Source organism: Dasypus novemcinctus, chromosome 5 (assembly GCF_030445035.2).
Source record: "Dasypus novemcinctus isolate mDasNov1 chromosome 5, mDasNov1.1.hap2, whole genome shotgun sequence".
In the NCBI taxonomy this organism is placed as follows: Eukaryota; Metazoa; Chordata; class Mammalia; order Cingulata; family Dasypodidae; genus Dasypus; species Dasypus novemcinctus.
Window position 1 is genome coordinate 166,327,527 of NC_080677.1, and position 144,179 is coordinate 166,471,705.

Below are 144,179 nucleotides of genomic sequence, written 5' to 3' on the forward strand. Positions count from 1 at the left end.
ATATATAGTATGCAGAAGAAATTATACAATTCACAAACTATACATACCTATTTTGAGGCGATCTGCTCAACTCTTGTGTAGCAGTTTGATATAATTCATGAATTCCAAGAAGAAATATTGGATTATGCTTGTAATCTGATCTGTGCCTGGGCATGATCGAGTTATGATTAGGGCGTTACATCCCCACCCCTTGGTGGGTGGGGACTCATATAAAAAGGCATGGCAAAGGACAGAGTTGGGAATTCTGATATTAGAGTGTGATGCTGAAGACCCAGGAAGTCAGCACACAGAGGAAAGAGAAGCCAGCCCAGGAAGAAAGGAACCTTGAAGCCAGAGTAAAGCAAGCCCCAGATACACAGGAACCCAGGAAGCCTGAGCCTTCTCAGACATCAGCAGCCATCTAGCTCCAAACAGACTTTGGTGAGGGAAGTAACTTAAGCTTTATGGCCTGGTATCTGTAAGCTCTTACTCCATATAAATGCCCTTTATAAAAACCAACCAATTTCTGGTATTTCGCACCAGCTCCCCTTTGGCTAATACACCTTGTTACTCATGAGGGCACTGGGTCAAAAGGTGGGGTACTAGGCTTCTCTACGACAGGCATAATTGTGGTTAGTCTTTGAACACCAGAGGGTTGAAGCTGGTGCCACAGTCCCTGTGAGCAGCCCCGTGCATGGGGGGCCGGAGCCAGGGAGCAGATGGCCAGCAAAGCCAGCAGGCCCCGAGCACAGGGACACGCCAGCCTGAGCCCTGCAGAGTTTAAGGCCAACTCTTGAGATCTAAAGTGCCCGACAGAGCATAAGGAGAAAATAATTCTCCAAGGCAGGAAAACCTCAGAAAAATATTCAGTATTCCAACTCAAATCAAGATTATACTGAAGAAGAGTGCGCAAAAATCCGACAGCTGTGCTTGGAAACCAAGAGATACATCATTATAATTATAATTCAACCAAGAAATACATCATTATAATATATAAGCTAGATACCCAACAGAATGCTTAACTGTATCACAATTCCAAAATACAATGCAATGAATATAGGCTTTTGAGAAAATATTTCAGGTAAGTTTCAAAAAAAATTAGAAAATGTAAAAGTGAAAAGTTTAAGCTATGTTTTTGTTATATATTTTTAAAGTGATGTAATAAATTATAAATAAAAGACATGAGAAAAAGAAAAGTTATTTTAATGTATTAGACAAAAATTTGACCAATTTTACCAATGGACTTATTTCAGAAACAATTCATATGATTTTTATAGTTACAAGTTTATCATGCAGGGCACTAATCTGTCATCTATAGATGTGAAGTTTTAGACTAAAGATGCCCCGATGTGGAGGCTGTTCTAACAGGAAAGAACGACAGTGTCTGTTACGCACTTTAACTACAAACACTCCTCGGATGGGAACAAAGCTCAGAGGTGTTCATGGCGAGGAGAAAGGGCACGCACAGGGGCCGCAGCCAGGGCGCCGACTCCCACCAAGCGGGTCCCCCGAACATGCCCGGGCTGCCTGCCATGGAGACGGTGCCTGGATGGCATTTTTCTATTTGGACGTCACTGTTTTATGGATACAACACAAACTTTATAAAGAATATAAATTCGAAAATAAAATTTTCTTCGCAGAAATTTCATTTCAATTAGTTCTTTTTAAAAACAATCCTATTCCAAGGGACAGTTACTATTATGATTATTTTAGGAGGTACCACTGAGCTCCACCGGCTCCACAGGCAGTTATAGTCTAAAGTTTTCTTAAAACTGCAACACACAGATTTCAGAACGAAGCCATCTGTGCTTCCCAAAGGGCCTCTCCTTCCCTGTTTTCGTCCTTGCCACGTCTTCTGAAAGGCAGAGGAGCCAGCACTTCATCTGTTTTGGAATCTTCCCACCTGGTATTTTCACTTCTAAAAAATGAAACACACAAACTATTACAGCATCTGTTTTAAGTATTCACTTTTTCAAGTTTTATAAGCCTAGGAATGTAATAGGTAAAGAAAAATGTATATGCCCTGTAATAAGGGGATTTCCATTTCACCGTTCTTTGGCTTTTACAGGGCAAAAACATACCAGAGAATCTGTAGCTGCTTTTCCCTCACGAGGATATCAAACTAAAACAGGAGCACCATCAGGGAGGAACACGCAGGGGAAGAGCAGGTTAAATCCAGGCCTAGGAAGTGAAGCCACTTAGGAGATGGCGCGCCAGAGAGGGAGCCACAAGCCACCTGATTACAAGTCTCAGAAAACAAAAAGTTCAACTTCCTTTTATGGCATAAAACTTGTTAAATCAATTTGTATAATATGGTCTCAACTCATTTTCCCTTGTTTAAATAACACTGTTGAAGAGTAATGTAGCATAACCAAGGGAATTATAAATATTTAAGAAGATTAAAACGTCAGTAGAAAACATTTTTCATACAGATTAAAAGAAAAATATTCAAATTCAAAATACTTCCAAACAGGAAGCCAAAATAATTCCATTAAAACACTGAGAGAGGTAGAGAGCAGCCCAAAAATCCAGTTGGAAGATAACAAACATAAAAGTTGTTAAATCAGAAATACAAATTACTTTGAAACATCTGCTTATATCCATTTTAATGACGAAATGAAAGATACAGTATGTTAAAGACAGATTTAAAAGACTAGCAATGGGGAAGACAGATGAATGGAATTGTGTTTACATCCTAAATAATTACAAGAGATGTTGAAATGTAGTGTAATCCAGTCTTTCCAGCTTAAGCATTTCTATTCATTGCCTCTATCTTTGGTATCACTGCCACCAATAAACACAGTATGTAGCTTAGAAACTTAATTACAATCTTCAACTAAGAGAAAGGAAATCAGCATTATTTCTTTAAAAAGAGATAAAAAGAATGTGATTCTACTTAATTTGCCTCAGGGTCCCACAATATTCTGAAGTATCACACCGCAACGGCAACATTTAAAAGGGAAGTTATCATTTGCTATAACCGTGCCAAGACTGACCCCTGCATGCTGGTGCAGAGAGCCACAGCAGACACGTTTCACCCACTGTTACCAAAGGAAGGTTCAGCCTGACGTGAAACCAAAACAGGGACAACATAATGCTTGCACATCTCTGAAACTGCACATCTCTTGCAGTTTCAAATGCTATTGTAATTAGCTTAAATCTACACAAAATGTTATGGAACATGGTAGTTGTTCATGATTAAAGTAACAGTAATGTAAATTAATTTAAGTGTTAAATATATTCACATGATCACCAGCATGATGCAAAATGGCGTAGGAAGTTACACTTCAGTATGTACATAATATTTGCACAATAGTGTTTGTTAAGTTTGACTTTTTACAGACCAGGTAATTTTATGAGACAAATAATCTGTTATCAATTTTTTCATAATATGAAAGGAAGGAATTAAATGTAAGTAGTTTCATTCCTCGGGGTGGGGGAACTCTTCTAAAAAGCCAGTGCAAATTGAAGAGAGTTCTCCCTTCTTGAGTATCTGAACTCATTGACCAGGACAGTGTCCTATAAGCTGGGGACAAACCAGTCTTAAGACAGGGCAGGTTCTCTTCATGCCATGAGCTGCCTTTGCACACACGGACTGCGGACAGGCCTCCGAGCCTACAGCAGAGCCTCCTGGGGTACAGTCACTGCAGCTTCCAAGCCTACAGCAGAGCCTTCTGGGGTGCAGCCGCTGCAGCCTCCGAGCCTACAGCAGAGCCTTCTGGGGTGCGGCCGCTGCAGCCTCTGAGCCTACAGCAGAGCCTTCTGGGGTGCGGCCGCTGTAGCCTCCGAGCCTACAGCAGAGCCTTCTAGGGTATGGTCACTGAAGCCTTACAGCAGAGCCTTCTGGGGTATGGTCACTGAAGCCTCCGAGCCTACAGCAGAGCCTTCTGGGGTGCGGCCCCTGCAGCCTCCGAGCCTACAGCAGAGCCTTCTGGGGTATGGTACTGCAGCCTCCGAGCCTACAGCAGAGCCTTCTGGGGTATGGCTACTGCAGCCTCCGAGCCAACAGCAGAGCCTCCTGGGGGTACGGCCGCTGTAGCGGCCGAGCCTACAATAGAGCCTTCTGGGGGTACGGCTGCTGTGGTGGCGGCAGCTGGCTACCCGTGGGCTGCGACAGTGTGGAGGGTGCCAGGGCATAGTCTGGCAGCTGGGGCGTGGCAGTCCCTGCGGTCTGGTACACGGTGAGGTCGGTGGCAGCGGTGGCGGCAGGAGGAGGACTGTACACTGCAGCCTGGCTGGGGTACGCGCTTCCTTGAACAGAACTGGCCGCTGTGCTGTGGAGGGAGAGACACTCGGTTAGGGGCAGGCTGGGCTACAAAGCCTCCACAGGAGAGCAGGGAGTCAGCCACCAAGGACCCATTCACGCAATTAGCAGTTATTAAATGCCAACCATGGACCCAACACTCAAGTTTTAAGCACTGGAATACAATAAAGAAAGAGGACAAAAAATTCTACCACCATGGAGTTTACATTCTAGCAAAAAGAAAAAGACAAGGAAACTGTGGAAAGGGGCAAGCACAGGACTGGAGGGCCTGGGCAGAGGTCCTGGCCACGTTTAAGCAGAGACTCGGAGCTACGAAAAGTGGCTTTTTCAGGCTGAGAGAGCAACAAGCCCAGAAGCCCTGGAGGAGGGGGAAACGCCAGACTTCTTCGAGGCATGGCAAGGAGGCTGTGGCAGCCACAGCAGGGCGAGCAAAGGGGCGAGGGGTCTGTGAGACCGTGGAGAAAGCGAGGGGGTGCTGAGCACGAGCTCGCTTTGCAGGCCCTAGCAAGGCCCTGGCTTGTGCTTCAAGCAAGACGGAGGGGCACGGCTGGGACAGCCACAGGAGTACTGTGACCCGTCAGGCCCAACAGGCCCTGCCTGGTACGAGGAAGGAGGCGAGGACACCGGCTGGGGGAACTACTGAAACCAGACAGGTGAGTGCTGGCAGGTGACAGCAGGTGGGAAGAAAGGGTCTGAGTCTAGACGTGCTCTGGAGGCAGAAGACAGAGGAGCCGAGAGCAGCTGAGGCTTCAGGACGAGGCCACTGGCAGAGTGACCACAGGAGGACGGCAGCAGGCGGGGGCAGGAGAACCCAGGTGGGCTGCACATGCCCAGCAGGATGTCCGGGAGACACAGGAGAACAAGGAGCGGGCGGCTGGCACTTCACATCTGGAGTACAGGCGCGATCAGGACAGGAGCTGCCAAGGGGCAGGGCCCAGCCCTGGGCTGGACCTCTGGGGGAGGTACCAACAGGGAAGCCGGAGGGGACCAAGGAGAGTGGAGCAAGGAGGAGGGAGGGGCAGGGCCAGCTGCCAAACGGAGGACAGGGCCCCTGGGAACTGAGAACGGCTCTGCCAGAAGGAACCCCAGGGCCTTGCAGGGCAGCTCTGGTGGAGTGTGGAGAAGAAAACCTGGGGTCGCGTGTCTTATTTCCCGGGAAATACAGAAACAAGGGAAAGGGCCCTTGCACGCCGGCATGCTCAGCGGCTCCGCGCACGGCCTTCCTCCCTGCTGTGGCACCTCAGTGCAGTGCCCGGCAGAGCCCTCGGCAGCTGTCCCTCCAGCCACCACCTCCACTGCCAGCCTAACACCTAAGCTCCGCTACGTGCCGACACCAGGCTACCTACACGGAGAAGTGCTAGTTCTTTAACACTGACAGCTTTCCCGGCATTTCCAGTAAAAATTCACAACGTCTAAACAACAGACAACTGTCCCAAATCTCCAAATATTGCCTATCTACTTATTTCTAAACTTCCTTCCTCCAACGCTTTTACTGTTTATATATCAACTGTGGTAAACTCAGTGCTTTCGTACTTTGTAGAAGTGAAGCCAATGCGCTGTTACAATGGACGGGAATCTACTGCCACGTCCCCCGCCACTGGGATGCCGTGCAAGACGCAGGGCGCACTCTCCCCCGACCCGTGAGCTGCGCTGAGATGAAAGCTGCGTCACCAGCAGTGCAGGGCCATACCACGGTGTACATGAATTAGGGCCACCACAGGCAAGCCGGGGTGGGGACCGAGTGACCGCTCTGGAGACAGACAGCCTGCTGGTGCGCCCAGCGAAGTGGACGCCAGGCCCCGCTCGGCACCCCCCACTGGCCGTCACCAGGAGACAGCGAGCTGACCCAGGACGGGAGCCATGAGCACGCCGCCTGGCCCTGACCCTGACCCCATGGCGCGGCTCCTCCACCCGCCCCGCTGCCAGCCCTCAGCACGTCCGCCCCGCTGCCCCCGCACAGGCCCCGCTCGCTCCGACCCCTCCCCACCTGCATCTCGCCACGTGCAGCCGACTACTCCCCAGCCCTTACCCACCACACAGCTCTCCCTGAGCCTCACCATGGTGCCTACTGCACGCGAAGCCTTTGCGCGCCTCCCCAGCCTCAGCACCAGACCAGGCCCTTCACGCCCAGGTCACCCCTCCCAACCCGACCGTCAGCCCCAAGGAGGAGGGCGCTCCTGGTGGCGGCAGCCCGCACACATCACGCCTCCGCGCCGCACGCCCACGGGTGCCGTGCCTTCCCACGCTGCCATGCCTTCGCTCATGATGAAAAGACCCCTAACTCTTCTTCTCCAGGTAAGAATAACACAGTTCAGTATATTTTCTTGCAAAGCTTCCCTGGTCCCTGAGGTTCCCACAGCACCCAGCAAGTGCCTCTATTGTGACTAATACCTTGTAATAAATTAACGTTGCTTTGCATGTTTCCCCCTGCTAGCCAGTAAGCTCCTCGAGGCTAAGGAACTGTACTGTCTGCCAAGGATCGAGCACAGTGCCTGGCACAGACTAAATGTGCAATGAACATGCTTAACAGAGGAAAACAGAAATCAGACAAATAAAAATGCACCCCTCAAAGACTCTCACCACTGGTACCGCGAGATGCAGGCTTACAGAACGTGCCACGGCCGTCTTCCCCAGCTCTCGACCACTGCCTGGTGGAGGTCAGCCAGAAAAGGGTGACTCCAAAACCAGGACGACATGAGAGAGTAGGAACCGCCTCTTGGGGACAAACTCAGGAGAGCAAGACCCTGCACTGAAAACCAAAAACAACCCTGCGGCCTTGATGTGCGCTAGGAAGTGGGCGTCCACTGCGGCCATCTCTGGTAAGGGTGCTCGACACAGCCCTCCTCGTCCCAGTTGGGTGCCCTGCACTCACTCTGCCGGCAATACCGCATTTCCCTGTGTGTGTGTGTATGTACAAATATAGGTGCACATGTGTGTACACACATGTACACACTTTGCTTCTACATATTTACACAGACATGCTATATACTGCATATTTATATATATATTTTTAGAATTGCTTCAAAGTTTTTGTGAAGACCTTGCAAGGAATAAAAACTTACACCTCACTGGCCTACTGCAGCCCTGAAATTCCCATCACTAAATGCAGGTATTAACTTAACAAACGTGAGCTGAGTCCCCAGAAGACGTAGACCCTGTGCTACACCGTGAAGATGTGGCGGTGAGAGGGGCTCCCTCCAGCCCTCAGGCTGGCACAGGCACAGACTGTGGAATCCGACCCAGGTAACCACGTGGAAAGAAATAAGCAAGGCATCAAGAGAAAAACATGGTGTGACTCCACTCAGATAAACTATCCAGAACCAACAAAGTCAGAGAGACAGAGAGGAGAGTCAAGGCTACCAGGGGCTGGGGAGCCACTGATGAATGGACGCAAAGTTTCTGCTGGGGGGATGGAAAAGTTCCTGTGATGGAATCACGGCACTGAGGCGCGCACATGAGCACGGCTGAGATGCAGCGACACGGCATGTGTGCTATCACAGAGGCGCTGCTTAGTGTACGCCGACAGGCGGAGAGATGGTCACAGTACACAGTACGGCACGCAGTGTGCGGAGCAGACATGTGGCCTCCGACAGCGCAGGGGGGACTGTGGGAGCTTCCAAGTGCAGTGGACAGCTCAGCCAGGAACTAAAGAACAGCCAGGAAGTGGCCAAAAAGCACGTGCTCATGTGAGCGTGCACCTCATAAGAGGCTGCGCCACCCACAGCAGCCGCCCCTCTGGGCAGCACGGTGGAGTCCAGCCCCTAGGCAGCCCCCTCTGCAAGGATGATCCCCGAGGCCTGCACCTGGAAAATCAGGTCCAGTGCCCCAGAAACAAGGTGGCCGGGGCAGTGGGTGACAGGAGCGCAGGACGAGCAGGGACGCGGGGACTGCTGGCTGACACCCGAGTATCTAAGGGGACTCCACACAATACCTACTTCTTCCAGGCCAGTGAGAGGTGACACTTCTGGGAACAGCTGCTCCTTACCTGCCACTCATTTTCCATATAAGGGCATTCGCTTTTGCCAGACTTCAACTTAAAAACAAGTCCTGGGACAAAGAGGAGCTGCAACCCAGCTGCTCCTGAGCCACATCACCTTTGAGGGAAGGCCTGTCCATTTCCCTCCTAAGGTCCCTGAGAGCCCAGGTGAGGCCACACGGGAAGGCCGGACTCCCCAGGCATCTCTGAAGGGCAGCTCTTTCAGGATGCCGAGGACACACTAGCAGGGAGGGGGAGGAATGGCCTGGCCACTCCAGCACGACGGACAGTGTCCTGGACACAGAGCCGCGCCATCCAGCACCTGCTGGGGCATTTATCACAGTCTAGACTGCGTGGAACCACACTCTCCACAGCCTGCACGTCATTTTCCTCAAGGAAAGACCTCAGCTTAGACTCCCACTGAAGTAGAAAAAGTATTTACTTAATTAACAAGCACTCAACGAAGTGATAGGGAGCGCTCAAGTTAAGTGGAAAAAAATTGGGGGCCTGTAATCTCCAACTGCTTGCGCTTCAGGAGCCACAGGACATAGAGTGGCTTAGGCCTTCTCATTCTATGGTCTACCTTGCAGTAATATAAACTAAACTATGTTTGTCTTTGAGAGATTCTAAAACAATAATTTAAAAATTAGATTTTATAATGAAATCTATGAAAAAATGATAGAAGTATGGTGATCAAATTTAAGTTTCATTAGCGTTCTTATCAAATATCATCACAGACTAAAATAAAAACAAAAACAATTTATAATAGAAATATAGTCAAAAAATAAATAAAACAAAAATGAAAAAAAAAACCAGCACCAAAAAATCGTGGAGCAGTTTGGTGAGTAGGTGAAACGGGTCTGGCTTGTTGCCAGGCCTGAAATGTCACAGGGTCCCATGGCACCCATCACCCCTCGCCACAAATGGGGCCAGCACCTGGCCGCAGGGACCCCTCTCCCCACCCTGCAACCTTCTTACTCGGTTTGAATGGATGTGTGAGTGGCAGGTCAGTCTCAACAGCACGAACGGTAAACAACACTCATCAGCAAATTACTTGGGGTAAGAAGCCTGGGCCTGCTGGCTGGGCAGCGCCGGGTTCGCAGGCGCAGGCACGGCTCCTTGGCTGAGCGCGGGCAGCTGCTCGGGGGGAAGACTGTAGCTCTGGAGGTGGCTCATCTGGGCGTTCCCGGCGACCAGGTAAGCACCGCTCGGAGGCGGCCCCGCGTACACCTACAACGGTTAACAGTGAAACATGAGAAAAGCGATAGGCTATTTTCTTACAACCAATTCTACCACAGTTTTAATAGGCACATCAAACCTCCTTCATGGAGGCATTTGACTGCAAAAAGAGCGATTCTATCTCTGGAATTGTGAGTTTTTTAAATTATTTTTGTCAACAGGCATTAAATAAAACACTTTTCAGTGAAGTGGGTTTCTGATAAGTTATTATTCTTAGGTGAACACTACCTAATCTCATGTTTATCTCCATACAGAGGCAATAAAGAAGCATATCTGGAAACTTTTTACTAATATAAAAATTTGATAATTTAAGCACCTCTCTAAAAGTAGAATCCCAAAGGCTGTTTAGGAAGTGTACCTGAATTCACCATTTTATGTCAACAGACTTCATTTACCAAAGGATACAATTTGTACTCCTAACCTGCAGGTTACTGCACACAGAGCAGCCTAACCTTCAGGCACAGTGGGCCAGACAGCCATACTCTGGCAGTCTCCCTCCGCAGTACAGGAAGCAGATACAGACAACAGATAACAGGTGAGGGTGGCTGTGTGCCAACAAGCTTTATTTATAACACCTGGCCGCAGGCTGCACCCTCTAATTCTGAGGATCTAAGTCTTAAGTATCCAAAACCTCAAACACAGGAAGCACAAAAGGCCCTGATCCCCACTGGTATTCGTTAGCGCCTCCGTCTCACAGGCTGGAAAGGATGGCAAAGACCAGTGCTGTGGGGCGGCAGCTGCGGTCACAGGGCAATGGCAGTGGCCATCCTGCCTGCCCCTGGCGAAGTGCCAGGCACTGCTGGCATCCACACCAGCCGGTAACTGCCCTTGGACACAGTTCTGGTTCAACATGGAGCCTCTTCTGCCCAGGGTGTCAAGACCCTGGGGAAGACGCTTCCCTGGTCCCCTTTCTCCAGGTCTCCACCTCCCAACTCAGCGCAGGGACCACCAAAACACAAGCCGGGACCACGTCTGTGCCCACTCCATGGGTCAAGTGGCCTGCTTGGCTAACGACCGCCCGGAAGCGGCTGAGTTTGCAGTGGACAGAGGGAAAGGGGCTCCAGGTTGTGTGTTCTCATGGAAAGAGCAGGAAAACACTCCACATTAAAGCAGCTCACTGTAAAACTCTGAACTGTAAATACCTGGAAAGAATTCAGTAATAATAAGAATTTCTACTCAGATACAAACTGCCGTTTTCAATCTGATAATCAACTATGAATCAGAGCTTCTGAAATATAGAGGTATTTGAAGGTTATGATTCAATAGGTCTGGGTGGGCCAAATATCTACTTAATTTAAACATTTAAAAAATAATCTTAATGGGTGATTTTGATGTGAACTCCTATACAAAAGCAATGACAAAAAAAAAAAAAAAGAAAAACTACAGGTATAGTAGTTTATTCTACACTGTATTTGTCAAATAGAAAATTCTTTTCAATTTTATTTTCATTCCTCACATTACTTTTAGAAGGTTTCATGTTTTAGAAAAAGTTATTCCCAATACTCTCCAACGCAGGTGAGAACTAGAGAGGGTGTTCTTGAGTAATGAAAAGCTTACCTGAGAACCAGGAACACCAGGTGCCTGCACGTAGTACTGGGGACTCTGCAGCTTTGCGTACATGGAGTACACGGGGTCCTCGTTCATCAACTTGGTGTACAACGAAAGGGCCTCCATCACTTTCACATTGAGCTCCGAGAGCTCTGAATGTTTTCTGAAACATTACACACTAACTTGAAACAGTCGTTTAAATGATGCAATGTTCTAAGTACTAAGACACAGCCAAATATCAAACACAGCTGAAGTGGTAAGAGCAGACTTTAAAAACCTGACCTTGTGACAGAAAACACTGTATTTTGGTCCCAAGAGCACCGAAATCCATGAGGAATTGGGCAGACTCTTTCAATAGCACCGTGAAATACGAGGCTCCCCAGTGAGTGACAGAGAGGGGCCCCTGTAGCTCCTCTAAGGCCACTTACTTCCATAAAGAGGGTTACAGCAGTCAGCCCTTCTTCTTGGAGAGGCTGATACAGTCAAGGGCACCTGAACAGCCACTCAAGAGAGCACAGTAAGTCTAATTCCACACACCTCACAGAAAACAAGTGATACTCCCCTGGAGTGTTTTTTTTTTGAAAATGCAAGGCAGAGCTATCCCACCACACAGGTGAGACACCTTCCGGGAAGAAGGCAAGAGCACACAAGCAGCATGGGTCCCTTACCTGTCGATATCTTCCAGCCTCTCATCAATGAGAGGTCCCATCTGGTGGCACATTGCTAGAAGGACAGGATTTGAGGAAATATAAGAAAAGCCAGCATAGGAAGGCACACCTACAACAGATACTCATAAAACTTAAGGAATAAAGGACTTAAGATGGCATAATAAAAAGTACATTAATTAACCTTAATCCACAGAATTCAAGAATTGCTTTTCTTAATGAAAGATGGTGACAGCTTAATCTAAAATATTTAATAAAATATTTAATTTGGATAGAAAACTAGAATACAATTCTACCAACAGCTTAATCTGCATGTAAAAGTTAAGACTGGGTCAAGGAAAACTGAAACTGCAACTTGTTTTTTATGTCACTCTCAATTTTATTTAAATATAAAGGCTTCCTGTAACAGGACACCAGGTCCCGCTGAGTGTGTGGAGAGCAAGGCTCACCTTCGAGATGGAGCAGCTCGGGCAGCTCTGGCTGGTCATCGCTGGGGTCTGTGCTCTGCAGCATCTGCAGCAACTGGTCCATCTTATCCTATGATAAAGAGAACTTAACAGGAAAGCAATGACCCGCTCCGCGCCACGTTCTCCCTGGGGGAGCAGACCGTAGGCACAGACTTGAACTCTACAGTGCAGAGACTCCAATTCTGCAGTCAGGTCCTGCTCTCCTGAGTTCTCCACAGTGCCCTGGGAAACACCTACTTATTCTGACACTGCTACAGGTTCTCTGAACAAGATGATGCAGAGCCACAGCCAAACTGACACTGTTTTGCATGTTGGGTCCGCCAGTAGTTTCTGGGTGAGTGGCAGCTGCTGGCTGACGTGCCAACGGGGGGACATCCCACCAAGGCGGCACTGTTCGTGACTGACCACTCAGCTACCACCTCTTCTCCCAAAGGGACCGTCACAGCCATTTAGTAAGGCAAGGCCCAGCTACATTATAGCTGTTCTCCTCTTAAACAGGGCATTTGTTTCTGCCAACATTTCACAGTACCACCCAGAGGCCAGAAGGAAGACCTATGGTTTCTCTTTTCTCCTACATGGGAAAGGCTGGAAGGCATCACAAACCAAGGGCTCAGATCCATTTCAGAGGCCTTCGCTGTAAGGCCAATGGAAGCAATGAAGCTGCCGTGTCCTATGCATTTATATGTATGTTCCTAAAAGTCAAAACACAAGTCTAATGCACCAAGGACTACTACTAAAATAATCACAAACTTTTCCCAATGCTTGGTTTTTAAGCGGTTCTGCTATTAAACACTGGTACGTAAGATAAATAGTTTAAAAACTACAGATTCTAAGCAAAGTAGTTATTGAAAACAGAAACTATGTGCTCTGTGTAGGAGGAAATAAATTCGAGAGACAAATCTGTCTCCAGTGGAAGTGAAACAAGCATATCAAAAAGCTCTTTTCAAGTCAGAAAACTACATTATTTTTAAATGTAAAGGATTCCCAATTTTCATTTCCCAGTAGTCTAAAAAAAAGAAAGCATATGACAGAGAAGGGTTTGCCTGTAACAACAACAAAAATACATATGGCCATATGAGACGGAGAGTCAATTAAAACTTGGGTCGTTTTTGTTCCATCTGTTCACAAAGATCCTGATGCCCCTAAAAGAATACTATAAACCTATAAAACTCCTCATATATTTTAAAGACAATTTCTCACATCTTCCAAGTTTAAAAGGTTACAAGGATACAATTTCCAGAACATTTTAAAATGCTGAAATGTTCAAATAAAACTGTCACTTAAAACGTCTTTTCAATATATCCAAAGAAATTCAAACACAATAGCAATGTGCACCCACCATTAACATTTAAAAAAACACAATGAGAATCTGTCAGGAATATCAAATTGTTCACTTTTTCTCCTTGAACTCATCGTATTTCCATTTGACTTCTATAAAATTTTACCCTAAGCAATTAATATCCTTCAAAGTCTCCCGTCAATTACCTTATCAAATTTCTTTGCAATTAAAATATGTTTACAAACTGATAATGCTAAGTGTAACAAAAATTCTTCTGGATGAGTTTAGGATTACTAATAGCATATAATGGGTCAAAACAACATAATTTTAGTTCAAATTTTGAAAAGAAAACATGCCCAGAGTTCAGCATCAACTCTATTCCTAGTTTTGTTTTATTGATGAAAGTAATGAAAAACTTCATATAAACAAATGAGGTTATGGAAATACCATTCAGTTCTCTGAATATATTTGCCAGGAAACACAATGACCTATCATTAAAAAAATGACTTTTAGTGATCTACTAGCTGACAACTCATCTGGTCCTATTAGTTTGCTGATAGAAAAGACAGGAAACCCCCTGAGCTGTGCTGCAGTCATCAGACTCGTGACTCTCCATGCAAACACGAGAATCTGGACTCGGCCAGGGGACACGTCCACATTGAGGCACTGGGATCCACCAGCGCTCACGGCGGGTAAGGGTAAGGGCAAGCTTCTTCTGGAAGAGGGAGGGGACGACTGTGAAACAGGGGCGTCCTTGGCAGAGTGATGCCAGGAAAACAATTCGCTAGTGACCGGAGCGTGGCTCTGTGGCTCCTACGGCTCCTGCTGCACCTGCTCACGTCTGCGCTGCGGGGCATGGCAGCTGCAGAGGTGCGTAAACTAAGGGGACAGCTCTGCTCCACACTTCTGTTTACAAAACCAGGCAGTGGGCAGAATAGCCCGCCATTTGCCCCTCCTTGACTAATACAATGGAATGCCTGGAAAACGGCCTCTTAGCTCCATAATCCAGCATCTGGCCCTTAGGCGGATTCACTGAAGTTCTGTCAACTGTGTTCCTCAAAGAGGCAGCAACAGTCGGGACTCAAGCAGAAAAAGGCAACCACAAACATGCTTACAGCTGGAAATGTGACCAGTTGAATCTTCTTTTACTTCTTATATAAATAGCAGCAGAAATTTCCATAAAGTTTAAATTAATAAAATGGATTAACTTAATTTTTAAAAATCCAAGTCTGACCTCCCAGTAATGCAAGTTTGGGAACTACTGTCTGGCTCCAATAAGTGTGGTTTGAGCTGTCATCAAGTTGACATTGTTTTTTCAAACTCAATCATGAAAACATGTACTGTTGTTTCAGATGTGGCAATGACAAATGAAAATATTTAGAACAAAATTAGCAAAAGCTTGTCCCCAAATAGTAGAATGTGCTTAATCCTGGAGCAACTAACAATCATTTCCAATGATCTTCAATACATTAACACTGCTTTTATGAAATGGTTTATGTAAAAATAATTTAGTGACAACTTAATTTTTAGAGATAGTAAGCTGGCTAAGTAAATGGGAAACACATTCTCGTAATATCGATGGGAGCATAAAGTGAACACACAGATCCTCAGTTTTAATGAGCAATTTTACTCCTGGATAACAATTTTAAAGAGTCACAGAAATAGATGGTGAAAAAAAATATTACTATAATACTGTCTGTAAAAAAATACTGGAAACAGCTAGTGCCTATCAACAGAACAAGTAAACTATGAGAAATCCATTCCTCAGATGCTTAACCTGAGCTTAAGGAGGCAGAACTGTATGTACTGACATGGAAAGTAGTATGAGTCTGGAGAGAATGTTTTGAGAAGAATCTTTGCTTTGTCTGTAGTTTCAAATTTTTTTAACAAAAACAAAAATGCATGCATTTTTCAAGTAACCATCTCTTTTAAAAGAACAAGAAAAACAATTAGATTTTGATACAAAGTAACAACTGCTGTCCCCCAGGAAGCACTTACTTCATCAATAAAGGCTGGTTCTGGCTCTGGCTCCAGTGTTTCCACCTGAATGTTGTCACTGAATTGTACTGTCTTCTTCTCTGTCTTAACTGTGAAATATGTAACATTTATAATTCCTTCATAACAAATGTAAAATTCAATTATAGACTTTAATTTCCAAAAGACAATGTGTATTTTTCTTGTATTCTTACTAGGTTGAGAGATTCAATTTTGGGGAAATCTAGGTTACAGATTTAGGCAATTGTGACAGAACTTACTTTACTAAATTGTCAAAATTTCTTTCATTTTTCACAAGATACTTCAAGAAAAATAAGCTATATTTCTGAAACAAAATTTATCACCTACCATATACCTGAGTCTAGTAAACTGGTGGACAATATGGGGACATATGTAGTCTGTACGGGCTTCCTTATAAAATGCAAAGTCTAATTTCCAACTTAAGGAATACACCTGCCCCGTTCAAATCACTGTAAAGCAGAAATCTACGTGCCATAACGAGTTTCAGCCAATTTCGTTTTCCCCTGGGGAAAGGAAAGCACCGACTACAGGCAGCTTGCTCTTGCTCCCCACCAGCGCTCAGCTCAGCACTGTGCTGCGCCATCCACCAGCTAGCACACACGGCCACACCAGAGCGCTCCGGGATGACCGCAGCCTACAGCCCTTTTAGAGAGACTGACGCTACCTGCGTGCATTTACAGGTGGAACACGTATAAGTATGTATTTTTACATAAATACATTAACAACATGAAGCACCTCCACACTCCCTTCCGGCCCCTCTGAACCAAGCCAGCCAGGCAGGGCCACACGTCTATCTGCTCCTCATAAAGGAAACGCTAGCCCTTGCTTCCCCATCTTGAGAACTCTCTCTCCATTACATTGACCTGATGCTCACATTCCTCTTTTAGACGGTCCAAAGAGAAACATTTGAGAAGAGCCAGTATTGAAGCCACACTGCTATGTGGTGAAAAACAAGAGATGAGATCTTGGACCTCATCTTGAACCAAAGTCCAGGACAAGTTTCCAACAGCTGGTTCAGGACCAGACAAAACCCCAGCAGCAGCCCAGGTTAGAACGCCCAACACGCTGAGCACCACTCACACCAGTCTCAACACATGTTTTTGAGTTCCACCAAGATCATTAGAAGAACGGGCATTAGCAACCGGACTCAAAAGAAGTGACATAAGACATCCCAGCCAGTCTGTGAGAGGGTGTCGATGTTAGAGACTTGTAAGCTTTGTTGTTAAATCCTCCTTTTGAAAGAGAAGTGTTCTTTCTTCTTTTATTTTTAAATCACTTCTACTGAAACATATTCACAAACCACACAATCCATCCAAACTGTACAAGCAATGGCTTTCACTACAATCACAGGGTTGTGCATTCATCACTGCAATCAACACCAGAGCATTTCATTACTCCAAAAAGAAAAACCCCCTACCTCTTACAGTCCCCTCTCAATCCCGATATCCTTCCCCTGGCATACATAACTGTTAATCTATTTCTGTGAAAGAGAAGTCTTATGTTTTAAAGAAAAGTATCTCATATTTACCCATTATCTATACTATAAATATTTAAGCAGTTTGCATTCTGGGTAAGATTCAGTAAGTACTGCAAGCTGTTGGACATAAAAAGATGACTAAGACAAATACCCTTTCCTAAAATTCTTGTAAACTAATAAAGACTTATGCATTTGGTGGTTTCTAATTTCACTGATCCCTTCCATCTGGCATTACAAAAGACAGGAGCTTTTTTGCCAGATAACTAACTGCACCTTACCAACTTACATGCAAAATCTCTTAAGATGCCAAGAGTCTAAAGATAATCTTGGTAGACAGATGTTTCAACTCAGACTATTTCTAGTAAATAATCTCCTGTCCAGGAAGTTACACGTTTAGTAATCACCTTGGGGCACTAACTTTTAAGAGCTGCTGCGCCAGGGAGCAGCACTTACTCAAAATCCAGTTAGAGGAGGTTACAGAGTATCACACACTGACAGGCCAGGAAATACTTACTCATTTCTGGTTCAGCAGTGAGATCTGCAGTCACAAAATTAGAGGGAAAAAGCCCCAGGCCTTGATGGGTCTCCCCTTTCCACCAGTTGGGGTCACTATGATGAACAAAACAGAATGCTTTACAAAGTAAAGATTACTTCAGCAAATGTTTATATTGCACAGTATTTAACACCTATTATTACCAGATTTGAATCTCATGACAATCCAATGAAGCAGGCAATGAATGGATCTTTATTACAAATAAGAAGTGAGGACCCAGAAAAGACAAGACGTTATTAATATTAAACTCACAGATGTTGTCTTTCAGAAGGGGTGAATTCCTGGAGAATCTAAAAAGCTACGCACTCTCTCCCCCAGAGAAGGGTGCCACACGTTCAGCAGTTTTCCCCTCTGAGGGGGTCCCGGGCTCAAGGGTAAGGTGTAAGCGAGGCTCTGAGCGCAGGCCTCGGTCCTGAGCGGGACGGGGGCCAGCGGTAGCGCTCCAGGACCGTGTGCAGGGCGCATGCCCCGGGTGCAGTGCCTGAGGGCGCCAGCGGAGCTGAGGACAGCTAGCACTTCACAAACACCTTCTGAATGAACGAGTGCCCAGGGTTGTGCACAGTTTCCAGCTACAAGCATAAATTTTACCCCATTTTCTTCCACTCAAGAAAAAATACTGGACTACAAGAGTGGTAACTACAGGAAAAACCTTGACTCTATCCTAATTTATTTTTTAAAAAACCACTTGCAAATTTAGATTCATTATCAGTAACAATTCATTTTCAAGAAACTGAAACATCAGAAAACTGTAGTAAATACACTGATGTGCTGCATCACCTCTCCTATGATAATGTAAACATTTAAGTCCATGTAAAATGAGTCTGTTCCATAAGAATATATTGTTCTGAGTAAATATATAAAACGTATTATATGTTTCTTACAAATTCCATAAATACAAACACCTTTGCTGGGTATTTTCTAAGATATTAAAGCTTTACTCATATTACTCTTAGATGGAACCAAAAATGAATGGCTAGGCCACTGAAATAAACATACTCTTTAAATAAAAGAAGAGAAAAAGTTAAAGTATAGAATAAGTATCCAGGCAGTACGACACAGGCAAAGCAAGCAACTGTCATAGAGAAAATATTTGGGTCAATATATCTATATATTTTTTTATTACATCAAGTAACTGCATTCAATAGGAATAATGGGGAAGATAGAAAATAGAGAAATAATAATTTATATATTTTCACAGGAAAGTTCAATTTAATATTAACCATTACCTGTCATCAAGAACTGTAATAATTTCTCCAGCTTTAAAAGTAAGTTCATTATCTTCAGCAGCTTCAAAGTCGTATATAGCACGAACTTTTCGGCCTTCATGTTGGTGGTTAGTTAAAAGACCGGAGGTGCTTGGATACAAACTGGAAAGTGGGGTTGGCTGTTGCCTCTGTTCCTTCAGGGATAGCTCAATGGCTGGAAAACAATGGTTTAAGAAGACCCAAAATGTTAATACATCCAACAATCCAAAGAAGTGCCAAAAGATATCTGAAGATAATTCAAAGAATTTATAAGTATTTTTCTTTTAATAGTTTGGCTAGAAACTAGGACATATTCTGATATAACATGCTGAATAAAAATCATTTGTTGATTTTATTTATTCAAAATTGAAAGTTTAAAATAATGAAAAACTGTACAGCATGATGACTCTTATGTTTACTGAAATAATTCAAATTATTCAGAGTAATAAAAAGAGGCAAACTCATAGATTCATTTTGTTTGTATTTTAGCATCTATTTTATATTTTCTTCTACCTTTTAAGTATATTCCTATGTCCTACAGCTTAAGTTCTCAAAATGATCACATAATTGCCAGGAAAGTCAGAGTCCCGAGTTTTGTTGCAGACTTACTAAGTCAGAGCTTCAAAGGTTGTCCCTAAATAATAATAAGTCTATAGGAGAATAATAATAAGTCTACTTTAGTCCATTGTTCATTCTCCAATCTTGAGGATTTAGGGATGGTGATGCCCACTCTGCTTCTGAGAGGGGACTTAGATAATGGAAGAACTTTTATCACTGATAAAAAGGCAGTGGCCACCAGAGAGTCTAAGGGGAGGGAGAAGGAAGAATAGGTGTAACATGGGGCATTTGGGGGATATTGGAATTGTCCTTCATGACTTTGCGATGATGGATACAGGCCATTATATATTTTGTCATAATCTACAAAATTGTGTGGGACAGAGTATAAACTATAATGTAAACTATAGTCCATGGTTAACAGGAATGCTTCCATATGTGTTCATCAACTGTAACAAACATGCCACTCTAATGGAGGATATTGTTAATGTGGGACCGTTGGGGGGGGGGGAGTGAGGAATATAGGAATCCCCTAAATTTTTGACATAACATTTATGTACTCTAAACCTTCTTTAAAAATTAAAAAAAAAAAAAAGGTTGTCCCTAAAAACCTGTATCCTACTGCTCCGAAGGTGACTCTTACACAAAATAACTGGAATTCAGAAACAACTGGAGGCAAGACTAGCCTGATAAATCCCCTAAACCAGACCCCAATGGCTGCCTCCTCCCTGCCTTCAGCCCTGGTCACCGCCCAAGCCACAGTGACCCCCTGTAGTACCGGGGATTGAAGCCAGGACCTCATACACGGGAAGCAGGCGCTTGGCCACTTGAGCTATATCCACTCCCTGCAGTACCATATGAATGTACCTGATTACCCACTTTCAATTCAACCCCTAACTCCTTTTCCTGCCTACCCTGTTCCAAATTGAAAAAAGACCTAATGTGAAAACAATAAAGCTCTCAGAAAAAAAAAATAAAAGGAAATATCTTTTGGGACCTTGGGTAGGGAAAAATATCTTAAGACACAGAATGTAAAAATCACAGAAAAAAAAATTATGATCACATCACAATTTAGAATTTGTTTGTTAAAACACACCATTATCAAGTAAAAGTAAAAGTCAAAAATTGGAAGAACATATCTGCAATAGCTATAATAAGCAAATGATTAATATCCACAATAAAGACTTCCTACATATCATACTTAGGGGAAAAAAACACTCACGAGGAAAAAAAGGACAATTCATCCAACAGACAACCAAAATAGTCAATAGGCATATAAAAAATAACCACCCTCACCAGTAATCAAGGAAATAAAATAAAAATAATGGGATGCCATTTTAAACCTATCAGATTTGCAAAAGCTAAACTGTGAAAGCACCAAGGGTTGTCAGGAGATTTGGAGAAAAGAAAAAAAAAAAAGGAGGGGTGGCAAAATCATACAACCACTCAGCAAAGTTGAGGACATAACTACCCAGAATCCAGCCCCCACCTCTGGTCACTGCTGGTTACTTAGCACACAGTGCAGGACAACCCACACATCTGCCAGCACGAAGACAGACACACTACAGGGTTTTCATTAATGTGCTGGAATAGTAAACAGCAGTCAAAACAAATGAACAAATATGCCTCATTAGGAATAATATTGAGTGAAAGGAGTACTTTGTAGAATGGAACAGAGTTTCATACCATTTATAAAAAAATTTAATGAATGGATTCAAAGAGTACTTTATGACTAGATCTATCCATTCATGTGAATGGATATATATGAGTAGACATATTATAAAATAAAAACAGACCAAACAGGTACATAGGATCTGGTTGTCTCTGAGGAGAAAAGGAAATGGCAGTGATAAGGGGACAAAGTGTATTTCAGCTTTAGCTGTAAAGTTTTATTAAAGTATCTCAAGAAAAAAGAAGGATGAAGCCAGAGACCTCTCCTCGGGGACGTGACCACGCACCTTTGGCCAGGTCTTCTTCTTCCTTGCTGCTAGCCGCCACGCCGGGGTCTTTGGCTGCCAGAGCTGGGCTTGCTTTGGCTTGTTCCGCAGCCTGCCACAAAGACAGGGACACCACACTGAGAAGGGCTCTCAAGTTTCCTCCCCTGCTGACCTAGGAACCACAAGGCTCTTTCTCGGGAGTGTAATGAAATGATTCACACTTCCTGAGTGACCAAGCTGCAAGCCCTCAGGCAGGATGATCAAAGCACACCACCCGCCTGTCTCACCAGCCTCCTGCCGGACCCTTCCCCTCATCCCCAGAGGGCACCAGCACTCACTGCTCAGCAGAGCACCGACACACAGCACACAAGCTTCTGCCTGCAGCAGCACCCCAACCTCCTCGGACCCCTTTTGCCCCACCACCTGTTTTCCCAGCTAGAACATGGCTTCCTCAATTCCTACTCGCCTTACCTAAGCGTTCCCACCCTGTGTTTGTCTAACAACACTTTCCCACAAGGCACCGCGATCTGGGTGATTACGAACACAGGCTGTGGAGCCAGGCAACCCTAGGTTCAAATACTGTCACCACCCTCCTCCAGCTCCCAAGCGCCCACCTAGAAAAGAAGGGCAAAACAGCCACTGCACCCTCAGGTGGAAAAGAGGGCCAGCCTGACACATGCACTCCCCAAGTCATGGGAGAGGGGGCCCACCCCTGTCTTGTGGGGGCTGCAGCATGTCCAGATGGAATGCTAGGTGGGGAGCAAACAGACAACACAGCAACAAGCTTTCAACATTTTAGACGACATGCAACAAGACTAACTTGAGAGAAACTGTGAAAAAAAGGTAAGACTCTAATTGCAATCCCCAAAGCAACCAACAACAACAACAAAAGGAATTCTAACAAAGATTCAAATTCCCATGTGTACAGCGCTTAGAAGAGGGCTCGGCTCAGAACGGCGGATGAGAAGCCTGGGCACTGTGCTCTGCCTCCACATCTCCACACAGACCGTCTGCTCCTGCAGGCAGAGGCCATGTGCGCGAACACAGCAAAACACCCATAATGTTTGCTGAGTGAACGAAAGGCAAAATATCCAACACGATGGTGAAATCAGGTTCAATACTCTTCACTTAAGGGATTTCATAACGCCAAACAAATGCACCTTTATTTTTAGAAAAGCTGGCAAGACAAGACAAGAACTCTTTGGAGTTCACTGGACACAACTTGAACCACTTTGAGTTATGATCTGTCGCTAGTTCCAGTCTTTAGATAACCTTTAACCACCATACACGCCTGACAACTGGAGGTCCGCTGAGACCACCTTTTTCGTTATATGAGGAGGTGTCACATTTGAGTGAATTTCCCAAGCTGGGCAGACTGACTTCCGCGGTCCCTGCCGGCACCTCGGCGGAGCGCCCCGTGCCGAGGCGCGCTGTGGGGCCTGCCTCCTGCACACACACGTCTCCAGGTTCCTTTCTGCCCTTGGGGTCCGAGTTTATCCAATCACACTCCTTGTGTCAGTAAGTCAGGACAGGGACGCTGCCAGCACATGCCCATCTCACTAACAAACAGAAAGGCAGGGCCATGAGGCAGCCGGCCAAAGTACGACCGTTCTCAATGTTTCCACATTATTTTCTTCTATATTTTTATGAAAAAATATACTTATAAAAATGTGTATATTTTCAGGGATTTTTGTTAAGTTTGTTTTGACAAAAATCGAGTCTCATTAAAAATTGTCAATGATTGAAGTAACCAAGCGGCTTCAAAATCTACGGACGCTCTGCCATTAAACCTACATGATTTATTTTTATCCAAAAGAACTCCTTACACATGGTTTTCAGTGATAAGCTTTTCAGAAAACTATCTTTCTACCTTATCGAATTTCACCTTATATATATTTTATATATATTTGGAGCTGAAATACAGAAACTCTAACAAAATTAGCTTTTACATGTTTTATAATGTCTACCTCAAGAGAATAACAAGGCTTAATTTTTACTGTTTGCTTCTATGTCCTGGATCTTTTGAACAAGAGTGACCCAATTTTTATACCAGCCAATCAATAAGGTCTCTTGCCAGCATTTGCTCCACTTCCTCTCCTTTGAAGTCTTTCCTGGACAGACACACATCCACTGTCCTCTACCACAAACAGAAGGCAGGCTGTGGAGTGGACAGAATCCTGGACGACGTGTCAGAGTGCCTGTGGTCTGGTTCCAGCCCTGCCTTAGCTGTGGCCCTGGACAAGTCCCTTAATCTGGTTGGGTCTCAGATCCCTAAAGTTTCCCAACAGCTACTGAAGATTCTAAGTTAATCAAAAAACTTACATAAACAACTAAATTCTTCTTCCTCTTCTAGATCGATTCCCTTTGTGGACTGAAATGCAGTTTTCACTTGTACTGAAAGCTATACTCTAAAGCAATACTTCCCCAACGTTAGTGCAGGTACAAAATCACCCGAGAGCTTTTCGGAGGGAGACGATGACCCTACAGTTGTGCATCGGCACCCGAGCCCCGCCCTCCAAGAAGCACACAGTGATGCCGACACTGCTGCCCAGGGAGCGCACGGACAAAAGGTCCTGGAGCAGTGCTCAGGTGCTGAAGCGTGTGCATCTTTCTGTCTCTGTAGTATTTTTTTTTTAAATACACACTACTTCTATTGTCAAAGAACTTACTAGAACATACCCTGAATTATTCTGCATAGAATTACTCCTTAATTAAACAGCTTTTAGAAATTATTCTGAGAGTAGTAAAAGCCAGCTATAAATTATGAATGAGTATGTCTCAAACACAGTATAAAACTATTCATAAACCAAATAAACATTTTCAAGTGAGAAGACAACTAACCTTCTCTTCTTGTTTCCTTCCTCCCTCACAGATAGCTACGGGTCTTTACAACTCTAGAAAACTCAGAAAACATGGAAATGCCTTGGACAAAGTCTAGGTAAGTCTGGATCAAAGTAGGGAATCTACATGATTTCCTGTGCTGGTCAAAATCCCAAACTGGAAGCCCCCCACAGCACAGAGTTTTCCACTCACAGCTCTGCTGCCCACACCGTGAGGGAGCCTGTGTCGTGAGCACCACACACCTTAGCCCCTCTGGGGTCCGTGGGCCTTTTACTGGAATATAAGCACACTGGAACAAAGGAAGTTAAGTCTCTCATTCAATCCTATTTGTTGGGGAAAAGGAAAAAGACTTAGGTATCAGCTGGCTGTTACCAAGGAAACGCTTCCTCAAGAGCTTCTCTTTCCTTGGCCCCTAAGCTCTCCTTCCCATTTTTAATAAAGGTATTCGTAAACTTCCTAATCAAGAGCACGTCCAGGGAGCGGACTTGGCCCAGTGGTCAGGGCGTCCGTCTACCACACGGGAGGTCCGTGGTTCAAGCCCCGGCCTCCTTGACCCGTGTGGAGCTGGCCATGCGCAGTGCTGATGCGCGCAAGGAGTGCCGCGCCACGCGGGGGTGTCCCCGCGTAGGGGAGCCCCACGCGCAAGGAGTGCACCCCATAAGGAGATCTGCCCAACGTGAAGGAAAGAGCAGCCTGCCGAGGAATGGCGCCGCCCACACTTCCCGTGCCACTGACAACAACAGAAGCGGACAAAGAAACAAGACGCAGCAAATAGACACCAAGAACAGACAACCAGGGGAGGGGGGAAATTAAATAAATAAATAAATCTTTAAAAAAAAAAAAAAGAGCACGTCTAAACTTAACCCTTAAGTTTCAAAAATCTCCTGATTTCTGAGCTATAATTCTCTATAGATGAAATGGTAGCATTAAAAGCATTTCATAAGATTGTCAGTGTTACATGATATATAAAGCAATGCTGTCTACACTATTAAAATCGTATACAAATTTTAAAACTGCAATATAATTAACCTAAAACAAATGTTAAACCAAATCATTTATAGAGAGAAACCATAAGAAAGTAGACATTGGAGCATATTAATATGATACTATACTATTTTTCGGACCCCTTCAAATGCAAGATTATTTTTAAGAAAAATTCCTATTAAATAGTAAAAACTACCTGGATTTGGAGAAAAAATAAACATGGCCATTTTGGAAAAACAGCCTGTAGCACACACACAACTCTATAAAATACCTGTGAGCCAACAGCGGGAAAGGTGACTCCTTGCTCCTTCAGGTTCTTTATCATTGCTGCTATCAGACTCAGCTGTGGGTCATTCTTAAATTCATCTGTCCACTCAACCATAAGAGCTTTCAATTTTTCACCAACTTTAGGATGGCCCTGACGAACAGAAAAAAAAAAAAATTAATGATATACTATCAATTTCCATTTTAATGACTTAGCACACATACTTTAAAAAATGTGAAAGTGTTGTAGCTCTCTTTTTGAATAACAAAAAGAGACTTTACACATGAAAATAGGTAAGCATAGCTGTCTATCAGAAATAAACTAATTTTATGTTCATACTGTGATAATGATAAAACAACAGTAGATACCATACATACCTCACTGCAAAATTAAAATGGATTAAATACACCATTTACTCAAAAGATCATTATCTCTAGATAATGAAGACAAAGAAAAAGTTTTCTGCAGACCAATAAAAAACAACTTGGAAAGAGAAAGTAAGTGGTACAGTTCCTTCATGCCAAATTCCTAATTTGTTCTGTGCATTAGCGTGAGTCTGTTTCCCCAAGTTGCTTGGTTCTCTGGGGCCTGGCGGGTGTGAGGCCCACTGTGCATTAACCATTCTAGGGTTTCATTTCTTTAGCGTCACATCCCCCTTAAATGTATAACCAGTATGTTTACTGTGAAACATATGAAAAATTTAAAAAAGCGTTTTATCCTCTCTCTCCCTCCATCCCTATGTCCGCATACATATAAATACATATATTCACACACACAAGGGATTTTTAAAATGTTTGTGCACACTACTGGATACACAAGTTTGTGTACTGCACCTTCACTTAATTATAGAAAGCATATTAGAATAGCTCATAAGCAGTAATAGTTGTACATTTTATTAGACATCCAGGCCTTTAAAAGAATATTTCCAATTAGGAGAAAATGCCTAAATAAAGGAGAAAAAAGGAATGATCATATAAGCATAATGTTTGAAAAAAAGTAGAGAATTTTACATTCTCATCACATTTTGCACTATTTTCTTCTACTGAACCCTAGAAATACTCAATTTCCCTGAATACCATGAGGCATTTTCCCTGTTAACACTTCAAAATTTCTTTTGCGATGTACAACACAAAAGAAAGCCAGAAATAATTACCTTCAGAACGCATGAATTTTCCACGGGAAAACTCACACACTACGTGCCTCGTCTGCAGTGGGGCCACCAGCACTGTGGGGCCCCAGCTGGCCTGCCGGTCCTAGTTAGGTCAGCGCAGCCCCAGCTGGCCTGCCGGTCCCAGTTAGGTCAGGGCAGCGCCCCGACAGGGTCACGGGCGCTGAGCAGGACTTCTGAGGGGTTCTGCACGAGGAAAATAGCTCTGCATTTACACAGGTGCTTATAAACGCTGTGCTAAAATAGACTGATTGTTTTCAATCAGCTAGAGAAATACATGTTTTCTTTTTAGATGAAACATGATTAAAAAGAGTTAAATATACTCTAATATGGCTTGGGAAAAAAACACAACACTCAAAGTTAGGTGGATTTGTACTCTCTTCAGCAAAACATAACATTTACTTACACACTGGATAGACAGGGCCTAGAAAGAGTAAGTACAATATGCAAGTTATTTCATGATTTAAAATGTAGAGAATGAAAAAATAAAACATATGACAAAAAGACCGCCTTAATTCATTTCTGAAAGTCAGGCTCCTTACCTTATTTAATACGTTGCTTACTTCACTGGCAAAATCTCTGGAACATACTTCTAAATGAAAAATTTTGCCACAGTTTGATACACACGCTCCTAGAAGCTGAAAACATAAAAGCATAAGTTAAAAAAGAAGAGGTAATGCAAAAGAAGGTCAAATTTTTGGCAGGTATTTTGAGATAGGGTTCAAAATAAAAGCACTTACAGTCAGAGCTTGCATAGCAACATGAGGATCTTTATGGTTGACCCTTCTCATAATAGACCGAAGACAATCTTTAGGTCTTAAAATAAAAAAAAAAGTAACAATTAGTGATATATTTAGCCTGTTTTTTCTTAACTGTAGCAGGCAATATAGACAACCATACAAGAGGAAGAACAAAGCATAGCAGGTTTAATTTTTAGTATTGATACAATTTTAAAACTGTACATCAGCTAATGCCTTTAACATTTTCAACCAGAATCAACATTCTCTTATGTAGCAATCACAGGTAGGCACTTCAGGCTAATGTTAGGGGGAAAGAAGTTTTGAAAATGAAGTGGTAGGTAAGACTTCCCTTCTAACGTGATGAAATAAGTAGAACTGATTTATACTCCCACCCCAAATAAGTAGAAAACTGGAAAAATATATTTAAAATACATATTGAAGTAAGGGTAAGGGGCACTGGGCCACAAGTGGTATAGAAGGATAAAGCCTCAGAAAGAAAACAAATGAGATGAGTCAGATATTTACCCCACTTTCTGCTGACAGGCACTTGCCAGATCTCAGTGCAGTCTTTCCGGCCTAGAGGCAACTTTCGGATCTCAGTGCAGGAAAGGTGACCCCAAAAGGACAATAATGACCTCAATGAATGAATGAGACAGAATTTGGAATTCAGGAGGGCTGTGGGAGATGGAATTTGCAGGGAAGGGTAGAGGGACCAACACAAAGCAAGAGTTCTAGATATACGGATAGGGATCAACTTGAGTCTGTCGGTGAATAAACCATGGAAACAAGGTTTAAAAACCTTATGATGCTGGGCAAAACGTGATTAAGAGCCATAAGCAGAAGAATTCCTAGTGCTCTGTTGTCAGAGCTCATGTTACAGTGGACAATTCAGTGGATACACCAAAGGCATCACGTCTTAATAATGGGCCTAAAACATCCCGAGAGTAAAGATACTCTAAATCTACTCATTAACAACTTAAAAAGAATCCATGAAATTATAAAGTTAATCTAAATGTAACCCAATTTCTGCCAGGATACAGAACAACATTTTAAAAGAAATACAACAAAATCCGGCACACAATGATGTAAAATTCAGTAAAAAAATTACTAGACATGAGAAAATGGAGGAAAATGTGATAAATAACTAGGAGAAAATTCAATAAATCAAAAATGCAGAAATGGCAGTGGAAAGAATTAGAAGTCAAGGATTTGACATAAGCTATTAGAAATAAAATCAAGGATGTAGAAGAAAATATCAACATGAGACAAGAAATGGCATATATAAAAGAACCAGTTCTTGCCAGGTATGCTAATGAGAATGATATCATCTTTGTGGTGATTTTTGATGCACTGCCATGATAACCAGAGAAGACAAGGCAACTACTTCCTTAAGATCCTCTAACTTTTGGGTTGTTGTGGCAATTTGGTATTATTTATGGATTCCAAATAGAGATTTTGTTTGTAAATTGGTCTGTTCTCTGGGTACAATATTCTTTGATTAATTTAAATTCAAAGGCTTTGAGTTTATTTGATTAAATCAAGATTAGGGCTTTGATTTGACCACTCAATGGGGCAACTCAGTTTGGGTGGGCATAGTGACTTCGCATCGGGCAGTGGCAGGGGCCACACCTGGCACCTTATAGTCCGGCAGCATGTCCCTGACCGCAGTGGGGTCCTCCTTGGTGAGCACGAATCCCATATCCCACAGGCCGTCACGCGCATCTTGGTATTCTTGCCCAGTAGCACCGCAGCACCACAGTCTGGAGGCACACGTGGATCTTCTCCATCTACCTGGAGCTGACATTATCTGCTCCCACAGTCACATGTGTTTTGGATGATCACTGTATTGACCAAAAGGGTGCTGATGCAAAGTACCGGAAACCTGCTGGCTTATATAAAGGGCATTTATTTGGGGAAAAAACTTACAGACACAAGGCCCTGAAGAGAACAACTCAAGGTTGCTTCCTCACCCAAAGTCAGGTGCCACATGTTGAAGCAAGGTGGCACCCATATCTGTGAGGGCTCAGCCTTCCTCTTCCCTCTTAAGGCTCGTGGGCCCAGATTCATCCTATCTCAGCTGTACGCTGGCCTAGGGCTCAGCTGCTCTGTTCTCTTCAGCTGCAAATTATCAGGTGAATGGCACATCCCCTTCCGAGGTTCCAGCATCAGGTTCCCTCCTCTTCCATGTCTATAGAGTTCTCTCTATTCCTCTGTGTATCTTCTCTGATTTATCTACTTCTGTTTTTTTTTTTTTTATTTCTCCCCCTTCCCCACCCCCCCACCCCTGTTGTCTGCTCTCTGTGTCCATGTGCTATGTGTTCCTTTGTGTCCATTTGTATTCTTGTCAGGGCACTGGGAAACTGCATGTCTTTTTTGTTGCGTCATCTTGCTGTGTCAGCTGTGTGTGTGCAGCGCCACTCCTGGGCAGGCTGCGTGTTTTTCACATGGGGTGGCTCTCCATACAGGGCAAAGAAGAACACGCAGCAAATAGACACAGAGAACAGACAACTGGGGGGGGGGGCGGGTAGAAATAAAATAATAAATAAAAATAAAAACAAGAAAGAGCTAAACTCAGACTTAACTGAAAAAATAGAGAAACTACAAAAAGAACAGCAAAACAATCACAAAGCAAGGAGAAGAAAGAAATAATAAAGATTAGAGCAGAAATGAAAGAAATTGAGAACAAAAAAAATGAGAGAAAATCAACAAAACCAAAAGCTGGTTCTTTGAGAAGATCAATGAAATTAATAAACCCCTAGCTAGATTAACAAAAAAAAAAAAAAAAAGGGAGCAGATGCAAATAAATACACAATCAGAAATGAAAGGGGGAAAGTTACCACTGACCCCCAGAAATAAAAAAGAGTCATAAGAGGATATTATGAGAAACTGTATGCCAATAAACTAGACAACCTAGATGAAATGGACAAATTCCTAGAAATGCACAACCCACCTACACTGATGCTGCAAGAAATACACAACCTTAACAAACCAACTGCTTTCAAAGAGATTGAATCAGTCATAAAAAATCTCCCAGCAAAGAAAAGTCCAGAACCAGATGGCTTCACAGGTAAATTTTGCTAAGCATTATGAAAAGAATTAACACAAATTCTGTTTAAACTCTTCCAAAAAATTGAAGAGAAGGAAAAATTACCCAACACATTTTATGAAGCTAACATCACCCTAATAGTGAAGCCAGATAAAGACACTAAAAGAAAATTACAGACCAATCTCTCTAATGAATATAGAAGCAAAAATTCTCAAAAAAAAAAACAAAAACGTGCAAATCAAATCCAACAACATATCAAAAGACTTATACATCATGAACAAGTGGATTTATTCCTGGTATGCAAGGCTGGTTCAACATAAGAAAATCAATCAACATAATACCCCACATTAACAAACTGAGAGGAAAAAAAAAATCATCTCAAGCGATATAGAACAGGCATGCAGCAAAATCCAGCATCCTTTTTTAATAAAAACATTTCAAATGATAGTAATAGAAGAAAAATACCTCAATATGATAAAAGGCATATATGAAAAACCCAGTCAACATCATACTCGATGGGGAAAGATTGAAAGCTTTTCCCTCTAAGATCAGGAACAAGACAAGGATGCCCACTGAGCCACTGCTATTCAATATTGTACTAGAAGTTCTACCTAGGGCAATTAGACAAGAAAAAAAATTAAACAGCATCCAAATAGGAAAAGAGGAAGTGAAAGTCTCACTGTTTGCAGATGACATGTTCCTGTACTTAGAAAATCCTGAAGTATCCACGATAAAGCTACTTGAGCTAATAAATGAGTTCAGGAAAGTGGCAGGTTAGAAGATCAACACACAGAAATCAGTAATGTTTTTTACACTATTTGTAGTGGTTTGATATGGTTATGAATTCAAAAAATAGATATTGGATTTTATTTGTAATCTAGTCTATTACCGGGTATCACCGAGTTAAAATTAGGCTTTAATTGGGCCACGTCTTTAGCACATTGAGTCCCCATCCCTTGTTGGGTGGGGACTCACAGATAAAAGGCATGGCAAAGGACAGAGTTGGAGCTTTTCATGCAAGGGTTTTCTGATGTTGGAATTTTGATGCCGGAGTTTGATGCTGGAGTCTTGAGCTGGAGTCCTGGGAAGTCAGCACACAGAGGAAAGAGAAGCAAGACCCAGGAAGAAAGGAACTGAGCCAGGAGAACAACACAGAGGAATAGAGATGGCTCCTTAGACACAGCAGAAACCCCAGGGAGAGAGACAGAGCCGTTTACCTCATAGTCTACAGCTGACTTGTGGAGAAAACAGAAGCACTGAGCCCAGAGAAACCCAGGAAGCCTGAACCCTCATACGCAGTGGCAGCCATCTTGCTCCAAGACGTGAAAATAGAATTTGGTGAGGGAAGTAACTTGTACTTTATGGCCTGGTATCTGTAAGCTCCTACCCCAAATGAATACCCTTTATAAAAACCAAACCATTTCTGGTGTTTTGCATTGTGCACCCCTTTGGCTGACTAATACACTAGACTGAACAATCTGAGGAGGAAATCAGGGGGGAAATTCCATTCACAATAGCAACAAAAAGACACAAATACCTAAGGATTAAGGTAACCAAAGAAGTATAGGACCTATATGTAGAAAACCAGACAACAATTCTAAAAGAACTTTTGAAAGACCTAAACAACTGGAAAGACATTCCATGTTGATGGGATGGAAGAATAAATATGAAAATGACAATCTTACCCAAACTGATTTACAGATTCAATGCAAAACCAATCAAAATCCCAACAACTTACTTTACAGAATTAGAAAAGGCAATTATGAAATTGATTTGGAAGGGAAAGTGCACCCCAATAGCCAAAAGCATTCTAAAAAAGAAGAGCAACATGGGAGGAATTTCATTGCCTCATTGAAAACACTTGTAGTTCACTGAAACATATTACCAAGCTACAGTGGTCAACACAGCATGGTACTGGGAGACAGACACATCAATCAGTGGAAAAGAACTGAGAATCCAGAAATAAACCCTCACCTATATGGTCAGTTGGTTTTTGACAAACCTACCAAGTCAATGTTAACAGGACAAAACTTTTTTCAACAAATGGTATTGGGACAACAGATATCATAACCAAAAGAATGAAAGAGGACCCCTACCGCCCTCCCTTATACAAGAATCAACTCTAAATGGATCAAAGATCTAAATATAAAAGCCAAGACTATGAAACTACTAGAAGATAATGTAGGAAAACATCTTAAAGACCTTGTGGTACGTGGTGGTTTCTTGGACCTTACACCCAAAGCACATGCAACAAAAGAAAAAAACAGATAAATGAGACCTCCTCAAAATTAAACACTTGCACCTCCTAGGACTATGTCAAAAGGGTGAGAAGGCAGCCAACTCAATGGGAGAAAATACTTGGAAATCACAGGTCAGATAAGGGTTTAATATCCAGGATATATAGAGATGTTATAACTCAACAATAAAAAGATAAACGACCCAATTAAAAAATGCGCAAGGGTTGAATAGACATTTGTGCAAAGAAGAAATACAAATGGCAAAAAAAAAAAAAAAATGAAGAAATGTTCAACATCACTAATGATTAGGGAAATGCAAATCAAAACGACAATGAGGTATCACTTCACACCTATCAGAATGGCCACTATTAAAAAGACAGAAAACTATAAGTGCTGGAGAGGATGTGGAGAGATAGAACACTTCTTCACTGCTGGTGGGAATGGAGAATGGCACAGTCACTGTGGAGGGCTGTTTGGCAGTTCATAAAGAAGCTTAATTTAATTTAGACTTGCCACATGACCCTGTAATACCACTACTGGGTATATACCCAGAAGAACTGAGAGCAGTGACATGAACAGACATCTGCACACCGATGTTCATAGTGGCATTATTCGTGATTGCCAAAAGTTGGAAACAAACTGTGATCTATTCACACAATGGAATATTACACAGCTTTAAGAAGAAACGAAGTCATAAAACATATGACAACATGGATGAACCTGTAGGACATTATGTTGAGAGAAGAAAGCCAGGCACAAAAGGATAAATACTGTATATGACTGCATTACTATGAACCAAATATATTGTATAATATGCTGTGTGATTTAAAAAAATATTATATGTATCCAATACATTTAAAGGAGAAATGTATGTTTTTATTAAAAAAAAAGGGGGGGGACCAACTGGAACTTCTGGAGATAGAAAAATTCATGTGGGAAGCGGACTTGGCCCAGTGGTTAGGGCGTCCGTCTACCATATGGGAGGTCTGCGGTTCAAAGCCCGGGCCTCCTTGACCCGTGTGGAGTTGGCCCATGCACAGTGCTGATGAGCGCAAGGAGTGCCGCGCCACGCAGTGGTGTCCCCCGCGTAGGGGAGCCCCTCGCGCAAGGAGTGCGCCCCGTAAGGAGAGCCGCCCAGCGAGAAAGAAAGAGCAGCCTGCCCAGGAATGGCGCCGCCCACACTTCCCATGCTGCTGACGACAACAGAAGCGGACAAAGAAACAAGACGCAGCTAAATAGACACAGAGAACAGACAACCAGGGGAGGAGGAGGAATTAAATAAATAAATAAATCTTTTAAAAGAAAAAAGAAAAATTCATGGGGTGGGACTAGTATCAGATAAGAAAAGATCATTAAGCCTGAAGACTAAGTACAAAGAGAAAAAAAAAGACTAAAAACGTCTTTTTAATAAAGACAATTAACAGGCTAACCACTGAAATATTTTTAAAAGAGACATAAATAATAAGCCAATAGTGATAATATTAAATAAAAAATGTTCGATTAATAAAAAACCAATGAGAAAGAAAGAAGGAAAAACCCAAACAATGGAAGAAACAAATAGTATCAACTGGGAAACTGGAGAGACGTTAGATTTTAATCCAACCATATCAAGAATTATATTAAATGCAAGCAATCTGAACACTAAAAGGGCAGGATTTCTATTTTGGATAAAAAAGTAAAACGCAACTACATGCTATCTACAAGAAACCCAGTTAAAATGTACAAACATATATATGTTAAAAGTAAAAGGACTGAAAAAAGATAAACCATGGAAACACCAATAACAATGAAGCTGGAGTAGCTACATTAATATCAAAGTACACTACAGGAAAAATAATATTACCAAAGACAAAGAAGATTGTTACATAATGATAAAAAAGTAATTCTCCAAGATGTAACAATCCTAAATGTGTATGCAATCCAACAATGCAGCTTCAAAATACATGAAAACTGATAAAAGTAAAAGTAGAAATACACAAATCTCCAATTATCACTGGAGACTTCACTCCTTTCTCAGAAATTAATAAGTAGACCAAAAATCAGTAAGGATATAGAAGACCTGAACAACATTTCAACTATCTGACTTAATTTAGATTTATACCATAGTCTACCCTATCACAGAATAATATATATTCAAGTGCACATGGAATATACACCAAGATATTGCATACTTTGCAGCATAAGAAAAAAAAATCTTAAAGTTTTAAAAGAAAAATTATATGGTCATTCAAAATGTTACATTAAAAAATATGAGGTTCTCATGTACTCCACTCCCTACCACCCCCACTCCTCCCACATCAACAACCTCTTTCATTAGTGTGGTACATTCATTGCATTTGATGTGTTACATTTTGGAGCACTGCTACACAGCACGGATTATAGTTTACATTGTAGTTTACACTCTCCCCCAGTCCATTCAGTGAGTTATGACAGGTTATATAATCTCTTGCATCTGTCCCTATCATTTATGACAACTCCAAGTCTGGAAAATGCCCCCCTATCACACCTCTTCTTCCCTCTCCCTGCCCTCAGCAACTCTCATGGCCATTGTCCTCACCTCAATGACATAATTTCTTCCATTACTAGAGTCACAATAATTCTATAGTAGAATATCAGTCTGAGATGATCGTACTTTCTTTGGTCTGTTGATATGGTGGTTTACTCTGATTTTCAAATGTTGAATCAGCCTTTCATTTCTTTAATAAATCCCAGTTACTATTTTTCAAAGAAATTAGCTATTGTTATTGCTGATTTTCTTTAGTTTTTCTTTTCTCAAGTTCACAGACCTCTGCTCTTACCTTTATCATTGCCTTCCTTTTTCTTACTTTGATTTTAATTTGTTCTTGTTTGCTAAGGTGGAAACTTAGATCACAGATTGAGATTCTCTAACATAAACATTTAATGCCTCTAAGCACTGCTTAGCTTCCTACAGATTCTCATATGTTGCAATTTCATTTTCATTCCATGTGAAATATTTTGCAATTGCTCTTGTGATTACGTCTTTGACCCCTGGGTTATAACCCAAAAATAAAAATAAAATGTAATCATAAAAAAAAATTCAATCCTAAAGAAAGCAAGAAAAATGTGGGGAAAAAAGTAATGGGAAAAAGAACGGATGAGATCATGAAAACTTCTGGCAAAAAGGTAGCTTTAAATCCAACCATATCAATAATTACAGTAAATGTAAATGGTCTAAAGACACCAATTAAAAGGCAGGGAACAACAGACCAGATTAAAAAAAAAAAAAAGCTGGACCAAACAATATACTTACTATAAACTGTCTATAAGAAATACATTTCAAATATAAAGGCATGGATAGGTTAAAAGTAACAGGATCAAAATACATATACCCTAAACATTTATAAAAAGAAAGTGAAGCCCCTGAGATCAGGAACAAGAAAAGAATACCGCTATTACCAATAATACTCAGAAATGTACAGAAAATGCTACCTAAACAAATTAGTCAAGGAAAAGAAATAAAAGCATCTAAAATGGAAAGGAAAAAGTAGAACTAACATGATCCTATGTATTGAAAATCCAGAAGAATCTACAAGAAAGTTACTACAACTAATAAACCAACTCAGCGAAGTGATCAAGATCAATACACATAAATCAGTCAAGTTTCTATATGCCAGCAATGAGCAATCCAAAAAGGCAACTGTCTTAGTTTCTAGCTGCTAAAATAAATACCATACAATTGTTTAACTTAACAACAGAAATTTTTTGACTCATGGTTTCAGAAGCTAGAAGGCTTGCTTCCTCCTAGAGTCAGTATCTTGTCGCTAGCAAACAATCTTTGGGGTGTCTTAGCTTTTGTATTGCATGGCAATGCATATGACAGAGAATTCTTTTCTGGGTTCCATTGACTTAAAGTTCTGGCTGCTCCCCATGGCTTCTCCTTCCAGGCCGAATTTCTTTTCTTATAAGAACGTCATTCATATTGGATTAAGGTTCACTCTCACTGAGTCTGGGCACAAGTTAACTAATAATATCTTCAAAAGTCCTTCCTACAAATGGGTTCACATTAACAGGACCAGGGGTTGGGACTTGAACATTTCTTTTGTAAGGAACATGATTCAGTCCCCAAGAGAAATTAAGAAAACAATTCCATTTACAACAGCAACTAAAAGAAAAAAAGTATCAAGGGGAAAACTTATCTAAGGATATAAAATACTTGTATGCAAGGAAGCGGTTGTGGCTCAATCAGCTGGGCTCCCATCTACCATATGGGGGGCCCGGGGTTCGCATCCTGGTGAAGGCAGGCTTGCCTGCACACCACAGAGAGCAGCTGTCCTGCAAGCAATGCGGAGTGCCACCCAGCCCACAAGCGCGGCGTAGAGCCAACTCAGCAAGATGACGCAACAAAAAGGGAGACAAGTAAAAAACATAGAAGAGTATGCAGCAAATTTTCACAGAGCAAAACAACAAGCAATCTACGAGGTGGGAGTGTAAATAAATAAAATAAATACAGACGTACAGAAGAACACACAGCAGGTAGCAAGCAAGCTGCAAGAGGGAGAGGGATAAAAATAAAATAAAAAATACAAAAAATAAAGAAGATCTTAAAAAAAACACCACTTGTATGCAGAAAACTAAAAATCATAAGTGAAAGAAATTAAAGAAGACTTAAATGGAAAGATATTCTATGCTCATGGATTGAAAGGCAAAATCATTCATTAAGATGGCAATACTACCCAAGGCAATTAACAAATTTAACGTAATGGCAATCAAAATTCCAACAGACTTCTTTGCAAAATTGGAAAAGACAATCATCAAATTCATATGGAAGGACAAAGGACCCCAAATAGTCAAAACCATCACAAAAAAAGAACAAAATTGGAGGACTTACACTTCCTGATACCAAAACTTACCATCAAAATAACATGATAATGGCATAAGGACAAATAAACCAATGGAAAAGACCTAAGAACACAAGAAGACAGAAATAAACCCAGACATCCAGAGCAAAATGATTTTTTCCCCCTCTCCCCTTCCCCCCCACCCCCACCCCAGTTGTCTGTTCTCTGTGTCTAGCTGCTGCGTGTACTTCTTTGTCCAACAGAAATGGTTGTTGTTAGCGGCAACAGTCTGTTTCTTTTTGTTGCATCATCTTGTTGTGTCAGCTCTCCATGTGTGCAGCACCATCCCTGGGCAGGCTGCACTTTCTTTCGCGCTGGGCAGCTCTCCTTACAGGGCGCACTCCTTGCGCGTGGGGCTCCCTACACGGGGACACCACTGCGTGGCATGGCACTCCTTGCACCCATCAGCACTGCGCGTGGGCCAGCTGCACACAGTTCAAGGAGGCCTGGGGTTTGAACCGCGGACCTCCCGTGTAGTAGGCGGATGCCCTAACCACTGGGCCAAGTCTGTTTCCCACAAATTGATTTTTGAGTAGGGAGCCAGTCCACTTGTGACAGCTTGAGATTACATATGAATTCCAAAAAGAGATACTGTTTATGTTTATAAACTGGTCTGTTCCTCTGGGCATGATCCTCTTTGTACTAAATTCAGAGGTTCCACTTTCACTGTATTAAATCAATATTAGTGCTTTGATTCGACCATGTCATTAGGGCATGCAGGGTTGAGTCCCCGCCCCCTTGAGCAATATATATAAAAGGACGCTCAATCAAAAACAGGAAACAGATACTGAGAAGTACACAGAGTAACAGAGACAGCTCCATAGACATGGCAGAGGCTCCAGAGAGATGAGCCCCTTCATTTGCAGCTGATGAGAACAGAGCAGCTGAGAAGCCCTGAGAGACTAGCCTTATGCCAGCCTACAGCTGAGATCAGAAGAAGCTGGGACTACAGAGTCTTAAGATGAAGAAGGAAGGCCGAATCCTTGCAGACACTGCTCACCTTTACAAAAGCCAAAAGATCTCTGGTACTTTACATTAGCACCCTTTTTGGCTGACTAATATATACTATTCAATGGGGAAAGAACAGTCTCTTCAATAAATGGAGCTAGGAAAATTGGATATCCACAGGCAAAAGAATGAACGTGGACTCCTATCACACCATACAGAAAAATTAACTCTAAATGGATCAACGACCTAAGTTTAAGATCTGAATCTATAAAACTCTTAAAAGAAAACAAAGGAAAATATCTTCAGTCCATGTATTAGGAATGGATTCTTAAACTTTACACCTCAACAAAAGGAAAAAAAAACAAGAGATAGAGTAGATTCATCAAAATTAAAACTTCTGCACATCCAAAGACATTATGAAGAAAGTAAAAAAAGGACTTTTGGGAAAATGGCAGTGGAGTAGGGTGGCCAGGCTCAACTCTATTACAAAAACAACAGTGGAAGGGCAAAAAGCTGTCTGAGGGAGCTGTTCTGGGGGTCTGCCGACCAGCACGGTGATAAGCATCAACCAGGACGGAAAGGGACATAGAGACAAATAGGTTGAAGTGAAAATATGAGGCACGAGAACCTGAGGTCGGGAACAGTACCCATCCCCCACGCTCAGGGTGAACGCCGTGGCTAAAACCTGTGGTAGGCTGCAACCAAGTGAGAAGGGAAGGAACATCTTCTTCCTGGGGAGGAGAGAGGGTACAGTGGAATACAAAAGAGTGGTTTCTCTTCAATGAGTTTGGCCACCGGAGTCTGTTTTGAATCTTGGCTCTAGCCAGAACAGAATCACCAGATAGTGGCAGTTGAGACAACTCCATGGAAAGGTTTGCCAAAGAACATCCACTGGCAGGCTGGGAAACAGCAATATATAGAAAAGCTTTTTGAAGTCTTTTATGTCAAGACACTCTTGAATCTGGTCTGTGCCCCATTATTGGGTCCATGGTGCTGTTTTGATGACTAAGCTGGACAATCCTAAAGATTTAGAATAAGTTGAATGGGCGAAAAAAAAGCTGTGAAACAAAACCACTAGGTAAGAGATAAATTGACGGTATGAGTAAAGCCACCAACATATTTGGATGCCTAGACATCAGCAAAAAATTACAAGCCACACCAAGAAACAGGATGATATGGCCTAGCCAAAAGACCAAATAAATAATCCTGATGAGACATGGGATTTAAGACAACTAACCAATGTTCACACAAATCTCCTAAATCAATTCAAGGAGTTGAAGGATATGACTAAAGAGATAAAGTATATTAAGAAAATACTGGGTGAGCATAAAGAACAATTCAAAAGCCTGCAAAGAAAAGTAACAGATCTTATGGTATGAGATTAAAAATAAATTAGAGGCATATAACAGCAGAGTTGAAATGACAGAGGAAAGAATTAGTGAATTGGAGGACAGAGCATCTGAACTTGAAAAACCAGGAAACAGGAAGTGAAGAATGGAAAATATGGAACAGAATCTCAGGGAATTGAATGACAACATCAAATGCATAAACATATGCTTTACAGTTGTGCCAGAAGAGAAAAGCAGCAAAAAAAAATATTTGAGGAAATAATGACTGAAAACTCCCCAACCCTTATGAAAGACATAAATATCAATAGCCAAGAAAGACAGTGTACCCAAAACAGAATAAATCCAAATAACCTACTCCAAGACACCTACTATTCGGAATGCCAAATGCCAGAGTTAAAGAGGATTCCAACAGCAGCAAGAGAAAAGCAATGCATTACATACAAGGGAACCTCAGTAAGACTAAGTGCTAACCTCTCATCAGAAAACATGGAGGCAAGAAGGAAGCGGTATGATGCATTTAAGGTTGTGAAAAAGAAAAACCACCAGGCAAGAATTCCTTATCTAGGGAAACGGACTTTGGCCCAGTGGTTAGGGCGTCCGTCTACCACATGGGAGGTCTGCGGTTCAAGCCCCGGGCCTCCTTGACCTGTGTGGAGCTGGCCCATGCGCAGTGCTGATGCACGCAAGGAGTGCCGTGCTACACAGGGGTGTCCCCCGCGTAGGGGAGCCCCACGCACAAGGAGTGCGCCCATAAGGAAAGCCGCCCAGCGCGAAGGAGGGAGCAGCCTGCCGAGGAATGGCGCCACCCACACTTCCCGTGCCGCTGACGACAACAGAAGCGGACAGAGAAACAAGACGCAGCAAAAAGACACAGAAAACAGACAACCGGGGGAGGGGAGGGGAATTAAATAAAAATAAATCTTAAAAAAAAAAAAAAATCCTTATCTGACAAAAGTGTCCTTCAAAACTGATGGTAAGTTTGATGTTTTCACAGATATATAAAAACTGATAGAGTTTGTGACCAAAAGACTAGAATTTATGAGACACTAAAGGGAGAGCTACAGCCTAAAAGGAAAAGACAAGGGTGAAAGACTTGGAGAAGAGTAGAAAGGAAGGTTATTAGTAAGGGAACTAAAAGGGTAAAAAGACAACAGAAGATATGAAAATGGAAAGCCAAAGGATAAAATGGACAAAGTAAGTAATGCCTTTAGAGTAATAACACTGAAAGTTAATAGATTGAACTCCCCAATCAAAAAACAAAGATTGAGAGAATAGATTTCTTTAAAAATGAGTCATCTATATGATGTCTATAAGAGACTCACCTTGGATGCAAGGACACTAATGAGGCTGAAAGTGAAAGGTTGGAAAAAGATAGTCCACGCAATTAGTAACCACAAAAGATCTCTAGTAGTACACTAATATCAGACAAAATTGATTTTATATGCAAAACTATTTTAAGAGATGAAAAGGATCATTAGATATTTATACAGGGACAACTCACCAAGAAGAAATAACAATCATAAATATTTATGAACCTAACCTGGTGCCCAAAATATGAGCCACACACTGGAAAAACTAAATGGAGAAAGACATCTCTACAATAATACTTGGAGACTTCAATATACCACTTTAAGTACTGGACAGAATAAACCAACGGAGGATAAATGAGGAAACAGAATAAATGAATGGAGTAAATGAGTAATATAATGAATTAAACCTAACATTTATAGAGCATTATACCTCAAAACAGCAGGATATAGTTTATTCTCAAGTACTCATGGATCCTTCTCAGAATAGACCATATGTTGGCTCACAAGGCAGGTCTCAATAAATTCTTAAAAATTGAAACTATGCAAAGTACTTTCTCTTATAATGAAATGAAGCTGGAAATATATTAAGATTAAACAACACACTCTTGAATAATAAGTGGGTCAAAGAAGAAATAGCAAGAGAAATCAGTAAATATCTGGAAACAAACAGAAATGAGAACACAACATATCAAAACTAATGGGATACAGTGAAAGCAGTGTTGAGAGGGGAATTTACAGCCCTCAATGCTTCTATTAAAAAAGAGCTAAAATCAAAGAGCTAACTGCTGAACACCTGGAGGACCTAGAAAAAGAACAGCAAACTCTCTTCAAAGCAAGCAGAAGGAAAGAATAAAGATAAGAGCAGAAATAAATGAAATTGAAAAAAAATAGAGAAAAATCAACAAAACCAAAAGTTGGTTCTTTGAGAAGATCAACAAAATTGACAAACCCTTAGCTAGACTGAAAAAGAAAATGGGGGATGAGCAGATGTGGCTCAAGCATTTCAGCACCCGCCTACCACAGGGGAGGTCCCGGGCTCAGTTCCCAGTGCTTCCTTTTTTTTTTTTTTCCTTCCTTATTTTCTTTTAAATGTTACATTAAAAAAATATGAGGTCCCCATATACCCCCACCCCCCCTACCCCACTCCTCCCACATCGACAACTTCTTCCATCATTGTGGCACATTCACTGCACCTGGTGAATACAGTTTGGAGCACTGCTGCACCACACATATAGATAGTGGTCTACATTGTAGTCTACACTCTCCCCCATTCCACCCAGTGGGCCACGGCAGGACACACTATGTCCAACATCTGTCCCTGCAGTACCACCCAGGACAACTCCAAATCCTGAAAACATGCCCACATCATATCTCTTCTTCCCTCTCCCTACCATCAGCAGCTACCATAGCCACTTTCTCCACATCAATATTACAATTTCTTCCCTTACTAATCGCAATAGTTCCCCAGCAGAACACCAGTAAGTCCACTCTAATCCATACTCTTTTCCTCCATCCTGTGGACCCTGGGATGGTTATTTCCAGTTCCCCTGTACATCAAGAGGGATCTTATATTCCACATGGATGATGGATGCAATTCTCCTGCTTGCAGTTGCAGGCACTCTTGGTTCCCTGGTGTGGTGGTTGATCTCCTTCATCTTCCTGTTAGCTGGCCAGGCTAAGTCCAATAAACCAGGGGGTAAGAGTTGCAAGTCTGCTGAGGCTCAGAGCCTGGCTGTCACAGGGACAGTCCAGAGATTCAGGCCTCTTAAAGAAAAAACAGACAGATAGTGAACAGACAATGAGCAAAAACGACAACAAGCAGACGAGTGCAAACAACCAGCAAACAGATAAAGAAGCCATCCTGGGGTGGTGGTGAAGAGAGAAGATACAAATAAAATCAGAAATGAGAGGGGGACATTAGCACTGATTACACAGAAAATAAGAGAGATCATAAGAGGATACTACGAACAACTGTATGACTGTATGCCAACAAACTCGAAAATGTAAACAAAATGGACAAATGGTAGAAACATACGAACAACCACCACTGACCCTAGAAGAAATAAAAGATCTCAACAAATTAATCATAAATAATGAGATTGAAACAGTCAGGAAAATTCTCTCACAAATGAAAAGCCCAGGACTAGATGGCTAAATTCATAGATGAATTCTACCAATCATTCAAAGAAGATCTAATACTAATCTCGCTCAGATTCTTCCAAAAAACTGAACAGGAGGGAACACTACTGTTTTAGTTTGCCAAGGGCTGCTGACACAAAGTACCAGAAATGTGTTGCCTTTTATAAAGGGTATTTATTTGAGACAAAAGCTCACAGAGCAAGGCCATGAAAAGTCAACTCAAAAGTCAACTCAGGGCACCATAAGAGGTACTTTCTCACCAAAGTCAGTTACTGTTGATCCTGGAGTTATTGCCACATGGTGAAGTAAGATAGCCACCAATTTTTGCAAAGGTCTCTGCCTTCACCTCCAGAATCTCCTGTCTCTTGGAGCTCAATTGTGAGAAACCAGGCATAGGGTTTGTCTTTTTCTAGGCCTCCTAGTCTGTCTCTGCTGTTCCTCACTCTTTCCAAGTTCAGCTGTAAGCTATCAGGTCCATCACAGGGCTGGTCTCCTCTTAAGCTGCCCTGTGGGCCCAGCCTCTTGGGAACTTCGTGCTTAAGCAATCCTCTCACACTGCAGAATCAAACATGCCAGCTCCCTTTTACTTCTGAGTCTCTGTGACTGCCTGTATATGAGACATGGAGAGAGAGCAGAGATTCAACATGCATCACGCCCACTGATATAATCCAGTCAGATGGGTCTCACACCCACAGAAATGGATTAGTTTACAAACATAATCTTTATTTTTGGGGGGATTCTTAAAATAATCTGAAACTGCCATAACTACCAAACTCACTATGAAAGAACATCACCCTAATAGCAATGCCAGACAAAGATACTACTAAAAAAGAAAACTACAGACCAATTTCTCTAATGAATATAGATGTAAAACTCAACAAAATACTTGTTAACTGAATCTAAAAACACATTGGAAGAATCATACACCGCGATCAAGTGGGTTCCATCCCACACATGCAAAGGTGGTTCAACACAAGAAAATCAATTAGTGTAATGTACCACATTAATAAACTGAAGAAGAAAAATCAATTATCATCTTGATTGATGCAGAAAAGGCATTTGACAAAATATACCATTTTTCCTTGACAAAACACACCAAAAGTTAAGAACAGAAGGAAACTTTCTCAACATGGTAAAGTGCATATAGGAAAAACCCAGAGCTAGCATTGTACTCAATGGTGAAAGACTGAGAGCTTTTTCACTGAGAGTGGGGACAAGACAAGAGGCCCACTGTCACTGTCACCATGGCTATCCAATCTTGTGCTACAAGTTTTACCTGGAGCAATTAGGCAAGAAAAAAAAATTTAAAGTACCCATATACGTAAAGAAGTAGTAAAACTCTCACTTTTAGGTATATGATCTATACCTAGAAATCACAAAAAAATCTACAAGAAAGCTACTAAAACAGACAAGCTCAGCAAAGTGGCAAGATACAAGATTAATACACAAAAATCAGCAGCATTTCTATAAACTATTAATGAGGAGCAAGTCAGAAAAAAATTTACAATAGCAACTAGAAGAATCAAATATTTAGGATAAACTTAACCAAGGACATAAAAGACCTGCATTCAGAAAACTACAAAACATTGCTAAAAGAAACCAAAGAACACCTAAATAAATGGAAAGAAATTCATATTCATGGATTGGAAGACTAAATATCATATAGGTGTCAAGTCAATCTAAACTGATTTACAGATTCAACTCAATCCCAATAAAAATTCCAACAACCTTTTTTACAGAAATGGAAAAGCCAATTATCAAATGTATTTTAAAGGGTAAGGGGGCCCAAAGAGCCAAAAATGTCTCACAAAAGAACAAAACTGGAAGACTCTTATTTCCTGACTTTAAAGCATACTACTTAGCTACAGTGGTAAAAACAGCACGGTACTGGCATAAGGATAGACATATTGACCAAGAGAACTGAATCGAGACATCAGAAACAGACCCTCACTTCTATGGTCAAGTGATTGTTGATAAGGCTAATAAAACCCCTTCAGCTGCATCAGAAAAGTCTATTCAACAAATGGTGCTGGGAGAACTGGAAATATATAGCTAAAAGAAAGGAGGAGGACCCCTACCTCATACCTCATACAAAACTTAAAATGGATCAAGGACCTAAACATAAAAGCTATAACCATAAAACTCCTAGAAGAAAATGTATGGAAGCATCTTTAAGATTCTGTGATAGGTGATGATTTCTTAAACCTTACAACCAAAGCACAAGCAATGAAAAAAGAACAAACAGATAAATGGAACCCCCTCAAAAATTAAACACTTTTGAGTGGCAAATTACTTTGTTAAGAAGATGAAAAGGCAGCCTACTCACCGGGAGAAAATGTTTAGAAACCAGATAACTGATAAAGATTTTATCTCCATGTCACATAAAACTGAGGATAAAAAAAAACAGGCAAAAGGCATGAACACTTTCCAGAAAAGAAATACAAGTGGCCAAAAAGCATATGAAAAGATTTTCAACATCACTAGACATTAGGGAAATGTAGACCAAAAGTACAATGAGATATCATTTCATGCCTTATAGAACAGAAATTATTAACAAGACAGAAAACTTTTAAGTGTTGGAAAGAATGTGGAGAAATGCGAACCCTTCTTGACTGTTGGTAGGAATGTGAAATGGTGCAGCCTCTGTGGAGGACAGTTAGGCAGTACCTCAGGGAGTGTAATATAGAATTAACATAATCCAGCAATCCTGCTACTAGGAATATACTCAGAAGAACTGAAAGCAAGGTCATGAACAGACATTTGCACACTGATGTTCACAGTGGCATTATTCACAACTGCCACAAGATGGAAACAACCGAAGTGTCCATCAAGCAATGAATGGGTAAACAAAAGGATGGTGTGCATAAATATACAATGAAATACTATTTAACTGCAAGAAGAAATGAACTTGGGATGCATATGACAACATGGATGAAACTTGAGGACATTACATTGAGTGAAATAAGCCAGAGACAAAAGGATAAATATTGTAATGGTATCACTAATATAAAAAATATATATGATGAACAAACTCATGGAGTTAAACTAGAGTATATGTAACTAGGACATAAAATATGGGTTGAGAAAGGGGAATTGAAGCTGAATGTGTGTAGAATGTTTAATAAGGGGGGTTGCAAATGTGGGGAAATGGTTAGAGTTGTGATTAACTTATTATAGTGAGTATAACCAACACTACTGATTCATAAATGCAATTATAGCTGAAAGGAGTAGTCTAGGGAGGTTAATGTCAATTCAAAGACAGCTAGAGGATAATCTAGGGACTGTATAACACTAATTTCAGTGGTAGATGATTGTGGTTAAAAGCACATATACAAGAATGTTCCTCCATTACAAGGTGTTAAGAATATGGAGAAACATGGGGAAAATATAACTAAGGTAACACACAGACTATAGTCAACAAAAATGTTTTAGTATTTTTACAGCAATGACAAGGTACTATAACAATGCTAAGAGTCAATAATGGGGGAATATAAAAGGGTATGGAACTTTTCCTTTAGGAGTAATGAAATATTCTGAAAAGGACTGAGCTGATGACAGCACAACTCTGATGAAACTGAGAGCCAGTGACTATACACTTTGGGTGGACTGTACAAGATAGCGGACTGTATAAACATCAAACCCCCTGGTAAATGATGGACTATGGTCAACAGTACAAATGTGAGTATGTTCTCATGACCTGTAAAAAATATACAATATCAATATATGGTGTGGGTTTTTTTTTTTTGTTTTGTTTTGTTTTTTTGTGATTTACCACTTTAATGATGATATGCCTAGTGGACCCTGACCCCTGCAATGCTCAGGTAAATGAAGGTCCTGGTACTGGCAAAGATAGTGCCTTTTCTTTTCCCTGAGATTTTTTTTTTAACTCTGTCATAAGGTTTTCAGCCTAGTTCTTGGAATGATTGATGACAGGAGATGGTAGATCCTTCCTTCCAGGTAGATCTTCCTTCCAGAGTGGAGTTCGCATTTGAACTTCAAATACAGTACAGAGACTAAGGAATTGGAATCAGGGAGGAGCTGCTATTCTTAGGCCCATTCACTTGGCAGGATGTAGCCCTGCCCTAAATGTGAGGGTTTGAGAGATGGCAGTCACTGGGGATTCCATGGTTACCAGGAGGTGATGTTGAAGTGCCTTCATGTTGAACGCAGCTTCCTTTGTAGATGAACGTAAGTATGATAACTCCTAAGGCCTCACTAATGCGAAAATTTTGATTGTGTGTTTCTTCATTGGATTCCTTTATGGAATGATTTTGGATTTTTCACTATTTTCATTGCTCTCCTCTAGACATCTTCTGATTTGCAAAAACATTATTTGTGTGCAGGAGTCATCTGTCTCATTGGAAATCTCATTCTCTGGGCAGGGGGTGCAAAGAAAACAACAGGCAGCCTTTCCCTCCTGAAAGGTTTTCCTGAATCCAGGAGAACACTCCTCACTGCATACAGATTTGGGAGTCACCATCTCGTCTTAAATTCCACCCCTGCAGACATCGGCTCATATCCTTCCTCCACCCTCCGATTTCCTGTAAGCCTATCGTTCAGTCTCTTGCTATCTAGGGCAGCTTGTTTATTTCATATCATTGAGGTCATGTAGTATTTGTCCTTCAATGTCTGGGTTGCTTCACTCAACATAAGGTTCTCAAGATTCATCCATGTTATCACATGTGTTTGTAGTGTGTTTGTTCTTACAGCCGAGTAGTATTCCATTGTGTGTATATACCACATTTTATTGATCCACTCATCTGTTGATGGGCATTTGGGTTGATTCCAACTTTTGGCAATAGTGAACAATGCTGCTATGAACATTGGTGTACATATATCGGTTTGTGTCCTTGTTTTCAGTTCTGCTGGGTATATACCCAGCAGTGGTATTGCTGGGTCATATGGCAAATCTATGGCTAGTTTTTTGAGAAACCGCCATACTGTCCTCCAGAATGGTTGGATCCTTCCGCATTCCCACCAGCAGTGGATGAGTGTTCCCCTTCCTTCACATCCTCTCCAGCACTTGTATTCTTCTGTTTTTTTCATAGCTGCCAATCTTATGGGTGTAAGATGGTATCTCATTGTAGTTTTGATTTGCATTTCCCTGATAGCTAGAGATTTGGAACATTTTTTCATGTGCTTTCTTGCCATTTGTATTTCTTCTTCGGAGAAGTGTCTGTTTAAGTCTTTTTCCCATTTTTTAAATGGGTTATATTTTTATTTTCAAGATATAGGAGTTCTTTATATATGCAAGTTATAAGTTTCTTATCAGATATATGATTGCCAAATATTTTCTCCCACTGTGTGGGCTCCCTTTTTACTTTCTTGACAAACTCCTTTGAGGTGCAGAAGGCTTTAATTTTGAGGAAGTCCCATTTATCTATTAGTTCTTTTGCTGCTCGTGCTTTTGGTGAGATATTCATAAATCCATTTCCTATTACAAGGTCCTGTAGATGTTTCCCTACACTGCTTTCTAAGGTTTTTATGGTCTTGGCTCTTATATTTAGGTCTTTGATCCATCTTGAGTTGATCTTTGTATAAGGTGTGAGATGGTAATCCTCTTTCATTCTTCTACATATGGCTATCCAGTTCTCCAGACACCATTTGTTGAATAGGCCACTCTCTCCCAGTTGAGAGGGTTTGGTGGCTTTATCGAATATTATGTGGTTGTATATGTGAGGTTCTATATCAGAGCTTTCAATTCGATTCCATTGGTCTATGTGTCTCTCCTTATGGTGTTAATAATAGGATGGTTTGTGGAAAAAATATACCAAATATAAGCTATGGTCCATAGATAGTAATGTTATGATTATGTTCTTTCATCACTTTTAACAAACATGCCACAACAATGTATGGTGCTGGTGGCAGGGTGAGATTTGGGAACCCTGTATGGTATACATAATTATTTTAATAACTCACACCTTTTCAAATAAAAAAAAAGTAAAATGACAACAAATGGAACAGGAGAAAATATCTGGAAACCATTTATCTGATCAAGATTTAATATCCAGAATACATAAAGAGTTCATATGATTCAACAACAAAAAACAACCCAATTTAAAAATGGCCAAAGGGCTTTATATTAGTCAGCCAAAGAGGTGCTGATGCAAAATACCAGAAAAGGTTTGTTTTTTATAAAGGGTATTTATTTGGAGTAGGAGTTTACAGATACCAGGCCATAAAGCATAAGTTACTTCCCTCACCAAAGTCTATTTTCACATGTGGAGCAAGATGGCTGCTGACCTCTTCAAGGGATCAGGCTTCCTGGGTTCCTTACTTCCTAGGGCTGGCTTCTCTTTCCTCTGTGTGCTTACTTCCCAGGGATCTGGCTTAAAGCTTCAGCATCAAACTCCAACATTAAAACTCCAACATCAGAAACCCCCAACTCTGTCCTCTGCCATGCCTTTTATCCGTGAGTTCCAACCCACCAAGGGGTGAAGACTCAACGCCCTAATGATGTGGCCCAATCAAAGTCCTAATCATAACTTATTCATGCCCAGCTTCAGACCAGTTTACAAACATCATCCAATATCTATTTTTGGACTTCATAACTATGTCAAATTGCTACAGATTTGAACAGACAATTATCCAAAGATATACAAATGGCCAGTGAACATGTAAAAAAAATGCTCAACATTATTAGCCACCAGGAAAATGAAAATCAAAACCATAATGAGATACCATTCATGTCCATTAGAATACCCATCATTAAAAAATGAAAGATAGGGAAGCAGACTTGGCCTGGTGGTTCGGGTGTCTATCTGCCACATGGGAGGTCCGCGGTTCACACCACGGGCCTCCTTGACCCGTGTGGAGCTGGCCCACATGCAGTGCTGATAAGCGCAAGGAGTGCCGTGCCACACAGGGGTGTCCCCTGCGTAGGGGGTGCACCCTGTAAGGAGAGCCGCCCAGCGTGGGTGTGCCCCGTAAAGGAGAGCCTGCCCAGGAACGGCGCCGCACACACAGAGAGCGGACGCAGCAAAAAGAGACAGATCCCTTGGGAAACGGACTTTGGCCCAGTGGTTAGGGCGTCCGTCTACCACATGGGAGGTCCGCGGTTCAAACCCGGGGCCTCCTTGACCCGTGTGCAGCTGGCCATGCGCAGTGCTGATGCGCGCAAGGAGTGCCGTGCCACGCAAGGGTGTCCCCCGCGTGGGGGAGCCCCACGCGCAAGGAGTGCGCCCGTGAGGAAAGCCGCCCAGCGTGAAAAGAAAGAGCAGAGCCCCACGCGCAAGGAGTGCGCCCGTAAGGAGAGCCGCCCAGCGTGAAAAGAAAGAGCAGCCTGCCCAGGAATGGCGCCGCCCACACTTCCCGTGCTGCTGACGACAACAGAAGCAGACAAAGAAACAAGACGCAGCAAATAGACACCAAGAACAGACAACCAGGGGAGAGGGGGAAATTAAATAAATAAATAAATCTTTAAAAAAAAAAAAAAAAAAAAGCGACAGATCCCCATGCTGCTGACAACAACAGAAGCAGACAAAATAAGAACACGCAGCAAATGGACACAGAGAACAGACAACTGGGGCGGGAAGGGGAGAGAAATAAATAAAAAATGAAAAATAACAAGTGTTGGAGAGGATATGAAGAAAGAGGAACACTCATTCATTGTTGGTTAGGATGTAAAATGGTGTAGCCACTGTGGAAGAGAGTTTGATGGTTCCTCAAAATGTATAGAACTACCATATGACCCAGTAATCCCACTTCTATGTACAAATACAAATAAGTTGAAAGCAGGGACTCAAAAAGATATTTGCACACCAATGTTCATAGTGGCATGTTTTACAATAGCCAAAATGTGGAAGCAACCCAAATGAACTCTAGCAGATGAATAATAAACAAAATGAGGTACATACATAGAATAGAATATTACTCACCCTTAAAAGGAATGACGTTTTGATATATGCCACTACATGGATGAACCTTGAAGACATACTGAGTGAAATAATAAGGATAAATTTTACAGGATCCCACTTTATGGACTACCTAGAATATGCAAATTCAAAGAGACAGAAAGTAGCCTACAGGTTACCATGGATGAGGGGTGGGAATGGGGAGTCAGTTCATAATGGGTGTAGGGTTTCTCTTTAGGGGTTATGGGAAAAGTTCTGACAAATAGATGGTGGTGAGGGTAGTGCAACATTGTGAATGTGATTAATACCACTAAATGAATGGTAAGCTTAGGATTGGTTGGGATGGGAAATTTTATGTTGTATATAGATTTCCACAATTAGAAATTATAAAAAAAGGAGCTACTAAAGGGAAAATAACAATAAAATGCAATATGTGATCCTAGATGCACTCTAATAATGAAGGAGAAAATGCTCAAAGCGACTTTACTGGGATCTAAGATAAAACTGGAATTATGTATTATGTGTTCAAGGAGCATGATATACACAATCTACTGTCAAACGTTCCTAAAACAGACAGACCAACAGACAAGACTGAGAGACAAGATCAATGGATGGAAGGAGATAGATGGGACAGAAGGAGGGCAGGGTGAGGGAGGGAGGGAGGAGGCAAGGGGCAGATGTAGCAAAATCTTAAAATTGGTGGTTCTGAGTACATGGAGGAGAGGGGGTATGATGGAGTTCTCTGTGTGGGTTTTGTATTACTTTGTAATGGTCCCATAAGGTTGAAAGTATTTCAAAATAAAAAGTTTAAAGGAAAAGAAAGTGAGAAGGCTTTGGTAGTCTTTAGAACAAGGAATAGTAACACGGATAAAGAGAGAAATGACATAATAGGGAAGCGGATATAACTCAACCAGCTGGGTGTCTACCTACCACAAAGGAGTTCCCAGGTTCAGGTCCCAGTGCCTCCTAAAAGATGAGCAGACGGCACCCCACCGCAATGAGCTAGACACCACCCCTGCCCCAGTGAGCAGATGCCACAAGCCAGCAGATGCCACAGTTCACGGGGAGCAGATGTGGCTCAGACCACTGGGCACTCACCTCTCATGTGGGAGGTCCCAGTTTGGTTCCTGGTGCCTCCTAGAGAAGGTGAGCAAACAGTGAGCAGACAGATGAGAGAACCATGGTGGGGGGGGAGGGGGAGATAAATAAAAATAAAGTATAAAAAAAAAGAAATTACATAATACTGAAAAGGCCAATTCTCCAAGAAAACAACAATTCTAAAAGTGTATGAATCTAACAAAAAAGCTCCAAAATAAATAAAGGAAAACATGACAGAACTAAAGGAAAAAGAGACAAATCCACTGGGAACTTAAACACACTGCTAAATGTGACAGTAGAAAGTACAGATATAGAAGACAAACAATACTATCATTCCACTTGACCTTACAGACATAAAACACTCTACCCAATCACAAAAGAATACACATTTCTTTCAAATGGCAACAGATAATTCCTCAAGATAGACCATATTTCAGGACAAAAAAACAATGTCAACAAATTCTAAAGTATTGAAATCACACAAAGTACATTGTTTGACCACAACAAACTACAAATTTATAACAGAAAGCAGGAAAGTCCCCAATCATTTGGAAATTAAACACATATTTAAATAGCTGCATACCTCATTTTATTGTACTTCACTTTATTGCTGCATTGCTGTTACTGTGTTTTTTAACAAATTGAATTTTTACTGCAACCTGTGTCTAGCAAATCTAGGAGTACCATTTTTCCAACAGCATGTGTTCATTTCTGTGTCACATTTTAAGAAGATATGTAAATTATTTTTTAGACATTATACTACTGTATACTTAGTAAACTAAGTATAATATAAGCATACATTTTATATGCACTGAGAAACCAAAAACTTATGTGACTCACTTTATTGTGGTAGTCATGAAACAAAACCCGCAATATCTCTGAAGTATGCCTGTAACACATACCTTGGGCCCAAAGAAATCCCTAGAATATAATTTCACTTAAAATGAAAATGCAAAAAAATTATCAAAACTTGTGGTTATAGGGAAGCAGATGTGGCTCAACTGATGGAGCGTCTGCCTACCATATGAAGGGTCCAAGGTTCGATCCCCAGGGTCTCCTGACCCATGTGGTAGGATGGCCCACCTGCGAGGCTGCCACGTGCAAGGAATGCCATGCCATGCAGAGGCGCTCCTGCATAGGGGTGCCCCACGTGCAAGGAGTGCGCCTCGCAACGAGAGCTGCCCTGTGTTAAAAAAAAAAGTGCAGTCCACCCAGGAGTGGCGCTGCACACATGGAGAGCTAATGCAGCAAGATGACACAACAAAAAAGAGACAGACACAGTTTCCCAGTGCCACCAGGATAATGCAAGCAGATGCAGAGGAATGCATACAGGGTGGTCACAGAGAGCAGACAATGGGGGGAAGGGAAGAGAAAAATCTTAAAAAAACTTGTTATAGCTTCAAATGCTTATGCTAGAAAAGGTATAAAATCAATGATCTAAGCTTCCACCTTTAAAAGCTAGAAGTTAAAAGAAAAAAAGTAGAAAAAGGAAATAAAAAGTAGCAATCTACAAAATAAAATACAAACAGGAAAAAAAATCAATGAAACAAATAAGTGATTCTTTTAAAGGATAAAACTGATATCTATTTAGATAGAGAGATCACAAATACCAATGTCAGAAATGAAAAAGGGGCTACACGTTCCAAAGATATTAAAATAACAGGAAAACATTATAGACAATTTTATGCCAATATATTTGGCAACTACGAAAAATGAACAAATACATTGAGAGACACACAAAAGTGGACTTAAAAACACACAGAAAAACCTCAATAACCTTATGTTAATATTGGAAAACTAAAACAGTCATTTAAAAAAAAAACTCTCCACAAAGAAAATCCCATGCCCAGATGGTTTCACTGGACAACAAATATTTAAGGAAGAAGTAACATCAATCCTATACTTGTAGGTATTCATCCAGAAGAAATGAAAATATATGTCCATTAAAAGACTTGTACCATGAACATAAATATTCACAGCAGCTCTTCATGGCAGCCAAAAAGTAGGCATAACCAAAAATGAACATTAACAGGAAAATGGATAAATTGTAATGTGTTCATACAATGGAATCTCTCTCAGCAATAGACAGAACAAGCAACTGATACATAAAAACACAGATTAATGTCCTTAGTAGTATGAAACTGTATGTACCCCAGAAAAACATGTTCTTAACTCTAACCCATTCCTGTGGTTGTGAACCCATTGTTAGTAGGACCTTTTGTTGAGGCTACTTCAGTTAAGGTGTGGACCACCTCTAGCAGGACGAGTCTTAATCCTATTATTGGAGTCCTTTGTAAGAGAATGAAATTCAGACACAGCAAGAAAGTCACAAGAAGAAACTGAAACAGAACCCACAATAGAAAGAAGAGACCATGAGAAACCGCCATGTGCCTTGCCATGTGACAGAAGAACCAAGGATCGCTGGAAGCCAGCTCAAGAACACCATAGTCCCCAGGCGGAAAGTATCACATTGATGATGACTTGATTGGGATATCTGCCCAGCCTCAAAACTGTGGAAACTCCCATTGTTTTAGCCAACCCATCGCATGATATTTGCTTGAGCAGCCTAGGATACTCAAGCAATGTCAAAATTTCCAGTGCTAGACCCAAAGAGTAAATGCTACATAATTCCTTTTATATGAAATTCTAGAAAAGGGAAATTTAATCTATAATGACAAAAAGCAGATAGGTAGTTAACTAGGGTGGGGATGTAACAATTTGAGATTTATGAATCCCAAAAAGGAAAGATTATGTTTGTAAACTACCCTTCGATTGTATTAGTTTCAGCTGAGATGTCTTTGACAGACCGTATTTTAGGCCATAGAACAAGTTTTTATAAATCCATAAGAACTGAAATCAAACAAATCATATGTTATGACCACAATGGAATGAAACTGGAGATCAATAACAGAAGGAGATTTAGAAAATTCACAAATATGTGGAAACTAAACAAGACACTCCTAAATAACCAATGGGTAAAAGAAATCAAAAGAGACATTAGAAAATACTTTGCGATGAATGAAAAGAAAAACTAATATACCAAAAGTGATAGGATGGGCAGTGGACTTGGCCCAGTGGTTAGGGCGTCCATCTACCACATGGGAGGTCCACGGTTCAAACCCCGGGCCTCCTTCACCCATGTGGAACTGGCCCATGCACAGTGCTGATGCACGCAAGGAGTGCCCTGCCATGCAGGGGTGTCCCCCGCATAGGGGAGCCCACGCACAAGGAGCGCGCACTGGAAGGACAGCCACCCAGCATGAAAGAAAGTGCTGCCTGCCCAGGAATGGTGCTGCACACATGGAGAGCTGACACAACAAGATGACACAACAAAAAGAAACACAGACTCCCGTGCTGCTGACAACAACAGAAGCAGACAAAGAAGACGCAGCAGAGAGACATAGAGAACAGACAACCGGGGTGGGGAGGGGTAGAGGGAGGGGAGAGAAATAAATAAATCTTTAAAAAAAAAGTGATAGGATATACACTTACTGTTTACTTACATATGTTTACATGAGTGATATGCTTCAATAAATTTTTTAAAAATCACTCATAAATCTGCTTCGCAGAAAAAGTGATAGGATGCAGCAAAAGTAATGCTTAGAGTTCGTATTGAAAATTTAGCAAAAATTTATACCTGTAAATGCCTAGATTTTAAAAAGATCTCAAATCAATAACCTAAGTTTCCACTATAAAAAACTGGAAAAAGAAGAGCAACCAAACTCAGGGATGTTCCCTGTGTAGGGGAGCCTCCCGCACAAGGAGTACCTACAACTGCAAGAAGGAGAGTTCACCCATCTGCCCCATGGGACTTAAGTCCCTTCTCAATTAGAAACAGAGTGGACATCACCATCCCAAATCCTCAAGATTGAGGAATGAACAAACACAAGGAGAGGTATACAACTATGGACTAAAGTAGACTTATTATTGTAGCAATGGAAGAACCAGTAACACTGCTATAAAGGCAGCTGTCACCAGAGGTTCTGAGGGGAGGGAGAGGGAAGAATAGGTGTAAAATGGGGCACTTTGGAAACATCGGAATTGTCCTACATGATACTGCAATGTGGGATACAGGCCATTACACATTTTGTCAAAGCCTATAGTGCAGTGCAAGGTGTAAACTATAAGTAAACTATTGACCATTGTTAGTATTCATGAAAGTTCAATATGAGTTCATCAATTGTAACAAACATACCACACTAATGAAAGATAATGTTAGTGGGGAAAGCAGGAGAGGGGGAGGGGTGGGTATATGGGAATCTCCCTACTTTTTTGATGTATCATTTATGGAATCTAAAGCTTCTTTAAGAATAAAAAAAAATTAAAAGCAATAAATAATAAAAATTACAAAAGAAATAAATGAATAGAGAATAGAAGAGAAAATGCAACAAAACCAAAAGTTGGTTCTTTAAAAAGAGCAACAAAATTGACAAACCTTTAGCTATACTGACAACGAGAAAAAGGAAAAATTAATTATTAAAATCAGAAGAGAGAACATCACTACCAACCTTACTGGAAAAAAAAGGATTAAAAGGGACTACTATTAACAAACGGAAGCCAAAAAACTAGATTAGGTAGATAAAACGATCAGATTTCTACAATGATACAAATGACTACAAGTGACTCAAGAAGAAAATGTATAGAAACCTAAATAACAGGTAAAAACATTGAATTAATAATAAAAAAACTCCCCACAAAGAAAAGCCCAGGACCAGAGGGCTTCCCTACTGAACTCTTTCAAATGTTTAAAGAAGAATTAACACCAGTCCTCCACAAACCTTTCCAAAAACTAAAAAAGGGGGGGAGCAGGGAAGCGGCTGTGGCTCCATCAGTTGGGCTTCCGCCTACCATATGGGAGGCCCTGGGTTCGCGTCCCGGGGCCTCCTTGTGAAGGCAGGATCGCCCGCATGCTGCGGGGAGCCACCCACCTGCAAGCACCACAGAGACCTGCCTCAGCAAGGTGATGCAACAGAAAGGGAGACAAGTAAAAACACAGTGAATGGACACAGAGAGCAGACAGCAAGCAAGCCACGGGGGAGGGCGGAATATATAAAAATAAAATGCAGACACACAGAACACACAGCAAATGGACACAGAGAGCAGACAGCAAGCAAGCCACGGGGGAGGGCGGAATATATAAAAATAAAATGCAGACACACAGAACACACAGCAAATGGACACAGAGAGCAGACAGCAAGCAAGCCACAAGGGGGGAGGAATAAAAAAATGAGGGGGACGCTCATCCCAACTTATTCTATGAGGTCAGTATTACCTTAATATCAAAACTAGACAAAGACATCACAAGAAAAGAAAGCTACAAGCCAATATCCCTTCTGATTATAGATGCAAGAATCCTCCTCAAAATACTAGCAAACCATATCCAGCAACATATAAAAAGGATTATAGGGAAGCAGACGTGGCTCAAGCAGTTGGGCGGCCACCTATCACATGGGAGGTCCCAGGTTCAGGTCCAAGTGCCTCATAAAGGGAGATGAGTGGATGCCACCTTCCACTGTAATGCTTGGACACGGCAGCAAGCAGATGCCAGGGGCCAGCAGACGCTGCAGCCTACCGGGAGTGGATATGGCTCAGGCCACTGGGAACTCACCTCTCATATGGGAGGTCCTGGGTTAGGTTCCCAGTGCCTCCTGGAGAACGCAAGCAAACAATGTGCAGACAGTGGAGAGAACCCTCCGGGGAAGGGAAGGTAAATAAAGTAAATAAAATAATCTCAAAAAAAAAAAGGATTATACACTATGGCCAAATAGGATTTATCCAGGGTTGCAATTTGTTCAACATATGAAAGTCAATCAAGGTAATATACCATTCTAATAGAATAAAGGGCAAAGCCCACATGATTATCTCAATAGACAAAGAAGAGACATTTTACATATAAATCAACACTTTTTCATGATGAAAATATTCAACAAACTAGGAAGAGAAAAAAACTTCTATCTGATAAAGGACACCCACCTTCAGCATTCCCCCTAAGATCAGAAATGAGATCTGCTCTCACCTACTCTATTCAACAGTGTACTGACAGTTATAGCCAGAGGAACTAGGCAAGAAAAATAAAAGGCATTCAAATTGGAAAGGAAAAACAAAACTATCTGTATTTGCAATTGACATGGATATAGAACATACTAAGAAACCACAAAAAAAATATTGAAGCTAATAAGTTCAGCAAGGTTGCAGGATACAAGATCAATATACAAACTACAATTGTACTTCTACAGACAAGGAACAATCTGAAGAACAAACTAAAGAAAACAATTTCATTTGTAACATCATCAAAAAGAATAAAATGCTTACAAATAAACTGAACAAAAGGACAGCAATACTTGTACACTGAAAACCAAAAGACATCAATAAAAAAAACTAAACACATCATAAATGGGAAGACATCTAGGATCATGAAATGGAAGGAGATATTAAGATGGCAATACTTGCCAGATTCATTTAGAGAGTCAATGCAATCCCTATCAAAATTACACCTGGAATTCCGCAGAAATTGGCAAGCCGATCTTCAAATTCATGTGGAAATGCAATGGACTCGGACAGCCAAAACAACCTTGAAAAGAAGAAGAAAACTGAAGACTTGCACTTCCTGAGTTTAATATTTCCTACAAAGCTACAGTAATCAGGACTATGTGATACTCACATAAGAGTAAACAGATCAATGGAATAGAATGAGAGTTCTGAAATAAATCATTACATTTATGGGCAATCAATTTTGAAGAGGTGTCAAGACATTTAATGGAAGAAAGAGCAGCCTTTTTTTAAACAAATAAAGCTTGAACAACTGGATACCACACGCAATGGAATGAAGCTGGACCCTACCTTACATCACATACAAAAAATAAGTCAACAATCTAAGTGGAAAAACTATAATTTTAAAACTCTTGGAAGAAAATACAGGAATGTAAATCTTTGTGATTTTGAATTTGGCAATGGTTTCTCAGATGCTGTACCCAAGGCACAAACAACAAGAGACAAAAAACATAAATTGAACATCAAAATTAAAAGCTTTTCGGCTTCAAAGGAAACTATCAATAATGTGAAAAGACAACCCATAAAACGGGAGCAAGTAATCACAAACCATAAAACTAATAAAGTACTTATATGCAGAAGATATGAAGAACTCTTACAACTCAATAATAAATGACCAATAACCCAATTATAAATGAAAAGATATGACTAGACATTTCTCCAAAGAAGATACACAAATAACCAATAAGCAAATAAGAAGATGGTCAACATCATTACTCACTAGGGAAATGCAAGCGAAAACCATGACACTACTTCATATCCAATAAGATGGCCATAAACAACAAAAAGACAATAACAAGAGGTGAAGATATGAAGAGATTAGATCCTACACACACTGCTGGTGGGGATATAAAATGACCCGAAACAGTCTTTCTATTAATGAGAAAATACAAGAAGAAAGCAAAGATATTTAATCATATTGTTGGATAAAGGAGTCAAGATTTATGACATTTTATGCTTTACAGGATCTTTTTAAGTCTCATTTCAAATATGACCCACCTCTAGACTTCATTTGAAAAGTAGTTTTGTAGTACCAAAAACCATAGGTTGAACCGTGATTTTAAAAAAAAGGAAACGGACTTGGCCCAGTGGTTAGGGCGTCCATCTACCACATGGGAGGTCCGTGGTTCAAACCCCGGGCCCCCCTGATCCGTGTGGAGCTGGCCCATGCACAGTGCTGATGCGCGCAAGGAGTGCCCTGCCACGCAGGGTGTCCCCCGTGTAGGGGAGCCCCACACGCAAGGAGTGCACCTGTAAGGAGAGCCGCCCAGCGCGAAAGAAAGTGCAGCCTGCCCAGGAATGGCGCCGCCCACACTTCCCGTGCCACTGACAACAACAGAAGCAGACAAAGAAACAAGACGCAGCAAATAGACACCAAGAACAGACAACCGGGGGAGGGGGGGAATTAAATAAATAAATAAATCTTTTTTAAAAAATTAAAAATTAAAAAATTTTAAAAAAGGTTTTAGACTCTTAAAAACGTTACTACTATTGAAAAGACAGTAAGTTTAAATTCAAATTTCTGCATTTATTACTAAAATCAATGACTTTTAGCTCACTCAACTTTCAAAATGAGGATAACACCTCTTTATTAAGCCCTCACAGGGCCTGAAAGAAAGAGCAATTCCTGAAAGTACTGCTAATAAAAAAGAAAACGGTACATAACAACAACAAAGTCCAATGAAAGAGCTTGCACAGATGGCCTCTGCCTATGAAGTGGGACTGGAAAAGAGCCAGCACAAGCAGTACGGTTCTCAACAGGGGCCCTGCTGGGTGTGCAAGGCACACACGTGGCTTGTGCTGGGCAAGACTACCCAGGGGCCCACGTACCAGATCCCTGCCTCTAACAACCCACCCTCCCCAAGGGAGCAGCATAGCCAGGGCTGGCAACCACTGTCAGACAAAAGAAGTCCACACTACAGAGGAAAAGGTGCATGCAGCATCTGAAGCTTGACCAAGCCCATCTGTAACGCGGGGAGGACAATGCTTCCCAGAGCCTGACAACATTCCCAGCACCTCGCCAGGGACAGAGGACTCGCAATGTTAGTTCCATAAGCACGAGCATGTCCCATTCTTCTGTCATGTTACTTTTTATGTTAGACTGATTTAAACTTTACATTTTCATCTTATATGCTGTAAAAAAATACTCTCAAGCATATACGTATATCTACATGGTAGGGTGTGTAGGTACGTACATAGCTTTCACAGCGCTAGTATCTTAGTACCTAGGTAGGATATAATAGCTAAAATATATGGACACTCAAATCTTTGCTGAATACACTAAATACTTTTAGAAGCTGATAATGAAGACCCTCCTTTGATACTGAATAAAAACTAATTTAGAGACTGCCTTTCAAAAGTAAAAGGTGTGGAGCAGATGTGGCTCAAGCAATTGGGCGCCCGCCTCCCACATGGGAGATCCCGGGTTCGGTTCCCAGTGCCTCCTAAAGAAGACGAGCAAGACAGTGAGCTCTCTCAGCGAGGTGGCATGGCGAGATGATGCAATGAGGAGACACAACAAGAGACCCAGCAGGCAGGGAGCAGATGTGTCTCAAGTGACTAGGTGTCTCCCTCTCACATGGGAGGTCCTGGGTTCAGTTCCCAGTGCCTCCTAAAAGAAGATGAGCAGACGCAAAGAGCACACAACAAACAGACACAGAGAGCAGACAGTGAGCATAAACAACTAAGGGGTGGGGAGAGAAATAAATTTAAAAATCTTTTTTAAAAAGTATAAAGGCATTACACAGATGTTGAAAAATGAAAGAAATTAGTACTGAAATGAGTAAAGGGAATTCTTATTTAAGGGTAAATTCAAAAGCAAATTGGATTTGTAAAACACATTACAAAAAACACAATCTACATTAACAAATGAAATAAAGTATGACACTGAACACACCAATGCCAGATAATCCTCAATAATAAGCTTGTAAAATAGGCATTTCCTATGAGCTGATCAATGGATAAACATGCACAACACACACGAAGATGTTGTTATCTGGCTACTTAAAGAACAAGTTCATAACCCTGAAGGAATTCACTAAAAAAGGAAGTAAACTACACCTCTACATACTGATAAAGTAGAATCAGTCTCCCAGGACTAACAGAAAGGTAGCTAACAGTTACTGCATACTCAAATGCAATATGATGGTATTCTGACTTTCACAAATCATATTAGCACCAAGCTTATATGATTAAATCAAACAAAGCACAGTGTAATATAATGAATGGCAAAGGAAGCAGTCACTTAAAACTTTAAATATACAAACAGAATATCTTAATGTCAGGATTTTAACTTTTAAATAACTGCTAATATTAGCATTTAAGTAAGCAGCACAGTGAAATGGGGGGAGGGGAACACATCAAATTGGAAGTAAAGAAACCTGACTTCTACTTTTGCTTCTGCTAAATTATGAGATCTTGGGCAAAACACATAAAAATATCAGGGCTTCAGTGAATTTGCAAAACAGTGAAACAATCTCTGAAGTTACTAGGATTCCATAGGTCCCATTCTACAAAATACAAGCTGTTTTAAAAGTTGTAAATTTTTAAAATTAAAATCACTGCCCTGGGCAACAAAGGTAGAAAATTCAGACAGAATCGGCTCCCACTCTCTATTGTTTGAGGAAGGACTTGGCTACTGCTATTATCCTCTCTCTCATCATAATCATCTCAGTTTTCCTTCTATATTAGATCATTCTCTTCAGAATATAAAGATGTTATAAGATAGCCAAGCTTAAAAAAAAAAATAGAATTCCCATCAACCAGTTAAAGAGAAACCCCACTGAAATAATGGCAACAAAAAAGGATAAAATTCCCGATAAGAAATTTTACCAAAAAATGGACAAGACCTATAAGAGGAAAATATGGATATGTGGTATTCTTGAACACAAACACCCAATAGCATAAAAACTCAAATTTATTAATTTAAAACTACTCCAATTTAAAAAGAAACAATTTTGTTTTTATTCTAATTTTTTTTTTTAAGTTTTAAAATTTATTTCTCTCCCCTTCCCCCCCCCCACCCCCACTGTCTGCTCTCTGTGTCCATTCGCTGTGTGTTCTTCTGCTTGCATTCTTGTCAGCGGCACCAGCAATCTGTGTCTCTTTTGAGTATGTCATCTTGCCATGTCAGCTCTCCATGTGTGTGGTGCCACTCCTGGGCAGACTGTGCTTTTTTTCAGACAGGGCGGCTCTCTTTGCAGGGACGCACTCCTTGCGCGTGGGGCTCCCATATGTGGGGGACACCCCTGCGTGGCACGGCACTCCTTGCACACATCAGCACTGCACGTGGGCCAGCTCCACACGGGTCAGGAGGCCCTGGGTTTGAATGCTGGACCTCCCATATGGTAGGCGGATGCTCTACCAGTTGAGCCAAATCCGCTTTCCCAATTTTGTTTTTAAACCAGTCAAGTTAATTCTAATGTTTATCTGGGGATGGTAGAAGAGGGCAGGAATAGCTAGAAAAACTCAAGAACACAATGAGGGCAATTCATTTTATGTAAAATAATTTAAAACATAAAGCTTTAATAATTAAAACCGAGCAGAACCAGTACATGAACAGAGATATAACAATGGGACAAAAACAAAAATTCAAAAACAGACCAAATATATACTGGGCATATTGTAAAAAGGTAGCCTTTCCAATCAGAAGGGGAAAAGATGACTAGTCAATTTAATGGCATTAGGATTTTGGGTAGCCAAAAAGAGAAGAAGCAAACCAGAGCCGTACCTCATACTGTACATCGAGATTTCAAATCAATTCCTAACAGATCCAAGATGTACATGAAGATGAATACAACATGAGGTAATTCCATTAAAACCTTGGAAAAGGGAAGCCCAGTATAATTACAACTCAAAACACTGTTAAGTCTTAAGAAAATATTGATAAATAAACAGTATCAACATGAAAAATTTCTAATTAAAAAAACAAAACACCAAAAGCAAAGTCAAAGAAAAATGGAAAAAAAGATATGCAATTCATAACACAGATAGATAAAACTCTTACATATCTAGACCTCCTAGAAATTAAAGAATATGAACAGCTAGTTCATGGGAAAGGAAATACAAATGGTTCTTACATAGAGATCAACCCAGCAAAGACTGGGCATGCCTCTCAGCACAGGGTAACACAATCACACCCCAGCCTCTTCCCCTTTAGGTGCAGGGGTCAAGGGGCCATGAGCCCCAGGTGCTATCGCTAGCTTGGGAAGGCCCATCTGCAGAGGTCAAGGGGAAGTCTCAGATGTCCAAACTTCTGTACCCCATAGCCTCAGCCACAGCAGCACTTAAGAGCAGATGCCTGCTTTTCCCATTTACATCAGAATTAACAAAAAGCTCCAGGTTATGCTTTCCATCACGACACAGCTCTGCCTATCCACCAACCCTCCCCCTTGCACCCATAGAAGCCACAGCCCATCATCACTCTGTCTTCCTTGACACATCCCTGAGCAGCCCCTTGGTCCTTCTGCTGGAACGGAGCCCTGGATCTCCAGGGAGGATACCACTTCTTCCGCAGCCTTCCCAAGTGGGAGCTTCTTCTCTTCCCCCAGCCCAGGTGAGGTAAGGGTCCTCTTGGTCACCTTTGGGAGTCTCCCTCCCTCTTCCCTTAAGCCCCCAGCTCTAAGTCTCATGCCAGCCTATATCACTTCTCCTTGCAGCTCATCCACAACTCAAATGCTCCCTCGTCTCTCAAAGGTCTCAGTTCCTGGTTCATGATGGCCCTCTCCAACTTTCCTCCACTCTTAATTCTCAGAGATTTTAATATCTAAGTGATCTTTCCAACACCTTGGCCTTCCAAATTTTGGTCTACTGCAGTCACAACCTAGACCTTGTCAGTACTAATGGTAACCCTTCTGGGACAGTTAAGTTCATGTGTCAACTTGGCTAGATTATGGCATCCAGTTGTTTGGTCAAACAATGGCCTATTCATTAATGTGAAGGTATTTCATTGAAGGGATCTGCATGTACAATTAGTTGACTGCATCTACAATCAACAAAGGAGATTGCCCTCAGCAATGTGGGGAATCTCCTGATTCAACCAGTTGGAGATCTTAGAAGTCAAAACTTGACCTCTCTGACATGAAATAAGTAAATCAAGCTATCTCAGAGTGCTAGAGACTGGATGATAGGCTTACAGGAAATTGGGAGGGAGAGGAAGGTTGTGAGCAGACGCCTACATGTGCAAAATTGATGATAAAGTGGAAGTAAGTAGTTGTGTAGGGAAGGGGTAAGACGGGGGCATAGGGATACTACTGGATGGGGCTTTGCAAGCTTGAGGGGGGCTTGGGTTGGGAGGATGGGTCAGATGGTCCAAGGAATTGGGGGGAGGTGAACATGGGAGATTGTCGGGTATGTGGTTGAAACTATAATGCTGAGGAAACTCTTCAGAAAATATAAGGAAGGGTTACTTGTCTAAGGTGCGTAATGGGGGGCATCTGGCACAGGGCAGGCTTCTACGGAGTATGTGAGTGCTCATCTTGTCATAGTGTGTTATATCATTGGGGAGAAACCCATACTATGAGTGTGAAGGTATACCCACATCCTGGGGAGGACTGATGTTTTCAAACAGAGGGAAGGGTGTCTCTTGAGAGCACTGGTGGCTACCAATGGGGGAGAACAGTCTAATGTGTCAAGCCCTCAGCATTGTTGCAAGTATCTATGAATCTGGTCCTTCAAGCAGTGAAGCTTGCCTGTCACTGTGGGCCCTGGGGGGCAGGGAGAGGAACAGAATAGATAGAAGTGGGGCTAACTGGGGGGCAATGGAAGTGTTCCACAAGATTGTGCAATGATGGATATAGGATATGTTAAATTACACTAAAAATTTATAAAAGTGTATAGTCAAAAATGTAAACCATCATGTAACTAAAAATTTAGAAATATGTACAGTCTAAAATATAAACCATAATATAAACCAAAATGGAACCATGTTTGGTAGCTATGTTTCAATATCTGTACATCAGCTACAGCAAATATAACATGAACATGTAAAAAGATCATTGCTGGGGAAGGGGGAAAAGAGTTTGATGTTGAATGTATGGGAGTCCCCTATATTGTTTATGTGACTTTACTGTGATCCAAAGCTTTTTTGGAGACAAAATTAAAAATTAAAAAAAAAAGGGATGCAGGCACTGAGGAAGGAATGGGGGAAACTGCCTTGCCGCTGTACATACAGGGTAATACCCACTGCAGTGATGAAAGGCAAAAATATCGAAAACAAAGTTCTATGATATTTTTCATTTTTTAATACCTCAATTTATTTTTATTTTTTACTTTATTTTAGTTTTTCTAAATTAAAATGTATTCTATTTCTAATCTTTAAATCCATCACTACTATTTCATTTTCCTACTAACTGAATTTGGCAATATATTAGGCTTCATTTTTTAAGAAGTTTTAGACCACAGAGGGGTTCAACTATGGCAAGGGAGGAACACTGGTGTGGGGTGTCATTGATGGGGGACACATGGCTAGGGGGGAGTTCTCCAGGGCATGTATATAGGGTATATAAAAATGTTCAGATATTCATTGGATATTTTCATAGCAGTTACAATTACAGACGACAACCAAGGGAGTGCTGAATTCCTAGCCAGGGGAGTTCTGTCACATTCTCCAATGGAACAGCAACAATCCCCCAAGTACAAGGGCAAAGACCAGTGAAGGAGGATAGTCCAATGATAAGCCCTTGATACTGATGACTACGCTTATAAGCCTGTGTGCCTGAAATTTCAACTAGACCTAGAGCAGCAGGGTGCCTAAGAGTTACCTCCTAAGAGCCTCCATGTTGCTCAAATGTGGCCACTCTCTAAGCCAAACTGTAAATGCATTACCTTCCACCCAGCATGGGACATGACTCCTGGGGATGAGCCTTGCTGGCACCAAGGGATTATTACCAATCACCAGCTGGTGATGCAACTATAAAACGATCTTGAATAAAAAGGGGAAATGGTAAAGACAAATGAGTTCATATTATAAGAGACTTCAAAATGAGTCGGGAGGTCATTGGAGGGGTCGCACTTATACACGTCTCAGGAGGATCCCAAAGAAAGCCAAAGTAGATACAACCCCAGGTACTGGTGCTCCTGAGGGCTACGAAGACACACAGGTTCTATGGTCATGGCAGATGGCTCTGGAGTTCAGTGCCTTGTCAGTGGGCCCTACTTTGGAATTTGTGCTCCTGAGTGTGATAAAGTTGGACTCAGAAGTGACCTTTCTACATATGCCTCTTCTGTCACTTTTACTGAACCTGTGGTTGGCGCTGGGGTTGGTGTACACTCAGGAGACTTCAATCTCTGGACTGGGTATAGGCCAGCTGGCCCTGAGCCTCAGTAGAGTTGCAACACCTACTCTCCAGTTTGCTGGACTTACCCGGGTCAGCTAACAGGGAGGTGAAGATGGTCAACCACCACATAAGGAAACCAAGAGTGCCTACAACTGCAAGCTGAAGAATCATATCCATCAGCCATGTGCGATCTAAACCCCCTCTCAATTTAGAGGTGGAGTAGACATCATCATCCCAGGGTCCACAGGATGGAGGAAATAAAGTATGGATTATAGTGGACTTACTGGTATTCTACTATAGAACTATTTTAACTCTAACAATGGAAGAACTTGTATCATTCAAATGGAGACAGTGGCTACAGTAGTTGCTGAGGCGAGGGAGAAGGAAGAAGAGGTATGATATGGAAGCATTTTCAGGACTTGGAGTTGTCCTAAATGATACTGCAAGGACAGATGCTGGACATTATATATCCTGCCATAACCCACTGAATGGACTGGGGAGAGTGTAAACTATTATCCATGTGGTGCAGCAGTGCTCCAAAATGTATTCACCAAATGCAATGAATGTGCCTCAATGATGAAAGAGGTTGTTGATGTGGGAGGAGTGGGGGGAGGGGTTTTTGGGAACCTCTTATATGTTTTAATGTAACATTTTTTGTGATCTATGTATCTTTAAAAAAAAAAGACAATAAAAAACCAGAAATAAAAAAAGCAATCTAAAAATAAATAAATAAAAGTCAAAACTGAGGTTTCAGATGTCAGAAGAACTATCTGCCTCAACTTCAACGTTGGCTCTTGCCAGAATTTCCAGCCAGCCAAACCTCCCCAGAATCCGGTCTAAGGATTTCCACATCACATTGCCTTTATCCAAATTTCCAGCTTGCAGCAAGCACTATGAAGTTTGGACTTGCTAGCCCCCAGGTCGTTCAAGCCTATTCCTTATAATAAATCTCTTCTCTCACACACCCTGCTGATTCTCTCTGTAGACCCCTGACTAATGCACCCTCTAAACCCCACATCCCAAACACTGCCTTTTATTTTTCTAACTCCTTCACTCTCTCTAATACCTAACTCCCTGCTGAGTTAGGGCAACTCATTGTCCCCAGCTACTTTGCACTCTTAGGTCTCAGAAGGCACTGAGTTGTCTCTCCAGACCTGAGACGTGAGTTTCCTCTACAGTGCAGTGTTTGTGCCCAGGCGAATCCCTCTGCGTAGGCTGCTCTACGTTCAGCTCTTTGCTTCTTCTCAATTTTGGAGTCACAGTATAAATGTCTCCCCTGTCATGGGTCCCTCCCTGAAAGATCTAAAGGAGCAGTCCCCTCTTATTATACACCAGAGCCCCCTGCTCACTCTCGTAGCACACAGTTTCCGTATGTTTATCTCTCTCTCTCCCCAGTAGCCTACTGGCAACACTGACAGCAAAGCAGCTATGTCTGCTTTATGTACCACTGAATACCCAAACCGGACACTTCGTCAGTAGTCAGTAAGTGTTTGTCAAAGGAAAAAATGGTGCCAAAAGAATGATATAAACTACAGTAATTCTGCCACATTAAGAAAGTAAAAGAAACACAGAAAACAAGACAGTGCTTTATGAAAATCCTTTAATTTCGGGCCTATTAGAACCGTTTCCCTAGTTTAAATTAAAGAATCCTAAATATGACTCAGAGTTCTTGAGAATAAATTGGGAGAACCTACAGTACCCAGGGCTGCTGAGATAACAAAATAAAATGTGTTATAAGCACTTAAACAGAGCCTGGCACATAATAAGCAATCAATAAATGCTGGCTATCAATCAATTTAAAAGAGCTCTTAAAGACTTTGAAAAATGACTTTAGTGTTGATTCCTGCTGAGAGTTTCGAGCCTGCTGGCCTACCCTATGAATTTTGAGCTTGCCAGCCCCCACAAATGTTTAAGCCAAGTCCTTGAAAAATAAATCTCTTTTTAAATGTTGCTTTACCCAAAGACCGATATATTGGATAACATACCACTTGCCACGGGGCAAACTGACCATAAAAATATATTCTCACACAAAATTACGGGCTAGATCTGTAAACAATTATTTCCCCAGAAAAATTTTAAAAAATAAAAGACTTTGAAAAATGAAGGCCTATATATTGAGAATATGAGCATAACAAAATATATATGGAGCTCTACTTCTCTACCTGACGCTGCCCTTCCAACTCTAAGGTATCCAGGTCAGAGGTTCCTCTTCTCTTACAAAACCAGGAAGTACTCTCTCAAATTCCAGGGCAAGACAACACAGAGCAACGGAAAGCATTTTTAACAAACTCCCTCCAAAGGCTTACCTTTATATTTTTCACAGAATTATCATTCTATCTTTCTAATTCTGTTTGAATAAATCAAAGAATTACTACCTAAATATATCCATTAATCAAGTAAAGAAAAAAGTTATAGCATATTTTGTACCTTCTGACAAATAAATATATCTTTGGCTAAAGCTAAGAAGCGATCATTAACATGTATAATCAACATGTATAATAGCACACAGCAATGTAGAAATCAATTGCAAAAACTTTATTTTAGTGTTTTTTGTTTTTTTAAGATTTAAAAAAAATTTTTAAATTTATTTCCCCCCCCCCCATTGTCTACTCTCTTGTGTCCATTTGCTGTGTGTTCTTCTGTGTCCGCTTGCCTTCTCAGTGGCACTGGGAATCTCTTTTTGTTGTGTCATCGCTGTGTCAGCTATCCATGTGTGCAGTGCCACTCCTGGGCAGGCTGCGCTTTTTTCCCACAGAGTGGCTCTCCTTGCAGGGCACACTCCTTGGGCGTGGGGCTCCCTTAGGCAGGGGATGACCCTGCGTGGCAGGGCACTCCTTGCACACAGTGGCACTGCACATGGACCGGGAGGCCCTGGGTTTGAACCCTGGACCTCCTATACGGTAGGCAAATGCTCTATCAGTTGAGCCACATCCGCTTCCCTTAGTGTGTTATTGTAGATATTCAATACCTACCCTTCACACAATCTATTTTTACATAAGCTAATAAAAGCAAATCAAATCCAACCAATCAAAACAAATACAGAAATTTAATATGTAAAACGTTAAAGAAAACTGCTCCTCCCTTGTGAAAGTTCTCTTGGTTGTGAAACTCAAGGCTGCTGAGCCCCTCATATGACCTACTAGCTGGGCGTATCTTAGTATCTCAGACACTGCAGCTGCACACTGAAAATCAGAGGAACAGCTAAGGATGTCAGAAGACTTTTTAAAGTTCTTAGTCCAGCATATTCAAACATTTCAGGCTATTTGTATTTAAGCCCATAACCTAACTACATCTACCAGGTTTCTTGAGATTGAGACAATTATTTAAAGTTATTAAATAATTTTTATTAAATCATTGACTAATTATTAAAATGTGCCAAATATTCTACATCTCACTAGTTAAGACTGATGTTAAACTAGAAGAAAATTTCTAAATCTGTCAATTTTTCTGGCACTGCAATACCAATGGCCATTATAAGAAATATCTTTTTTTTAAAAGATTTATTTTATTTATCCCCCCCTTGCGGCTTGCTTGCTGCCTGTGCTCTGTGTCCACTCACTGCGCGTTCTTCTCTGTCTGCTTGTCCCCCTTTGTTGCGCCATCTTGCTGCGCCAGCTCTCCGCAGGCTGTCAGCTCTCCACGGGCATGCAGGCTGTTGGCTCTCCGTAGGCACGAGCCAGCTTGCCTTCATAAGGAGGCCCTGGAACGCAAACCTAGGGCCTCCCATATTGTAGACGGGAGCCCAATCGATTGAGCCACAGCCGCTTCCCACAAGAAATATACTTCTAAGACTGAATGGGCTATATTAAGATAAAATTACAAATGCAGAATAATATATATAATATGCTACTTTTTATATTAGAATTGGGAGGGAGAGCGATACTGGTATTTGTATGAAGACAGAGTGGAAAGATACAAAAGAAACAAAATGGTTACCTATAGGAGGATGGAAGTGGGAAAGAGAATAAAAGACTTCTCAATTTTTACTGTTTTTCATTAAATTTTGAGCCATATGAAATGTTACCTATTTTGAAAACAGAAATACGTATTTTATACAAGCATGTGTTTCATTAACAAACATAAATATACACATATATACATTTATGATTTAAAGAAGAGGAAATAGGGTTTTTCAAAGGAGGAAGAATTAAGGAGGGTGTTTCAAAGCAGCCCTGGGAGCCTATTTCTGGATCCCAGCTCTGACTAAACAAAATTTCACAATAATGGCTCTTTTTTTTTTTTTTTTTCACTTAAAACTTGAGAATATTTTCCAAATTACTACACTAAAACAGATGACTCTTAAAATAAATTATTTCCTTAGGGAATAGAGGTTTAAAATTTTTAATTGCTTTCATTTATAACTAAAATAATTTAACAATATGTTACAGGTCAGAAGGCATTTTGAAAATAAACATCTCTCTCAAAGTGAAATGCTTTTCCTACAATTCCCTCCACCATACCTCAGTCTGCCCTTATAAACAGATCTCTCTAAACATTATAAAACTTCAGAGTTACATCAACCAACAGCAATTTTTTCTTTTAACTTAGACAGCTGCTTAGTATACAAAGCACCTCATGAATTGTATTTGAACCCACCAACTTCTCTACTTCGACCTATCCTACCTGACCTTGTCCTGGAAAAACCCACATCCCTGTCCCCTCTTAGTCATCCCCAAAGCACATCAGCTATCCATTAATAGCACACCTGTTCAGTACTCTTATCCTGCCATCAGCAACTCATATCCAAACATGTCTGTCTACCTACCTACCTACATTCCTAGGTAACATAAACTAGATCTCCTAACTATCAAACTACCTGGAGAACGATGAAGGGTTTTTAAGTGCAGTACTAGCCACTCCACTTAAGCACCCCTCAGTGCACTGCCTGCCTCGACAGAAGCTCAACGGTGCCCCCTTAGCACGCTGGCCTGACCCTGCAACCAAGGCGTCAGCTTCTGTCAGGCTCACAACTGTAGGCATCCTGACAGTGCTTTAACTTCCTTTAAAATAAGGGAAGAAATGAGCTTTTAGGTCAAAGAAAATGTTTTAATATATAATACTGACATAATATTTGTCTCTATAACACTGTGGTGATAGAGTATTTTTAATATTCTTTTGATGGAGGAAGATGACTGCTCCTAATTTCTTAATTAATTTAATAAAGTTGAAAGTACTTCCTAAGTAAATTCATAGATTTAGTATAATGTCAATTAACATACCTGAAGGATAACTCAGACAGTAAGGAATGTACTGATAAGGCATGTTTTATAAAAGTAAATTTTAAAAATTAAAAATAAGCATATATCTAAACCTGTTGACACTGGATTAAAAAACAATGGAAAAAAATTAAAGATACAAATTAATAAATAAATTTGTAATATGTGAAGGAACAATAAAACAAAAAAGGAAAAAGAATAATGAATGTTTCTGGTATAATAATTTAAATACAAAGAAAAACAAATCGATCTCTACACTTTCATTATACATCATACAGAAATTCAAAAGGATTTCAAATTTATTTTTTAACTAGAAAAAAAAGGGATATTCCTAATAATAAAAGGGAACTTGCCTTTTCATTTCAAGCAAAGTTTTAAAAAAAGAGTTATCTACAAATGAAAAATGCCAAAATAAAGATAAAAAGAAAACCAACAGAGTGAAAAGGAGAAGGGATCTGCATCTGGGATGCTAGATAAAAGTTCTATCTCCAAAACACACAAGAATGTTCCTAGGTCGATATCCTATCCTCAAAGCCAGACTCAGGAAAGACCCCAATCAGAGGCAGCAGAGCTGCCCCCACTGACGTTCAGCCAGGGCCTGGGTGCGGCTCTAAGCCCTGCAGCCTAGTAACTCACCTCGCACTCACTCGGCCCACTCTGAAGTAGGTCTTCTTATTCTCGTGCGGCTACCAGTAAACTAAGGGCCAGAGAGGTAGTCACCCACTGACGGGACCCAGAGAGTGGGAACCCAGAGCAGATGGGGTCAGGCCTTCTGATCCCAAGTCATGCTCCCGACTGCTGGGCCGTGTGCTTCCCTTCCTGGTAGAGCACAAGCCTGTGGGCCCTTCACAAGTCCAGCCGACAGAAATGACTGCACTGCATGGCAGCCCAGGGCTAAGGCTGGTGCAGGGGAGCCCTTTGAGGAGTCAGAGAACCACGCCAAGGAGCTGAGCAAAGGCTTTGTGGGACGAGCACTATCTCAATTGGCTCTGGAAGGGGAATAAACACAGGGAAGAAACAGAGAAAGAACTGAATGGACCAAGGCATTAAGTTAAGACGGGAAGACACTGGCAACTTAAATCCTTGAACTGGAAAGAATGGTACTTGAGAGGGAAGTAACTGACTCTGAGGACTAGGGAATTTAGGCTGGCTCAATGCAGAAGGCAGAGAAGCTGTCCTCCGGCAACTGGATTTGAGGAGAACCAGACAAAAGAGACTAGGATGGCCAGGAATGTCTGAGTGGGGCCAGCAGAAACGGAGAGAAAGAATGGCTCTGTGGCACAGCAGCTACCCACAGGTTAACAGAATGAGAGAGTTCACAGGTCAGAGGGAGCAAGGCTGACCGACCTAAATGACAAGAGGGTGGGGTCGAACAGGGGAGAGTCTCCCAAGACCTGGCAGGCGGAAGCCATCAGGGTCCAAAAAAAAACATGAATGAAGGGACGGAGAGGCCCCTCCCTGGTCTGGCACTCACTCAAGGACATAACTAAGAAGACTTTATTACATCCACTTTTTCAGAGATATTGTGAGCCCAAACTGAATGGATTTAGAAACAAAATCAGTGTGGAGGGCATTTAGTACAAATGACAGAATAATCTTGTCATTCACAGAAACAGGGTTTGACAAAGGAGGGAAAGTAGGTTTAAGACAAGAAGAGGCAGGTTTCTACGTGGTAAGATCACAGTTTATATCATATGATATTCAGGAAGGATGCTGTGTCCCCAGGACTAGAGTTTGGGTAAGGAGAATCAGAGCTGAAGACGTAGGTGTCACCCTGTTTTCATTTCCTAGGCTGCTTAAGCAAATACTAGGAAATGGTCCAGCTTAAACAATGGAACTTTATTTGCTCATGGTTTTAAGGCCAGGAAAATGTCCAAATCAAGGCGTCTTCAAGGCGATGTGTTCTTCCCACAGACCAGCGTTCTAGGGCTGGCTACAAGACGCCAAGCCAGAGAAGCCCAAAGCTGCTGGCAACTCCGGCTCCAGCGCACACAGCAAGGCCCATGACGGCATCTGCCGATCTCTGCTTTCTCCTCCAGGTTTCGCTGACTTCAGCTACTTAGCTTTCTCTCGCTCTGTCAGAATTTCATTCTCTTTTAAAGGACTCCAGTAATAAGATCGAGACCCATCCTGAATGAGGTGGACACATCTTAACTGCAGTAGCCTCATCAAAAGATCCTACTCAAACCAAGGAATGGATCAGATTTAAGAACATGTTTTTCTGGGGTACATACAGCTTCAAATCCCTCACACACCCACAGGAGTAAGGAAAAGTCAGAAGAATACCTCAATTTTGGGGAGCAGGAAGATGAACCAAATAGGGAGCCACAAAAGGGCTGAGACTGCACCTGAAGAATCAAGTGCAATGCAGCAGTGCTCCCCAACCTTCCTCACATAGAAGTGCACAAAGAGAGCAACGATGTTTGTGGGGCACGATGGGGTGAATGAGGCTGCTGAGAACTGGACATCATCGGCCCGGAGTTAGGGAGATCGTTACCCCACCTGCTGCACAGCCAGAAAGCCTGGGCACCCAGGCCAAAATGTTTAAGACAGCTCCCCTCACTTGTTTCCCTCAACTGTCACTAAGCCCGGGAAGAATACTGCCAGTGAGACAAAGAAAGAGCTTAGAAACAACCGTGACATCACTGACGACTCTAAAAATCACTGGAGAAAGTCAGATTTCAGAAGGTAAACATGGACAAGGATGACTAATTATAGGAAGAACATTTTACCCAGAGTTGTGTTACCCTAACTGGTTGTAAGGAGTATCCTAAAAGGGGTGATTTTTCAAATGTTTCTAGCAAAAACACTGCCTTTTTATACTAGACTGTAAAGTAATACGCTTTAACTTCTACCCCATGTTTTTTTCAGATTTATAAAAAGGTAGAATAAAAATCCTCTGAAAGTTTGCAGTACTTACCCAGTACGAGACTGACCAACTTTATCACAAATATCCAAGATGAGGCTCCAGTCCTCAGCTGTATTCATCTCACTGGTTGCTTTCTCTGCAAATTACAAAGAGAAATTGCAGAAATGTTATAAAACAAATCTCTAAAAGGTACACGCACACTCAAATTTCCAAACTATTGCATCACCAGTTGCCTACAACAAATCAGAAAAGGAGCCAGCAGTCTGGTTATGACAAGTTCAGGTTCATCTTTTAAAAAGGCAAGGAGGGCAGAGTAAGGGAAGCTTGTGGAACAGGAAGCTCCAGGAATCAGTCCCTTGACCAGAACAAGAATTCAACAGGCAGGAACTGCCTGGATCAACTATTTTGAAACTCGTGAGTCCAGAGTACACGGTGCGGCATCCCAGGAGGAGCAGGGGGAAAAGCCGGTGAGCTGCGGTAAACAGAGCTGAACTGCACCCTGGCCGGCCGCTGCCCGTGCCCCAGTCTGGGGTTCTGTCAGACTGGGGGGGGGGGGGGGCGTGGCGTGGGCTGATGGCTGACCACTGCTTCTCACTAGCTCCTTCAGATCGCGGTCCGGTTCGCGGGCAGCCACTATTCCAACCCGCCCTGGACAAAGGGTGCGCAGGAGACGTCAGCTTCCTCAGAGCTGCGGAGGCCAGCTAGGGGCTGTGTTTGCCGGGTATGTACCAAGTCAAGAAAGCTCAGTTTTAGGGAGCCGAGGAGGAAATCCCTGTGCCCTTCCTGGCCCCTTCCTCATCTCCCCAGGGCATCTGGAGCTGACCAGGTACTCCGTCTGTGGGGGATTCTCCAGCTGAGAATGACAGGCAGGGGAAACTCCTCTCCATGCCCCCCTCTCAGAACCTACCCTCCAGGCAAAAGCAGAGTGAGAGACAAGGGTGTCGGGTGGCCTGGGGCAAGGGCTCATCTGCCTTACTTCCTGTAGAGGACACCCAGAGTGGGAGAAGGTCTGTTTTCTGTGGTATAGAGAGACATTCAAATTCATGAAAAAAGGGGACTCCTAAGGCCAAGAGCAAGCCCAAGCCCAGTAAAGACCGGAGAACCGTGCACTCGGCATTCGCCTTGGCGACCAGGATTCCTGACAGGGGGCTGAGTTCTAAAGAGGAGCAGCAGCCAACGCAAAGCAAAACTGCAAGGATGGTGAAAGGGTTTTCCCTAAGGCTGGCTGGTTTTTTAGTTCCTGACACTCAAGGAAATACCTGTCATATCACAAGCTGGTCACACACTCAAGAAACACCTCTCAGGGGATAAATCTCAGAGCTAACATTTTAAAATATTAAAATGTACAGTGTGCAACAGAAAATTACAAGACAAAAAAAACAAAAACAGGAAATGACAGTCTATCCACAGAAAAAGGATAGATATCCAGAAAACACCAACAAAGAAGGCCAGACTATGGACAAACTGGACATTAAAAAAATGATTAGAATGCTCAGGCGTGACAAAGGAAAAGATAAAGAACAAGTATATCAAGAAAACAATGAATGAACAATGTCAGAATCTCAAAAAGGAGAAAGAAATTTTTAAAAGAAACCAACTAGAACTACTGGAATTAGAGACCACAATAGCTGAAATGAAAAATTCCCAGGAGGGTTTCAAGAGTGGATTAGAGCTGGCAAAAAGAACAATCACTGAATTCAAAGACAATACGATTAATTGAGTCAAGCTGAGGAGCGAAAGAAAAAACAATTACAAAACATGAAAACAGTCCAAGAGGCCTATGGGACACCCTCAAGCTTAACAATATATGTACTCTGGGTGTACCAGAAGGAGTAAAAATAAGAGAGGCAGAAGGAAGTTTCAAAGAAATGACAAAAAACTTCCCAAACTTAATAAAAGATGTAAATAGGCACATGGCAGAGCCCAGAGAACAAACTTAATCTTTAAGAAAATAAGCCCCACCACATTTTGGTTAAACTGTCAAGTGCAAAGGACAAGGATAGAGTTCTGAGAGCTTCAAGAGAAAAGCAATGTGTTAGGTAACAAGGAGAAGCAATTCGATTTAGCTAGATTCCTATCAGGAACCATGGAGACAAGAAGGCAGTGGGCTGAAATACTTAAATGCTGAGAGAAAACAAAGATCAACTGTAGAAGTTAGGCATTATTTATGAATTCCAGAAATAGATATTAGTTTATGTTTGTAAACTGGTCTGTTCCTCTGGGCATATTAGATTATATTGGATTCAGAGGTTTCACTTCTACTTGATTAAATAATGATTAAGTGGATTTGGCTCAACTGATAGAACGTCTGCCTGCCATGTGGGAGGTCCAGGGTTCAAACCCAGGGTCTCCTGACCCATGTGGTGAGCCCACGCATAGTGCTGATGTGCACAAGGAGTGCAGTGCCATGCAGGGGTGTCCCCCATATAGGGGAGCCCCACGCGCAAGGAGCGCGCCCCTGCAAAGAGAGCCACCTACATGAAAAAAGCGCAGCCTGCCCAGGAGTGGCGCCACACACACAGAGTGCTGACATGGCAAGATGACACAACAAAAAGAGACACAGATTCCAGGGGCAGCTGACAAGAATGCAAGCGGACACAGAACACACAGCAAATGGACAGAGAGAGCAGAGAACGGGGCGGGGGGGGGGAGAAATAAAAAAAATTTTTGAATAATTAAGGCTTTGATTGGGCCATGTCAGTGGGACGTCAAGTCCCTGCCCACCAAGGGGGCAGGGACTCACAGAGAAACCACACTACAGAGAAGGGAGGTTGGAATTTTGAGCTGGAGCCAGGAGAGAAGTGAGCCCTGGGGAGAGAGAGAGCCATTTGCCTGATAGTCTACAGCCGACCTTGTGAAGAAAACAGAGGCACTGAGCCCAAAGAGAAATGAACCCCGGAAGAGAGGAACCCAGGAAGCCTGAACCATCTTGCTCCAAAACGAGGCAACAGGCTTTGGAGAGGGAAGTAACTTGTACTTTATGCCCTGGTAACTGTAAGCTTCTATCCCAAATAAATACCCTTTATAAAAGCCAACCAATTTCTGGTTTTTTGCATCAGCACCCCTTTGGCTGACTAATACACCAACCAAAAACTTACATCCAGCCAGACTGTATTGCAAAATGAGGGGACAGATGAAGACATTTCCAGAAAAACAAAAGCTGAGGGAGTGCATCGCCACAGGCCTGCCCCACAAGCAATGCTAAAGGGAGTTAGTTCTTCAGGCGGAAAGGAAAGGGCGCGAGACAGAGGCTCAAAGCAGCATACAGAAATAAAGATGTCTGGTGAGGAAAACCACAGGGGTAATTATAAATCCCAAAACTAATGTATGGGGTTTATAATATGTAACTCCCCTTTTACTTTCTACAGGTACTAAAACGCAGTTTCCTAAAGGGCAATGAGAAATCTATGGTTTTGGATATACAATGTAGAAAGATATAATTTGTACAACATACAAAGGTAGAGGAAAAAGAAGCATAGGAACAGTGTATGCGTATATTATTTAACTCAAACTGGCATCTAATCAAATGTGAGTTTTATATATGTAGGACATTAAATTTTAACCCCATGGTATCCACAAAGTAAATATATAGAAAAATATCCAGAAAGAAATGACAGGGGCTCAATATGGTACAATGCAAAAAAATCAAATAAATATGAAAGTAAGCATTAACAGAAGATTTGAGGGACAAAAATATATATACATAACTTACAAAAACTAAACAGCAAAATGGCAGGAAAAAGTACTGAACAATCAGCAATTACTTTAAATGTAAACAGATTAAACTCTCTGGTCAAAACACAAGAGACTGACAGGATGGATGAAAAACCATGCTCCAACTATATGCTGTTTACAAGGACTCATCTTAAATTCAAAGACATAAGTTGGCTTAAAGTGAAGGATGGGGAGAAAGTATATATATATATATATATACATATACACACACACACATTCAAGTAGTAGTCAAAATAGAGCTGGGGTAACTAAACAAATATCAGGTAAAAATACACTGATAAAGGGGTCAATTCAACAAGAAGATATAACAATCATAAATAATTACAGAGCCCCAAAGTATATGAAACAAATATTGACAGAGTTGAAGTAAGCAACAGATGGTTCTACATTAATAGTATACTTTAATGTACCACTTTCAATAATGGATAGACCATCTAGACGAAAGATCAATAAGGAAATGAACACTTGAATGATGCCCTAAGACAACTACTAGACTTATATAGAATGCTTCTATATTCTTATTTCTAAGAGAAATAAAATACACATTCTTCTCTCTCCAGGACAGATGATAGCTTAGGTCACAAAACAAATTTCAGTTAATTCAAAAATACTGAAATCATACAATGGATCTTCTCTAACCAGAATGGAATGAAGCTAGAAATCAGTAACAGATGGAGAAATGGAGAACTCACAAATACGTGAAAATTTTAAAACATATTCTTAAAACAACCAATGGGTTAAAAGGGAAACTAGGAAAACCATGAGGTGAATTAAAATATAAAGACACAACATATCAAAATTTACAGGACACAGCAAAAGCAGTACTGAGAGAAATGTAGAGAGAGCACTAAATGATTACATTAAAAAAGAAGTTTCAAATTTAAAATCTAACCTCAAAACTGGAGGAACTAGAAAAAGAAGAAAAAACAAAATCTAAAGCAAGAAGAAGGATGGAAATAAAGATTAGGGCAGAGAAAAATGAAATAGAGAAAAAAAAACAATAGACAATTAACAAAATCAAAAGTTGGTTCTTTGAAAAGATCAATAAAATTGACAAACCTTTAGCTAGACAGACGAAGAGAAAAAGACCATACAAACAATAAAAATCAGTTCACTTCTGTATGTTATCATTAGCTGGCTTTGGTATGAAGGTGATGTTGGCCTCATGAGTATTCCCTCCTCTTCAACTTTTTGGAAGCATTTGAGCACGATGGGTGCTAATTCTTTTTTTTTTTTTTAATGATATATTTAGTATTTTATTTTTATATTAGAAATGGCAATAAACTGTGACAAACCACAAAAGCATGCAACTTCCTGATTATTAGGGAACAATGGCAGTACCCATCGGAGAAGGTCAAAAGTGGATTATCCTACAGGAAGTGCAAGGATGACATACATAAACGTCATCAACGGTGAGATTGTTGACTGCACTGGCTATCTGGAATTTACACTTCAATGGGAAGTTTTTAAAACAAAGGTAATGGCACATTCTCTAGCCCTGACTTCTTAACCAGGGAGTATGAGTGAGAAGACATAAGAAAATGCCTAAAAGCCCTACAAATACAGAAGTTTACAATTAACAAGCCCATAACCAAGACAGCCAGGTAAGACTGAAATGTGCTCTTTGAGGAGATCCCCATTTCATAATACACATTCTTTCTCCCGCTGGATAAGAACCTTCGAGAGGAGAGTCTGTTTTTCTCCAGGATTAGTTTTCTTCAGTTTTGACCTGTCGAACATCTCCACTTCGGACAAGTCTGGTTTATCACTCACCTTGCCATTAATTCATAACAGAGCTGGTGAACAGATCCTCAGGAACAGTTTGCTGACATCTTTTAATGACTATCACTGTCGGCGCTCAGTCTAATGCCACCGAAGAGGAGGGGGTGAGGGCGGCCCCCAAACTCCTCATTCTCGCAGCCTTGGAGCTGCAGCTTCAGCAGCTGGATCCTCTCCCTCGCCTCCCAGGGCCAGCACCCTAGTGCTAACTCTTCTTGAAATGTTTGGTAAAATTCCCCTGTGAAGCCACCTGGTCTTGGGCTTTTCTTTGTCAGGAGGTTTTTGGTTACCAATTCAGTCTCTTTCCTAGTTATGGTTTGTTGAGATCTTCTATTTCTTCTCGGGTCAGTGTAGGTTTTGTGTGTTTATAGGAATCCGTCCATTTTGTCTAGGTTACCTAATTTGCTGGTGTAAAGCTGTTCATAGAATCCTCTTATAATCCTTTTCTGTAGGGTGAGAGTAATGTTCTATATGTTACTAGAATATATTTTTAAAATCCATGGGAATGTATAACATATATAGCGAACTTTAAGGTAAACCATGGACTACACAATTATAAAATGTACAATCGTAAACCTTAAGGTAAACCATGTACAACTGTACGATATGTAGAATTATAACCTTAAGGAGAACTATGGACTATACAATTATAAAAGCACAATTATAAAAATGTGTTTTCATCAATTGTAACAAATATACCACACGAATACAAGGTATTAACAATAAGGTGGCACAGGGGAACGCTGTGTTTATTTTATTCATGATTTTTCTGTAAACCCCCAACTGCTCAAAAAAAAGGGGTGGGGGGAGGGAAGTTGCCTTTATTACCCATTACAATTATTTTCCCCTTTCACGCTTCAGTCATTTTTATTATAAAAAATAAGTCATTGATCTTTATTTTTACAAAAATATTTATATATCTACTCCCACCTGGAGATGAAGTTGTAAGTTCACAACTTCTGTCATAAAAATATATTTAAAAATTAATAGCAGGGTGGGTTGGGGGAAAATACACCAAATGTAAGATATTTAGTAGTAAGAGTTTAACAACATTCTTTCATAATTTGTTTTATTTTATTATTATTTCTCTCCCCTTCCCCCCCACACCCCAGTTGTCTGTTCTCTGTGTCTATCTGCTGCGTGTTTTTCTTTGTCTGCTTCTGTTGTTGTCTGTTGTTGTCAGTGGCACGGGAATCTGTGTCTCTTTTTTGTTGTGTCATCTTGCTGCGTCAGCTCTCCGTGTGCGTAGCGCCATTCCTGGGCAGGCTGCACTCTCTTTCGCACTGTGCAGCTCTCCTTTCGGGGCGCACTCCTTGCGCGTGGGGTTCCCCTATGTGGGCGACACCCCTGTATGGCACGGCACTCCTTGCACGCATCAGCACTGCGTGTGGGCCAGCTGCACATGGGTCAAGGAGGCCCAGGATTTAAACCATGGACCTCCCATGTGGTAGACGGACGCCCTATCCACTGGGCCAAGTCCGCTTCCCTTCTTTCATAATTTGTAACAAATGTCTCACAACAGTGCTGGTGGTGGGCTGATATATGGGACCCCTGTATGATGATATGCATGTGCGTTTTGCAAGTTCACAACTTTTATTACACAATACTGTTTATGCATGTTCATGTATAAATGATACAGTACTAATAATAATAATAGGCTGGGTTAGGGGGAAAATATACCAAATGTAAGATACTTTAGTTCTCAGTAATATTTTGAGGGTGATCTTTAATCACTAGTTAAAAAATATTTCACAACAATGCAAGGCAAAGTGAGATATGAGAACCCTACATGATGTTATGTTTGTTTTATAAGTTCACAACTATTACTATACACTTATTATTGTTTACGTATGTTTATGTATGAATGTGTACTTCAATAAATAAATGTTTTTAAATGAGCAAACAAGGGAACCATGTGGGGGGGGACACAACAAGGAAACATGAGAGGAAATATCAGCAACAATATCCTGAAAGCTGTATGACCAGATGGACATAAGATAACCAGCTAAGAAGACCTAAGGAGGGTAAATTACATATTAGTAGTGAAAATGCAAAAACAATCTGTTTTACCCACTGAATTCCAAAATCCTCAAGAAAAGGTAGCAGAAAGACATGGGGTAATGAGAAAAGAGGATTTAGCTTTAGAGCTGGGTAAAAGTTGTCTGAGATGCAGACAGGTGCCCATGGCACCTTCCCTTGGCAAGGCAGCTAGCAACCACAGCTCCCCACCCTGAGCAAAAATCAACTTTTGTTTCTGAGGATGGACATCAGACACAAGTGGCACATGGATACCAACAACAAAGGGACTAAGCGCCTCTGAGAAGGCTGACACCTGCGGTGCAGAAAGCAGCTCCCACTGCAGGCCTGGCTGTTTTCAGACAGCTCTGCTTGGAAGGCCAGTCCTTGACTGGCATCAGGGAACATTGATTTGGGGAAGCTTTCCACCATTCCCAGATCTGACCAGAGTGGCTCACTATGCCCAAACTGCTTGTGCAAACCATGTGGTATATGCTGAACACCTGCTTTCCTCCTGGAAGCTGAAGTTGGGGACATGCCAGGCAGAGAGTGCTAGTAAAGCCCTGGGCCACGAGTCTCCAATGGTCTTTCCTAGCTGGCACACGTACTGTCATTCCCTTTTGGCTGGGGGAATGAAGAGCATCTGTGTGACTCAACTGGACACGCAGGCCTGGTCTGCCTTGCACCTTTTCCCTTTACTGAGTGTACTTTCATCCTTTCACTGTAATAAGCTGGAGTTGTGAGTACAACCATATGTTTCGTCCTGGGAGCACTCCTGGTAAATTATCAAACCTGGAGGTTATCTTGGGGTCCCCCAACACCAGCCCTCCCGGAAACCGACATGTCCCCACTCCTTCACTCCCCATCCCCACTCAGATCTTCACCCTCGGGGGAAGATTAGAAGACTTTCCTCTGGGAACTCCAGGCAGCCAAAGAGGAAAGCCTGAAGATGGGGAAGTGGCAAAGAGAGGGTCCACAGTAAGTGGACACCAGACCAACCTATAACAAAGCTCGAAGTCAGCAAGGCCCAACCACAAGAGCAGAGCTTCCAGTCTGCTTTTTATTTCTCCAGTAGTCATCAAGGATATTCAGCTGAGTAGATATTCTAACAAAGAAGATAAAGGGAAACAAAGAAAGCATAGAAAAAACAAAACTGAAGAAAGCAACTTCTAAGAAACAGAACTTTTATAGGGGGAAAAAAAACACTAACTTGTATATCTTCCGAGACAACAGCTGCCAAAAGAGAAGGATGGCCAGTACTGACTGGAGTACTGCAACCCAAAGAAAAGTGAGCAATGATGTCACCAAGATCTGAGATGGACTTGGGGGGGTGGGGTAGGGGAAGAGGGAAAACCCATACCAGGAATCTAATCTGCAAAGGTTAGTCTCAAGGATATGATCATGAAATGCCTGTTCTGCCACTCCCCCAGTGCCCTGCTGCCTGGATCAAGAGAGAACACTGGTTTCCCATTCTGGCATTACTACTGAGAGGTGGAGACTGGCACGGCCAGCATAAAAGCAGGAATGGCATGTGGCCACCTCTATCCCAATTCCTCGCAGGCTGACAGCACCTGACCCACATCACAGCCCTAAGCAATAGAGCCTTACTGACCAGTCCATCACAGCCACTGCAGAGTGAGGGTAAGCATCTAAGCAGGTGGCAGCAGGTGACAGTCAATGCGGGGCGAAGGGTGCCTCTGCCTAGCCACCCGTAATCTTCTAACATGGAAGATAACAAAAACAGGTTATTCTCATTTTTCTGTGGAAAAATTAATACAAATATCAAAAACATTTGTGATCTTGGTGACTTATTTGCAGGAAATTCTAAAATTTGGGCATATATTCAACAAAATGGAATGAACTTCAATTCTGTGCCAAGTCCTATGCAAAGTAGCTTACAATTTAAAAGAGATGAAAACAGCTGACGAAACCACCTAAATGTAAGATAGAAAAAGTGTTACAGAAACAATGGAAAGCCCTAAGCAAGCTGAAAGAAAGATAAAAAAAACCTAAGTGGGAGAGAAGTATCAAAAAAGGCCTCTTCCTATGTTTTAAAACTAAGACAGGGAAGTGGATGTGGGAGGTTTCGGTTTGGTTCCCAGTGCCTCCTGGAGAAAACGAGCAAGACAGCGAGCAGACACAAGAAGATGATGCAACAAGAAGACACAAAGAGGAAACACAAATGAGAGACACAACAAAGCAGGGAGCTGAGGTGATTCAAGCAATTTAACAACTCTCTCCCACATGAGAGGTCTCAGGTTTGGTTCCCGGTGCCTCCTAAAGAGAAGACAAGCAGACACAGAGAGCACACAGCCAAGTGGACACAGAGAGCAGACAGCAAGCCCAAACAATGGGGGGGAGGAGGGAAATAAATTAATAAAAATAAATCTTTAAAAAAAGAACAAAACTAAAACAGAAGAGAACAGGATTAATAATGAACTACTCTTCTGTTTCTATTTAAGTGATTAAAATCAAGAGTAAAGTTATGAAAAACAGAAAGAGAAATATAATGAAGCTAGGCTGGCTGAAATGCATACTACTTTGTGAAAGATTGGCAAACAGTATAGACACATACTAAAACCTAAATTACCCAGTGAGATGTTTGTATTAATTCAAGAAATATCAGAAAGCCAAGAAAGGATCTTGCACAAGGGAATAATCTGAGAAGAGCTAGACTTTTAAGAAAAATTCATCCATTGTTAACATATAAGAATGATTTGGAAGAGGGAAAGGAGGACAATATAATGAGAAACACTACTCTGGAAACTAAATGAATTACTTAGAAAGCAGATGTTGAACACTGTCCAATTTTATTCTAGCTTGGGGGAATGTCAAGGGGAGAACTAACTCAAATTTACCTGTGATTGTTCCAATTTCCATATTACATTGTAAATCACTTTGAAAATAATACTTTGGGTAATTCTTTCACTATCCATGCTCTCAGCCTAATGGCTCAATAAACACTAAATGTAATCATGCGTCCACAACACGAATCCATAAAAGTCACAGAAATAACTTTTAAGAAATGACTTTTAAGGTACCAAGTCTCTAGTGCAATGGTTCTCAAACTTCACTTTTCAATGCAGAAACCCTCTTGAGGTTTCTTCTTAAGAAGAAACTATACGCAAAGAAAATCCAAAGCAAATAGTCCTGCCCCATAGGCCCCCAAGCCCTCTGAAGCTCAAGAAGATTGAGCGAGTCATCTTAACAAGACCCCCAGGTCTAACATTTACTTCACTTTGGAAAAGAAAAGCAAGTTATTATTTTGATCTGGTAGAGCATTTAAATAAATAATTCATCATCTTTATTGACTGGTAGTCAAACCACCATTTTTTGAAATACCACAGTGCATTTTTTTTAAGAAGAAAATAAATCTTAAAACCTATCATCTTATTTAAAAATATAGGTGAACTTATTAAAAATTAAAAATTAATAATTAAGTAAAAATGCAAGGTCTCTATCTGATCAAGTATAAGTTATTGTCATAATTAAGGATGGTCTCACAGTTCCTGAATTAATGACATATCCAGGAGTATCTGGTGGAGCCCTTAACAGCTATTATGCTAAACATTTATACACTACCTTCTTTACCTTCCAACACACAAAAAGGATCAGCATCTAACACAAGCTTGAATATACACCAGAAATGCAATACAATTAGGAACTACAAAATTGCTCACATCATTTATCGATGCTGCCTCAAGAGCAACAAAGTAGTAGCAAAATTCTTTTCAATTATATTTTTAAAATCAGAAGAACATAAACCACTGATGGGGACGGAATCATGTTCCCCACAAAAGGCATGTTCAGATCCCACACCTAGTTCTGTGGGTATGAACCCACTTGTAAATAGGATCTTGGAAGATGTCAGCTGAGGTGCATCCAAACTCTAGGAGGGTGGGCCTTAATCCAATACAGCTGAAGTCCTTACAAGCAAAGAAAATTGAAGATGGAAAGAGAAGCCACAGAGAACAGTCAGAAGTTGGAAGTCAAGGGAACCTGGAAGAGAAAGGAAAAGATGCTGCCATGTGCACTGCCAAGGGTCATTGGCAGTTAGTTTCAGGATGCTGCAGTCTTCTGGGAGAAAGCATCACCTCGATGACACCTTGATTTGGGACTTCTTCTAGGTTCAAAACCACAAGCCAATAAATCCCCTTTGTTAAAGCCAACCCATTGTATGGTATTTGTTTTAATAGCCAGGAAACCAACACAACTACTAAGAACAGTTCTAGATGGTTTTGTGAATAGCAAATGAAGTCAGAACTTATTTTCTAAGAGAAAAATAGGGTTCGTGGAAAAGGGAAAAGCAACTAACAAAAAATAACACTTGCTTCCAAAGAATTGAAAACTTCATAATGATCTCATTTTATTCCCAGATTCTCCTTACGCTAATTCTCAAATAAAGGAGATTGTGTAATTTGTGCAGCAGTATCCAGCAAATCATATGCAAAGCCTCAATTGAGTTTCACAGCAGTTTCACTTCATTGGAGAACTTTTCCCTGATAGACAGTGGCTCTTGATTTTCTCAAATTCAAGAAGGTGAGAAATGGTGGCAGGATGACTACCTACCACGTTCCTGTATGGAAGGGATTGTTATCTGGTCAGCTTGGAGACATAACAGTTCCTCAAAAATGTCCAGAAGGGAAAGCAAGTTCTAAAGCCATTATTCTCCTTTTGAGATTATGGGAATAGATTCTTCAAAAATGTCTCATCAAAATTTCCTGATTACTGGACACCATAACTGCTGCAAAGAACAGCAATTGGAAACTCTGCTATCCAGAAAGGGAAGGCAGCAGGGAAGGACCCCACAGCAGCACACAGAGACAGCACAAAGCAGAAGTGACCGCCTGAGAGCACCAGCAAGCACAGCTTGCAGGGCAGGCGAGGCAGGAGGAATGAGAGTCCCGCTTCTCAGTAATCAGCAGGCACCACACTTTAACACACCGAGACTCAGACTTCAAACTTCTCTCCTGAGCATTCCTGATGTTGCTGTTTTTGTTTTTAAAATTAAAGAAGTTATAGGTTTACAGAACAATCATGCAGAAAACACAGTTCCCACACCCCACCCCCTGCCCCCATTATTAACACCTTGTATTAGTGGGGTATACGTTACTATTAATGAAAGAATGTCATTATAATTGTACTATTACAGTTACATTACGTCCATGGTTAACAATAGGATTTTTTGTGTTGTAGAGACCATGGGTTTTTATTATTACTTTAGTAATATTTACACAACCTAAAATTTTGACAATAACTCATTTTAAACCCTAGGATCCAAAGGTACCAAATCTATTTCTACCCATTATTTTAAGAGGAGCTAAATGCTATCCACTGTTTCCTATATGCAGGTACTGCTTCACGTACAGCAGCACTTTAACAACCCTAATAAGGACAAACGAAGAGGAGGGGGACAAGGGGAGGAGTCACACCTGGAAAGAACAGGGGCACAAGCCCAATCAGCAGGGAAGTGTGCCTTGAGTAAAGTGGGGGAAGGTGAGGCTGGAGAGGCAAAAAGATCCAAACACAGAACATTCATGTTAATGTGGAAGCTGAAATACCCTACCCACAACAGCCATAGGATTACATTTACATTTTAGAAATATTGTCAGCAGCCTAGAAAGTGAGCAGGACTGGAAGCAGGGAGAAATGTACTAATCTAAGAGAGCAGAGAGAAAGACCTGCACTAGCAGCTGCAGTGAACAGAAAGGGTGGGAGGGCTCTAGGGCGGACGGGAAGGATCCAAGGGCTGTGAGGAAGATGGAGCATGCAGGCCACAGAGACATCAGAATCCTTGAGGGCCTAGCACACAGGAGACACAATCCATCTGTATTCTGGAACACAGAGACTCACAACTAGGAGTTAACATGATTCCCAGGATCTGGACTGGGCAACTATGTACGCTGAGGTCCCAGACATCTGAAAACAGGACACAAGAGAAAAACATACTTGAGAAGAAAAGCTTGCACATGATTTTGAACATGATGAATATGAAGTACTTGAGGCCTACTCAACTCCAGCAGAGTTAGAATGTCCTGTGATTTTACAAGTAATCCTCATAGCAACCCCATAAGGCGGGTATTTTTATCTCTATTTAGAGGTAGAAAGCTAACTCAGAGGGGTTCTGTAGGTACACACATTTTGCCCGCTTACTAATAGTAAGTGCTGGCAAGGTCCAAGGTCCTTCCACCACTCAAGCCTGCAGGAGAATAACATAACATGAACACTAAGGAAGACTGGTCTGGCTGTGGGTTCTAATACTCACTGAATTAAGCAAAACAGACTTAAAACAGGCCCGAGTCTATGGGATATGGATTCATCCAAAGCAGTCTGAGTAGGCATCCAAATGCACTATTATTTTTACAAAAACAAAAACCCACAAAGACATATCTAGCAGAGGCAGGAGGATGATTTAAGGTTTCAAGTCAAGATAACTAGAATATTATATTACCAAATAATGAGAGAAGAACCAGACTGGCAAAGACAATTTAAATTTTCAGGCAGATTGATTTTTAGGTGACAACAGAACACCAAACAGAAATACAAGACTGAAGATCCTGAAAAATGTCAATAATTCATTATTCAATAATTATTTATTGAGTGCTTACTATATACCAGGCATTGTTCCTAAGTACTAGGGAGAGAAATGAAAAGTTCTCATCCTATGGAGTTTACATTCGACATAGTAGGCAATCGGTCAATGTCAGTTATGTGCTATGAAGAAAAATTAAATACAACACGGAAAGAGAATGTGGAGGTAAAAGTAGATACTTTTATGAAAAGTAAATGCGGAAAGCCTCTATCAGAAAGTGACTTTTGAACAGAGTCCCCAGCACTGGGGCAGGGCAACCGGCCTGATTGTGGCCACAATAAGGAATTTACATTTCCTTGTAAACTGATGGGAAGCTACTGGAGGGTCTGAGCAAGTGGCATTATCCAACATTTTTAACGGATCACTGGCCTCTGTAGAGGAGAACTGGCTGTAGGGTGAGAGTGGTAGGAAAGAAACCCACCAGGAGGCCCCTGCCTTTAAGAAAGAGACGCCAGCCAGAAGCATGGCAAGTGGCTGAAGTGGAGGAGTGGCAGGGTTTTAGCGCCATCTTTAAAGCACAGCCAAAGGCCTTGCTGATGGGACAGACAGAGTGTGGGGGAAAGAGAAAATCGGGGGTGACTCCTAGACATGAGAAGAGAGTGATGGCACAATAATGGTGCTATCTGCTGGGATGGGTGAGGCTGAAGGAAGGCAGGGTTGGGGAAAGAAACTAACAATTGGGTTTTTGACGTTTGTTTTTATATACCTATCATATATCCAAGCGGGGTTGCTGAGCAGATAGAAACCTAAGTCTGGAGCTCAGGCACAAGGCTGAGACTAAGATCAAAAATTCAAGAGTCACCAGAAAACACACAGTATTTAAAGCTAAGGATTCAATGGTGGTGGTGGTTTTTTTATCTTATTTTATAAATAAAAAGCATAGAAATTGTCCTAAATGCTTTACAAACATTAACTCACTTTAGCCCTCTTAACTCTATTAAGTAAGAACTTTTATTATCCCTATATCCCATAGTGAAGCTAAGAAAATCGAGGTACAGAGTATCTAAGCAACTAGCCCACAGTTACACTGCTGGTAAGCAGCAAACCTGGGATCTGAATCCAGACACTGTGGCTACAAGGTTCAAATTCTTAATGCTAAGCTAGTATGCCTCCAAAGATTCCAAAAATGTAGGAGGAGGAGAAGTGTTCTGTAACAGATCCCCAGGGCTTCCAACATTTGGAGTCACAAAAAGGAAAAAGAAAAAGTAGCTATACAGAAAATCAGAAGTTTGGTGTCCTGGAAGTCAAGCAAATAAATATATCAAAGAAGAGCACTGAGAGACCAAGAAAGAATTGTCCTTTGGATTCGGCAAGAGGGAGTCACTAGGGACACTGAAGTAGGAGCTTGATGGAATAAGTTATCCGTATAATTCAAAGGTTGAATTATCTCAAGAAATATAATATTCAAAATGAGTCATTTATTCCCTAAATACTGACTGTTTACTAGTGCTAGACACTGATCTACAGGTAAGGACGTGGCAGTGCCCCCTCCCCACAGAGCTCACCTTCTTGTAACATGTTTAGGCATTTTTTTAGTGAGAAAGTTACTGCCTGCCTTTTGCCGCTTTATATGAAATGTTATGTCACATAAATCAGTTAGTGCATTTCTGATTCACAGTTTCAATGTATAAATAAAGCTGAGGATAATTAATTTTGAAAAACTACAACTATATACAAATGTTAAGTGATTAATACCTATATCAAATGAGTTACTGGGAGTTGTTTGATATCACTGACATACTGGCAGACAAAGTGAGAAGGAATATTGTCAAATATGTTCTATGTACTGTATTCTATGTGCAATACTAGTAAAAGATTTTACATTTTACTCTGTCCAAGGACCCTGAAAGCTCATCTTAGCTAGACTAACTTCTCATGATATTTCAATACATGGATCATAATAAGAGATCCATGAGTAACTTTAAAAAGCTTTTCTGGAGAAAAACAATATTCTTACCCTCAAGAAGTTTACTGTCTAGCAAACTCAACTAACATATTCTCCATTTAACAAACATTTATTAAACATACACTTTATGGCAACCATTGAAATAATTCAAAAATATAATAGTATATAACTCCCTTTAATGCTAAACAATAAAAGGTGTCGCAGGATTTTGGAAAAGGGTGGAAATTACAGTGGGCTAGACCTGCAGTTCTCAACTGAGGGCTATTCTGTCCTCCCAGGGGACAACTGGCAACACCTAGAGACTTTTTTTCTATCACGACTGCAGGTGGAAGTGGGAGGGGAGGTGTGGGGGGGTCACCACTGGTATCTAATGGATAGAGGCAAAGGATGCTGCTAAACGTACTACAATGCACAGGCCAAGGCCCCACAACAAAGAATTACCTGGTCCAAAATGTCAGTGTGTCACTGTTGAGAAACCCCAGGCTAAAGTAATCAGGAAATGATTCAAATATAACAAGTTGGATTCTGAGTTGGCCTTAAAACACAAGGATATGAAGAAAGGTAGAAGAAATAATAGAAGCAAAAAGCACAAAAGCATGAATGAGCCTGTGTTTGAACAGGCAGTGCAGGCTAGGAACAAATTTGTTAGTAGGAAATTTATCTGAATCCAACAGGAACATGCACTCAAGTCAGGAGGATATAAAAGTGGGCAGTGGGTAGTTAGATTTGATAGACCCTTGAAAAGTAGATAAAGGAGCTGGAAACAGATAAGGCAGTTATTAAGAAATAGTTTTATTTTCCTTATTTGCCCTACAGAGTAATACAGTAAGTCGTAAACTGCCTGAGAGCAGCAACCATGTCTTATCACTCTTATGCGATTAGCACTGCGTCCTGTAAATAATGTGTGCTAAGCGCTTATTAAATTAAATCCAATTTTCCAGTTAATATTTATTTCTTAAGTATTACTGCTGATTGCCAAAGTTCCATCCACTGCTAAGATTCAGGACATCGATTTAAGCTGGAATAAAAAAGCTATTATTTAAGTCCCCACTCTCAATGTAATGTAACAGACCTTCTATACATAACACACCCTTTAATCACAGAACAGAACAATGTGTTTTTCCCTCATCTTAAAGATGAAAACACTGATGTCAAAGAGCCTAAGCAACGTGCCCATGATTTCACCGAGTTACTAAGTGGCGGTGATAGAACTGAGCCCTTCTTTAGCGTTACCCCAAACCACTAAGCTTCTGTGACATGATGTAGGGAAGAGTTAAGAGTAAAATTCAACCCCCACTTTTCAAAACTAAAATACATAAAGACATATAAAATAATTCCATAAAGTTATAATTAAGCTCCTCTACTACAGCAATGATTAAATTCTGCCCTAAGGAAATAGGACACGGTACCATGATACTTGGCTTGCTCTCATGCCAGTGTGCCAAAGCAGTTCCTAAGTGCACTCACATCACCCCAAGATTCTCTCGGACACTCCAACTCCTGTAATTACTGGCTGCACTGCTATGATGAGCACCTAACAGCAGTGATGCAGAGCACCACGAGCATTTCAAACGCCTTTCCAGAGGCAAGGTCTTCCGCCACGCTGAATTCGTCCAGCCCGGGCCTAAGACAGGCATCCCAGCGGCTCAGGTCCTCCGCTCGGTGTCCGAGACTGCCGAGGTTCCAACCGTGACCAGGCGCCGCCTCGTCCAGCCCCATTCCAAAGGGGACCGGGGCCGCGCGGGGCTCGCCCAGGTGCGCGCTGGCACGGGCGTCTGCGGCCCACACCCCGGCCGGCCCCGGGCCCTCAGGAAGGCGCCTCGGGGCGCGGGCGGCCGGCCCGGGCTCCAGGCCCGCGGGTACCGAGCGGCGGCCGAGCACTCACCGACATCCTGGTCGAAGGGGTTGGACGCGAAGAGCGGCATCTCCGCTGCGAGCGGCGGCCCGCGGGGAGCCCCCGACAGCCCCGACCAGGGCGCGGACAGCGCGGACGCCGGCTCGGCAGCCCCGACGGCTCCTCCTGGCCTCCCGGCCCCTCCGCCTCCCCGGGCCACCGCGGCGGCTGCGGCCACAGCGGGGCGCGAGGACCCCGCGCGCGGCATGCCGGGAGTCGGGGCGCCCTGGGCGCTGCCTGCGCGGAGCGCGCCCGAGCACGCCCGAGCTCGCGGGCGGCCGCGGGACTCCGCTGGGGTCAGCCACCCCGGGGGTGGGGGTCGTGCCTAGGCCCTTGGCCTTCCCGGCGCCGGGCGCTCCACGGCGGGGTCCTCCAGGCGCGCCGAAGCCGACCGTCCACGCGTTAGGTGGGCTCTGGCCTGAGCTGAGAGCAGGGACTGGTGGAGTCCGGCCCCTTGGTCAGCGTCACGGTCTGTGGTCGCCGAGGAGGGGCGGCCGTGGGAGCGGTGTGCGTCGGCCTGGGCTACGAATTGGGGAAAAGCGGGGGTCCGGCCTGGGCTCCAGGGGTCCCGGAGGAGGCGCGCGGGGGTCTCTCCCAGGCCCCGGGAACGGGGGCGTCCGGGGGTCCGGGCCGCAGAGCCCACCCCTGCGGAAGGCATCGGCCTCTCCCGACTTAAGGTGATCTAGCAAGACGGGTAGCCCCCTGAACTCAGCAAAAAAGCAAACTGAAACTTAGACCTAAAAAATAGAGGTTTTGTGACTTATGAATTATTTAGTAAAACTTTGTGTCCAATGTGGAAATCCTCAGAATTTCCTGGAGACTATCTGTCCCCTCCCCCTTGGAGCAAATTTCCTTGGAACATAGTGCTCATAAACTGAAGTTAGATAAATTATACCCAAATTAAAGCACTTACCAATGTTGCTTGTAAAGAAATATTTGCAACATGTCCCCCATAGGATTACTATCTATAAAGGTTGCTTACTAAAATCCATCAAAAATGAATTCCCCCTTCTAAAAGTGAAGAATGAAATTTACGCAGTAGTTAGGTAGCTTTTAAACCGAAGATTGAAATGAATTACTCTGTTCAGTGTCTGCAGGGGTGCGCAGAACCCTACACATACATCGTTGGTTTGAGTGCCAATGGATGTAATCTTGCTGAAGGAAATATTTCTAAGTATGCACCAAAAGCTTATAAAAACATGAATACCTTTGTTCCCAGCATTCCACTTTCTAGAATTTATCCAAAAGAAACTGTTAAAAAAAAAAAGAGCAAAGATAATAACAGCAACATTGTTTATAATACTAAAGTACTGTAATCCACTTAGATGTCCAACATTAAGCAATGGCACAGATTACTTCACTTCTTGGTGCCACAGTTTTGCATCTGTAAAACACAGGACTAATGTTAGGCTTTGGAGCATGAAATGGATTGTTGCAAGAGAAGCCTTTAGACAGGAAGCGGGTGTGACTCAAGCGATTGGGCTCCCATCTGCCATATAGGAGGTCCAGGTTTCAATTCTCAGGGCCTCCTGGTGAAGGCCAGCTGGCCTGAGCAGGAGTGCTGGCCTGCGTGGAGGCTCCCAGCAAGATGACACCACAAAAAGAGACACAGGAAAGACAATGAGACGCAGCAGACCAGGGAGCTGAAGTAGCACACAATACTGAGCATCTCTCTCCCACTCCACAAGATTCCAGGATTGGTTACAGGTGCCGCCTAAAGAGAACTACATAAATCTTTAAAAAAAAAAAGAAGCCCTTAGAAAATGCCTGGCACATAGTAGGTACTAAGCATAAGCAATTGTTAGCATACATATTGGGTAAGTAAATTATACTACACAGAATGTAAAAACTACACAGCCATTGAAGGTAAAAATGAAGATCTATATTTACGTAGATATGGGAATACAGTAGGTTTTTAAAAGCAAAATACAGGACTATAAAGTCACAAAATACTTGCACATAAAAATGGAAAAAAGACTGAATGGAAAACACAAAAATGTTGACATGTTTATCTCTGAGTGGTAAGATTTCTGAATGATGTTTTTTGTTGTGGGAATACAGTAGGTTTTTAAAAGCAAGATACAAGACTATAACATCACAAAATACTTCCACATAAAAATGGAAAAAAGACTGAATGGAAAACATGAAAATGGTAACATGTTTATCTCTGAGTGGTAAGATTTCTGGATGATGTTTTTTGTGATGCATTTAATATTTTTCTAATATTTTGATGATGAGCAGGTGTATCTTATAAAAGCAGAAAGTTAAAGAAAATGTAAAAAATATTTATTAGTAATATCAAGTTCTTAAAATGTTGAGACAGTACAAGTACCAAAAGGTTGATTATGTTTCATTATGACAAATACCACATTCTTCCAAAACATAGCTAGATACGCATTTGCAAGCAGGGCATTCTCCCTCAAAGGCCCAAGTCTTGACCACTGGGCTGACAAAAGCAAGTGACAAGTTGTCTACCTCAAGTTCCTCAGCAGTGTCTGAGGCACTTTACCATAATTAGCCTGTGTCAGGGCCAGATACTTATGAAAATATTTACTTTTGCTCTGTGCTCCAGCAGTGAGACCAAATTAGGCTGTCACCAGTGCTAAGCTAATGATCATCTCGTTCAAGCCTTGATCATCAATATGTGAGCCTTGGAAATAGTCAAAGAATAATACATATTAACCTTGATGGCATTATCCATATATCCCAGTCTAGAAAAGTGACATTTTTTTAAAGTCCCTCTTTAGCTAGTTCAGGTCTTTATGATCAACACTAAACTTTTTTTTTTTTTAGGAGGTATTAGGGACTGAGCCCAGGACCTCAACTATGTGAAGTAGGTGCTCAACTACTGAGCTACATCTGCTTGCCTAAATATTTATAATATAACATTTAACATAAAAGCCATGTAGAAAAGTGAAATGGGTTTGTATCTTGAGGTTAACTTTCTTATTCCTTTTTAAATATTGTCCACAGGAGTTTCACATATAAGTACTAGCATAGCATTATAAAGCATATCATTATTTTAAAGAATATCAATTTCACATTAAATCTTTTCTGTAATATTATGTGTTGAATAAATTCTGTGGTTAATTTTAAAATGGTATATCCCTTTATTCTTTTTGAAAATTCTTCTACATTTAAAAAAAAATAAACATACCACCATGCAAATGGAGTTACTCCAGGAAAAATCTGTAATTTTAAGGATTAGGAGAAGGAAAATCCAGGAAGTTCAGTATTTCCAACACAAATGGGAATGATTACTAGTTCTCAAACTTAGTCTCTCTGCATCCTCATTAGTACTACTTATCATCTCTTAAGTAGATTACGATACTCACCTCCTACTGTGTTTTTTCCCCTTTCTGCTTGTCTCAAAACCATTCTCCACGCTTGCCAGAGTGATTTTTCTAACACAAAAATATGATTATGTCATTCCCTGCTTAAAATTCTTACACGGTTTTCAACCACTCAGTTCAACAAATGTTTATTAACTACCTTATACCAAGTACCATTCTAGATGCTGGAAATATTGTAGGAATAAAGCTGTAGGTGATCCAGCCTTTTTCTTTTTTTTGGAGTGCAGCCTATGGGGAAGACAGTCATTAAACCATCAATTAAAATTAATTTTATGATTACAAGTGTACAGAGTAGTCTACTGTCTTCAGGATAAACTTCTGATTGTTTTAGTATTATATCCTCTTGTATCTCATCTTATCACACTCAGACCCTGTCCTTTGGCCTTTCTGAACAACCTGCAGTTGTCCAAATGCCACCCTACTTTCTCATGTCTTCAAATATGTAAATCGTTTTGCCTGTCTGGCTCATACTCTATTTAGCTCCTATGATTCCACTAATCCTGAAGCCAGAAGCCTGAAAGTTCCTCCTTACAATGGGTTCACACCCACGGGAATGGGTTAGATTAAGAATGTGTTTTTCTGGGGTACATACAGCTTCAAACCACAGACACTTGGTAAGTTTTTGTTGATTAACTGGCTCACAGCCTCCACGAGGCACTTAATGATATTATATTTGTTCCAGGTATCTGCTACCTCATAAAAACCACTCCAGACTTAGTGTCTAAGGGAAACCAGGGTCCTTTCTTCTGCTTACATTTGAGAGCTCTGGTCAGACAAGCAGGAACAGCTTGTCATTCCTGCGTGCGGTGTCAGCAGGGGTGACTCAGGACAGGGTGACTTGGCAGCTGAGGGAAAGCTCACCAGCACGCCTGGCAGCTGGCTTCACCACTGGGGCTTCGAGCCAGAAGCACCACATGTGATCTCTCGCGTGACCACTTGGCTCCGCAGCATGCAGAATGGGTTCTAGGCTCTGCAAGACACATGAAGAGGAAACTGCCGGTATTTAAGGCCCGCACTGGGAAATGGGCACAGCATCGTCTCAGTAATGTCCTACTGGACAAGCAGTCACAGAATCTTTTCTTTGGGAGAAAGAAAATAGATCCTACCTCTTTTGGGACCATCCTTTAAAATCACCACAATATGGGAGATTTGACTTGTTCATATAAGCATTAATCTCTGTATTTCCATTCCAGACTTTTCACAGTAGCTGTTACATAAATGTTTGCTAAATGCAGTAAAAAGATAAAATACTAAAATATCTCATTTCCACTACTGGCCATGAGGGAGTAACAGGATTCAGGCTTAATTTTTTTCACCATAAGTAAATAGAACACTGGACAAAATATATGGAACACCTGGTTTCCGCTGGGTCAGCGGGCGGCTTAGGACTGTGATCCAGGGGAAAGTGACAAGCCCTGTGATTGCCTCAGCTTTCTGCCTGGAGGCAGTCTGGACTGGCATGGGCAGAAGGGGAGGGGGTGGCCCCAAATGAGTCAAAAGGTCTTGCAGTATTAGATCAAAATCAGAATCTGGGGAGCTCAAGGGGTAGAAAGTGGAGGATGGAGTCCTAGAAAGGATCTGTGCAAAGAGAGAACTTCAGAAATCTGTGCAGGAGTCCCTTGATACTTTGAACAAATGCCGATCTAGACATTGGTAGTTCTACAAGGCTGTAGCAGTTTGATATAGTTATGAATTCCAAAAATAGATATTGGATTATGTTTATAAACTGTTCTGTACCTGGGTGTGATTAAATCATGATTAGGGCTTTGATTGGGCCATGTCAGTAGGGTGTTGAGTTCCCATCCCTTGGTGGATGGGGACTCACAGATAAAAGGCATGGCAAAGACCAGAGCTGAAACTTTTTGAGGCTGAGATTTTGATGGTGGAGTTTTGATTTGAAATTTGATGCTGGAGTCTTGAGCTGGACCCCTGGGAAGTAAGCACACAGACGAAAGAGAAGCAAGACCCAGGAAGAGAGGACCTGAGCCAGGAGAAGAACACAGAGGAATAGAGATGGTTCCTTAGACATGGCAGAGAACCCAGGGAGAGAGACACAGCCATTTGCCTGAGAGTCTACAGGTGACGTTGTGGAGAGAAGCAAAGCCTAGTGAGCCTCATAGTCTACAGCTGACCTTGTGGAGGAAACAGAGGGCCTGAGCCCAGAGAGAAGCAAGACCTGAGATGAGAGGAACGCAGGAAGCCTGAACCCATGCAGCTATTGGCAGCCATCTGCTCCAACACATGGAAATAGACTTTGGTGAGGGAAGTAACTTATGCTTTATGGCCTGGTATCTGTAATCTCCTACCCCAAATAAATACCCTTTATAAAACCCAACAGATCTCTGGTATTTTGCATCAGCACCCTTTTAGCTGACTGATACAAAGGCTAACCAGGGAAACATAATCTGAAAGGTTCCAAGAGTTTCCCAAGTCTGGGGATCATTTTTTCACAGAGGGACCAGACCTCATTGAATATGCTGGGGCCTGTCAGAATAGTGAGGTAACTAACCCAAGAGAAGGCTACTCTAGACCTGCCCTAAACAACTTAGCAAGAAACCCTTCAAAGGCTCCAACCAACCAACACGGGATTTAACTGAAAGGCATAACGGAGCATGAAACTCTTAAAAGGAATGCAAAAGAAGACACGGTGCTCAACAATGAAAATGCTGCAAGGGCCAGCCTGCAGTGCCAGACACAGGAGGAAGGGGCAGGAAAAGGTGGCCATAGCCAGAAGGACCCAGATAGTAGAGGTGAAAGAACCCAGGGGAAATTTTAGAGATGAAAAACACAATATCTAAAATGAAAATTTCACTAGATTAACAGATTAGGTATAGCAGACAAAAAGGTAAGCGAACTTGAAAATCCCGTAACAGAGTATACAAATTGATGCACGTAGAAGAAAAAGGCAAAAAATAAGGAACAGAACCCCAGTGACCTATAGGAAAACACACAGCAGTGTAATGTGTAATTAAAGTCACAAGAAGTGAAAATTTAGGAGAGAAGAAAATATTTGAAGAAATAATAACCATATTCTCCCAAATTTAATGAAAACTATATTCCCATAAATCTGAGATGTCAGTGAACTCCAACCATGATCAACACAAAGAACATGACACCAAGGCATCTCATGATCACTTCCTGAAAATCAGTGACAAAACAAAACCCTAAAAGTAGCTGGAAAACATAAAGGGACATTATCTACAGAAGACTGGAGATAAGAATTACAGTAGGCTGATTAGAAACTATGCAAGGTGAAAAACAAAACTAACAAAGGTGGAGGGCAATAGAGCAGTACATTTACCTTCTGAAATAAAAATTGGCAACCTAGAATTATATACTAGCAAAAATATCTTTCCTAAATGAATGTGAAATAAGGAATCTTACAAACAAATGAAAGGTGAGCGAAGTCATCACCCGCAGACCCTGAGAAGAACTGTTAAAAAAAGTGCATTGATGGTGCATTGTGGTGATCTCGCTGACTCAGCTGCTGGGCATTTATGGTGATCTCGCTGACTCAGTCTGCAGCTGGTGTAATCGCAGGGCTCTTCAAAAAGCAAGACCTCATCAAGGAATGTGCTCCTACACCAGAATTTGCCAATCATTCAAAGGCCTTTCAGAGGCTTTTAAGCATTTAAAATAAACCATGGAAATTTTTGAAAAGAGATGACCCCTAATTTGAGAATAGTTCAAAGATTCTGAGCACAATGAAAACAAAATCCCTACACTTACAGTAGGGAGATTTCTAAGAAAAAAGTTACCTTCATTTTAAGTTTCCCTGGACTACCTCTGTGCCTAGGCAGAAAGTGATGGCACCCTCTCCAAACTTTGGGTGGTAGCTGAACTCTCCCAGAACACCTGGGTATTCCCTGCTTTCTCCAAGCTTTGGGGTACTGGCCAAACTCTCCCCTAACATCGAGGCTGCAGGCCTGCCCCCTCCACGCACGGGGCAGACCTGTCCTTTCCACATGTATGAGAGGGCCCTCTCTCTTGGCCTCAGGAGAATTTTCACTTCTGCCCTTGAAGTCATTCTTCCTTTAATATGTCTCTTCTCTCTCCTTTTCAGTCCAGGTTGTATGCTTTTTTTCATACAAAAGCCATGTTGGCTTTGCGTGCAATTCATGCATTAAACAAAAGGACTTTGCACAGATCCTTCCTGGATAAATGCATTTCCAATTCTGGCTTTGATTGAGGAGGATCAGACATTAAACACAAAGATTTTTTAAAATGGTCCTAAATATGTTCAAAGAACTAAAAGAAAATGTGGACATAGATCTAAAGGAAATCAGGAAAGCAATAGATGAACACGGAGAATGACAATAGAGAGATCAAAATTATGAAAAGGAACCTTGTGCTGTGTCAGGTGTCAACTTGGTCATGTGTCAACTTGGCCCCATTATGGTGCCCAGTGTTTGGTTAAGCAAGCACTGACCCAATTGTTACTGTGTGGATATTTCATGGACTTGAATCATCAGTTAGTTGATTGCATCTATGATTGATCACATCTACAATCAACTGAGGAGATTGCCTTCAACAAGGAGAGATGTTTCATCCAACCAGTTGAAGGCTTTAAAAGGAGAAGTGATTTCAGCAGTCAGAGAGAGAATTTCCATCTCTACTTCAGCCACCCAGCTTCTCCTGGGGACTTCATCAGAAACCATCTCTGGAGTTCCCGGATTGTGGCCTGCCCTATGAATTGGGACTTGCCCATCTCCACAGTTATGTGAGACAATTTTTATGTTTAAAAATCTCAAAACATTAAATATCTCCTATTGGATCTGTTTTCCTGGAGAACACTCACTAATACAGCTTTGGTATCAGGAGTGGTTCTTGAGAAACATAATCTTAAGGATGAGATTTCTAAACTGGTTCTAAGGTATTTGAAATCGGTTCTCTTCCCTGATTAGATTCAAAGGCATTAATGACTCTATTTCCAATAATCAAGAGGGCATGAGTTAGGAATAAAGATTCGGAAAATATCACCACTGGATGAGGCTACTCATGTGCCTATAAGAGGCAAGGCTCTGGGTGGGAGTGTTTTTGACATCTTCGAGTTTTGTGAAGTTAAAAGTTACAATGAGGTTGACTGGTTGTTCCTTAAATATACTGGATATGGTCACAGAAGGAACGGATGAGCTCAAGTCTTCAAATCTGCAATATAAGTGCTGGATGAAGGTCATGGAAATTTCTTTGTGAGTCCTGGAAGAAAATCTTGTTTTGTGCAGCTGCAGACTTGAGATTTCTGACCACCAGACCTGGAGTCGTCTTATGTGAGTGGCTGGATTACAACATAAACTGAAATCTCAACATTGCAGGGTGTCTGCTGTTAAGGTGAGGGCACTGACTGGAAAGGAGTGAGATCCTGAAAATTGGGATGGGATGTATGGGTTGATAATGATGGGTTGAGGATGTTGAAATCTAGATTCAGCTGAGTCTTCACCAGATAAACCTGTAACAGTCTACCCTGAGAAACCCCTCCTGCCCTCCAGCCTGCCGTGAGAAATCTGCCATCCAGCCTCCGCCTGAAGAGATGAACCCTGCTGTGCCTGATGAGCCTGTAAGCTCCTGCTCTGAGCAAGCAGCCCAGACATACTGATGGAAGAGATTAATCCTGTTTCACAAAATGAACCTGCAGAGGAATGCCCTGAGCTAATTTGCTTGCAAGACCCTTCTAATTCTCGTGGTCCACCCCACCAACCCTCTTTTCTTCCAGACCTATAACTAGACTGAAGTCCCAGCAGGCCCCAAGGTGAGTTACAAAGTGTGCCCCATGAGGAAGTACAGCACACTCCAAAAAGAACTGCATGGTTTTTCCAATTTATGTAGACAGAAATAGGGGAATATGTGTGGGGATTGATATTAAGGGTATGGGAAGATGGCGGGAAGAACATAAAATTGGACCAGACAGAAATTATTGACATGGGCCCACCAAGCAGAGATTCTAGATTCCGTGTTGTAGCTTGAGGGGATAGGAAGGGCTCTAACAGTTTGGTCGGGTGGTTGGCTGAAACAAGGACCAAAAAGTGACTGGGTTACCTGAGGTCAAATGCCAGAACTGCCCCAGTATACTGCAAATGAGAGAATCTACAGGACTAGAGAGATGGAATGCTGGAGTGGATTTATCCTGTAAGACCTGCCCACCCACCCCAGGAATGTTCAAAGGACACGCCTTTCACCAGGACTGTGAGGAATAAGCTTGTAGGACTAACTCGGTCTTCCCTGAAGCACTCTGTGGTTGCTCTTCGCTGTAGGTCAGATATTACCATGGGAACTGATGTCAGAGAATTAGAATCCTTAAGCACTGCGGGGACGATTGGATCCCTGGTTGGCAGAAGCCAAGTAGCAGCACTTAATGGCCAAAGACAAGGTGGGCGTGGCTACCACAATGGACAGCAGACTCAAAGCAGCCATCAAGAGAGTCTGAATTACAGAGAGCTGTGGTACTGCCAGTGCATTATGTAGTGCCTAGAAGTAAAACAGATGGGCAGTCTACTAAATTCCTACTTGATCTGTATAAACAAAAGTCTAACTTGAATTACAGAAACAGAGAGTCATGGCCTCCCAATCAATTTCAAGACTTGAGACAGTTTATAGACCTGGAGCCCCTTGAACGAGGAAGGCCAGGTCCCCTTGGGGAAGGACCCTGTTAAACTGCCAAGAAATTATGCTATTAATCTTCCTCCCAGCCTTCCCCAAAGAGACATACAGCTTTTTCCCCAGGGTGACTATGCATTGGGGAAAAGGAAATGATCAGGTATTTCAGGGATTATTAGACACTGGCTCAAAAGTGACATTAATTCCAGGAGATCCAAAATGTCACTGTGGTCCACCAGACAGAGTAGGGGCTTATGGAAGTCAGGTGATCAATGGAATTTTAGCTTCGGTACATCTCATCGTGGGTTCAGAGTGTGTGGTTATTTTCCCAGTTCCAGAGTGAATAATTGAAATAGACATGCTCAGCATCTGGCAGACCCCACATTGGTTCCCTGACTTGTGGGGTAAGGGCTACTATGGTAGGAAAGGCCAAGTGGAAGACACTAGAACTACCCATCCCTAACAAAATAGTAAATCAAAAGCAATACTGGATTCCTGGAGGGATTGCAGAGATATCAGTGCCACCACTATCAAGGACTTGAAGGATGGATGTGGGGTGGTGATTCCCAGCACATCCCCATTCAACTCTCCTATTTAGCCTGTGCAAAAAATGGATAGATCTTGGAGGATGACAATGGATTATCATAAACTCAGCCATGTGGTGACTAATTGCAGCTGCAGTTCCAGGTGTGGCATCACTGCTTGAGCAAATCAACATATCCCCTGGTACCTGGTATGTAGCTATTGATCTGGCAATTGCTTTTTTTCCTATTGAAATTAGTAAAGACCTTCAGAAACAAATTGCTTTCAGCTGGCAAAGCCAGCAATACACCTTATGTCCTACCTCAAAGGATATTCACTCTCCAACCCTACATCCTAATATTGTCCACAAGGACCTTGAGCGTCTCTCCCTCCCCCAAGACATCACCTTGGGCCATTATATTGATGATATTGGGTTGATTGGACCTTGTGGAGAGAGAAGTAGCAAACACTCTAGACTAATTGGTAAAGTATTTGCATGGGAAAGGATGGGAGATAAATCCAACAAAAATATAGGGGCCTTCTACCTCAGTGAAATTTCTAGGTGTCAGTGGTGTGGGGCATATCGAGATATCCCTTCTAGAGTGAAGGATAAGCTGTTGCATCTGGCCCCTCCTATGACCAAAAAAAAAAAACAAAACAAAACAAGTACAATGTCTAGCTTGCCTCTGGATATTGAAGACAACATATTTGTCCAAGCCACTTACTGAGTGATTAGAAAAGCTGCTAGTTTTGAGTGGAGACTGTAACAAGAGGAGGCTCTGTGACAGGTATAGGCTGCTGCGTAAGCTGCACTAACACTTGGGCCATATGATCCAGCAGATCCAATGGTGTCAGTGGCAAAGAGAGATGCTGTCTGGAGCCTTTGGCAGGCCCCTACAGGAAAATCACAATTCAGACCCTTAGGACTTTGGAGCAAAGCCCTGTCATCCATTGCAGATAACTCCTCTCCTTTTGAGAAATACCTTTTGACCTGCTACTGGGCCTTAGTAGGGACTAAAGGTTTAACCATGGGCCATCAAGTTTCCATGAGACCTGAGGTGCCTGTCATGAGCTGGGTATTGTCTGACCCACAAACCATAAAGTTGGGTGGGCACAGCAGCACCCCATAAAAAAGTGGAAGTGGTATATAAGAGGGCTCAAGCAGGTTCTGAAGGCACAAGTAAGTTACATGAAGAATGGCCCAGTGCCCATGGTCACCACCCCTGCCGTTTACCTTCTCTTCCCCAGCCCACAGCTATGGCCTCTTGGGGAGTCCCTTATAATCAGTTGACTGAGGAAGAGAAAACTTGGGCCTGGTTTACAGATGGTTCTGCATGATACACAGGTACCACCCGAAAGTGGACGGTGGCAGTACTGCAGCTGGGACATCCCTGAAGGACAGTGGTGCGGGCAAATCCTCCCAGTAGGCAGAACTTCAAGCAATGCACCTGGTTGTTCATTTTTCTTTGAAGGAGAAATGACTGGATGTGCGTTTATACACTGATTCATGGGCTGTTGCCAATGGTGTGGCTGGATGGTCAGGGATTTGGAAGGAACATGATTGAAAATTGGTGACAAAGAGGTCTGGTGAAGAGGCATATGGCTAGACCTTTCTGAGTGGACAGAAAACGTGAAAATATTAGTTTCCCATGTGAATGCTCACCAGAGGGTGACTTCAGCAGAGGAAGATTTTAATAATCAAGTGGATAAGATGACCCATTCTGTGGCTAATGCTCAGCCTCTTTCCCCAGCCACTCCTGTCATTGCCCAGTGGGCTAATGAACAAAGTAGCCATGGTGGTAGGGATGGAGGTTATGCATGGGCTCAGCAACAAGGACTTCCCCTCACCAAAGTTGACTTGGCTACAGCCACTGCTGAGTGCCCAGTCTGCCAGCAGCAGAGACCCACACTCAGCCCCTGATATGGCACCATTCCTCGAGGTGACCAGCCTGCTACCTGGTGGCAGGTTGACTACATTGGACCACTTCCACATGGAAGGGGCAACGATTTGTTCTAACTGGAATAGAAACATATATATGGGTTGCCTTCCCTGCATGTAATGCTTCCTCCAAAACTACCATCTGTGGACTTACCGAATATCTTAGCATCATGGCATTCCACACAGAATTGTTTCTCACTGAGGAACCCATTTCACAGCAAGTGCTGTGCAGAAATGGGCACATGTTCATGGAATTCATTGGTTTTACCTGTTCCCCATCATCCTGAAGCAGCTGGATTGATAGAATGGTGGAATGACCTTTTGAAGACTCAATTATGGTGCCAACTAGGTAGCAATACCTTGCAGGGCTGGGGCAGTGTTCTCCAGGAGGCTGTGTATGCTCTAAATCAGCGTCCACTCTACGGTGCTGTTTCTCCCATAGCCAGGATTCACAGGTCCAGGAATCAAGGGTGGAAATGGGAATGATCTCACTATTACCCCTAGTGATCTACTAAAAAAGTTTTTCTTTTCTCTCTGCCATCTTAAACTCTGCTGGTCTACAGGTCTTAGTTCCAAAAGGAGGAGTGCTTCTACCCAGAAAGACAACAATGATTCCACTGAACTGGAAGTTAAGATTGACACCTGGCCATTTTGAACTCTTCATGTCTCTGAATCAACAGGCAAAGAAGGGAATTACTGTACTGGCTGGCGTGATTGATCCTGACTATCAAGGGGAAATAGGACTGTACCTACACAATGGAGGTAAAGAAGAGTTTGCATGGAAACTCCCTTAGGGTTCCTCTTACCACATTCTGTGTTTAAAGTCAATGGAGGCAAGCGAACTTGGTGGGAAGCAGACTTGGCCCAGTGGTTAGGGCGTCTGCCTACCACATGCCAGGTCCGTGGTTCAAACCCCGGGCCTCCTTGACCCGTGTGGAGCTGGCCCATGAGCAGTGCTGATGCACACAAGGAGTACCCTGCCACGCAGGGGTGTCCCCCATGTAGGGGAGCCCCACATGCAAGGAGTGCACCCTGTAAGGAGAGCCGCCCAGTCAAAAGAAAGTGTCGCCTGCCCAAGAATGGCGCCGGCACACATGGAGAGCTGACAACGGGATGACCCAACAAGGGGAGACACAGATTCCTGGTGCCGCTGATAAGGACAGAAGCGGTCACAGAAGAACACACAGTGAATGGACATAGAGAGCAGACAACTGGGCGGGGGGGGGGGGGGGGGGGGGGAGAAGGGGAGATAAATAAAAAAGAAATCTTTAAAAAATAAAATAAAAATAAAGTCAATGGAAAATTGCAACAACGCAACCTAGGCAGGACTGCCAATGGACCAGAAACTCCAGGGAAGAAGTTTGTGTCACCCCACCAGGCAAAAAAACATGGCCAGCTGAGGTGCTTGCTAAGGGTAGAGGGAACATGGAATAGGTAGTGGAATTAAGTAATGATAAATACAAATTATGATCACATGACCATTTACAGAAACAAGGATTGTAATGGTTATGAATATTTCTTCCATGTTTTGTTATGTTTTGTGCATGCACATAAAGCAAATATCTTAGTTTTCTTCCCTATCTTATCTGTTTATAATATGACATAAGTTGTATTAGGGTCATGTCATAGTATTTAATTTATAGGTTATCAAGTTTGAAAGTGAAGATTACCTGAGGACTTGCACCCTATTCTGGAGAGATTCAGTGCATTTCCAGTTGTATGCAGGATAGTTGAGTATTGCTAGGTGAAAAATGTGACCACTTTTGTTTTTATTTAGAGATTAAGTATGGTTTAAGATGATGTGTATGACTGCCAAGTTGACAGGGGGTGGACTGTGACGGTTAGGCTCCTGTATCTAGTTGGCCAGGTGATGGTGTCCAAGTGTTTGGTTAATCAAGTATGGGACTGATTGCTACTGCAAGGACATTTTGTGAACTTAAATAATCAGTAAATTGTTGCATCTAAGGCTGATGACATCTACAATCAACTGAGGAGATTGCCTTGAGAAATGAGAGACCTCTCATCCAATTAGTTGGAAGCTTTTAAAGAAGTGATGACTTCAGTAGTCAGAAGAGAGTCTTTCCGTCTCTAATTTCAGACAGCCAGCGTCTCCTGGAGAATCCCTGAGAGCCTTCATGCAGTTCCCCACGTGCAGCCTGCCCTGTGGAATTTGGACTTGAGCATCCCCAGTCACATGAGACAATTCTTATAAAAATCGCATAATATTTACAGATACCTCCTGCTGGTTCTCTTTCCATAGAGAACCCTAACTAATACACACCCATTAGAGTAGTTCAACATCAGATTGGAGCTGGTGGAAGAAAGAACCAATCAAATTGAAGAAAAGAGGATTGAAATAATCGATTCTGAGGAACAGAATGAGGAAAGCATGAAGAAAAATGAGAGGAGCCTGAGGAATCTGTGGGACACCATCAACATATCAATATATGCATCTTGGGAGTCCCAGAAGAAGAGAGAACAGGGCAGAGAGAATATTCAAAGAAACCATAGCTGAAAACTTCCCAAATTTAAGAAAAGCCTTGAGTATACACATCCATGACACCCAATGACCTCCAAAAAGATAAACCCAAGTAGACCCACACTGTGCCATGTCATGAGCAAAGCACTGAATGCCAGATAAAATCATAGAGAATTCTGAAAGTCACAGATAGAAGCAACGTGTCACACACAAGGGAGCATCAATATGATTAAGTGCTGATTTCTCATGGGAAACCACGGAGGCAAGAAGGCAGTGGGGAGACATACTTAAAATGCTGAAAGCAAAAATTTGCCAACCAAGAGTTCTATATTCGGAAAAACTGTCTTTCAGAAATGAGGGAGAGATTAAGACATTCCCGTATAAACAAAGGTGGAGGAACTTTGTCACCACGAGGTCAGCCTTACGAGAAATGCTAAAGGGAGCGCTGCAGTTGAAAGGAAAGGACACTGGACAAATGACTGAAGCCACAGGAAGAAATAAAGGTCTCTGGTAAAGATAATGACATGGGTAAATATACATGCCAGTACTATTGTATGTTTTTTTTTTTTTTATTGATTTCTCTCCCCTCCCCCCCATTGTCTGTTCTCTGTGTCCATTTGCTGTGTGTTCATCTGCGACCACTTCTATCCTTATAAGTGGCACCAGGAATCTGTGTTTCTTTTTGTTGTGTCATCTTGTGTCAGCTCTCTGTGTGTGGTGCCATTCCTGGGCAGGCTGCACTTTCTTTCACTCTGGGCGGCTCTCCTTACGGGGCACACTCCTTGCGCATGGGGCTCCCCTACGTGGGGGACACCCCTGCATGACACAGCACTCCTTGTGCACATCAGCACTGCACATGGGCCAGCTCCACACGGGTCAAGGAGGCCCGGGGTTTGAACTGCGGACCTCCCATGTGGTAGGTGGACGCCCTAACCACTGGGCCAAGTCCGCTTCCCTGTATGTTTGGTTTGTAACTCCACTTTTTATTTCCTGTAAGATCTAAAAGGCAAATGCATAAGACATGATAGTAAATCAATAGTTATAGAGTCATAATGTATAAATATGTATTATGTGACAAGAATTACATAGAGGTGGAGAGATGGAGGGATATAGGAAATAGTTTATGTATGCTGCTAAAGTTAAGTTGATATCTAAGCAAATGAGATTGTTATAGACTTAGGATGTTAAATATCAGAGAATATGCAAATGCATAGACACAAAAGTAGAGTACAAGTTACTGGGGGTGGGGGCAGGGGCAACAGGGAGCTAAAGCAAAATGAGTATAGGATTTCTGTTTGGGGTGAAGGGAAAGTTCTGGTAAAAGATGGTGGTAAGAGATCTGCAACATTGTAAATGTGATTCATCCCACTACATGTTATGCTTGGGAGGGGTTGGGAAGGGAAGATTCATATCATATATATGTTTTCACAATTAAAGAGAGATAAACTAAAGAGGGAATGAAAAACATAATACATGATAGTGGATGATATCTAAGAATGGAGAAGAGGCTCAAAAGGACATTATTGGTTTTGTGTGATCTATATATCTTTAAAAATATATAATTAATAAAAAAATTAAAAGGGACATTATTTGGATGAGAAAAATTGGAATATAGAATGCAAACGTTATATCCATGTTAAATTCTGGAATGTAATAAAGGCACTTAAGGTGATTACATAAGTGAATATTTTTGTTCATATGAAATGTACAAGGAAGTATTACGTGTTCAAGGAGTGTGATATGTGCAACTTGCTCTACAATGTTCAGAAGATGAAGAGTATATTAGGTGCGGTTCTCTAGGGAAAAGAGCTGACAGGAGATATCTGTAAATAGTATGAGATTTATAAAGTTGACTGTGGGATGCCCAAGTCCAAATTCCCTAGGGCAGACTGCAAGCCAGGACTCAGTGAAGCGCCTCAGTGAGTTCCCAGGAGAGGCTGTCTTTCTGAAGTAGAGCTGGGAGTCTCTCTCTGATGCGGAAATCACTTCTTGGAAGGCCTTCAACTGAGTGGCTGAGACGTCACCCGTCACCCATCGCTGGAGACAATCTCCTCAATTGATTGTAGACATAACCAGCCATCTATGCAATCCAGTCACTGGTGATTAAGGTCCATGAAATGTCCTTGTATTACAATTACCCCAGTGCTTGCTTGACCAGACAATTGAGCACCATTTCCTGGCCGAGTTGACACATTAGCCTAACCATCACAGATAGATAGACAGATAGATAGATAGATAGATAGATAGATAGATAGATAGATAGATAGGATATGGTAAAGGTATCAAAATGTTAAAATTGGTGGAGTTCTCTATATAGGGTTTGTAATATTTTTTGCAGTTGTCCTGTGTTTGGAATTATTTCAAAATAAGAAGCTTTTTAATAAATGTCATTATATTCATCTTATGAAAAGTGACCATTTTGAAAATGAGGCATACCTCATACTATAGGAAAGTTTTAAAGGGTTAATTGGAAGGGAACTATTAATCACAAAATATAAACCCATTCTGCCACAATATTTGACTTTGTTGTCGATCAATGATAGTGTAAATTTTACACTTCAAAATAGTTATTCATAGCATTTATAAAACAACTGAGTTATAATTTACGCATACAGAAACGCATCCATTTTATGTGTTCAGTTTGATGGGTTTTGATAAATGTAAAATAATAACTGCCTAACCACTTCAGTCAATGCAGAGAACATTTACATTGTCCCCAAATGATCCCAAGGTCTATTCCCACTCTACCCCCCTCCCACACAAACCCGCAGGCAAAATTTCTCTACTTTCCATCACTATTGATTAGATTTTCCATTTCCAGAGTTTCATGTAAACACAATCGTACACTACATGGTCTTTTGTGCCTGGCTTCTTTGTTCCACATGAAGATTGTGATGTAATTTGTTCCTCTCTATTGCTGAGCAACAGTCCATCATATGGATATACTATAATTTGTATTGTTGAGGTACACCTGGGTAGTTTTCTGTTGTGTTTATAAAATAAAGCTGCTATGAGCATTTGGGTATGTATGTGTGGACACGTTTTTATTTCTTTCGGTTAAATACCTGAGTGAAATTGCTAGGTGATACGGTGAGTATATGTTTAACTTTTTAGAAAATTGCTAAATGGTTTTCCAAAGTGGTGTTCTCTATAATCATTAAGAGAACGACAATTGTGCCACACCCTTGCCAACATTTAAAAATATTAGCCACTTTAGTGGTTGCTTAGTGACATCTCATTGGGAGTTTAATTCACATTTCCCTAATGACTAATAAGATTGAGCATCTTTGCATGTGCTACGGGCCATTTCTATATCTCCTTTGGAAAGTGTCTATTATAATATTTTGCTTGCTTTTAAAAATTGAGATTTTTGTTTTTGTGGTTTTTTAATTGAATTTTAAGTATTCTGAGAAGTTCCTTGTCACCCAATACACACACAGTATTTTCACTTTCTTAAAGCAGAAAGCATTAGAAAGAGGTTTTAGATTTTGATGAAAATCAAAACCAATCTTTTTCCTTTTATAATTACCACCCTTTTGTCGCAACAAAATCCTTTTTTGCCTTCAAGTTCATAAAGATTCTGTTTTCTTCTACTTTTATAGTTTTAACTTTCGTATTTAGAGCTATGATGAATTTCAAGTGAATCTTTGTATATGGTGTTAGACAAGGGCTGAGGCTCATTTTTGTACACGTGGATAATGGATAGCAGTTGTTCCAGCACCACTTGTGGACAAGGCTGTACCCCCCCCCCCCATGGATTTAGCCTGGCATTATAGCTGTGCTCTCTTCAGAATCGTGATTTGTTGCCTACTCTCCTTACGCTTCCCGTACTCTAGAAAACTGTAGCTTCTTCAATCCAACAATCAATTACGTATGTGATAAAGTTTTGTTCTGCCTAAGCATTTTTGTATACATTTTAGAGTTAGCTTGTCAAATTGGAAAAAAAAAAATTCTTCTGGGGCTCTGCTGGGCCCGCACCTGACCCGTCCACTCACGAACACGGAACAGCTCTTCAGTCTCGGCTCCTTCCATTCGTCTCACTGCGACATTCGTTTCCAGTGCCCAGGTCTTGCGCGTGCTTTGTTAAAGGTATCTGCATACATTTCGTTTATTTGGGAGGCTGATAACCACCGCGTGGCTTCCTTTCCAACTTCAGTCTCCAGTTGTTTCTTTGCTAGTATGAAGAACAAGGAATGACCTTGTATCTTTTTTAATTTTTATTTTTTATTTTTTAGGAGGTACCAGAGATTGAACCCAGGACCTCATACCTAGGAGGCAGGTGCTCAACCTCTGAGCTATACCTGCTCCTTGACCTTGTATCTTGAGACCTTGTGAATCACACTCATTAGTTCTAGTAGCTTTTTTGTGGAGTCCTTAGTATTTTCTCATTATACAAAGTAGTCATCTGTATATAAAGTTTATTATAGTTTTCATCAATTTCGAACAATTTTCAGCTACTGTTTCTTCCCCAGGCGTGACGCGGCCCCCAGCCCCAGCCCTGCTTCCTCGCCTTTTTCCTCGGGGAGTCTTGATCGGGGAATTCCAAGTTCCCAGGGCAGGCCTCAGCGCCCAGCGCCGGAGCGGTCCGCGTGGACCTGGTCCCGTTCTCTCCCCTTCGGGGCGTTCTCCAACCCGCCGCCGCGCGTGGGGCTGCCCGGGTACCCCGGGGCGCTCCGGGGCGCGCGCCTCCCGCCCGTGGCCCGCGCAGGCTCCAAGCCGCCCGCGCCGCCCGCGCCGCAGAGGCCTCCCGCCGGCCGCGGGTTCGCGCCTCCGGACAGGGCGAAGGCGCGGGTGTGGGCCGCCTCGGCCCGCAGGACTTCAGGACGACTTCCCGCAACCTCACGCTGCCCTACAGCGACGCTGTGAGCGGTACCGCACTCACGGGTGCGAAACCGCGGCGCCGCGAGCGCAGGCTGCCCGAGTGACACGAGGCGGGGGGAGCGGCGTGGGCCTGGGGGGGCGGGCAGGGGGGCGCGCCCTCCCCGGGCCTCGGCGCCCTGCCCCGCGCGCGGCCTTCTGGCTGGGCGGAGGGCTCCCTGCGCCCCGCGCCCGCCCGCGCCCCCGACCCCGGCGTGCGCCCCGCCGCACCTGCCTCGCCCGGGCGCGGGGCGTCACGGGGGCTGACCTGCGCCCCGAGGGCTGGGGGCGGGCGGGAGGGGCCCGGAGGGGAGCGCAGCCGAGGACGCACGGGGACTGGCTGGGAGCGCCCCCGCGACCGGGGGAGGGGGTCGGAGGCGCGCCGGGGGCGGAGGCCGGGGGCGCGCCGGGGCGGGTCGGGGGGCGGAGGCCGGGGCGGGTCGGGGGGGGGGGGGGCGAGGGCCGGGGCGGGCCGGGGGCGGGCCGGGGGCGGGCAGCTGGCGGGGCGCGCCAGGTGCCGGCAGTCGGCGGCCTGCGGCGGAGCTGCGCGCGCTGGCCCGGGTGCCCTCCCGCCCGTGCCCGGCGCGGTGGCCATGGCGGCCCGCGAGGAGGACGGCGGCCCGGGCGGCGCCGCGGAGGCGGGCGAGGAGCGGGAGGCGGCGGGCCGGCGGCGGCGCCGGGGCTTGGCGGCCAGCGTGTGGCTCACGCTCTACAACGTCGCCATGACCGCGGGGTACGTGCGCGCCGGCCCCGGCAGCCCCGGCCTCCCTGCCGTGCTGCCCCGCACCGGCCCGCGGGCGGGCGCGTTTGGTGGGCGCGGGAGGCGCCGAGGCTGGGCGCCTGGAGAGGGTGCGAGGGCGGGCGCCTGCGCTGGGCTCGGGCCGGGGTGGGCGCCTGGGCCGGGGGCGGGCGGCGCGGGCATTGCCTAATACGGTGCGCGCGCGGCGCGGGTAAGTACGGCCCGGGCCGGAATGCGGGGCCGCCGGCGCTCTGCCCCGCCGCGCGTGGGGACCGGCTCCTTCCTGGGGCCCGCGTCCCCGCAGCCGGTTTGTTTTTTCGTGGGTCTCCGTGCGCCGCGGGCGTCTCCCTCCGGGACGAGCTTTGAAAACCCTGCCTTGTCGCCGCAGGGCCCTCGCGGCCAGCGCCTTCGTCCCCGTGGCCTGGGACCGATCCCCAATTTTTTTCCCCTGCGGTATGACTCGCCCGCTGGGGTCACACGGGGACTGTCGCCCTGCACAGGCCTGCCAACGAGCCCTGGGAAGGTGCCGCTCCGCGTCCTAGTCGCCTTGTTTTTTAAAAGTTCTTTCCCTTCTTGTTTTAAAGTAGTGTTAACCTGCACAAAGTCGGGGGCAGGTCCGGGCTTACTCTCTCCGGGGCCCCTAGAAGGCCCCCCGGGCGGGTGGGCAGGACCGAGCCTGCGGCGGCTCCCGGCCTGTGCGGTCCGCGGAGGTCCGGCCCACTGGGGGTTTGCCCCTGTGCTGCGCCCTCGGCTCCAGCCGTCCCAGCCCTGCGAGGAGGGGCCGTGGCGAGCGGACAGGCCCCAGGAGGCCCCGAGAGCCCCGGCCTGCGGGGGAGCGGGCTGCTCCGCCCGGCGAGGAGGGCGCAGCCGCGTGGCCAGCGCGCGTGGCCGGCCGTGGGGCCTTCTGCTGCGGTTCCCGCCGCGCCCTGGGCCTGGGGGTCGGTCCTGGGGGTGCGCTCACTGAGCGCCTGCCCTCTCCTTCCACTCCCCGTCCCCAAGGCCAGGTTACGTCTGGAACGTGAAAATCCAGCGCGCCAGCTCTGCTGGCAGCCCTCGGTGCGGCCGTCGCCTGGGCCTGGGCCTTCGCCTGGGCCTTGCCAGCCCGCCCGCCTTTCCCAGCTGCTGCTCCTGGAACTTTCTTCCGACCAGGTTTGGAGAAGCAGGTTTCTTCCCTCCCAGGCAGCCCTGGCAAGGCTGGCTCTTGGTTCTGAGCCTTCCTCCCCTCCCCAGGAGCCTGACCTTGCCAGTCGGAATTGAAAAGGGACCTTGTCTTTTCATCTGTTTATAAGGGCAGGGGGAACTTACTTGAAATAATCCATGTAACTGTTTAGAGGCTTTTTAGAGGGGTTGAGATGTGAAGGAGCGGGATTTCAAGTGAACTTGGAGGAGACCGGCCTGAGGGGCCCCAGAGCCTTGCCTGAGTAGGTGTGGGCGGATCCGGGTCACTCAGGTGGGGAAGTCGAGCCCGGGAAATTGGGGCAAAAACCCTGGGTGGGGGCCCAGGGTTGCCAGGGTTCGTTTTGTTCATTTAGCAGAACTTTGGAGTGCTGATTAATTTTTAAATAGTCTGCAAAACAATAAAACATCATGAATGTAGAAAACACCTGTATTTGTCCTCCTTGCCTCGCGCACTGGCGAGTGGCTTTCCCTGCCTCCTTTCGTACAGAGCGCCCTGGCCCCAGCCCCACCAGGCAGCTCAGCTGATGGCAGTCAGCGATGCCGGTGTGTTGATTGGGTATTGTCCCCGTTAGAGCGTGAGCTCTCCCTGGATGGTTCTTGAATGAATGCTTGCATATTTTAGAGCAGGGGTACTTACCTAGGGGATCCTGAGCCTGAATTGAAAATAAAAACAACTTTCCCGTGCGGACGCGTTGGTGCAGTTGTGATATATTTATTAAATAATGTACAGTATAGCATGGACTTATGGTTTTTATTTCGATGTAGCGTGTGCTGAGTGCAGTGGGTAGCTGCGAAAAGGTTGGTGAAGATGGCAGAGATGGTTTTATGATGCCGTGGGAAAACTCGAATTTCCACGTTTGCTGGGAATGATCATTTGGACAGATGTTGAACCATGTTAGGTTGTCAGGTACTGAAATTAGGGTAAAGTCGTAAAATGTAGTTTTGAATGATCCTACAATTTAATTTAAAGACGTACGATGTTGAGATGTTGAGTGTCATAAACTGCGGCTGCCTGCTGAGCAGGGGCCAGCTGCACCTCTTGTGGCATGCTCTGTCCCCACGTACTGAAGGGTTCCTTGAGGAAGAGCTCGCTTGGTTCTAGCTCCCCAGCGTCCAGCACGGCATTTGGCTTCGCAGTAAATATTAATAAACCTGAGCATGAGTGGATGAAGAAATGAATTAGGCAAGGACGCAAGACAGCTTCCACATGGGGGGCGCATGTTTATTTTTCCCCAAGAGTCGGCTTTATCAGGGACAGAGTGTATCCATTTGGGTTCATTTAATAAATAGCCCTGGTGATTTTAAGGAAACAGAACTTTCCAGGAAAGGATTCCTAATCACAGAAATTCCAATTGCTTTTGGTTTTTTTGGTTTCCTTGATTACAAGTACCGAACTGATGGACGAAGGGCGTCTGGGGAGACTGTCATCCTTGGGTGGCAGGCGTGGCGCGAGCTCCGCCTGGGTTGTTCCTGGCCACATTTGTGGAAGAGCAGATAGCTTAGAAGAGATGGTCCGTTGTTGTTCCTGACCTCTGGGTCTGTTCTTTTTATTTTGATTTTTTTGAGGTACTGGCGGGGGATTGAACCTGGGACCTCATATGTGGGAAGCCGGCTCTCAGCCACTGAGCCACTGGCTCCCCTGTTCATTTCTTTTATTTCGAACAGATTGCGTTTGCCACATTATCGTGATACCAAACTAGGTTGGCACAATACTGCCACCTTTGAAAACAGGTGACATTTGTAACAATGTTCTAACGCATGGACTGAATTTTTGTATGATGATATTTAAAAATGCAGAAGCCTTGACTTTTAAATGAGTCCACGGATGAACTGTTTGGTAGGTTAGTTACCTCTTACGTTTATCATTCGTAAAAATTTGATTTGGATTCACCTAAAAAACGGACACATACCTATGGAGAATGTGAGCTAAAACATCTTTTTAGGCTTGTTGTTTTCTTGTTAGAAGCAGCATGGGGACTTGGACCTGGGGGATTTCAGACTCCTCCACAGCTCAGCCCTGCACTGGACTCGGGGTTGGCTCAGGCGTATGTGCTCCCGTGGGGTCCAGGAGTGGTGGGGGAGCAGTGAGGAGGCCTTGGTCCTATGTCAGGGTCTAGGGCAAGCAGCTGCAAGTCTCTGGGTGAGGATTTTCTCCCTGGACACAGTGGCCTCCAGACGTTGTTTTTGTTGGTTTTTTTTGAGGAATTGGGAATTGAACCTGGGACCTTGTGCATGCAAGGCAGGCGCTCAGCCACTGACCTCCACCTGTGCCCTGCACACTTTTGGACAGCGCACTACCCACACCTTTTTAAATGTCTCATAGTTCACGTACACAAGGCACTGTCGCAGCTCCTCTCGTGGCACTCGGAGCCGGCCCGCACCGTGGTTTCAGGGCAGGCTGAGCTCAGTCGTGGGCTGGGGGTCCCTCTCTCCTGACCGCAGGTCCCTGGGGCTGAGTGTGCCTGTGCATCAGGCCACACCTGCACGTGTGCTCCTTGCGTGGGACACACTTGCCATCGCCCACAGAGCTCCGCCAGACGCTGGACGTGTGCAGGGGGAGTTGGGTCGCAGGGCTTGCCTGCTGGTTGCTCATTGTGTCCAACCAGGCGTCCTTTAAAGCCACCTGCCCATTCGATGCGTGCTAGTGAAAAAGTTACAACTGCAAAAGGATTTATTTGCAAATCCGTCTAACTGGACACTGGAGAAACTGATCCATAAGTCCTGGATAGAGACTTGTCACCACCATGTATTTTTTTTTTAACTTTATTTTGTGCATTTAACAGTTGAAAATATAAACAATAATTTAAAAAGAAAAAACACAGTTGAATAAAAACATACATTTCTCAATTAAATGTACTGGATACATATATATTTTTTTCAATCATATATGTTGTGTAATATATTTGGTTCATAGTAACAGTCATACAGTATTTGTCCTTTTGTGTCTGGCTTGCTTCGCTCAACATAAAGTCCTCCAGTTTCATCCATGTTGTCATATGCTTTGCGACTTCATTTCTTCTTACAGCTACATAATATTTCATTGTATGAATACACCACAGTTTGTCTATCCATTCATCTGTTGATGGACACCTGGGTTGTTTCCAACTTTTGGCAATTGTGAATGGCACTATGAACGTCGGTGTGCAGATGTCTGTGTCACTGCTCTCAGTTCTTCTGGGTATATACCCAGTAGTGGTATTGCAGGGTCATGTGACAAGTCTAAATTAAGCTTCTTTAGGAACTGCCAAACAGTCCTCCACAGTGGCTGTACCATTCTCCATTCCCACCAGCAGTGAAGAAATGTTTTTATCTTTCCACATCCTCTCCAACACTTGTAGTTCTGTCTTTTTAATAGTGGCCATTCTGGTAAGTATGAAATGGTATCTCATTGTCGTTTTGATTTGCATTTCCCTAATCATTAGTGATGCCGAGCATTTCCTTGTGTTTTTTGCCATTTGTATTTCTTCTTTGGACAAATGTCTATTCAACCCTTGCGCATTTTTTAATTGGGTCGTTTATCTTTTTATTGTCAAGTTGCAACATCTGTATATATCCTGGATATTAAACCCTTATCTGACCTGTGATTTCCAAGTATTTTCTCCCATTGAGTGGGCTGCCTTCTCACCTTTTGAGAAAGTCCTGGGAGGTGCAAAAGTGTTTAATTTTGAGGAGGTCCCATTTATCTATATTTTTCTTCTGTTGCATGTGCTTTGGGTGTAAGGTCCAAGAAACCACCACCTACCACAAGATCTTTAAGATGTTTCCTTATATTATCTTCTAGTAGTTTTATGGTCCTGGCTTTTAAATTTAGGTCTTTGATCCATTTTGAGTTGATTCTTGTATAGGGAGTGAGAGAGGGGTACTCTTTCATTCTTTTGGTTATGGTATCCAGTTGTCCCAATACCATTTATTGACGAGACAGTTTTGTCCCATTAACATGAACTTGGCAGGGTTATCAAAAACCTGTTGAGGGAAGCGGACTTGGCCCAGTGGTTAGGGCGTCCGTCTACCACGTGGGAGGTCCGCGGTTCAAACCCTAGGCCTCCTTGACCCGTGTGGAGCTGGCCCATGCTCAGAGCTGATGCGCGCAAGGAGTGCCCTGCCACTCAGGGGTGTCCCCTGCATAGGGGAGCCCCACGCTCAAGGAATGCGCCCCGTAAGGAGAGCCGCCCGGCGCCAAAGAAAGCTCAGCCTGCCCAGGAATGGCGCTGCACACACGGAGAGCTGACACAACAAAAAGAAACACAGATTCCCGTGCCACTGACAACAACAGAAGTGGACAAAGACGCAGCAAATAGACACAGAGAACAGACAACCAGGGTGGGGGGGAAGGGGAGAGAAATAAATAAATCTTAAAAAAACAAACAAACAAAAAAAAAAACCCAGTTGACTGTAAAGGTGAGGGTTTACTTCTGGATTCTCAATTCTGTTCCACAGATTGATGCATCTATCTTTATGCCAGTACCATGCTGTTTGGACCACTAGAGTTTTGTAATATGTTTCAAGGTCAGGCAATGAAATTCCTCCCAAGTTGCTCTTCTTTTTTAGAATGCTATTGACTATTTTGGTGCACTTTGCCTTCCAAATGAATTTGGCAATTACCTTAGAATTCTGTGAAGTTGGCTGTTGAAATTTTAATTGGTATCGCATTGAAACTATAAATCAGTTTGGGTCAGATTGACATTTTTCACAATATTCTTCCAATCCGTGGACACGGAATGTCTTTCCATTTGTTTAGGTTTTTTAAATATTTCTTTTAGCATTGTTTTGTAGTTTTCTTCATATAGGTCCTGTACTTCTTTGGCTAAATTAATCCCTAGGTATTTGAGTTTTGTTTTTTTTTTTGCTATTGTAAATGGAATTTCCCCCCTGATTTCTGCCTCAGATTGTTCAGTACTAGTGTACAAAACATTACTGATTTTTGTGTGTTGATCTTGTATCCTGCCACTTTGCTGAACTCATTTGTTAGCTGAAGTAGCTTTGTCATGCATACTCGAATTCTCTAAATACAGGATCATGTCATCTGCAGACAGGGAGAATTGTACTTTCTCTTGTTCTGGATCTTAGAAGGAGAACTTTCAACCTTTCCCCATTGAGTATGACATTGGCTGTGGGTTTTTTGTCTATGCCTTTTACAGATTGAGGAATTTTCCTTCTATTTTTTTGAAGTGTTTTTATCAAAAATGGATGCTGGAATTTGTTGAGTGCCTTTTCTGCCTTGAGATTATCACGTGGCTTTTATCCTTCAGTTTGTTAATGTAGTGTATTAATTGATTGATTTTCTTACGTTGAACCAGCCTTGCATACCAAGAATAAATCCCATTTGGTCATGATGTGTAAGGCTTCTGATATGCTGTTGGATTCAATTTGCAAGTATTTTGTTGAGAATTTTTGCATCTGTGTTCATTAGAGAGATTGGTCTGTAATTTTCTTCTAGTATCTTTATCTGGCTTTGGTATTAGGGTGATGTTGGCTTTATAAAGTGTGTTGGGTAATTTTACATCCTCTTTATTTCTTGGAAGAGTTTAAACAGAATTGGTGTTAATTCTTTTCAAAGTGCTTGGTGAAGCCATCTGGTCCTGGACTTTTCTTTCCTGGGAGATTCTGGATGACTGATTCAATCTCTCTAAATGAAATTGGCTTATTAAGTTCTTGTATTTCTTGTAATGTCAGTGTAGGTCGTTTGTGTGTTTCTAGGAATTTGTCCATTTCATCCAGGTTGTCTAGTTTATTGGCATACATTTTCTCATAATATCCTCCTATGATCCTTTTTAATTTTGTGGCATCAGTCATAACTTCTCCCCTTTCATTTCTGACTGCAATTATTTGTATCTTCTTTCTTTTTTTCTTTGTTAGTCTAGCTAGGGGTTTGTCAATTTTATTGATCTTCTCAAAGAACCAGCTTTTGATTTTGTTGATTTTGTTGTTGTTTTTTTCCAGTTTCATTTACTTCTGCTCTAATCTTTACTATTTCTTTCCTTCTGTTTGCTTTGGGTTTGGTTTCTTGTTCCTTTTCCAGTTTCTCTAGTTGTTAAGTCTTTGAGTTTAGCTCTTCTTTTTTTAATATAGGTTTTTAGGGCTGTAATTTCCCTCTCAAGAGGATATTCACTGTATCCCGTAAGTTTTGATAAGTTGTGTTCTCGTTTTCATTTGTCTCAATATATTTACTGATTTCACTTGTAATTTCTTCTTTGACCCACTGATCATTTAGGAATGGTTTTTCAGCCTCCACACATTTGCACATTTACTTTCTTCCTGTTACTGATTTGCAGTTTCATTCCACTGTGATCTGAAAAAGTGCTTTAATTTCAATCTTTTTATATTAATTGAGAGCTGCATTGTGCCCTAACTTGTGGTCTGTCCTGGAGAAAGATCCATGGGCACCTGAGAAGAATGTACAACCGGCTGAGTTTGGGTACAGTGTTCTGTATATGTCTGTTAGGTCTAACTCTCTTATATTCAAGTTCTCTGTTTCCTTGTTGATCTTCTGTCTAGTTGTTTTACCTAATGATGTGAGTGAGGTGTTGAAGTCTCCAGCAATTATTGTAGAGATGTCTCTTTCTCCCTTCAGTTTTGCCATAGTTTGTCTCGTGTATTTTGGGCCACCCTGGTTAGGTACATAGATATTTATGATTATTATATCTTCCTGGTGGATTGTCCCTTTTATTAATATATAATGGTCTTTTGTATCTCATAACTTTTTTCATTAAAGTCTGTTTTATCTGATATTAGTATAGCCACTCCTGCTCTTTTTTGATTACTATTTGCATGGAGTATCTTTTTCCAACCTTTCACTTTCAGCCAGTTTGTATCCCTGGGTCTAAAGTCAGGTTCTTGTAAGCAGCATATGATGGCTCATATTTTTCTTATATATTCTGTTAGCACGTATCTTTGTATTGGGAAGTTTAATCCATTCAAATTCAGTGGTATTACTGTAAATGCATTATTTACTTTCATCATTTAATTATTTGGTTTTCTTTTATTGTATCTTATTTTTTGTCTGTCTTTTTACTCTTTTGGTTATCCTTTCTGCTATTCTTTCTTCTATACTCTCCTCCAGACCTTTCTCCTGTCTTTTTCTTTTTGAGCTGTGAGCATCCCATGTGGTAGGCAGATGCTCTGTTGAGCCAAGTCTGCTTCCCTCAATGTCTTCTTGATGTCATTTATCTCTTTAGCCATGTTATCTTTCAAGTCATTCATTTGATTTAAAAAATTTTTGCATATATCGCTAATTAGTTATCTCCAATCCTGTCTCTTCTGGGGCTTTGATATATTCCTTTTCTTTGGCCATGTTGCTGATATCTAGGCATCTGTTTAGGATGTACTTTACTCAGATGCTCAATTTCTTTCTCTTTTGTAGGGATTTAGTGACAGGAGGCTGTGTCTTACCACTGCTCTTTGATCCTTAGCTTCACCTGGATTGTTAGGCTTGTCCCTGCTGGTTGCTCTAAACTAGGCTCTGGACCCAGTAATGGGCTGCAGACCAGCTTCCGAGGGCCTTGGGGAGGCAGCTGGAAAGGCTGGAAAGAGTCTCTTCCTTGTCTTTCATTTTCTCGCATGCACCTCCGTGGTCTGCCAGCAGACGACGCTCTTTGGCAGCTCTCGGTTCAGTGCCTGGTGGGAGCCTAGAGCTTCCCGTCTGGAGGCTGGGAGCCTTGTGATTCCAGCTTTCTCTGAGATGGTTCTCCAGCCTTTTCTGGAACCCCTCTCCTTTTCTGGGATTGGAAATATTTCCACTCCCCTCTGGGTCCTCAGCAGGCAATCCCCGCTAGTAGAGGAGGAGATTGGAGGTCGTGTATCTTTAGCCCCTTTTGGGCTCCAAGGCCAACAATGGTGGCCCCACCTGACCTGGAAGGGCTCCTGGACACAGGGGACCAGACCTGGGGTCAGGAGCTGGGTTGGCCTTAGGCTGTGCCTGTCTCTCTCCCCTTTCCTGGGGTGGTGGGTCCCTGGAGCCCCCTCATCTGCAGCTGGCCCAGAGGCCTGAGGATCCTCAAGTGTCTTTAGTGTGGGTGGGTGCCGGCTGCGCGTGGCGATTCCCCGCCTTGTCCCGCTCTCTGGGCGTGTCCCGCCTTCACCTGCTGCCCTAAGCCCTGGAGGACCTTCTTCTAGGCTGCGTCGGCCTGTCCTCCAGCCATTCTTCTGGAGAAGAGAGTCCCGTGGCTTCCTGGTTCTCCATCTTCGCGGAAGTTCCCATCTGGTCACTGTGTATTATTAAAGGCTAAAAAGAAGTTAAAGAGGAGGCAGCTTTTGACAATGTAAAGGGGCTTTTCGGATTGCTGGGGAAAATGGAAGAAATAACCTCTCCTTAGGGCCTGTCGGGTGAAAAGCCCACAACAATATCTGTATCGAATGTACAAATATAAATGGAAAAGCGATGGCATATGTGGTTTTTCTTTTTAAAAACAAACTCCTTGAAAACAGGCTCATGTCTGACTTGTATGTAGCCCTTCTGGGCCCAGCAGTCATTTTTATTTAGTGATAACGATGCAAAAATTAATGCTTCTTAGTGAAGATTTCTATTTATGCTTTGGATACCTATATGTGATTATGTATTTGTATAAAGTATATATTTATTCACGTATAGTGTTTGACAGCTTTGTATCTCAAGTTACCTTTATGTAATATTAAATATTTTACGATCATCTCATTTTTGGTACATAAACCCAATTTCTACAGTCCCTTGGTTTATTGACTGAAACCAAAAATATAGTGGACATTGTTGTAGGTTCATATGCAGTTGGTCTCCAATATATTCCATTCATCCCACTGAAGATCCAGCGTAAAAATAACATTCTTCATTTTTTTCCTGTGGGCTTTTGAAAAATGAAATAGAATAATGAGCTAAGAGCATGATAAAACAGATATGTTGTTAACTCTGTTAATTGTGGCCTTCCAGGAAGTCCAATCGTATTAATTTTGATAGAACTTCATAGAATACTTTTGTTTTCTCTAGGTGGTTGGTTCTAGCCATTGCCATGGTACGTTTTTATATGGAAAAAAGAACACACAGAGGTTTATATAAAAGTATTCAGAAGACACTTAAGTTTTTCCAAACATTTGCCTTGCTTGAGGTAAGTTTTCCGTCATGCTGTTTTTCTGTTGTTGTAATATTGGTTTGAAAATCTATTTGTTGGGCAAAATCCGTCCAGTTTGGTTCTGTACCACCTATGGACTGATTTAATTCCAAGTCAACAGGGATTTATTTTATGTTTTATGCTATTGACTTGTAATTTTTTTTTTGTTTGCTTACAGATAGTTCACTGCTTAATTGGTGAGTTTTGCTTTAATTTTAATTTTTAAAAAATTTGCCGTTGGGGCAGTAGTTGACTTGTCTTTCTCTTTCAGGAATTGTGCCTACTTCTGTGCTTGTGAGTGGGGTCCAAGTGAGCTCAAGAATCTTTATGGTGTGGCTCGTCACTCACAGCATTAAGCCAGTAAGTGGCACAGACACGTCTCTGTTGGAACCGCTGGGAGGCTTTCTATTACCAGGAGTCTGAAATGTTGGCCCTCGGGTGTTTCAGGAAGCAGGATCCCTGGGCAAAAAGATTTCGGTTTGAGTCTAAGTGGGGCTGTCCATTGGCTTAGAGCTTTAATAGAGTGGCTTCAAAACACAAGCAAAACCGAATGTTGGTATTTTATACATTTAAACATTAATGTTCATATCCTGTCACATAGCTAACAGGACATTTTCTTTTCTACTGAAGTTAGGTGTATTTTCTGATTGTACAGTTTAGGTAGTAGAAACAGTTGATTTTCCACCATTTAGCGTTGAGTGCTGTAGCAGCAGACGTCACCTACGTGTGGCTCTGTGGCCCGGAGCAGGTGAGGGCAGAGCTGGGTGTCCTTCCTTGGACTGTGGCTTTAGCAGCACGAGGGACAGGCCTGGGCTCGGCGGGTGGCCCGTGCTGCTGGCGGCGAGGCGTCGGGCGCTTCCGCCCAGGACACGGCCCTCCCCGGGGTCCTGCCCCGACCCTGGGCGGCTCCTGGCCTCCTCCCCTCTCCTCAGGTGCCTCCCCTGTCTCCTGACGGCTTGGGGCTGACACCCAGCCTCTTTCCGCTTCCTCCTGGCGGGGACGGACTCTCTGCCCCCCCGCCACGCCAGCACGAGCCCCCTCTCAGCTGCCCTCACGCGCGACCCCTGGCCCCGGCTGCCAGTCCGTGGGCTCGGAGTTCTCGCCACACGAGGGCCAGCCTGAGTGCCAGTAGACTGGCCGGCCTAGGAGCAGGGTGCAGCGTGGACAGAATCAGGAAGAGCGGGTGCAGAGAGGAGGCAGGTGCCCTGGCTGGGCCGGGCCCCAAGGAGTTCGAAGTCTGGGGGGGAGAGATGCAGGCGGGGGTCCCATCACCAGGAGGGCAGAATTACCGAGCCCCAGAGTGACTGGTCCTGGTCAACGGCAGGGTCCCCAGAGGACCCCCGCCTTAGGCAGCACACATCTTCCTTGACAGCAGCCGTCCCTGGCACCACCCGCCGTCTCTAAGGACCTCAGCCAGCGTGGGCTGAATGCCTTCTGCACACCTGCCCCTGGCTTGTTCTGGGTTCACAAGAATGAACAAGTCGTGGCCCAATGGTAAGGGGGTCCGTCTACCACATGGCAGGTCCGCGGTTCAAACCCCAGGCCTCCTTGACCCATGTGGAGCTGGCCCATGCGCAGTGCTGATGTGCGCAAGGAGTGCCGTGCCACGCACGGGTGTCCCCGCATAGGGGAGCCCCACGCGCAAGGAGTGCGCCCTGTAAGGAGAGCCGCCCAGCACAAAAGAAAGAGCAGCCTGCCCAGGAATGGCACCACCCACACAGCTGACACAGCAAGATGATGCAACGAAAAGAAACACAGATTCCCATGTCGCTGACAACAACAGAAGTGGACAAAGAAGAAGATGCAGCAAATAGACACAGAGAACAGACAACCGGGGTGTGGGGGAAGGAGAGAGAAATAAATAAATAAATCTTAAAAAAAAAAAAAAAGAACAAGTCAATCCCTGCTCTCGGGATCTGGCAGGCGGGTCGTGCAAATGTGGACTCACTCAGCAGACACTGCTCGTGCACCCGTTCCTGGCCAGACGCTGCTGACAATGTGGCCGTTGGCAACACAAACCTGGCCCCAGCCTTGAGGAGCGGGGGAGAGAGAATCAGCAAGCAGTTAAATTACCATTTAATTATATTGGTGCTAAGTCTTCGAAACAAGCCCAGCGTGCAGTGCAGCATACCTGGGTCCTTGGCCTGACCTGGGGAGGGGAGGCAGTCTTTCCCGAGGGACCCATACACCGCAACAAGAGTTATCCAGGGGGAGCTTATAGGAAGAGGGCACTAGATTAGGCAGACAGTGCTCTCACAGAAACAAGGGAGGAAGAGCCAAAAGCTATCCAGAGACCTGCTTTGGGGTCAGCAGACCAGGGCAGTGCTCCACAGCTCCCAGGAGTGTGAGGGACACAGGGACAAAGAACCGGAAACAACAGACGTGCATTACTGAGCCCCGGTGGTGGCTGGGAAGGGCTCCCCCCTCCCCCCCAAGAAACTAAGCTGGGGTAAAACTCGGGCTCACTGCAGCCGACTAAGAGGAGAGCAGACGTCGTCCTCCCTGTCAGCTGTTCTAAGGGGAAAGGGAGGGGGAGTCAGCAGGCTTTTCTTCAGTGAGTTTGGCTGACAGAGACCGCTTGGAATCTTGGCTCTGGCCAGACCAAAACACAGGAAAATGGAGAGATTCACCTCCGTGGAAAGGCACGCCAGTGAGCACCACCTGCTGGACAGTCTGGAAATTACATGGACAAAAACAATTTGGATCTCTCTGTACTCCAACCCTTGGGAGAAAATCTGTGCCCCATTAGTGAGTCCCTGGCATGGTGTTTTGCTCCAGGGCTGGGGATTGAACATTGGACCTTCTATGTGGGAAGCCGGCACTCGACCACTGAGCCACATTGGCTCCCCTGAGATGGTTTTTTTGTTTGTTTGTTTGTTTTTAGGAGGTACAAGGGGCCAAACCCAGGACCTCCTGTGTAGGAAGCAGGTGCTCAACCACTTGAGCCACATCCCCTCCCCCCTGGCATGAGTTTGAACTTTAGCTGGGTGATTTTATAGATTTAGAATAAGTTAAACCAAATATCAAAGAAGAACTGTGAAAAAACATTAGGCAAGAGAGAGAAATTGGCCATAAGAGTAAATTCACCAACATATTAAGATGCCTAGACATCAGCAGAATGCCTAGGAAACAGGAAGAGATGGCCTGGCCAAAGGAGCAAACCAAATATCCTGAAGAGATACAGGATTGAAGACAATCAGTGATAATCACACAGCCTCCTAAATGAGTATAAAGATTTGAAAGAAAATATGACTAAAGAAATAAAGCATATTAAGAAGACTCTGGGTGAGCATAAAGAATAATTTGAAAGCCTGCAAAGAAAAGTAACAGACCTTATGGGCATGAAAGACATGATGGATGAGATTAAAGGTACATTAGCAGCACATAAGAGCAGATTTCAGTTGCTCAAAGACAGAATTAGTGATTTTGAAGACAGAACATCCGAACTGGAAAAGGCAGGAGAACAAAATGAGAAGGGAAAAATGGAACAGGATCTCAGGGAATTGAATTACAATGCAAAATGAAATGCACAAACATACGTGTTATTGGTGCCCCAGAAGGAGAAGAGAAGAGGTGTAGAAAGAATATTTGAGGAAACAATGACTGAAAAGTTCCCAACCCTTATGAAAGAGTTAGCTGGATGCCTTGTAGCACAAACTGGCAAGTGTTATGCTATGCACAAAGTACCCTGAGAACAAAGTAGGCGAGCAAATAACTCTGCTCAGGGTGAGAGGGGCTTTGGGATAAGTTTTCCAGAGGACTTTAAAGGATGCAAAAGGGCTTGATAGGGGAAGTCACAATAGTATGCTTCCAATTATAGGGACTAGCACATATAAAGGCAAGACGTTCAAGCTTATTCCAGAAATGATACCAAGTTTGGTGTGGGGAGAGAAAGGCGAAGAGAGAGGGACTGAGTGATTGTGGGTGAAGTTGGAGAGGTTTCAGGCTAGGATTGTGAAGACCCTCGAATATCATGCCAAGTGTTAGGATTTTTCCTTTTATCCGCCAGCAGTGGAGGCCCAAGGAAGCTTTGAAATCATAGGAATATCCGATTCCAGTTTGTTTCTTTGCTTCTTTGGTTTGTTTTTAAGAGGACATTGGCATCCATGAGGCAAGTCAAGAGTGGAGGAAGCAGTTCGGACGCTGCTCCCATCCCGTATTCCAGGCGAGAGATGAGTTCGAGCAGCGGCACAGTGCGGGGGGAGAGCAGCCAGCTCCCAGCCAGCTCCCAGCCCGCTCCCAGCCAGCTCCCAGCCCGCTCTCAGCCCGCTCCAGCCAACTCCCAGCCCGCTCCAGCCAGCTCCCAGCCCGCTCCAGCCCGCTCCAGCCAGCTCCCAGCCCGCTCCCAGCCCACTCCAGCCCGCTCCCGCCAGCTCCCAGCCAGCTCCCAGCCCGCTCCAGCCAGCTCCCAGCCAGCTCCAGCCAGCTCCCAGCCAGCTCCCAGCCCACTCCAGCCCGCTCCCAGCCAGCTCCCAGCCAGCTCCCAGCCCACTCCAGCCAGCTCCAGCCAGCTCCAGCCAGCTCCCAGCCCGCTCCCAGCCCGCTCCCAGCCAGCTCCCAGCCAGCTCCAGCCAGCTCCCAGCCCGCTCCCAGCCCGCTCCCAGCCAGCTCCAGCCAGCTCCCAGCCCACTCCGCAGAGCCCATGCGGTCTGAAAGGCGATGGGAGGCGGGGGGGCTGGAGGCGAGGGAGAGAGAGCCGGCGCCTGGCCGCTCTCTAGGGAGGGCGATTCAGGTGCACAGCGCTGCGCCGCATGGTCCAGGTTGTGTTACATTTTCTCACCCTGCGTGTTCTGTTACGATGGAAGCCAGATAGCGAGCGCGAAAGTGTCTTCCCTGGAAAGCGCGTTCGAGGCGGTCAGCGAGGTCTCTCTGTCACCCTGCAGATCCAGAACGAGGAGAGCGTGGTGCTCTTCCTGGCCGCGTGGACGGTGACAGAGATCACGCGCTACTCCTTCTACACCTTCAGCCTTCTTGACCACTTGCCGTACTTCATTAAGTGGGCCAGGTGGCGATGCCCGCTGCACGGCTTCCCGCAGCCCTGACCTTGCTGACGCCGCATGCCAGCCAGCCCCGGGGCACGGAAACCTGCGCTTTCGCCTGTGCCAGGCTGCTGCCCGTGGATGCCAGGTTCTAACCGCTTCTTTAACATCGAGATGAATCCTATTAATGTGTGTTTTGAGTGGCATCAGAGCAAGGCAAGGTATATCACTGTCTGTAAATAACCTCTGAATGCGCCTTCTTTCTCCTTGGAAAGCATGATAGCCATTTTTTGGATTTACATGAAATGTGCCAAAAATATGTCATTTTATCAGATGGATTTACATTTTAATATTCAGTCTGTCCTCAATTTTCAGTATCATATATATGCAGCATCAATTTTTTTGCACTAAGTAGTAGAAACAGACTTTAATTTTTTAAAGTCATCAGACTTTATTTGAAATTGTATTATTTGGAATGTGGGCACTTTTACGTTTCAAGGACTTATATCGTAAAGCAACATTTTTTTTAAAAAGCTTTATTGTGGGAACATATACACAACGCAGAATTTCTCATAATAACCATTTCATGTGTATAATTCAGGGATATTAAATCCATTTACAATCTCGTGCCACCGTCACCACCGTCCAGGGCCAGCCCTTCCCGTCCTCCCAGGCTGAAATGCTCCCCCTTGGGCAGGAGCCGCCACTCCACGCCCATCACCCCACCTCGAGTCCTCTACCTTCTGTTCCTGTGAATTTGCTAAGGCAACGTTTTTTAAAGCAAAAGATGCCTGTTGTTTTTTTTACTCCAACTGTGTGAATTCTTTGAGTAACTGAAGTTCTACCAAGTGATGCCCTTTTGAGGCACGTCGCTCCCAGTGGAGACGCGGCCGCCGTCCTCTCTACTGTGGCTAGAGTAGAGCTGACAGTGACAGCAAGCCGTGCTGTGCCGGGCGGGTGTGGACGGAGCAGTCGAGCTGGACAGTGCAGCAGGTCAGGTGGCCGCCAGGGACAGGGTGGGTGCCCACATTTCGGGGCCAAACGTGTCCTTTTCTTTTCATTCTTAAAATTTTTGAAATGACGGAGGTGACTGTTCAAAGCCTAAAGCAAGCAGAGCAGACGTGGGGCGGCCCAGCCCGTCCCCTCCCCGGGGCGAAGAGGTTTGGGGAGAGCCCTCCAGACGCTCGGGCTAGGGGAAGCGGGAGAGCCAGCCGTGAGCCTTCTCGACCTGGGCTGTGGCGGGACGCCTGCGCCAGCTCCCACAGGCCCACAGCGCAGGTCCTTGCTGCTGGAGTCGGGGTTCCCATTGTGTTTGCTGTGCCTATATATCTGTTATTTTCAGGACTCAGATATATGGGGTAAACCATCCTTAGCTTGTTTGAGGATGGTCTTTCCCTAGTGTCAGTCTCGGGCTGGAGTCTCACATATTCGAGGTCTGATGTTAGAAAAAAGCATTACTCCTTTTTTATTGTGTATTATACATGCTCCAATATAGTCAACTAGAATATGTAAACAAATCAAAAAGAGGAAAACAACATTGAACCTAGTTATCCTGCATCACAAGGCTAGTCGTTGCCGACTGTAACGACTGCTCCAGGCTCTTGCCTGCTCTCTCGCCCGCTTTAGGCGTTTCTGGCTTACCTTCTGACCTATAAAGCGCTTCAAAAAGTCAGTTTGGGCTCCAGTGCTTGTCCCAAGCAGGCTGCACTGCCGTTTGCTTGTTCCTGCGTGGTTTTCTCCTCGTTGTGCACAGACACTCCCTCTTGGGGAGGGGGCCTTTTAAAGGCTCCAGAAGGCACTTCAGGGTCGTTGGGGCGACCGTGGCTTTCTGGGCATTGGAGCCTCTAAAACATAATTCGTGCCCCACCGCCTTGGGTTTGCCGCGCTCGCCACGCCTGCCTGGAGAAGACGACGGGACGCGCCATACCCACTGGCCTTTGACGCTTCCGGCGCCTGCCTGTGGAAGCATCCGCATGTCTTGAATTTCTGGAAAAGCTGAAAGCCTGCCAGTGCATGCTTGAGTTTGTGGTTTGGAAAATGTCTGCCAATCGACTTCTTGTGAAAGAAGGTGTTACCAGATCTTTCAGCTTTGAAATGCGCTTTGAAATGTAAAATACTCCTCTGAGTCAGTCATAAACGTTAATAGGTTTTGTGTAAAAATCTTGATGATCCCAACTGCTACATATATTTGCCAACCCTATAAATAGACTAAAATTATATTAACATTTGTGGTTAGGTTTAAATGTTGAAGCTACTTTTCTAAAATAAAACTTCAGTTGAGGAAAGATTTCTCATTTATAAATAGTTTAATCTCCTTAATGGTTTGAACCTCAACTCTATTTATATAGTAGAAGTGTTCCTGAAAACTGGACCTCAATTTAGGTGATTGTATACTGAGTTATGCTTTAATATTGATTTCCATTTTAACTTCAAAAATATATTCCATCTAAAAAATCTAGGGGACAGCCCGGAGTGCCCACGGGAGACTACCTTTACCTGAATTTAGTTCGTGAGCACTTAAGTCTCCCATAGAGATGGCCAGTGGCTTGAAATCTTTTTAAAGTGCAAATAAAGTCAAATAAGTGATATAATTTTTTCCCATTTCATTAAAAATATTCATCGCCTTTAAATTAGATTTTAATGGGGGTTAAATTGTGGGGTTTTCTCCCAATGAGACCCACATAAAGTAAAAAAACAAGACCCTTAATCAGTTTGGGTATTTTATTTGAGAAGGGAATATGCAGGGTTCAGTTATATGATTTTAAAAATCGAGTAAGAAAAGACTGATTTAAGTTATGTACAGAACTTTCATAAGATTCTTAGGAAAATGAGGGGTCTATCCCTGGCAAGGGGGCAAGCACGTAACACCAGGGTCATTCTTTCTTCACCAGTTCATCTAGTTTAGCAGAGTCCTGCCCCCATCCCAGTTGCTTTCCTACTATTAATATATCTTGGCACAGAGTCATAAGTTGTCGCCAAGCTCCTGTGATACTGATTTGCTTTTCTTTGCAAATATTTCATACTGCCAACAAAATGATTAAATAAATACAGGTTAATTTGATTCTTTTTTCCCATTAATTTTTCTAAACTTAAGCCCACCTTCAGTTTTTTTTTGTTTATTTTGTTTTTGTACTGTTCTCTGGTGACTGATTCTCAGCAAAACCCTTTTCCTTAAAGGAGCAATGCCGTGTCCCTTGGCCTTGGGGCTCCCCCGCTGCGTGTCCCGTGGTGGGGGGCACAGACGGTACCTGGCATCCCCATTAGAAAGCTTGCCGCGAGACAGTGAACAAATCTTGCCTTTGCATTTTGAATATAACTTTCTCAGCTCTATTTTAAGCAAACTAACTTTTCCTTTAATGTGGGAATTCAGCAAATAATTTGCCCTCCTTACTTTGTTATGCCATAGATTTAGGCAATACGCTCATTAGGGCGTCGTCAGCTGCTGCAGGAAGCCATGACCTTCTAATTAGCAACCACAGGACTCCAAATGGCTGTTAATAAGAACTAGTGGTAATTTGAAGGGTTAGTTATAAAATTAGGATCAAAGCTGGTCGTTTATAAGCACAGCATTTGATCAGTAAATGGCCAGTGTCAGGAAAAATCTATCAGGTATGAGTCCATATGCCAAAGAAGTTACCTTTGCAATACATAAAAAAATCAAACCAAACAACCCCTATATCTGCAGTTTTTAAGTGTATAAAAGTATCATAATACTGTAAAGTAAGCTGACTATATTTTGTTAAGATCCCATTTAAAATGGAAACTGCTATAAGAAAAGATAAGTTAATAAATGAATGATTAAAGTAGAAAAAAATCAACTTCTGTGAAGTTCTTGTAATAGGTATAGAAAAGGGGTTTTTAAAGTCCGTGTAGAGTAGTAGCAAAAGAACGATGACATAAACCCCAGTAATTCTTACTGAAAGATAATCCTCTGAGGTTTTTCTTTCCCCAGATATAATTTTTTTATCATCTTATATCCTGTTGGGGTTGTTGGTGAACTTCTTACAATATACGCTGCCTTGCCGTACGTGAAGAAAACAGGAATGTTCTCCGTCAGGCTGCCCAACAAATACAACGTGTCTTTCGACTACTACTATTTCCTGCTGATCACCATGGCGTCCTACATCCCACGTAAGTGTTTGTAGTCCTTTGGCTTAATATATGGAAGCGTTTGGGAAGAATCTGTAATAAACTAGTCTAATCAGCAAGGAGGTTGGGTAACTGGGGTGGAGCTGGACGCAGGCTCCTTCACTGACACCATGAAGGGGTGAGCTAGTGGGGGGTGCCAGACCAGGGCGGGTACAAGGTCATCATCATCGTCCTCACCAGAGACCACGGGGCTGGGTAAGAGCCAGAGCAGGGGCCGGTCTAGGGTGGACCGAGTGCTGGGGTAAGAGCCGGAGCAGGGGTCATTCCCAGGCTTTCCTCCTGGGTATCGAATGGGGCGGAGGGCTGCCCGCGAGGGAGGGGCTGTTTTGAGTGACCGTGAACGGGTAGACCTGGCAGGGGCCCTCCCTGCGGCGGGTCTGACCAAGTCCAGCAGTTTCGGGTGTTAACCTTGGCCGTGTTGGGGGCATGCAGGCACCTGGCGTTCCCCAGCCCTCGGTTTTGAAAGTCCAGTTCAGGGCCTCTGTACTTAGGCTGGCCTGGGCTTTTCTAGTACCCCACACGCACGGCCCCCGGGCACGGCCCCCCTCCTAAACCACAGCCAGGCCCCAGGTCCACCGGGGCACCCCAGCACGTGGCCAGGACTTGGGGGGGCCTGACGGGGCTCCTCCCTGTGGGCAGGGCACCCCATGTTTGCACAGACCCAGTGGGGGGCGGGCGGGGGTGGGGCACCCCTCTCGTGTGCACAGACCCCGTGGGGGGCGGGCGGGGCGGGGCACCCCACATGTGTGCACAGACCCCGTGGGGGGCGGACGGGGGTGGGGCACCCCATTCATGTGCACAGACCCCGTGGGGGGCAGGTGGGGTGGGGCACCCCACGTGTGCACAGACCCCGTGGGGGGCGGACGGGGCGGGGCACCCCATATGTGTGCACAGACCCCGTGGGGGGCAGGGGGGGCCCGCAGGGAGGCCTCCCTGGCCACAGCCTGGGGTTCATGGTGAAGGCATCTGAGCTTGCTTTTTAAAAAGCCAACAAAGCAGTTCCTGGCATCGGAGCGTTTGGGCCTCAGCATTTGTGCCGAGCCAGGGCGTCGGTGGTGTGGAGTGGACTCCTCCAGCCTGCCCGCTCCAGGGTGAAGCAGCTTCAGGCATAAGTAATCCACAGCAAGAGCTTAGTTTTCTTCTGTTTTTCTTTTTCCAATTAAGTGTTTCCACAGCTCTATTTTCATATGTTACGTCAAAGAAGAAAGGTGCTGCACGGAGAGGTGATTGTAGAAAAGGACGAGTAGAAGGACCTGCAAACAAGGTGCTTTTCCAGAAGAGCCAGGATCCCGTGAGTCCAGTTCTGGTTACAAGAATAAACAACGTCACGAAGCGTCGTGGATAGTACCGTTTCTTGAAATGTACCTTGAGACGTGTGCGTTTGCAGTGTTTGTCTTCACACGTGCCAGATCCATGTCCACAGGAGGTGGTGATCATGAAGAAAGTAATTGGTTGTATAACCTGCCAAAGTTCTTCTGCTAATTTTTCTAAATTTTTTGCAACCTCTGCTCCAAACTTTTAAAATCAATATTTACGAAACAGTTTAATGATTTAACCTTACGGTATTTTCCAGTGATATTTATGTGCTCTTTATACATGAAGACAAATCAAAATTACAATTACTCATTAAAAAACCGTTATATATCTCAAACTCAGGGTCTATTTTTTCAGGTCGTAGGGCAGCATTTATGATTAGTAAACATTTTTGGAAGCATGGACATAATCTGCTATGGCAAAACTTCAGATATTGATTAAGTAGCAGCATAAGAGAAGCAAAAATATTCGAATAGATGTTAAATTGGAAAGCATTCTTTGAAAATAAGCCTAGGCTGTTGAAATTACTCACACCACTAAGCAAATGTATTTGTACTTGCACTAACCGCGCGAGGAGGACTGCCTTTTCTACAGGAAGGGCTCTGAGGGGGTCGCAAGCCTTATGGTGTGTACTTGCCCCTGCTTGTGGAAACGGCCCTGGGGTCTGCTCAGTGCTGTACTGGGACCCTCGAAGGAGAAGGTGGTCTCCATCACAGCCTCCTCGCCCATTGCACACTTCCCGTGGAGCTGAGGCCACTGAAGTTCTGGGGTATGGGCTGAAGCAGACTCATTCCATTCGAATTCCGTTGCATAGCAAAAGGCCCTGTGATAAATCTCCAGCCCACGTGTTAAATAGAAAGATACACTGAAGATGCTTTAATTCATAAGTAGGTCCTTTAAAAAATGTCTACCTGTATTAAGATATGCTGGTTTACTGACTGAGTTCTGAGAGAATATTAAGTGACTTCAAAAGAAAATAAACTTTTTACCTAGCATAGATATATGGGTTTAATTTTGGCTTTAAATTGTCTGTATTGTTTACATTTCCAGTCAACATATTAATACCATATTTTTCAAAATCACTTGTTTTTTGTTACCACCTGCTTTTCAGATTTTTCACGTAGAAATTTGTAATTCAGAATATTTTTGCAAACTTTTATTTTAAATACCCAGATTTTAAAAGGTGCTATTTCTTGTATTGTTATATTTTAATATTTCCTAAGCCGCTGAATATTTTAATGAGCAGTATATATTAGATTACTAATTTGACTTTGATCAGTTCTCCTTCCTGAATTTTTATATGGAAGAACATTTCAGGGAATTTTCCCCTTGGTGACATAGAATAAAACATACATCTATTTATCTTATTTGATGCCTGTCTTATGGAAAGTGTTTTAAGTCTGATTCCTAAAATAATTTGCAATAATTCAACTTGTACTCTGTTCAAGCAGCTGTGTTGCTCTTTTTTCTTTACTTGTGGAATATCTTGATTAACGTTAATAAAAATGAAAAAATATCAAACTATTTGTTGACCTATATTAACGGGGTGAAATTACCTCTAAACTTTGCATTCAGTTTATCTTCAATATCATCAACACTAAACCAATTCAGAGCTGTCATTCGTGTAGAATGCACAGTGCTAAAAGGTAGTTTGGGGGAAGCAGATGTGGCTCAACTGATAGAGCGTCCGCCTACCATATAGGAAGTCCAGGGTTCAAACCCAGGGCCTCCTGACCCGTGTAGGGGAGCTCCACGCTCAAGGAGTGCGCCCCACGTGGAAAAAAGTGCAGCCTGCCCCCACACATGGAGAACTGACACAGCAAGTGATGCAACAAAAAGACACAGATTCCTGGTGCCACTGATAAGAATGCAGGTGGACACAGAAGAACACACACAGCAAATGGACACAAAGCAGACAATGGGGGTTGGGGGAAGGGGAGAGAAATAAAAAATAAATCTAAAAAAAAAAAAGATAGTTTGGTGCTTAAAAGGGAAAGGAGGTAAAATTTCTTTGCACCCTTCATGGGACTCACCTTCTTTTGGAGCTCTCCCTCCGTCCTCGTGGCTTCCCGTTTGGGAGGCAAGTCAGGGCTGAACAACTAGACTCTGAGTTCAGTCCTAAAAAACATGCCAGGAAAATTTGGTGCTAGCCACTTTAAATCATGTTTGACTCCATTCCTTAAAATCTGGTGTTTACCTTTACTTGCTCGGAGCATTATAGCTTGATGCACTGCACGATGCACAGGTATCTTTCTCACCTTGCAGAGTCTTGATTTGGTTTTAGTACCACCACGTCCTTGGTAGTTGGAGCATAAGAAAGTCATTTTCTCCACCAGCTTTTGTTGCTTGGCATCGTGAGAGTCACAGACCTAGTATTTCCACCTCTTTAGTTCTGGAAGCATCTAGTTATGTGCTGCCTTCACCTGGAGTTTCTGATTATGTGTTAAAGTGATAAGGGCTCATCTACAAACCTGTTTTCCCCACAAATCCTCGTTTTGTGGCTGTGGTATCTAGGCACTGTTCTAGAATTAACATCTTCCTGTGTCTCTCTCTCCTCCCCACACAGTAATAAACCTTTGGCACAATTGCTGTTTAAGTTGGTTAGTATATCACATTGCAAAACAGTTATCTGTGCTTGAACAAAACAGGGCGTGCTGGACAGCCATGTGCTGGGTCTTGTTCCTTGCATGGGCGTAAGGCACGGGGCACACTAAAGAGGCAGTGCGCTGGTTTACGGAGAGCTCAGAGTCAACTAAAACGCCTAAAATAACACATGAAGGGAACCTTGAAAGAAAAAAATCATTGTGAAAGCAATATTAAAGATATTTTTTCAAAAGGATATGCAAAATATGAAAGTATTTTCTTTTTAAAATACATCAATCTGGAATATGTATTCCCACATGACCAGCAATTCCACTCCTGGGTACATACCCAAAGAACTGAAAGCAGGGACTCGGACAGATACTTGCACACCAGTGCTCACAGCAGCATTAGTCACAAGAGCCGACAGGTGGAAGCACCCCAAGGGCCCATCAGTGGGTGACTGGAGAAAGAAAACGTGGGCCATCCATGCAGTGGAATATTATGTACCCATAAAGAGAAGTGAAGTGTGGGAAGACGCGACACACGGATGAACCTTAGACATGGGGCGAGATAAGTCAGACCCAAAAGGACAAACAGGGTATGATTTCTCATGTGAAATACTTAGAGTAAGCAAACATAAAGCAGAAGAGTGGGGACCGGGGCGGCAGGAGGGGGAATGGGGAGTCACAGCTAAACGGGTGTGAGTTTGATTTGGGACGACGGAAGAGTCTGGAAGTAGATAATGGTGGAAGTTTGTATTGTCAGTGTACTGACTGTCAGAGGATTGTCCACTAAAACCGGTTAAATGGGGGAGCGGGTGTGGCTCGAGCGGTTGAGCACCAGCTTCCCACATAGGAGGCGCCAGTTTCAATCCCTGGCCCCTTTAACCTCGACTATAAAAAATGGTTAAAGTGATTTTTGTTATTTACATTTTACCCCAATTAAAAACATTTTTAAGTAAAAATATATGCATTCTAAACATTTTAGATTTTTTAGTGTTCCCATTATAGCTTTTAAAATTATTTTTTCAGTTTTTATTTTGAAATAATTTCAGATGAAAAATGGCAAGAATAATAAAAAAGACTCCTATAAACCATTCACTTGAATTCCCCACTTGTGACTATTTTGCCAACCATTGGAGAGTAGCTGAAAACACTAACTCCCAACTATGCCAGTGTCTATTTCCTAAGAACAAGAACCTTCTCTTACAGACCAAAGTGCAGAGATCAAAATCAGGAAATTACCGTACAGCCAGCTACTCTACAGACTGCACTCCAATCCCAGGGGCGTGTGCGTGGCCACGTGCTCACACACACACACATGCATGTTCATACACATGCACACGCTGACACCCATGCTTGCACACAAATGCATGCACATGCACACCTCACATCTGTGCGCACACATGCACACCTGACACCCACACGTGCACACAGTGGCACGCTTGTACATGCACACACAATGCACATGTGTATAATGCACATACATTCAAGCACACGTGCTCACACATGCACACATATATGTCCACCCAAGACCCAATTCACAGCCAGGCATCCCACTTAGTTGTCACTTCGTTTTAGTTTCTTTTAGACTGGAGCAGTTCCTTGGTTCTTCGTATTTCACGATGGACTTTTTTCAATAGCACAGGACAGTTATTTTGGAGAAAGTCCCTCAGTGCTGGTTGTTTAATGTTTTCTCAGGATCTTCTGCAGGAATGTTGGCATGTTCCAGTATTGTGCTATTAACTTTGAGGTTCCAGGGTTTTTGTTTTTGTAAATTTTGGTTACAGAGTAGAACATGGGTATTTTGAGACTAGAGGACCTGTTGGTCTAATTTAAAGAAATTTGGCTCTGGGAAAAGGCATTGGGATTCTTCAACTACCAGATTAATATACATGAAGACTGGTGTCCTTAAAAATGACTAAATTCTTTATATGTGTCATTTCTAGGCAGATTATTAACTTGACCCTTATACTGACTTTTTTAAAAAAACAAATTTTACTGATACATATTAATAAATCATACCATTCCACCAAAGTGTGCAATCAATGGTATTTGGTATAATCACGTAGTTGTGCATTCATCACTTTTGATGACATTGACTTTTGTGCCCCCAGATTATACTCCATAAAATTCTGATTAATTACAGGCTTCTGAACTGCAGCACTCCCTTCTACATTACTGAATACTCTTACCATGCTATTCTGCCTTAGTAAAATTCATTTACTGCAAAGTGGAGATTGCTGTAAAAATACTCCTTTCTTGATTTATGACAGTGTCTTACCCCTGACTTTTCAAATGCAATTTTATACTATTTCTTAAGTGTTTCAGGAAATGACCACAGAAGAATGGTTTTCAGACCACAGCTTTTATAAGACAGAGTCCTGTCCCTAGAGATTCAGTATTGGTGACTGTGGCTCCGAGAAGTCTGCATTTTTAGCCCATTGCTAGCAATCCTGACACACCACACTTTGAGAAACACTGCAAAAGAGATACATCAGGGGTGGGGTGGGGGTGGGGTTGAGGTGCTACCAATGCCATATCAGTGTCTTTTTTAAAGATACATAGATCACACAAAATGTTACATTAAAAAAATATAAGAGGTTCCCATATACCCCTCTCCTCACACCCCCACTCCTCCCCCATCGACAATCTCTTTCTTTAGTGTGGCACATTCACTGCATTTGGTGAATACATTTTGGAGCACTGCTCCCCGCATGGATTATAGTTTACATTGTAGTTCACACTCTCCCCCAGTCCATCCAGTGGGTTATGGCAGGATATACACTGTCCTGCATCTGTCCCTGCAGTATCATCCAGGACAACTCCAAGTCCCAGAAATGCCCCAAGCCGCTCCCGTGGCCACTGCCTCCACATCAATGAGGTAATTTCTTCCATTGCTACAGTTACAGTAATGACTTCGCTGTGACCCAGAACTTTTTTGAAGACATATTTTAAAAAAAGGATATAGACACTGAGGAAGAAATGGAAGAGATTGCCACGCCACAGGCAACACCTATTGCAGTGATGAAAGGCAAAACGTCTTAAATTTTTTTTATGATATATTTCATTTTTTTATTACCCCAATTTATTTTTTATTTTACTTTAGTTTTTCTAAATTATTATGTATTCTATTTCTAATCTTAAACCTATCATTACTATTTCATTTTCCTGTTGCTTGGATTTGGCACTATATTAGGTGCATCAGAGTCTTAAGCACCTTGGGAAATAGCAGCACTCCTGCATTGCCTTTATCGCTTCTAATCAAAAGGAATGTCCTCGTTTTAAGTCGATAAAATGAAAATCGTGACATTTACAAATAATGAAGTAATAAGACATTTTTAAAGAGCTTTTTTAGCATATTTTGGTCTACAGCTGAACAATTTATCTGCCCGTTCACGTAAGAAACAAGGAGCGTGAGGCAGGTAATGAGTGAAACCCGCAGAAGAGATCCGTTTTCTCCTGCTGGATTTTAGGGCTTGGATCCTCAAGCGTCGTGGGGCTAGAACTAGAGCAGTGCTGATAACTGAGCAGAACTCGCAGGGTTGGTTTGTTTTGTTTTACTGTAAATAACTCCCCCCAGAATCTTAGAGAATATATTCAAGATGGCTGAGAAGGTAGATAGTCCTGTTTCTGAGAATTACGCATCACAGAAGGTAATTATAATTTGCCTGAATGATTTTAATCTAATCATAAGTTGACTAAAATAGGTTGTGGCTAAATTAAAGTGTTCAGAAGCTGGTTTTACTGCATTAAGCTTTAACTGACCTTTATTAAGGTCAGACCTGCAGAACATAAATTTATCTTAAGAACTAAGGAAAGGGAAAAGCTATTTTACATGAAGTGCATTTGGTAAGAAAAAGTGACTTTTTCATTTTTTTTCAAAGATACGTTTTCACTTATAAATTCTATGCATAAACATTTGCTCTAAAATCTGGTGTACTTTTTCTTTCAATTCCAAAATCAATGTTTATAAAATGTTTTATGTCAAAACTGAATTTGTAGCATTAGGAATGTGTTACATCTTTTTTACGACACAGTGGAAATTACAGAGTCAATTTTTGTTGATTTTGTAGTTTCTGTCCGTAGCAGGTAATGAGAACTAATAATGTGATAGGTAGTGAACATTAGGAATGAGCGTAGCTAGTGAAAAGGCTTTTAAAAATCATTTCGTGGCGGTGGACTTGGCCCAGTGGTTAGGGCGTCCGTCTACCACATGGGAGGTCCTTGATCTGGGCCTCCTTGACCCATGTGGAGCTGGCCCACGCGCAGTGCTGATGCACGCAAGGAGTGCCGTGCCACACAGGGGTGTCCCCCGCGTAGGGGAGCCCCACGCGCAAGGAGTTTGCTCCGTAAGGAGAGCCACCCAGCGCGAAAGAAAGTGCAGCCTGCCCAGGAATGGCGCCGCACACACAGAGAGCTGACACAACAAGATGATGCAACAAAAAGAGACACAGATTCCCGTGCCGCTGATGACAACAGAAGCGGACAAAGAAGACGCAGCGAATAGACACAGAAAACAGACAACCGGGGTGGGGGTGGAAGAAGGGGAGAGGAATAAATAAATAAATAAATCTTTAAAAAAATAAAATAAAAATCATTTCGTGGAAATACTGGTTATTTTACAGCTTGCACAAGGTCATAGTTATCTGGTGAAGCATTTCTGGCCCTGGAATGTTCCCAATTATTTATTATGCTTATGTAGTTATCTACTTAAGGTAAGTGGATTCACATTGTTTTTGGAAGCTATTTGAAAATACTTGCGGTTGGCTGGACCAGTTACTGTGAGCCGGGCGCTCTTCGCGGCTTTGATCCTTCTCAGCCGGCGAGGGGCTGTGGCCACGCCCTGTGCAGAGGAGCTGGGTGGGCCCTCTGTGTCCTCTGGCAGCAGAGAATTAGCAATTTGTAGATCTGGGGTTAATCTGGAAAGATATAAAACTTTTACAGCTTTTTCAAATGAGTTCCTTAACCAGAATATGATAATTCTGCCCCATTAATCTGCCATTGTTAGCAATAAGATGGTTTACCAAGACACAGAAGCTCATGCTAAGTCCCTATTTAAAAAACTAGACGTAAATCTATTTCCTCTTAAGTGGTATGCAAAGTACAGATGATAAATACTCTTACCTCATTTCCAATCTTTTGGGGCCAAAAACCCGTACAGCCAAACTGGAGAGAATGGCTGACATCAACAGTCTGGTTTTGAGTTCAGGTGCTTTGAGACGGGCAAGGTCATGGCACCAGCAAGGTCACGGCCTCGGGGGCACCAGCAAGGTCACACCCGTGGGACAGCAGCAAGGTCACTGCTTTATTGGCCGCTCAGGAAGGACAGGGCTCACCCAACACAAAGGACGCGGTCCCCAGGGTGCGTTCCCTTCCCCACTTCCCTTTGCTCCAGGACCTTCAGCGCTGCTCGCAGTTGGGCGTCTTTTTAGACCTTTATGAAAACATGCTCGTTCCTTCTCTCTCTTTCCCTTTACACACAAACACATATGGTTAAACAAATGGAAATAATCTAAACACATTTTGTACGATTTGCTCTTTTGCTGTCACAATGTCTTGGAAATTCGTGACTGTGTTTGAGTGTATGCATGTTATTTCATAATATATATATTTTCCTAGTGATGGCCATTTTTGTTTACAATTTATAATTATTTATATGTGCACAAAAATAACTGCATAATAATAAAATTGTGGGCAGTGGATTTGGCTCAACTGACAGACTGTCTACCCAGCACATGAGAGGTCCAGGGTTCAAACCCAGGGCCTCCTGACCCATGTGGAGCTGGCCCATGTGCAGTGTGGATGCGCACAAGGAGTGCCCTGCCACGCAGGGGTGTCCCCACATAGAGGAGCCCCACGCGCAAGGAGTGCGCCCCGTAAGGAGAGCCGCCCTGTGGGAAAAAAGTGCAGCCTGCCCAGGAATGGCGCCGCACACACAGAGAGCTGACGCAGAAAGATGATGCAACAAAGAGAGACACGGATTTCAGGTGCCACCTGACAAAAATGCAAATGGACACAGAAGAACACACAGTGAATGGACACAGAGAGCAGACAACCGGGGGGGGGGTGGAAGGGGAAAGAAATAAATAAAAAATAAATCTTAAAAAAAATTTAAAAATTTTAAATGGTGATGATAATAGTAATATAAACAGATAACACTTGAAATTTATGTAGCAGTCCTTGTGCTAATTTACCATCTCCTTTGACTATAATAGTAAAATGAAGTACACGTAGTATAAACATTCCACCCCTGAGGAGCAGGCTTGAAGAGGTTAAGGAACAGCGGACTACGATACGTCTTTGTACAGATGTACACATGTAGGAGAGACTCCTAAGTGTAAAATTAAGTTAAAGGAAACATATTTTAAATTTTGACAGATACTACCTAAATTTTGTTTCAAAAAAGCTTTATCAATCCCAACAACAATGTATGGGAGTGCCTTATATTCTGACCCAAAATAGTATAGCTCTTTTACTTTTTTTCCAATTTGCAGTGACCTGGTTATTAAAATCGAGCATATTTTCATATATTTCTCGGTTATTTGTAGTTTTCTGTGAACTGCCCTTTCATAATTGCTCTCCACTATTCTCTTGGTGTTTTAGTTTCCTAGGCTCCTTAAAGCAAATACCATAAAATGACTGAGCTAGAGCAATGGGAATTCATTAGCTTACAGCTTTGAGACCCATGAAAACGTCCCCCTCAGGGCATCACGGCGATGCCTTCCTCTAGAAGACTGGCGCCGGGCCGGGTGACCCTGGACCCCTACGTCACGCGGCAGGGTGCAGGGTGCCCGCTGCTGGGCTCTCCTTCTCTTCCGGGTTTGTTGATCTCAGCGTCTTGCTTCCGGGGCATCCTCTCTCTGTAGTCATCCCGTTTATAAAGGACTCCGGGGAGAGGATCAAGACCCCGCTGGATGAGGCGAGCCGCGCCTGCATGAAGTGGCCTCCTCCCAGGGCCCTGCTCCCAGTGGGTTAGATTGAAGAGCACATTTTTTCTGGGGTTCATCCAGCTTCAAACCACCACAATTGGATTGCTATTCTTTTTAATAATTAATTTGTAAGTGCATTAATGTTGTATATGCATTCTTTGTTATATGCATTGCAGATAGTTTCTTTTCCATCTGGTAGTTATGTTTAGCTTTGTTTATGATGACTTTGTCTTACAGGGGATTTAAATTTTATGCACAAAAATCTGTCAGTCTTTTCCTTGATTTTGAGTTTTGCTAATAAGACCTAGAGGCCTCCAAATTTTAAGCATCTGTCTCCTATATTTTTTTATGGCTTGTATAACTCTATTTTCATTTGAAAATTTGAGTGGTGTGTAGTAGGAATCTAATTTTATTTTTACCAGCATGGGCGTCTAATTATTCTCTCATCGTTTATTGAGTGGTTCATCCTTTCTCCCAGCAAACTGGAATGTGCTTTGAGTTTATACCAGGCCCCTTGGATGACCAGGTCCCTGGGGGGGCAGGGGTGCTGGGACCAGCGCACGTGTGTAGGACGTGGGCTTCCCCGGCTTTCCTCTGACAAATGCAGGAATCGACTTTT

The 144,179-nt window shown here is 43.0% G+C and overlaps 2 protein-coding genes across 6 annotated transcripts; one reads left to right on the forward strand and one right to left on the reverse strand.

The window, feature by feature from the left end:
- Window positions 1–1,165: 1,165 nt before the first annotated feature.
- On the reverse strand, window positions 1,166–93,026 carry STAM (signal transducing adaptor molecule). 5 transcript variants are annotated; one of them, XM_071215505.1, is made up of 16 exons: window positions 92,860–93,016; window positions 74,998–75,082; window positions 28,834–29,038; window positions 27,723–27,832; window positions 27,198–27,273; window positions 27,000–27,095; window positions 25,296–25,442; window positions 21,221–21,311; window positions 18,690–18,882; window positions 17,425–17,519; window positions 15,416–15,504; window positions 12,121–12,208; window positions 11,675–11,729; window positions 11,016–11,169; window positions 9,274–9,449; window positions 2,569–4,253 (listed from the first exon to the last, which is right to left on the reverse strand). In XM_071215505.1, the coding sequence occupies exons 5-16, from the start codon at window positions 27,246–27,248 to the stop codon at window positions 4,028–4,030; spliced, it is 1,461 nt and encodes a 486-aa protein (XP_071071606.1). In that variant the 5' UTR covers window positions 27,249–27,273; window positions 27,723–27,832; window positions 28,834–29,038; window positions 74,998–75,082; window positions 92,860–93,016; the 3' UTR covers window positions 2,569–4,027. The 5 variants fall into 5 exon arrangements, with proteins under 5 accessions (XP_058153885.1, XP_071071606.1, XP_071071607.1 ...); XM_071215506.1 differs by having other exon boundaries at window positions 28,827–29,038; XM_058297902.1 differs by lacking the exons at window positions 2,569–4,253; window positions 27,723–27,832; window positions 28,834–29,038 and adding an exon at window positions 1,166–1,897 and having other exon boundaries at window positions 92,860–93,026.
- Window positions 93,027–113,173: 20,147 nt separating this feature from the next.
- Window positions 113,174–135,567, forward strand: HACD1 (3-hydroxyacyl-CoA dehydratase 1). The gene is made up of 7 exons (XM_058297905.2): window positions 113,174–113,342; window positions 123,484–123,601; window positions 123,783–123,801; window positions 123,876–123,964; window positions 128,488–128,609; window positions 132,536–132,714; window positions 133,897–135,567. The coding sequence occupies exons 1-7, from the start codon at window positions 113,203–113,205 to the stop codon at window positions 133,977–133,979; spliced, it is 750 nt and encodes a 249-aa protein (XP_058153888.1). The 5' UTR covers window positions 113,174–113,202; the 3' UTR covers window positions 133,980–135,567.
- Window positions 135,568–144,179: the final 8,612 nt, after the last annotated feature.

Coding starts and splice junctions, on each gene's coding strand:
- STAM (XM_004465071.5), bottom strand. CDS start 92,899: ATGCCGCTCTTCGCGTCCAACCCCTTCGACCAGGATGTCG. Junction 75,083..92,859: donor CCCCTTCGACCAGGATGTCG/GTGAGTGCTCGG, acceptor TGTAATTTGCAG/AGAAAGCAACCAGTGAGATG. Junction 18,883..21,220: donor AGAAGAAGACCTGGCCAAAG/GTGCGTGGTCAC, acceptor ATTGTTTTCCAG/CCATTGAGCTATCCCTGAAG.
- HACD1 (XM_058297905.2), top strand. CDS start 113,203: ATGGCGGCCCGCGAGGAGGACGGCGGCCCGGGCGGCGCCGCGGAGGCG. Junction 113,343..123,483: donor AACGTCGCCATGACCGCGGG/GTACGTGCGCGC, acceptor TGTTTTCTCTAG/GTGGTTGGTTCTAGCCATTG. Junction 123,965..128,487: donor TCACTCACAGCATTAAGCCA/GTAAGTGGCACA, acceptor GTCACCCTGCAG/ATCCAGAACGAGGAGAGCGT.